The sequence below is a fragment of the Phymastichus coffea genome, unplaced genomic scaffold, assembly GCF_024137745.1.
Source record: "Phymastichus coffea isolate CEN01 unplaced genomic scaffold, Cenicafe_Pcof_1.1 PCOF00189, whole genome shotgun sequence".
Taxonomy (NCBI): Eukaryota; Metazoa; Arthropoda; class Insecta; order Hymenoptera; family Eulophidae; genus Phymastichus; species Phymastichus coffea.
The window spans coordinates 178746-290613 of record NW_026707000.1 but is presented as its reverse complement, the minus strand read 5'-3'; the positions used below and the strand labels follow the sequence as shown (position 1 = coordinate 290613).

The window sequence follows — 111868 nt, the reverse complement described above, 5'->3', positions numbered from 1 at the left end:
GACGGCAAACGAGAGTCTCTGCCGTGCTCTCTGAAAAGCAGTAACTTTGCAGTGGTTCTCTAAAAAACCGGGGTGAGCTGGCTTTCAAAGGTGAAAGGTAAACTTCGCTGGCTCGAGTGAACGTTTGACTCCGAACGATCTTCAAGTATTTCGGAAGGCCTGCGCTGCGTTTCCTCTCCACCACCCAGCGCTTCGTTCAAACTTTGCTTGGCTTTGGTTGCAGCCGAAAAATATGTATACGTATATCCTCGCAGACTTGAGACTATTTTCACCCTCGCCGAGTCCGACTTACTAGGCGCTTTCGTTCAAGCGAGTCAACGCGATACCGAATATATTTTTCCGAGTGGACGATGCAAATCAGGTTCGGGGATTAACGAGCATTTCGGAAAACAACCTCACCGTGATAACCACACGTGCACGTCTCCAAAGCTCCCCGTCGAAAAAAACCAGAATGTATAGAACCAGCAGATTTGCATTTGAAAAAGCCGGCCGGCAAACTTCCTCCATCGGGCACACAAAAGGAAAAAAAAGAAAAATAAAAAAAGAAAAAAATCAAGCCGGCTTTCGCGCGCGTCCGTCAAAGAGAGAGAAGCATATCTCGATGTCCTGGCAGCCGACCAGAACGGGTGTCGTTGCTCTGATTGACTTGAAGCCGCGTTTGAAAAAAAAAAAAAAAAATAGCTCGCGAAACAAAGGGTCGTTCTCTCGCATGCATTTCCAATGAGTTGCATTACGGTGCGACGATGCGTAGCCTCCCGACATGTTGCTGCACGTTCGCTCCCATGTAAATTGACGCGGAGCCCCGACTGGACGATCGATCCGAATCTCGCTCCGCGCAGTTGCCGCGCACGAAACGAGCGCTATCCCGGGGCTTTAAAAACGCATTCCTACGGCGAGCTCGGCGAACGCGAGCGCGGACAAGTTGCACACCGCTGCGACGAGAATGTTTACGCGGAGCTCTTGGATTGTGCGTCCTCTCGAGTCTTTTCCCTTGCCTGGCCCGCGGCTACTGCGATACTCTGCGCTGTAAACACACAAAAGCCAACGGGCAGGCTTTTCCGAGCGCGTGCGTCCAATTTTACGGGCGCTCCCGCATAGCAGCAGCGGCTCGGCCTCTTTAGCAAGCGGCACGCGTGCATTTTATTAACTCTCTGCGCGTAACGGGGTGGTCGTAAAGAGAAAAAAAAGAAAGGCGCCTCGGTTTTCTTTTCCCTCGGCCCGCCACGCAGCCTCTCCGGCGCGCCTCGCGTCCAACGATTGAAAGACGCCTCGGCGTGCTCTCGCGAACAGCGGACGATTGATCGGTGTCGCGCCGCTCATCTCGCGGCCTCGCTCGACGACTCAACCTCTGCGGCCCGTGAAAGGCCGCCGACAACATAGGCCGCTCTCGGCCAGAGAGCAAAGGTAAATGGCGCTGTCAGCGAATTTTCACTGTCAGCAATTTTAAAATGAAATTTCTCGGGCGGCTGCAAGCCTCTCGCCGTAATAGCTTGACCAAAGTCTTTAGAGGGGCATTTTTCTCGCTTCCGGCTAAATTGAATTTCCCGGGGACGTGGCTCTTCCCTCGCTCCTCGATTTTTCCTTTTTCCAGGCCTGGATCGCCAGTGAAAACTCGATCCAGCCTACAAATCTTCCGCGCCTTTCGAGACAAGCGGACGCTGCCGTTTTTCCGCTCTCTCTCTCTCTCTCTCCTCTCTCTCTCTCTCTCTCTCTCTCTCTCTCTCTCTCTCTCTCTCTCTCTCTCTGTTGTTTCGCGACTGCCGAATATCGCGCTCTAATCTCAGCCGAATTGCGACGACCGATCACTCTTTTTCACGATCCTTCTTTTTTCTTTACCCGGCATCGCTAGTTAACTTGCCGCGCTGCAATTCAACCGGCGTCGATCGCAGCATGAATACAGCCGTAATGGTGCGTGCAATTTTCGTAGCCGCGCGCTACTCGGTCAAATTAAGTAATTCCAGCGCAATGCCCTGTGTAGAAAAATGTCATCCTGTCTCGGGGAGCGTCGAATGAAAATTAGCTCCGACAACGTCTTGCGGCAAGTCGAGACGTCGGCTAGAGCGAAAAACGGGAAAGCGTTGAATATGAAAAAAAATAAGGAAAGAGAGAGAGAGAGAGAGAGAAGGCTAAGAAAAGTAGAGCGAGAGAAAAAGTCGTAGATTGTTAAGCTCGGCGGCACAACGAGTCCCTCAGGAGTCAATTACACTTCGGATCTAGAAGACGCGCCTGCAGACATCTTGAAAGAGATGGGATTCTGCGACGACGAGTCTCGCATGAATAAAACAGCTGCGCCAGCCAATATGTGTGTGTGTGTGCGTGCGTGCGTGTGTGTGTGTGTGTGTGCATATAACAACGAAGCATAAATTAAATCTACAATCTTTTCTACGGACAAAACAGTGGCTTGCATTATTTGCCGTCGCGAGAAGGAAATTAGAGAGGAGCGGTTACCCCAGACTCGGAGCTTGCAACTTTGATTGTTGGAGAATTGTTGCTGCTTTGTGGCGAGTGGCGAATCGAGATGAGAATCGAGTGGTCTTCCAAGAGTACTTGTGAGAGGCTATCGGATGTCAATGGAGAGCATACGCTTCACTTGGGCGGGCCTTGCATTGCCGACTAGCGGGACAGCTCGAACAATTTCATTCTCGACCCTTCTATTGTCTTTTCCTCTATCGGGCGAGCTCTGGCGACCATCGTCAGCCGCGAAAGAGTTCGTCGGCAAATGGACGTCGTTCGACGAAAAGCCGGTGTCGCGCGACGCTTCGCGAGGCACCGTATTTTTCACCGGACGTCCGTCGACCGTTAAACAAAGTTGCATAATTGAAAACAAGCAGCCGTGGCTCGTTAAAATTTACAACTCAATTTGTGTCTCTCGGGTAAACATGAGCGCGCGCGTGGCTGTGCGACGACGACGATGACGGCGACAACCCCCATAACGCGGCACGCGCGATTAACAGTTTTATATCCTCGCTTCGCCGCCGCCGTGCCTTAATATACAATCACGCAAACGAAGATTTGTCGTAACGCGCCTTCTTTCGCTCGTAACCTCTGCCGAAACTTTGCTAACGTCCAGATTTCTGTCCCGAGTACGGATTGTTAATACGCAGCGTCTAATCACTCGCAAGTAAATTTGTTTGCACAGTTATGCAGCAACGATGCTTTCGATGCACCGAGGCGCGTTAGCACGCGACGGATCGAGTTCGCATAAAACCAAGCGTAATTTAGTAGTGCGAGCGCGAACAAACAAACGTTATAATTACATCGATTTGTCGGGCTTGTATATGGACACACGTGAGCGCCACGTTATTTTTGGACGTCGATGGACGCGTCAGTCACAAAAAAAATACACATCGTTGCAATTTCCAATTGACGATTGCGATCAGTTAGTTTGGCGCGACCGCGCGTTCGCAGAGCCTACAGAAGCTTTAATTTCCTGCCCCCTCCCCCCAGACACATACACATACGTGCGCGCGCGCACGCGCCAACAGAATTCCACGTTTTTGCGAAACGTCGTGTGTTCGCGCACGCGATGCGTCATTATAAAATATCCCAAAAGGCAAAATAAAACAACTCGTCAAACGCATATATCCGAGACGCGAAGGTTTGTCCTTATTAGCCGACGAGCGTAGGAAATGTCACGTTTGCTAGAATAAGAAATTGAGCTGCTCGCTGGCTACGTACACGTGTGTGCACGCGCAATTAAACGGGACGCGCGGGGGCCAACAACCTTCTCTCTCAGTTCGCGTGTTAAGTAGCTTACTTCTACCTTGCTTATGCAGCTTTCGCGCTTTTTTCTCTGACGCTTGATTTATGTACGATTTCTTCTTCTTTTTTCTTTTTCGATAAATGCTCTTTCGCCTTTGCTCGTGCGAATTCTCCCTTTTTTTTTCTTTTTTTCTATCGTCCAGGTATCAACACGCGAAGGGATATTCAAGATAATGAATTTTTCGCGGTAATTCGATTGTCGCGTTGCTCTGTTTGAGATTACCGAGTTGTTGTGCAGTGGTGGTCGGCGGGCCTCGCTGGAATTTGTGATCGACGTAATATGAATAGTATCGTTGAAACGACGGCAATCAACGCATGATATAACTTGAACGTAAATTATTTTGGTGCGTTTGATTTTTCTGTAACCTACGAAAAAAGTAGACATCTATGAATTTGAACACGTGAATTTACGTAACGCACAAATAGCGAAGCTTTCACCGCGTAAGAAAAAAAAACTTTGAAATTTGGCCCGAAAAGCCAAACGCAGAAAAGATAAAATAAAGTGTTTAGTAACGAATGAGCTCATAGTCACGTCAGGCTTATGTGTCGGTGTCAGTCGGCACTCGCTCTACTACGTGTGTGTGCGCGCAGTATTGTGCAGTTCTCGGGGCCACGAGTGCATCGAACTTTTAGCTTGCTCGCTAGCAGGCAGGTGAAAGTGTATACAACGTCGCTTTTTTTCGTTTGAAGATTGGATGTGTGGCCGCCGTTAATGATCGCCTTTTTTACGACTTCGCCTCCCTTGAAGTCTATCGATTTTCCGACCGCTCGCGTTGTTATTTGTGGCCCACTCTGCAAGAATTTTTCTTGCCTTCGGGACTCCAATTACGTGCTCCTCGTCCTGTGCGTGCGTAACCTTATTCATTTTACTGAAAGTTCGCGCGCCTTTACGTTCACGCGCACTTTTTTTCCCGCCTGACAACGAACAGAACTTGCGCAACTTTACGTGTAACGCTGCTCCGAAATAAACAGCGCCTGTAAATTTTAACAACGTAGGCAACTCCTGTGCACCACTCATAAAATAACCAGATCGATAATCACCGACCTCGACTTCGTTTGCACATCGACAGTTTTTTATCAATCGTAGGGTTAGCAGCATATCCATCATTCCGTTGCCATATGTAAATATTCCCAAAAAGGTCAACAAGCGTACGAACGGATCGATGCACAAAAACCACACACACAAACTGATTAATCACCAATTAATGCGCGACTACTACTCGCCGCGTAAAAGTCGGCTGCTGGCTTTTCCATTATACCGACTCCCCCGTGTACGTAGGACGATGCGGAGCGCGAGCGATTATCGACGACGTAGCTTTTTGTAGTCGCTGGGGCTAATTACGTGGTTTTCCGCCGACTGTGCAATAATTCATCTGCGCGCGCCCGAAACGTTCGGTTTTGAATCGTTGGCAACTCACTTTTACGAGGCGAAAGCAGAGAGCAGCCACTTCGCGCGCTCGGATTAATGGAGAGCGTAATCCGAAAAAAAGTACGCGCGCACGCAGCCGCCTGTATGTCGTCTCTTTACTTCCACTTAACCATAATGAAACGGCGGGCAGGCAATTAATCAAAGAGTCTGCCTTTCTCTGTTTTTTGTCATTCGTCGGGGTGCGTGTCGCGCGACGACGTCAGATTTCATCTGATTGATTAAATGCCTCGCAAACAAGAAAAAGTATAAAAAGCGAAACACCTCGCGCGCTAGGGTATATTTGTTGGCCAAGTGAATTTATTAGCAAGTTTTTTTTTGGGGGGGGGGGGGGGGCACTGTCGTATAGTAAACGCGCAGTTTATGAATACTAAAATTTTCAATGGAAACGCTGAAAGTTCCGATCGTTAAAGTCACCAGTGAAAAGCTGTGCTTTGAGTCTTGCTATTTCAAACTCGTATATTACATTGCGGATATTTCGGGAATTGAATGCAACGCGGATGAAACGAAAAATTTCGAAAAAAAACGCCAGTTTGTTTTGAACGTGGCTGCGGTCGTGTTAGCTAAGTAGCGAAACTACAGCCCTGACGCGTGCGTTGGCTCTTGTACTCCCTCGTGGATTTCGTCTCTCTGTCTCTCTCAGCCTCTGAATTTCTCATCGGAGTTGCAGCAGCTTTGCGGCTTGTAGCTTGCATGATTTACGTGATCTCGAATTAATATTTTTGGAGCACGAAACTCGAGCGGGCGACGGACAGACGACTTTGCAGAGGGACAATTAGAGTCACGGAGATAGAGAAAAAAACATGCAAGATCGACGCAGTGAAGTCGGAAGACGAAGCTGTGGTCTGCCCGCGGCGAAGTTCGCCTGACTTCAGGCGCGAGCGCGCGCGCGCGCGCGCGCGTTGCTTGAAGTTGCACGTCCGGCAAATTTGATTAGCGTAGGCGCTCGTTCGCTCGCGCGCGTTGGCGTGATTGACCGACGGCTCAAAAGCAACTGCGACTTGCGTGTCGCATGCGAGTCCATTGTATATAGCAGGCGGCGACCATGCCTACCACGCGATGAGTTTGTTCAAGATCATGCTGCTGGCTATTGTGTGCCCCTCTCTCGACAAAGAGACGAAAACATACAAACGGATAAACGCTCGCGTAAATAGCCGCTCGGCAATTAGCGCCGTACGAACAATGCCCGTCATAGAAATCCGACGATCGGCTTGTTTTTTTTAATTAATTGCCGACTCATTTTCGCGAGGATAGGTGCGCGTGCGCCGCGCGTTGCTGTTCATTTCTTTCTTTTTCGCTATGTAAAAGAGACGATTGCGCAATGAGCTTATTGTGCGCGGCAGCAGAGATTCCCCCAATGCCAATTACGTAAAGCGCGTGTTTGTTCTTCCTGCGCTGCGCTGTAATCGAGCTCGTTGAAAAACAAACACGCGACAAAACGATTCGTCAACCTTGGGAGCGGGAGCGTCGGTGCGTCCGCGCGCAAAACTTTGTCCCGTCCGAGCTTGGCAAGCAGCTATTTTTGAGAGGCGCGCGCGCCGAGGGGTCGAGAGGGAGAGAGGGGGAGAAAGAGAGCACGTATGCCGGAAACGGGAAAAGTTGCTTGCGAGCGTACGCCCGAAGGCGGCGGAGCGAGAGCGGGCTTTTTCGAATGAAGCTCGGCAGCCTTTTACCCAAGGCGTCGCCTCCATTGCCCTTTATTGCACTTGTTTGGCTTTCTCCCTCCCTGCTTTTATTAATGGGACACGTCGCCGGTGTTTCCTTTGGCTTTCTTCGCCTCTCGCGCGCTTGGCACTTGCAGATTATGCTAATGGACTTTTTGTATTTTCGCTCTCTCTGAGCTCTTGCATTCAAATTGCTCGATTTCCTCCGGCCCAGAGACACCGGCAAAATTCATTGCGAGCTTTGATTAATGTCCTCTTTCGATTCATGATCGTGCTCCAATGTCGAGCTTCAAGACCATTTGGCGATTGTCAACGCCGACGGCAAACGCGCAAGAAATCAACGGAGAGAAGAATAGGAGGGACGAAGATTTTTGAGCTCGCGCCAATCTGGTCGACCCACTCGGCTCAAATCGGCAGCAGTTTTAGCAGGCGACGATCCCCCAAGGAGGACAGCCAGACACGTCACTGGGCGAACTGGTCGCAGGCAGCGGCGGAGGGATGTCGCTTAAAAATAACAAGTGCCAAGCACACTGCAGCAGCAACCTTATCAGCTAAGCACACGAGGAGGAGCCCGGGCGAACGAGATAAAAGAAATAAGGTTGAAAATGAGAACTGTATGGGCACACAGAGGCCCATAAACGAAGTTAGAGCGCTGCTCGTTGCTTCGGATTGCATGGGTACACGTGCGCGGAAGCTGCTCAGCCTTTCGTGTGCTAACCCAGGCCGTAGGTCCTAATGAAGGCACGCGCGCCTTCGTCGTTTCCGACGCTCATTTTCTTCCGGCGTCGACGCAGTTTAATTAAGCAAAAGCTCGCAGTGTGTTTTGCCGGGGTTGGCTGGCCTCCGCCTTTACAATTCAGCCGCCGCTGCCGCCTGTCATTTTTGCTGGGCCGTCGAGCTTCTCGACCTCGTGCCTCGCCGTCGTGTTTGTTTGGTTAATTAAAACGGCCGGCCGGCCGAAAACCCAACGGTTAATCGTCGCTCGGGATGTTCACGGCCGACTGAGCTTCTCTCGCGCGACAGATTTTCTACCGCGCGCCGAAGAATAATGTTCATCGTCCCCCTCCCCCTCCGTTCGCTTCTCTCTCGCTCGTTCGTTCTCTGGGCCTTTTCAACCAATGTCTGCAGGGTTTCCGAAACTCAATTAAAATACGGCTGCGCGAATTGATGCGGCTTTCCGGCTTGCTGGTCGACGCCGCTCCGCAACGGATTTCACAAGGCGGGCGATCGACAGCGCGCGATCCAAATGAGCGTGCAGCGACGAAATTAATGCGCGCGCCCTCGAGCCAGCACGTCTGCGCCTCTTTTGCCTTTTACGGCTAGACTACTTCCGCTCGCTGCCCTCTGCTCTATTTGCAAGCGCGAGAAGGGCCATTACCCGCGCGTGTCTCGCAGTTTTTGTCGCTGCCGCGCTTGCCCGCCGATGACTGAAGACTCGGCAACTTTTGCCCTGGCAATGAAGCTTTGACGTTCGGCAAATGATGGAGTAGCCACTAATGACCATTGTCCGATGAAATTTACCAAACGTTTGTTTACCATAACTTTAAAACTTGGCACATATCCCTTGCGCAGATTGCTAAATCGAAGATCGTTCGTCAACGTCCACCGGGCGACAAACTTTTGCTCTTTCGGACCGACGGCCAAAAGTTCTTTGGTGCAAAGGAATAGCCGACAACAATCGCTCGGACGTCATAATTTTTTTCCTCCCCGTATCTGGCCAAAAATCTAGGTCGCAAGTTTCCCTCGCGCAAATAACGCCTGGCTGTACTCGCGCGAGCACCCTGCTACTGTTGTTGTTCAGCGAGAAAACTTCCGGCCTGTTTTTCTCGCTCGTTGTTGATTTATCGATTACAGTTGCAGAAAAATAGCTTGCCATTTGTTTCCATCTCGTCGATCCGTGGAATATGATGCGCTTCGTTAGCGGTGCCACGGCAAAAGAAGGGAGTTTTTTCGACGCGTACGAACTCTCTCGTTCTCGCCTTCACGTTCAAAAAAAAAACATAGTAATAGTAATAATAATAACAGTAATAAACGGAAGGAGAAAAATTCACCGATAAAACTGTCGCGTCAAGAAAGAACAACAGTGTACTGATTAACCCCAACTGCAAAGCTGATGATTTACGCAGTCGACAAAGAAAAAAAGAGAGAGAGCTTCGTCAGACTGAAACTGACAACAACGAAAAAGAAGAAAAAAGAAAAAAGAGGGCGGGGGGGGCGAAGATAAGACGCCTTCTCGTGCAATTTTATTACTCCCGACGGCGGTGGCGGCGAGGCACGAGGATGAATTTCCACGGGAGGAGTCTGGCATCCATAAAACAAAGGCGGCTGGCGCGGTGGCGGAATGCAAAAAGCAGCCGCGCCGCCGGACGAAATGAGACACGGTAAAGAAAGAGAAGGAACGAAAAAATGAAGAATAGCCCGGCCGGGAGAATATGTTTCGCGATGCAACGCTCCGAGTAATACACCCTCCCCCCTCCCCCCACTACCCTTTTAGCGTGTCCTGCTTTTATATTTGCTTACATACCCTCTGCTGTTTTTTCTCGGTAGCACTGCGATGTGCTTGGCATATCAGAGCAATGATGTTTTATTTACTAATCAAGCCTGCGATTTACTTTGCGTAATTCTTTATTAATGTCAGATAAAGATCTATGTTCGGACGCAAATTTATGATTTTCATGCGCACGTCACTTTGTAAAAGTGATGTCTTTGTGCGAAAAATTGAAATTCGCATTGCGTCTATTTCAATTGATCCCCACTCTTTGAAATTCTAGACGTATTCTAGAAAAAGCTAACTGAAAAATTGTTTTAATAATCAATATCGCTAATTTTACATCCCACTTGTTTTCTTGACTGTTATATACCTGAAATGGATTTTTTGCACATGAATATGACATTAAAGATGTTTTTTAAAATTGAAAGTCAGGTATCCGAAAAAACGGTATTCTAGTATTTAAATATTATTAGAAAATTGAAAAGCTGCAAAATCAATGTGGAATGGAAGAGGATTTTTAGCTGAATAAACGCAGGTTCGAATCTGATTTTTGCTCGCAATAAAAAATCTGAGAAAATTGTTCGTCGAGATGGTAATAATTCTATTTGGATTTGTCATAAGTGGAAGTGATTGGGCTGTCCAATAAAATAATTGATTACCCGACCGAAATCTGGTATAAAAGCAACTTAAGAAACAATAAAAAAGAATCGGATTAAATGGACGATAAAGAGCTATTGAATGTGAAAAATGTTTATAGCACGGGAGGTTTTTCGATAGTAAACGCTGACTGCGTATATCGATATAAAAGAATGAAAAAGAGGCAGGCAGAGGGACACATAACAATGGTTCAATAGCTGTACGCGCGGCGCTGCGGAGGTGGGGCGCCGATAAAATTTTGATGAGCGCGCGTTGTTGCAGGCCTTATCAAGCTTTCGATATCGCCGACGCGCGCGCGCCGGTAATCACCGACGTGAATTATATTTAATAAACTGGCGGGCGCGCGGACCGAGCCCAAGCTTTATCGCTCGACTACGCGCCTATTAATTTTTTTTTTCGGGCAGATCCTCCCCTGGCCCTCATTATTTTTACGCCGATGTGCTCGGTAATTGTGCGCTAAGCGCCAGCGCGTAGGCAAATCCGTTGCGTACTCGCCACGCCAACGAAGAACGAAGCGTCGGCAAGATCGTCTCTCATTTTATTAGTCTTCGTGTGGGCTGCGCAATTATGCGTAAATCCACGAGCGCCAGTCAGTCAGTGTTCCCTCGGCATTCGTAAATGCAGCTTCGCGCGCATATTTACGGGCACACTCGTTCTAATTTTATCGCGGCAACTTTATTAGAACCGCGAGAGTGAGACTGCGCCACGCTCGGTTATATTTATGGCATCGAATTCATAAATGCTTCTACGCTGGCGCTCGCTGAATACAACGGATTTTACGGTCGGCGCAGTAAACTTTTTCCGAACTAAATGGAAAATTTAGTTCGGAGATACTCGTTACCGCGACATTCCTCGATTGAATTTTCAAATATTTATTCGTCGAGTCGCGCGCGCCATAATTATCAAACAATCACGTGTCGGTGCATTCATTAGCGCGCGCGGCGCAGGCGTTCATTACCATGCGAGTCGCGCCTTATTACACTTGATTTCGCAACGGGTAGCAAAGAAAAGGAACAAGAGGAAAAATGCGGCGCCGCTCTCACGCGCGTCCATTGTGCGCATGCCCTTTTTCGTCGCTGATAATTACGCGCGAGCGGAGAAAAGGACGCGCGGCACTCCGCTGCGAGGTGAACGCGCGCGCGCGCGCGCGCGCAAGGCAAGCCGAGACAGCTGGGTGCCGTTGCTCCAAGTGTCTCGTTTCGAGCAACGATTTTTCGATGGTAAGCGGGCCCGAAAACAAAATAAATCCTCGCGCGACTATTGAAACTCGCGCATAGTTGGAGGCGCGCGCAACTTCGTTCATTAATATTTGAAAGAGGCTTCTCGAAGTTGCCCGCGCGCTCGTAACGCGCTCGTAAGTGTTGGAAGCAGCAGGGAAAGGCCTATAAATCTGGAGCACGCGAGCGCGAGGCGGCAGCCATGCAGAATAGCCGGCGCGGCTGGAAAACGCGAACAAAGGAAAGCCGTAAGAGGCGCGCGGCGGGGAGGGAGTCGGGTGGAAACTCGAGCAAAGACACGCACACGCGCGAGCGGCAAAAACGAAGTCAAGGAGCCAAGGAGAGGCGAGCAGAAAAACAAGGGCCAGCGCTGCGCGCGCGCGCGCGCAATTAAACCGCATCAAACCGCTTTCTCTTTGTCCTCCGCGGAGCATCGATGCCGTACGAACGTCGGCTTTGACAACAAGAAAATTAAATAAGTTATAGCCAAGCCCTTTCCCTACCCGTTAATCAATGGCCACGACGGACAGAGAAAAACAGTCGAGTGGAGCGAGCGAGAGAGAGACAGACAGAGAAAAGTTACGAGGCTGTTTACAGGCGCTGTTAAAGCGATCTAACTCATGGCCGGCCAATGCACCCGTCGCCAGTGCAACTAACCCGCCGCGACGCGCGCCAAGCAGATCGGTTTCTTTCTCTCTCTCTCTCTCTCTCTCTCTCTTCGCGAGCCGCGACTCGACGACTTTTTCGCTTCCTCTGCCAAGCTTCCCGCAGCTGCGCGATTTTGCACTGTACTCTCCGTTGCCGCGCGCCGAATTACTATACTTTTCGCATGCAACGGTCTTGCATGTATGAGATCACCTCGTGGTATTATTCTCCAATAGCTAATTTTGTAACGACGACACAGCAGCTCCGGCTTGATCTGGCTGATCTAATAATCGCTGAATAATGCACGCGCGGCTTGAATGTATTCGACCTTCTGTTCTCTCTCTCTTTTTTTGCGCGCGTCACACTAGCCTCGTAATTCTTTAGCTCCTCGCGCAGCGGTCAAATTCACACTTCGACCTAGTTATGCGTGTATATGCGTCGTCGAGTGTCTCTATCGCGCGGTCGGCATACTACGCAGGTGTTATGCCTTCCAAAGAGCATTGAGCTTTCGCAGAACAAACAAATGCGAGTGGGAATCTTTCGGTGAATCAGTGCAATCGGTGGTCCATTCGCTGTGCTTCTTTCAGCATTGGATTTTTAGATTTTTGTCCGTGCAAACATTTTAAATCGATACTTATTTGTAGTAAGCAAATGTCAAGGCCGATTTTTCTTCGTTATCACATTTTTGGTTTGTATTCCAACGATGCGAGCTTGTTTGATTCTTTTAACGGGAAAAGTTGTAAGCGAACCTCTCGTACCGCCAAAAGCACCGCAAGGGGGCTAAATGTACTATAAGATTTTCTTTGAAACTCATTTCTAACTTGTACCGAATTATAATTTTATTATGAAAACTATGACCTTCGCTGCGTTTTGAATATCTTAATGAAACTAGAAAATTGAGACTTTCGGAAGCTTACTCTTTGATTGACAAAGACCCAGATGATGAAAACAATAAGAAGCAGAGAATTTGGACTGGAAAGCCCAGCTCAAGGAAAGATCGTTAAATTAAAAAAGTTGAAATGAACATAGGAACGCAGCTGCAAGAGTAAGAGAAAGAAGAGAAAGGAAAAACTTGTTTCACTCGGCGCAATGTTAAGGAATCAGCGGTTGGTTTTCCCTTTGATCTGAAATCAGCTCTCTCCCACGAAGCATAAGAAGAGGAGCGAGCGTAGCGTGTCTCGAGAGTAAAAGGATGTGAAATCAGAACAGACAAGAAGCAGCTTTCAATAAGCTCGCTTTCTTCTTCTGGTAAAGGCAAAAGTGCTCTTTATTCCTTCCATCAAACCTGCGTTCCGCGGTCCATTCGTCTTATGAAGCATTTTAATAATTAAAAGCTCCTCCGGCCAAGACGAGAAAAAAGGAGCTTGCTCGCTTAAACAGGTATTTCTTCCGTTCGCTCGGTAGCAATGCTTGATTTACGGATTTCCATCCCCGAGAGGAAACGTTTCCTTTTGTTCGAGCTTCCTTGGCCATTGTCTGGTGTCCGTTCGCGACGGCGATCACCGTTGCGCGCGCGACGAGGGGACTGGTCGTTCGCCGGACGAGCGCCGAGCTGCGGAAGGAAATTCGCGAGTCGCGGAGGGCCAGATGATACTAGAGGAAAGGCGCGCCGGAAGAGGCGGCTTTCCGCCTCACTTTCATCAATCGCTTTACACCACAGCTCTCGCTCGGTGTGTAGGCGAGCGAGAATTCGCGCGAAAGCTGTCTCTTTGTTCCCAGCCGCAGGTGCAGCGGGCATTCTCAAGCTCTCCGATGCGAGCTTTCAACTTGCTAAATCAATTACGGCCAACTGCTTCTGCCGAGAGAAATGGCTAAATGTATATTAATGCCCGGATGGAAATTTAGCGACGGTGCGAGGCATCGCAAATCTTGGGGCGAGGGAGAGACGCCTCGAACAAGTAATCAACGTGTCAAAGTGCTTGTCAGGTCGGCCATCGTAATCAACTGGCCATTTTTCGCGCGCCCCTCGTGTCGTCTTCGTACAGCAGGCGGTAGCAGTGATCCCTCGTTACTTGGAAACTGAGCATAGCTGGCGTGTTCTTTGTCGGCGGCGGCGGCGGCAGCGGCGGTGGCGCATCCGGTGTTCCCTGGAGCAAAGGGTAGAGGAGAGATCTCGGGGAGCTTCCGAGTCCCAGGCGTCGATTCGCTTACGTATGTATGGAGAAACGGGGGAGGGGGCCAATATAGTTAACCAAACTTGCTGCGGCATAAACGCGACAAGTTACCGAGTGGCTGCTTTATGCAGAAAGCGAGACTTGTCCCTTTGCCTCGGCTTCGCTAACAGGCTAACTCTCCGCCGTCTTTAGGCTATATCTTGAGAGATTCTCGCTCGCTCCTTGCCAAAGATGCATATCTGGGATGCGCGCCCCGGCAGCAGCCTGGCGCTGGCCAATTTTCGCCGATCTCTGATCAAACTTTCCAACCGAGTTCGGCTGCACGTGTGCTTTGATCGGCGATCGCCCTCCGGGCTATGATACAAAGGCACGAGGAAAATGGCCTAGTTGTCGGAGCAGTTGGCGCAGAGCAGTATGCATTACCGTCATTTGAATTTACTTGGCGGCGGGAGGGGGGAGGGGGAGGGTCTCGGCGCACGTTACACGTAGCCAAGCCGCGGGCCGAAGACGTGACCTTGCAAAGACACGCGCGCACACGTACGAGAGCTCGCAGCCGAGAGCAACTTGTCGCTGAATTAGCGAGTAATTTTACGTGCGGTATCCCTTATCCCGCGCCGGCGCACGGTTCTCGCGGACGTGCAGGGATTGTTTAATCTTGCTTCCTTTTATCTTACGACGAGCGAATCATCGTCGCGCGGGACCTCGTATTGAAAAGGAAAAATTGCCGATGTCGATCACAGGCTCCTTTATTATTTTCCATCGTCGACCAAGAAATTCATGCCGCGGCGCCAGCGAGAGCAGCCTCTCTCTCTCTCTCTCTCTCTCTCTCTCTCTCTCTCACGCGCGCGCGCACATACATTTTCAATTTGGCCCGGTCTCCGCGCGCGCACCGAAACTCATCACAAGTTTTCCGCGAGCCGCAAGAAGGCGCTAGCACGCCGCGTACGTGTTTCCGGTAGGAGATCGAGGGCCGAGCGCACATCGTATATACGACCGAGAGCATTGTAAACGACACGGGAAGAATGAGCGTCGAGGTGGTCGTCGTCTGCTCACGTGCTTTCGGAATCGATTCGCCGAAGGAAAAAGAACGAGCCTTGAGTGGCTCGCTAAACTGGTTTCCGCCCGGATAACTCAATCGTCGCGCGGCGCTGCAGAGGCGCGCGACACGGAAAAAATGCTAAATCTATTAATCAAAGCCCGAGCAGAGTCCGCTCCGGCGCAAAGTCGCGGAGCTCGTCGGACCGCGAGCTTTCACTCGGACCGTCGGCGCGAGCTGCATCTGTTTTGTTGGCGAGCGGCCGAAGATGCGCCCCTGCGTTTGATTACGAGGGCGAGGCAGAGGAGCAGTGAGAGAGAAAGAGAGAGTGAGCCTCGAGGAGTTTTAAGCGCGGACTCTGCCGCCCTCCTGGCACCTTAAGCTGCTTACGCTTCTCTTTCCGTTTTCTTTGTCGGCCCCAGCCAAAGGCTCTCTCGTCCTTCCTTTTTTTCTCCGCGTCCTCACAGTCTCGCCGTCGTCGTCTCTGCCAGCAAAGAGTTTGTTAATGAAGATAGTTTTGCCTTTTAATTGCGCGCAGATGGCGACGGGCGGGTATTAATGAATTTTCTCTCTTTTTCCACCTTGTTCCTCCGCCCCTCGGCTTCATCAATTCCCATCATGCAATTTTCTTTGGCGGCTTTAATGACTTCGGATTAATTACTTTGCGTCTTGCACACTCCTTGATAAATAATCATCGTCGCGCGCGCGCGCGCGGCTGCGCGCGATGATAATCAATCCCGTGTCTGGCCCCACCGAGCTCTGCGTCCTCCTGTGTGTATATCGGTATAATGCCATTTGATGACGTCATTAACCCAGCCAGAGCGAGCTTATTGTTTCTCGTAAACGTCGCGCTGCCAGCACGCGCGAGCTCCGGCTCATATTCGCTTGCCGGCGAATTCATACCCACCACCCCAAGCCTTCCCGTGCTCCTCTCTAAAGCTGCCATTTTAACCTGCAGCCGAGTGGGGGGAGGGCTGACATAACTCTAGCGAGCGCTGTCGCTAACCTCGTCTGGCTTATGTCAACGTTTTCCTCTATATGGCGAGCCCAACCGGCGACCAATAAACCCGACGTAAACATATAATTAAACACGTCTAATGATCCGTACGTTAGTCCGCAGTTCGTTCATCTTGCCCTATGTGTTTCTCGTCTCACTGCGCGCTATGTGTTTAATTTTCGCTTGATATCGTACGATTGGCACGGCCATGCTCGATCACTGGCCCATCGGGCGGAAACAAAATCAGTAGTCAACTCGCGCTATGGTCAGGCATAATTCGACGACTCGGGATGGTGACTCTTTTTAATTTGGCTTTAATAAAAATTCCTCAGAATCGTAAAAAAAAGTCTCGCTTGATCAGGTCGTTAAATGAGTCAATTTCGCGAGTTACGACATATTTCTTTTTTGGAAAAAGTGCTCCCCGAATCGCGGCGACGTAAAAGAGAACTTAAATTTTTTACTGGCACTGATGTCGGCGAATGTAGATTTCCTCTCGCTCGGAAAAAGACAAGACGAGAGACATCTCGGGCCGCGGATATTGGCTAAATAGCAGCAAAAGAAGCAAGATAAAAGTGCAATAAAACGAATTCGTGCTATTTTCCGGCAGAGATCGAATAGCACACTGAAAATGAGCAATAAAGGCGTCCCTCCGAACTTCCGATTTTTAGTGTCGGCTCGTTTAAGTCTCATCCGTCAATGTGCACAGGCAATCACCATAAAAAAAATGACAACGACACGAAATAATCCATTCGTTCATAGCAGAGCAGTAGCAAAAAAAAAAAAAAAGAAAGAAAAAAATAGTACAGAGTACAGAGAAACGACGAGGAAGGTAGAATCCGGCGAGTTATCGAGGCGATCACGGGCCATTAGGCGCCCACGCGAAATGCGCGCGCCCTCGAAAACGATAAATACCCGTGAAATACGACTGCTGCGAGTACACAGCAGCAACGCCAGCAGCGAATCATTCGGAAATTATTCCTGTTGGCGATACTATGCAGCCAGTCAGCCAGCAACGTTTTCTCAGTGCTCGGCCGGAAAATGGATTGCAAGCCGCCGAATAATTCACCCAACGAGAGAGAGAGAGAGAGAGAGAGAGAGAGAGAGAGAGAGAGAGAGAGGAGAGAGAGAGAGAGAGAGAGAGAGAGAGAGATGAGAGAGAGAGAGAGAGAGAGAGAGAGAGAGAGAGAGAGAGAGAGAGAGAGAGAGAGAGAGAGAGAGAGAAGAAGAACGAACGCATTGTTAGGCAAATTTCCATCGACCAAAAACTTGTCGAGCTGTATTATTTATCAAGCAGCCAGGCTACGGGACACAATGCGCCTTTATCGGCTTCTATTCTTACTGATAAGAGCATTGTTTTCTTTTCAAACGCTGTGTGTATAGCTGATTGCAAAGATTCGTTTTGTGAACAAGCTTCGCTGCTATGATGATGGTTGTGCGAAGATCTTTTGCTAAAACAGATGCAAAAGTGATGGATTTTACGTTTTCTTTGCAAACACGCTGCAAGCACTTGTAAAAATAAATTGCGAATTATTTTGGAATCCGAATTTTTTGTCAATCAAGCCAAAAGATATAAAATTGGAGGTTCATTTTGTACATTGCGTTGGCAGCAAATTCGAACCGCAGAATTTAATCGTCGCAAATGTTTGACGAAAGACTTTTGTTGATGTTACAGGAGAGCCCATCTCAGAAACTGCCTGGAAAAGCTGAAAGTGCTGGTGCCTCTAGGTCCAGAAACGTCAAGGCACACCACGCTCGGCCTTCTGACTAAGGCTAAGCGTTTTATCAAGGTAAATCTCGAATATTATACGTCTAGCTCGCAAGCTCCATTGAATCTCGACGAATCTCGTCAATGTCGTGATCTCGATAGCGTCGAGTCCGAATTTAAATTTGATAGGTTCGCACATGTGCGCGCACAAGGTCCCATCTCTCTGCCATTGAAAATAAAGAAATAAAAAGAAAAAAGATTTTTTGCAATAAAGCGTACTGTTATTCGCATTTCTTTGAATGCGTCTGTATCCGTGGTCGCGCTGTGCTGGTGAATCGAGAAGGATTTGTCCATTTAATTCCGCACATCGTCGATGCTACCGGTTCTCTCGCTCGCTCTTTTGTGTGTCTCGAATAAATCATTCCTACTCTTTCCGTTCTTTTCTTTGTACATCATTTATGTGGACGAATTCATTTCTGAATTATTCACGGTTAAAACCTTCATTACAGCTGCTAAAGCTGGTAACACTCTGCGTGGGATGGTTTTTGTCTATCCTCAAACGTCAATTTGAGAAGGATTTGTTATTTTTTGATCGCGTACGGTCGGTTGCCACGGCAACTCTGTATATTAAAGATTAGGAAATCGAGAAAAAGTTGGGGGCAAGGCGGAGTGCAAAAAGGGAGAAAGGATGAAGAGCGCGGAAGTTGGGTGTGTGTGTGAAAAGAGATAAGAAACGAGCGCGCGAGCCGATAAAAAGCTGGAGATAAGTTGTAGAATCATTCAATTACTTAGAGTTTTCGCTGAAACTACCTCGGAAATTACTTTTACATATTCTTAGATGCACTCACTCCAATAGCTACCTCTTCGCTTTTTCTGCTCCTTGCCGAGTTAGAGAATCGTACTGCATCTCTCTTGCTGAAGCGAACAGGAGTATTTTAAAGCTTTTCGCCTTTCAACGAATTGAAATCACTTGACTCATCTTCGAATTTTTTTTACCTCGCGCACGTACGTAGCACGCGCACAAAAGAGAAGAGTGCTAAAGTCCATTAACACCATCCGTTGAAAAGAAAAAAGAAAAGGAAGGGAAAAAAAGAGATCATGGCAGATACAACCTGCATATTTCATGCCGCTTCCGCGAAGAGGAGGAAGGTTCGAGGGACCACTGGAAAGCGACTAATTAGCTGCGAGAGAGAGAGAGAGAGAGAGCTACGCCGGAAGAGATGTGCCCTTGTATTTCTTCCGCGGACGAAAGAATTGTGGGAGATCCTCGTGTCAAATGCGACTATCTTGTAAATCCTCCAAATCTACATTCTTTTTTTCAAGTCGCTCAAGTTGTTCCTTCTCGCGCCCTTTAAATGCGTTCTATATATATCCCACTCTTATTTCTACCTCGGGCGCGCCAAGTGAAAAATGTACGGGGCGTTTTTCTTCGGCTCCCTCAGCTTTTCAATCTTCGTAGCTGCTTTATTTTTTCTTTTCCCCAATTTGCGCGCAAAAGCTACGGTAGCGCGGCGGATTCCGCGATATAGCGCACTTTGGACGTTGTAGGCCGACGCTGTAATTGGATGTAAGCCACTGAAACATTAAGATCTCCATTAGGTGATAAGTTGAATCCTTAAGAGGGTGCAAGGGCGAGGATGGTAATTGGATGAGTTTTGATCGAGCTTTGAAGCCCTGATCTTGAATAATGTCGTCCTTGGTCGCTTGATGATCGATGCAGGTTGATGTGAAATTTCGAAGCAACGAGTTAATTATCGGGTGGCGGTTCTGAAATTGCGGCGTGCGCAATCGAACTGGAAGCGTTGGACCAACGAGGTGTTAAGGATTGTCGAAAAAGGCACTGGTTTGGAAAGGCGAGCGGCGAGACAGTCCGCATACAGAGCAGAGGAGAGTCCCCGCAGTCATATATTTTTAACGAGCGTCGTCGCGTTCGTTGTCCAGCAGCGACGACGGTGCCGGAACTAGAGGTTTTGACCGGCTAGGCAATAAACAACATTAAGTATTGCTTTTATAGTCGCGGGGAGTCCTCTCGGATCGCAAATAAACTCACCGCGACGACGCACAAAGACCCCTGGGGTCCCGTGCCTCTCGCTCTCCCCACTCTCTAGTTCTGCATTTGCTTGACTCGCGCGCGCTCCAAAGACAGAGTTATCGTTGCATCCTCCGTCATCCGTTCAACTTTCATGAGCGCCCACGTCTCGCGCTTAAGCAGGCCACGGCGGCCGCGCAAAGAATGGCCGAAAGACGTCTTGACAATTGACGCGCGACGAACGCGCCGCCCGCCGTGCAACGCTCATCACTTTGGCGCTCGCAATCTTTCAAAAATTTTGCCTCCTCGTCGCGCTCCCGAAAATGAAATTCCGCTGAAGCGCGAGGAAGCTTCGCGCCGAGCTGCCTCTCCGACGCGCCCGCTCGCTTTTGTATCCCGCGCGCCCAGCGTTTCTTCACTTTGCTTCTTCCGTCGAGAGAAAAAAAGTAATCGCAACTACCGCGCAATATTCATTACCTAATGCACCACACGCCGTGCCCCCTCCTCCTCTCGCGGCCTGATGCGCCGAAAGCTTTCTATTGTTGCTTCTCTCGCTCCTTCCATGCTTTTAATCAACGATGCGCGCCGGGCAAGAAGATTTCATTCCAAGATGAATGTAGAGAAATACGAGGCTGACGTGAATCGAAATTGATTGCGTGCGCGTGTTCGTTCAATGGACTATTTTCCATTTACGGCTTATATTATACTGATCGTCTTTTATAGCTTCGTGCCGGAATCAATTCGCTCGACAGGCTCCGCGCAGGATTTAGATCTAACGCTCGCGCTCGCGTCAATGTGTGCCGACTGCATTTCTGGATTCGGGACGCCGGAGACCCAATTCTAGGAAAACAAGGAAAGAGCGCGCGATGGATTATGCGTCTTTGCCGCCTCTCAGCCGTGCGAGCGAGTCGTCGCGCTCTTTGACTGCCTGCCTCGGCTTCGCGACGCCGCGGCACCAGAAGTAAGCCGAGACTTTGAGGGAGTGAGAGGCGTTACGCGAGGCAATGCTAAAAACGAAAGCTAAACCGATTTGCGCCGGCTGCGCGCGCGTGTCGTGGTTTCGTCGCGGCGCCCGCCAGGAGCTTCCGAGAGTTCGGCGATTCCGCGACCACGACTCGACCAATTAGTTTGCCGCGCGCTCTCTCTCTCTCTCGCCAACTCGAAGCAACAAGCAACTTTTAGGTCAATTCAGCATTGAGCAAAGCGCCCGCTTTCCCGCAAGCCGTATACACTCTCTCTCTCTCTCTTGCGTGCTCAGTCTCTTCGTCTTAATTGCCGTGTTTACAATTGCGGATTGCGCGGACGTGGGAACGCGTCTGCGAATGTTTTTTTATCCAGCCGACTAATTGGCAAGAGATCGCGGTGCTCGCGCGCCAGGCCGCGGGGATGGTGTGTAGCCTGCAGCGCGTTATTGATAAAGCGTCCCGCGGGGAGGGGGGAGGCTTGTCAATACTGCGGCCCGCGGCGGCGTGAACGCGTCGACGCGCGCGCGCAACTCTCTTTGTTCGCCTCGCTGTGACCGTCTTTGGGCGTGACGTAATCTGCTCTCGTCGCGCGAGCATGACGTGGTAGCGCGACGCGTGCGCGCTGCTGCCCTCCAGCAGCCGCGCGCATTTGTCACGGCTGTCGGCGCGATTTGACCTGTCCTCATCGCTGATTTCAGGGAAAACGAAGAAAATGCCGCGTGATATTTCGCTTCGGGTGGCCGACGGTCGGAGCGCCGGAATCCTCGCCGCGCTCGGATGACCATTCAAATATGCAAAAGCTCGGCGTACCGGAAGAGGGAGAGTAGGTCAAAGCTCGTCGTTCGATTTAACGAGGGAGACGTTTCACGACGACTCGCTAGCGGTAACGTTAAGCCTCGAGTTGCCGGTTCTTCGTCCGGGAAAAGTACCACGCGGTTCTTTTCGGATTTGCGTTGCCCAGAAAATATGAGCCCTGTTGGTCTCGGAAGATCGAGCTTGAATGTCTGCCATCTTGGCCTCGGCAATGCGAGGCTTTGTGCGCGATGTGCCTTTCCGAAAAAGCTATTGCTTGCCTTGGCGGGGCCAGTCTGCAGTTAAGCGAACCTGTCAAATGATCGGACGATCAGGGAGCGCAGTCGCAGTCGACTTAGCTTTTCAGGTTTTCATTCGCGTAACACTTCCGCAAATTACGTTCAATCGGAGCCAAGCGAAAGCCCAATATTCACGCGGCCGAGTGTCGCGCATATTCTGCCAATTTTTCGCGAAGAACTAAAAATAGTTGAGGCAACGTTGCTTTCGAAAAGGTAGATGCACTGTAAAGCGAAGGGTTAAGGTCGATCGATAAGCCGAGGCGCGCCGAAGTTGATACTTTCGATTAAGCTCTGCTGCCCGGCCGAGAGAGAAAGAGAGCATGACGGGAGATAGGAAATGGAGAAACGGCAGAGAGAAAGTGGCGCGAGGTAGACTGGCATTTACGGATGATATGACGTTAGGTAGCGGCAGCGGGGAGAAATTGTTAGATAAACGCTGCTGCCGGCTTTTCGAGCGAGAGGACAAGTAAATGGACGACGGGCTTTTTAAGAAACGAACGCCGAGCGGCGTAGCAGTTTGCGATTTTTCTCCTCGATACGTATGGCGCAAGAAAAAAAAAAAAAAAAAAAAACAGAAAGAAAAAGGCGAACAAGTTTTTTCTGCTCGAGGCAGAGCCTAGGGCTTAACTTTTAGTATCGACGCAGGCAAACTTTACGACTAAGGACTCTGAGAGTCGCTCGGTTTAATACCCTTATCTACGTTGTAAACTCATATCGCAGCGACTACCGCCGAGTCCCTCAGCCCAGCGCAGCTTCTTAACGAGTCGTCACTTCTCTGGCTTCCTCGTCACACTTCCACTCCTTTCTGTCCTTTTGTTTGGCACGTCGCATCTTTGATCGCCGAGCGCGCACTCGGTGACGGCGAAAACTCCGTGTCAAAAGATATACATTGCCCGCATCGATTCCAAATTAGCAACTTTCTGCGATACAGTAAATTCCATCCGAAGTATTTTAGCGGCGACCGGCCGCGGAGAAGAAATCGACTCGTACGGCTCTTTCTCTCGACTCACCGTGCCAACAATTGGCTCTCGTCGTCCTCGTTGACGGCCTATCTCGATCGTTTCAACTTTGTGTGAGCTCTGTCTCTCTCTCTCTCTCTCTCTCTCTCTCTCTCTCTCTCTCTCTCTCTCTCTCTCTCGAGGAGAAGAAGAAGAAGAAGAAGAAGAAGAAGAAGAAGAAGAAAGTCGTGTTCGATTTATCAAAGATAAGGCGCGCCAAGAGATCATACCCGAGCCATATTTTCGCCAAAGCGATATTTTTATGAGAGAAGGAGGGGGATATTTATGTGGGTTAGCGCTGTGGCATTGTTGCGCGTGTGTGTCCCTTCCTTTTTTATGCGTCGTCAGCGCTTTTTGCCCGCGCGGCTTGACTTTCTTATCTCTGTTTACGGTTAAACACAAGTGCATGTTGTTGTGAACTATGGCCTGGAAAGATAAATGCGGCGGCGAGGCGAGGGAATGGTTTAATTAAGAATTTATGAAATATGTATGTACTTTTGTCTTATACGATGCTTATTGCACTACAGAATTATTATTCTTTGCTATCTGATTGACCACCGCACTCCTCTTGGACACTGAAAAATTATTGAACGTCACTGTTCTCGTCTTCATCAACACACCGGGAATTTTTCGTTGTATCACGTTTCTCATTTGCAGTGAAAATATTTTTTAAGATTAGCGCAACTGTCATAGCTTAAAAAGCGAATGTCTTGTTTCGACGCTAGTTTTTCATTGGACAGCACGCTGTTCTCATTTCTAATGAGCCTTCGTGAACGAAGATCTCTCGTTCTAAGGTTTTTTTCTTCTCTTGGTGCATAGTTCAGTGAAAATATACAAGCTTGAAAGCCCAGCATCGCGGTATCCTAATGCAAGTCCCCTTTGAGAGTTGTCTTTTCTCTCTCGCTTTGACCGAGTGAATTGGCGCTGAAATGACACGTTACCGTTGCGCGTGTAAGCCACACGCATGTCCCTTTGAAAAAGCAGCATATAGAGCTGCGTTGCGCGCGAAAACCCGTTAATGTTACCGGAAGACACACAGACCCAGACTTAAATTTCGAGTCATAGCGACAAATGAAGACTCGACTGGAAACTCAATTAGTACGAGGACGAGGTGACTGCCGCGCAACGCCGCGTCCGCGTAATTAGTGCGTTTGTAGCCCTCTCTAATCTCTATTTTTTCGCTTAAATTCCTAAAAATCCGCCTCGCCACCGATCAGAGGCGCCGCCTCTCTTCTATTTGGTCTGGCGCGCGCGCTCCTCCAACTTTTTAAGCGCGGTTTTGGCTCTTTAATTCTGTACCGCTCGCCTAAGCGACCATACTTTTCTCTCTTTGTCCGGGCCGATCCCGTGTACTTTCTCTCTTCGTTTTTTTACCTTATTTAGAGTAATTTCCTCTGTTAACTTTTGCGCTGGCGTACAAAAGTTTCGAGCGCGTGGAATGCCCGTAAAGTAGAGCTTTTTTGGGACGGCAGGAGGGTTGCGGACTAGTCGCTACTCACGAGACAAATTGCCAATGAGGATGGGATAAAGTGTGTAAGCTCTTCGTTTTTTCTTTCTAAAAATTCAAAATGTTTAGCGAATTTTGTTTTTTTGTTTTTTTGTTTTTTTTTTCTAACGACGGGATACCAAGTTTGAAGTTCTTTAAAAAACGTAATATCGCAGCATCGGAAACGTTATAACTCTCTCATCAAAGGCAGAATCTCGTATAAAAAGTGGGCGTGCCATTGCAAGGACACTTTGTTGCGTCATGCAGCTTGTTCCTCAAGGCATATTGCACCGGAGTTTGAAAAAGGATATGAGAGACGCTTCTGAAAATTGCATTTGGGAAAAGGGAGTAAGCCACTCTACAGAAAATTGTGCACCTCCTTCCGGCAGACAAATACTCGGCGTGTGTTTGAAGACCACGTGTTTTAACAGGGTTGCCATTTCACTGGAGTTGGCGGCCGAAAAAGCTTTGCGATCGAAAAGAGTTCGACAAAGTTCTTTCTGCCGCCGACAAGACGTCGATCGATCAAGTCTTATCGCGCCGCCCAACACTTCGGCGCAATCGCGCTTGATGCATTTGGCGGGGAACAAATAGATTGGCGCGCTGAATATGATCGCTCGGTCGTTTCGCCGAAATGCACGTGGGTCGAGAGTGTGCGGATCGCATTTGCAGAACGCGATGGCTTCCCTCGCGAGCTGCAGGAATAATTGAGTGCAATAATGGTGTGCGAAGGGGAAAAGAGATTCGTTTGGCTTGACACAAAACGTACATTAGCGCTCGAACGTCCACCAGAGTATTAAAAATATCCACCTATATGAAATTCTTCGGGCACACTCCTATGTAACCCTTTTTCACTATAATAGTTTGCGCACACGCGACGCGTAATTTTCCAAGCGGACGTAATTCCGTTTGCTTCGTAAAGTTCAAACGAGCGCTCGCTTGCTCTTTCGTGCTTTTTTCGATGGAGAAGCCAAGCGAAACCAGCGACGAGTGCATCGCGCACCTCCTACGTTAACAATGTTCGAAGGTCGAGTTACCGAGTCGTTTGCTTTTAGGACGAGCTTGCGTGAGCGATGAAAATTCATTACTTAAAACGATGAGTTTTCAAGGTTGCTCCTGGTGCAAATGTAATTCAGAAAAACTTTCGCTTTTACAATCTAACACCAAAAGTGTTTTTAAAATAAAAGAGGTCCTTTGTTTCTCATTTGTAGCTGAGCTTATAATACTTTAGTAATTCACTTCGTCCAGTCGAATGATACTTACTTAAAAAGCTATTGAAAATAGTTTTAATTTTTTTTAATACAGAAAACGCCACAATATGAGAACTTAAAAGTGCTTTAAAAAATGCTGCCAAATATTTCATCTTTCTCAACTCCCTATAGAATCATCCCGATTACGATCGGAGGAGAATTTCAGTTTCATCGCCTCGCCCGTCAAATAAACTCACATCAAGCCGTATATATGCGTATTTGCATGTGGCGTACAAAAAAATATGCTTTCCAATGTGCCGGCCGGAGCGCCTATTTCTGCATTTGCCTGTTTACATCTACTCTGCGCTCAAGCAAGAACGCAGATCGAGAAAACTCTCTTCGAAGGATCTCGGAACATGTAGAAAAAAAAACAAAAGAAAGAAGTTTAATCAGCTCGAAGAAATTTCCTCTCTCTGGCATCGCGGCGCGGCGGTCGAATAATTGAATTGGGAATGGAGTTTCCGCGTCGCGTGTCTGCGTATATTTGTTTTCGGTCGAATATTCCTTTCGGCATGCGTTGCGCGTTTCGAAAAAAAGGAAAATAAAATTTGCTCGTGCACGCGCGAGAGAGGAATTTTTTTTGTTTTAACGAACAAAGTTGAAAAAAAGGAAAACCATCTAGATCGGAGCTTCAAAAGAAAAAAGAAAGTTTGTTGTTAACGTTCGGTTACAGGAATCGATTCGCAGGCTCGCAACTTTTTAGGAATTTCCTCTTCACTTGGCTGCATTCGAGCCACATATATGACGGAAAGAGTTTTACATGCCGAGATTGCAAATACAAAGTTGTGCTGCGCTCGGCAATGAACTAAAGTCTGGACAAGGATAAACGATCGCAGCTCCAATCTGATTTCCTGTTGACGAGAGCGCATAAATTTTGCCTCGTCGTTCGCGCGCAATTACAGAGCCGATTGGCAAATAAAAATGTATATCGGGCTGCATTAAAGCGAGACAATCGTCGTGTTCTCATTGTCTCTTCTGTCAGGTCGGCGTTACGAAATGGTTCGCCAAGCGACACAAAGGAAACCAATTATCGGTCCTCCCTCCCAGCAATTACCGATCAAAGTCCGAGAGAATACGCCCGGCAGGCGTCGGGTTCAGCGCTCTTTCTTGCGCGTCGCGGCGAGCTCTCCGCGCCGTCGGGCCCAGCCGAGCGGAACTGCGAGCGGGACGAGCGCGGCGCGGGCGAAAGCGCAGTCGGCCGACGGCAGAGTGACTAAAGAGAGGCGCGCTGTTCTGTTGCAGAGCCTGGAGGAGCGCGACAGGAAGCACTCGACGCAAAAGGAGCAGCTGTCGCGGGAGCAGAGGTTCCTGAGGCGCAGGCTCGAGCAGCTGACGGGCGGCCACCACGCGCACCACCACGGCGGCCACGGCCTGAGCATGAGCGCGCCCACGGGCAGTTGCCACGCGAGCCAGGTCGTGAGCGCCTCGACGGCGGCGCTGCTCTCCAAGAGGCGCAGCGTGTCCGAGTGCTCGGTCGGCACGGCCTCGTCCACCGGCAGCTCCAGGAACTCCGACAGGGGCACTGCGGGCAGTCCCTCCGTCTCGGAATCCGGTAAGTCTGGCAAGCTCCCGGCGCTGACTAGGCGCGGACCGATAAACGAGCGACCGCGCGGGAGCGCCCGGAGGGCCACTTGGCGAAAGTCAGCTCGCCGGCGCTGCGGGCAAACTGCTCCAGCAAGCCGCGCGCTCTTATCGTCACGCCGCCCGGCCATAACGGCAAACTTTGCGACGGCGCCCTCTCGCTCCTCCTCCGGGCTTATGATCCGGGCTGGCCGCGCACGTTTTCTCCTCGCTGCCTTCTTTGCGCCTCCAAATTGACCGGCTTGCTCGGCGGACAACGGGCTCTGACGAGCCGCGCTCCTCCCAGATAAACATCGGCCGGAGTCGCAGCGCAATATTTGGAAAGCTCGAAAGCTCGGAAGCTCGGTGCGCAGGGGCGGAAGGCGCGATCGATCGCGCGAGCGCCTCTATCTCTGCGCGTTAGTATTACACCCGTTCCGGTGCTAAGGCTAAATCGCTGCGGGAGCGGCGAGGGGGGCGCGTGACGCGGAGGAAGTCGATCGAGACTCAATCGAGTGAGATACCAATCTGGGCAGAAGCCGATGATGTCGCCTGCCTGCGTTCGAGGCGAAAATTCAAATTCCCCACGATTCCGCCTTATCCCCTGCCTATACAACCAGCCGCACCAGCCGACCCCCTTCGATATTCCGCTCTCCCTTTTCTGCGCCTTATCCTCCTCTGTCCTCGTCGCCGATGCTGCCTGCCTGCTTGCGTATTTTGTTTGTCCCGATCGCCCGTCGATTTGCATTTGTCGACGCGGCCGAGAGAGTTGATTGAAAGAAAAAGCGCCGAGAACGCGAGACGCCCGGCACGACCTCTATCACGCCACTCCGGCGTGCTCCTACTCCCGTTCAATTCTCGCGTGCGCGCGGCTCGCAGATCGATAAATAGCCGTCGTGGTCGCTCGGCTTTTATCGCATAATTACCAATCTAGGAAAGGATTGCCGTCGGCCCGCAAGGCTAAAGCTCGCGCCAACTGACTCGACGGTTTTTGCCGTAATTCCGCAGGCGTGACGCGCTAAAAACATCAGCGTTTTTCCTGGCGACCTCGCGCTCGCGCGGCAAAATGAAAAAAACCAACAGCAAAAAAATAAAAGACAAAACAAAAAGACAACTGCTCCCCGATAAAACGGCCAACGGATTACGTGTCCGGCAAAGTCGCAGTCTCTCTTCGTATCGCGCCGCGATCTCATTTCTTTTGACAATGGCCGCTGCGCGCACGCGATAAACTCGCGTGACGCTATAAAAGAAACAACAATGACGGTGCAAGGTAAACAATGGCTGCTTGGCTCTTTTATTTTTTTCATTCAAAGACAATGAGAAGATTCATTGAACGGGAGTAAACAAACGTCGTGGAATTTTCGAGGCTTGTAATTTCTGTTTGTACTACGATTAGGATGTATTCGCTGCGTTATTAGCACGCTCTATGCGCGCTCGTCGTACCTCCTGCTCGTTGCCAGCCTGCGCCTGGCGCAAATTCAAGTTCTCTAAGCAAACGATAGGAACAACGCGACGAATGCAGCCTATAATGCACTGATCACGCGTATTGTTAAATTGCAAGTACTTTGGGCATCAAGAGTTTTGAGTGAATCTCGAAAAATATCCGAAGTAGCTAAAAAGCCTTTTAATGTTTCGCTAAAGCGCATTCGGAAAGAGGAGAGCGGTATTGCATCGAAATCATTAATACTTCAGAGACCTTTGGTTCAATTTTTTTCGATCACACCCTGCCGGTCGCTATAATGAAAGCCCGGAAAAAAAAGAGAGCGATGACTCAAAGTGCACTCTGCGACCGTAACATTAAATAATAACACGCGGGAGGACAGCTGCGTCACGCAAGCCTTCGCAATTGCATTACGTGCAGCGACGCGTTTGCTTTTTCACGCGCGACGACGGCTATTTGAAAAGTTGTCGCCCGCGCTTTAATTTACTTCGCTCTCTTTGTCGATGGAAAGTTCATGATAATTTTGCAATTATACTGCGCTCGAGAGCATACGAAAAAAAGTGCCCGCGTCAGCAGTCTTATTTTTGGCCTCGAAAAGCGAAAAATTGTCGCAAACCGTACGAGCGTGAGTTGGCTTACGGGTCGTGAGCGTAAACGTCGCGTGCGATCCCACGGGAAATCGAATACGAATTAGAGCGCGTAATCGAGAGACAAGCGAGGGTGGCGTTGTTCGCGAAAGCCGAGAGAGACAGACAGCGACAGCAGAGGCGAGTTTATCGTTATGATAGGAGGGGGTAGAGCTCTACGATGTGGCACTTGGTCGTCATCGTTGTGCCTGCAAAACCCGCGAGTTCATTGTTATTATTTTGACAATTGAACACTCCAGACCTTCTTGTTAGCGTGTTAATCATAATGAACGCTCGCGCAAACTTTGCCACGACAAGCTTTATACCGTGGACACGCTCGGCCTCGCCTTGCTGGAGTTGGCTCTCGAACGAGCAAAATTATGATTTAATTGACAATCGCCCGCGGCGAGCTGCTTTATGCATCCTCGAAAATGCTATTCGGAGGGATAGATATCGGCTCGAAATTCCGCAAAGCAACGAATCCTTTCAGGCGATGTATATAGCCCAAAGCTCGCGCATGGCACACGTTGCACGCGCTCGATCGGCCAAACGAATCGCCGTAGGAGAGGCGGGAGAGAGACGGGGGGTACCAGCGAGTGCAAGCTCAATTCGGACCTGTACCTATTTGCTCGTCCACGGTTCATTTCTTTAATTGCATTCTGTCTTTGTTTCAATGAATAGTCGCTCGGCGAGATTTAAATTGGAGCGCGCACATAGAGAGAGAGATAGAGAGAATGAGGGGGGGGGGGGCGATAATGGAACATTAATTGAATTGATGGATGCTCGCGGTTATTGCAAAAAGAGCGGCGGGAAAATTGCAGCTGTTTGAATAAAACAAGAAAGGGGGCGAAATAAGCTAGGGAGCAGTGCCGAGGCAGTGTCCAGCATTTCCGGATGGACGCTCGTTCTAAGGCGGCAGCGGCGGCATTTCTGCCATTCCAGCCACACAGAGGGGTCTTTCTCTCACTGCATGCAATTGCGGCGCCGAACCCGACGAACTTGGAATGCCGGCAATCCTCGCCGAAAAGTGCGCGTTCCTCTCAACTGGAAATTACAATTGAATTGTTCGGCAACTAAACCAATGTGTGTGTGCGCGCGCGTACTCGCAATCGTCGGGTTGGATTATAAAGTCATTAGACGATTGGCTGGGTAGAATCGTCGGACCGCAGACTAGAGAGAGAGAGAGAGAGAGAGAGAGAGAGAGAGAGAGAGAGAGAGAGCTGAGCTTCCGGCACTGATTCCACTTCGTAATGAAGAGCCTTAGCCTTTGTTTCGCCCGGTTGCTGCGAGGATTGTCTCTACTATGCTCAGACAGCTGGCATTGATTTTCTATAGCTGAATTTTGCTGATATCGGACTAGCCAATGTTTTTTTATATTTGCGGCAGTTGATCAAGTTTCAGCAACGAAGACCTATTACATTATAAATGCTTGCGAAGCACAGTGCGGCAATCCGAAAAGGAAATGGTAAAAAATTCATACGATCCTCTGTAAAATAAGACGAGTAGACGTAAAGTACAATTGAACGTTATTAAATTTGCCAACACATCTCACAATGCATCTCACTCGGCAAAGTGCTCGTATGCCATCTCATCGATTCTTCGTCAAAATCAAAATAGCTCCGTTGCCAAAGTTTCCGGTAGTAAGAACCATCTTAGTCGGGCGCACGTCAAAAAACCAACAGTCAATTACTCGCGATCGTTTCGGAGCGAAGCGAAGAAAGAAAAGTAGGTGGTTGCTGCGGGAGAACATAGCCCGCGGGATAAAAGAACGTCTCGCATGTGTAGGCAGCGAACAAGAAGAAGTTTGACGTAGCGCCAAAGTTCGGATGATAAAGCCTGCCGCCCGCGGGAAAGTTTTCGTCGGTATAAAATAATTTGGCGTGCGTGCGCCGAGAGGTAATTCGAGGTTTATGCCCGAGGCTGTATATCTCGACGACGCGAGCCCACGGGAGGAGAGGGGAGGGGCGCGCTGGAGGCCAACTTTCGCTCGCGCTGTCAGTTCGTCTTAGATGCCGCCGCGCATGATTGCGTGCATTATGAAATTATTACCCGCGCAAAACGCAATCGCGCAGTCTCGCCGCTCGAACTTGATTCGGAAATATCTTGACACAACTCGCTGCTCCAACTTGCCGCCGCGTCGCGCGAGTCTGTTTTCCGCGCTTTCTTTTCCGTCGCTATTGTTGTACCAGCCGCGCCCTGATTCTTTTCTACAGCCCCCGCGGCGCCGTTGCCGTGCAATTAGTTTTCCGTGGAATTTCCTTCTCTCCGCCGACGCACTCGATACGTGCAAATGAAAAGTGTTGCACGGCGGGTCAGCGAGCAGGTGTTGCCTGATTCGGCAGCTTTCCAAAGTAGACGTCTTTAGGGTGCCTGAGAAAAAGGCATATGTAACGGCGTGCACGAGCAAGGCATTAGAATCCTTGGAGAATTTCCGATCAAGTCGTATTGGAGAGGAAGAGCGAGGAGGGCAGGGTATAAGCTCAGTCAGCCCTGCCAGCACTTAATTAAGTCGCTAACGAGGGCCCGACACGAGGACTCTATCTCCCTCTCTCTCTCCGGCTGGCTCGCTTGCGAGGAAAGGCGACCTGGCGACCTTATCAACGCGAAGCACTTACACGCCCGACCGAGTATCCGCCTCAGTGACAGACACACTCTCACGCGCGCCGCGGAGCTTTGAGTTGGGAGCTTCCTAATTGAGCTGCGAGCGGCTATCGCGCGTGCTAGAGCAAATCTCTTCTCTATGCAACAGCCTCAAAGTAACGTATCGACAATTCCTGGAAACGAGTCTAGCGATGGGATTAGAAAGCTTCTTTTATCGGCTCAGCAGTGTCGTGTGCCCGTAACAATACAACGGAAGAGAAAAGCGTGCACGAGACAAATTCGCTTAGTCACAGAGATACCAACTGATCATGTTAGAAGGGGCAGCGGCTATTTTAAGCGTGAATTTTCGGCATTTTGTCGTACCGATGGAAACCATTGAAAACACGCGCGCTCGCGATCGAAGCCTTAGCGAGACGAGCGGGTAGTTTGTCGTCTGTTTTTACCACGCCTTATCTTTTCGCTTACAACGTTAGGCTTCTGCGTCCGATTTATCCGTGCGACTTCGATCAAGGCTCGCGTTTAGGGCCCGTGCCAAGGGAGGAAAGAAGAGAAAAAATAAAATGCCAATTTGCTATGCTCGCCGGAAATTTGCATTTCGCAAGGCTGGCCGATTAAATCGTGGCGAAAAGTGGCGCACAACCCTTGCCAGCCGGGGCGAGATTTCTCGGGCACTCTCTTCTTCCTTAGCCGTGCTGATTAAGGAAACCCGGGAAGGGACTGCGAATTCCCGCAATATTGCGTCGACTCAGCGCTAAAACTCACTCTAGCGAAGTCGCAGTGCCAGAATAAAAATTAATTGAATATCGCGACGTGCGCGAAAAAGCTTCTCGTAAAAAAGGCAACGATCGCTTGGGCGCGCGTGCGCGGTTACCAGTCGGCTTTTGGCTCTTGAACGAGGACTGTATTTGTTTTACAAAGTCGCGTCTCGCTGGAGAGAGAGAAAGAGAGAGAGAGAGAGAGAGAATGAGTTGGCCATTACTTATGAATAATATGAGAGGGACTCCTACGCTTTTGTTCGGACTTTCCGCTTTGTCGGCGCTTTTTCGCTCTCTCAGCGCAAGTCGCTGAAAATACTGGCGTTCCGCATTGTTGCTGTCGTCAAGCTCTTTATTATTTCTCGGTTTCGATGAAAATTCGACCTACAAAACGACACATGGAGATTTACCGCGGCCGATTGCAATAACTCGTACGAAATGCATAAATCACTATATATATCCTCAAGAGACTCGTTAGCCCATTGATCACCGTAAAATATGCTCCAATTACTAAAAAGAAGGAAAGGCAAGAAAAGAAAAAGCGTCGATCGATAAGCTACTTCTCTGACTGGCAAACACAAAAAATAATTTCCCCCTGCCTCCTCTCCTTCGACGTTTCTGCTTCATCAATAATTTATGTTTTCCGGGGGTGCTAAGAAGAAAGTGTCTTCTTTCGGTCGGGGAAAATTGACGGGGAAACTCATTACAAATACAGTCCTTGCCTCTGACCAGGCTACGTTTCTTTTTGCTCTGCCAACGAAAGATTGCTGCCCGGCATCTCAAGTGCAGCAGCATAGAAATGTGCGCGAGTATAAGGGATCGTCGACGTCTCGGTATTATTTTCAATTTTCCCTCGGAAAAAGAGCCCTAATCCGGCAATACGTATTCCGTCCGGAAGAAGAAGAAAAAAAATCCCTCGCCGACTCTTGATTAGAACGCGCGTGGCTCCTCTTCGCTGCGAAGAGAGGAGGAAAAATAAGGAGAAGAGTGGCCGCACGTCCTCGTGATTGTATTAGCGCGAGTTTCAAGATCTTTCTTTCTCCTCTATCAATTTATTTTGTAACTACCGCATTTCCACTTTTTCGTCGAACGATGTTCTCTCGTAGCGAATTAATTGCTTGAAGTTTAATTAAAACCCCGTGTTCGGCGAAGAGAGTGGATAAAAAAAAGAAAAAAGAGAGCAAGAAAGAAGGAAGAAGCGGCGTTGTAGCACACGCGAATGAAACGAAAGGTATACACACGGAAAGAGCGCGAAAGGCTATAATTAAATTAACTCTCGAAGCTGCACGTTTCTCTCTCTTTCTCTCTCTCTCTCTCTCTCTCTCTCTCCACACACACGCTAGCAGTGGCAGCAACAATAAGCCGCTCGCTCTCTGCAAATTCCAGCCAACAACTCGGAGGCGCTCACTTCCGCGACGTGACTTCGTGCCTGCGAAGAATACCCAATTAAACTTCGCTGGCTGAAGTAGTGAAGCGGCCGCATACTCTTGTAGTTTTGCAAAAAATAGCGCTTCTGAAACCTACCGTGCCTCTGTGGACGCCGTCCTAGAGTGGATTCCACACATTCCTCTTTCGCACGGCCCGCAAAAAAATACCCCCGAGGCAAAAAAAACACTGTGACGACGAATGACGATGACAATGACGAGACGAGAGAAGATTCTTCAACGCCAAAATTTCACGCAAATTTTTTGCTTTGGTTTTCTTTTTTTTTTTTTTTCAAAGTTCGACTGAATTTGTTTTCAGCTTTCGTCAAAATGAAGTGTCATCGTCGAGCAATAGACTCTGACAGGCGTCGAAATAAATCGTTTGTCGCTGGGAATGTCAATTTGACTGTAGAAATTGAGCGAATCGCCATGAAATGCAATATTACAGTTTGAATTGAATTGAGTGCATTCGAAATAGAAGTTGTCAGGTCCGTTAAGGACATTCAATGGTTAACGTAAGCTGTCTTCAGTTGTCATAAATGAACTAATCAGAAGAAAGCGTTGGAAAATACGTGAACGCAAATGATCGTTAGGAATGAGAGGAGTGGACGAAAGCAAGTATATGCAAAAACTTGAAGAGTGGCGGCAAAGAGCCAGAGCGAAAGCTCGCGACGAGTGTAAAATTATCAAAAGGCAAAAGGGACAGACAAGTAGAGCGCCAAAGAGATGAACAATGCGAGAAGGAGCGATATTATCAAGATATACAAACTTAGCGGAAGCCACGACTGGAAGGAAAAAGCAGAGTAGAGACACGAGGCAAAAAGGCGACGAGGGAGTCTGGCCGAGCTACATCCCCGCAGGAATTAAGTTTTAAGGCGCCGCCAAGATTTATCGCCTCTTCCTTTATACTTCGTTACCTTGGCTCGCCCCCCAAAATATACGTATATTTCACGCTCTCTTTCTCTCTCTTCCAAGGAACCGCCGAATCCTTCCAAGCTAGTTTGATTGTTTTAAATCCGCTTGTTTTTGGTTTGCTGATTCGGTGGCTTTTAGCCCCAAAGTATACCTAAGACTTCTTTCTTCTTTCGTATTTCACCAGATGAAAGATATAGAGAAACTTCTGGCCGTCCAACAATTATTCCCTCTTCTGAAGATGCGTCTTCAGAGTAAGCTTGGAACATCTAGTCGTTAAATACCTCAGCCATGAAAGTTTTTATCCACATAGAAGGGGAAATATTAAGTTGACGAAATAGCTCGGACGCCCATTTATGTTGAACCGACTTCTCCGTCAGCAATAGTAAACATTTCCCTTGTTATATTTTTGCAAGAATTTCATCTTTTAGTAATGGGCAAGTCAGAGTGTGACTTGTATTTTGTTCAGAAAACGAGATATAACGATCGAGCGACAGACGAATATTCAAACTGGAAAACAGGTTTAGGGTAAAAAATGAGTGACTGTGACGTTTGATGCGGGCGCTCACAGATCCGAAATTCCCCGGACATTATATTTGAAGATGAAACCAGCATAGGGAAAGGGATGGGGGGAGAAATAGGCGCTTGAAACGTTATCAATTTTGTATTGCACAGAGAGAGAGACAATCGTCGAGCGAGAGCCATCGATAATTCAGTCGTGTATTGTCGGGGCAAACAGAGCGCTCAGAACTTCGGATCAGTTTAGATGAATAAATCAATGTGCAAATCTCAGGATTATCTCTTTTATTTTTTTTATATGTGTATTTATTTATTTATTATTTTTGGATTGTTTCTCGTGTTTGATGTAACGGAAAACGTGCCAGTGCGAATATGTAATCCTCTTTGGCGCGGTGAATGGATATAAACAAAGAATTAAGCACTTGTTGATTTAACGTTCAATTTATGAGATTAGATTAATATGTATACGCGAAAGAGAAATAGTGGAAATTATTGATATATATTTGTATGGCCGAACCTATTGAGCATATGCGCGCTTGACAATGGGGAAATGAATTATTGAGCCAAAAAGCATGGTCTATTTCGAATTTTATTGGATTTCACCGAATAAAAAGTAATTAAGATAATTAATTTCGATTCTTTTTGTTTTCTGTTTCAGGTGAGTACTTTATTTATAACTCAACACTACTACATTCAACTCTACGTAAGTAAAATTGTAATAATAATTTTTCAAAAGAAAAACGAAAAATTTCGCTTTCTATTCAATTTATGGTGTTAAGAATACACTTTAAAGAGTGTGACTTATAAAAAAAAGAAGATTGCCAACCTACATTGTCATAAGTAGACACGCATTAGTCAAGCCGCTACAGCGGTGGTTGCAAGGAAAGCGGGCGAGAATTTATCGCTTGTCCTCTGCTGCTTCTCTCTGCTAGATTTTTATCTCGTGAAATCTTTCGGGTAGTAGTGCTGCTGCGCGTGTGTATGTGCTTGGGCGTATGCGCAATCGAGTCGAGAGTGAAAGAAAGAAAGAGAGGGAAAGAGAGAGAGAGAAATGCCGCCAGACGATGACGACACAGCTGTCAAGCATCGAACGGCACGACAGGAATGCCGAATACGTGCTGATTTTCCCTCTCGGCTCTTTATTGATCTCCTTTTATGTACGTCAAAAGAATTCTTTTGACGGATTTTATTATATACGTGAAAATTACTAATAGAGCAACGTTATACGAGCGACATCGCTAAATTCACGAAATGAGGAATATATCTAAAATTGTATGGTGTTCCTGTATGGAGAAAAGGTAAACCTACGCCATACTATTCTATTTTTGTCTTTTCTTCAGTATACCTTGTCTAGCGCTATCTCACTTTCTTTTTTCCTCTCAATACCATACTATTTACGTTCTTATGTTTTCTTTTTTATGTATCTAACTGACTGTTCATTCGTACAAATTCATTCTTACTTTTTTCATGTCGCGTACGATAATATTTTTTTAACCTTGTTATATCACTGCCTTCGTGTCATGCATATAGTTTTCACTTATAGAAATTGTAATATTGAAAACGTGTATTTAATGTAAGATTTATCCTTACAACATATAAATAAATCTCACTGCTGTCAACAAAATATACATTCAGGTGTGTCAGAACTAGAGAAAAAAAGTTGGCAAAGGTGAGCCTTCCCGGTTAAAAAAAATGAAAGCTCTGGTGGAAAAGAAAGAACGGGAAAAGACACGAGAGAGTGAACGGAAGGGTAGGAAAAGCCATGGGCGTCGTATCGACGAACCATCGGGCCGAGAATAAGTAGTGGCAAGAGTGGAAAAGCAAGAGAGGACAAATAAACGAACGAACGCGTGGTTTGCGTCCCGCAGGGTTCGGATTTAACTCGTTTTCCCGAGTGTGTGTGCGCGAGCGGAAACTCGCCGCTGTTATAGCGACGTATTCGTTTGCGCCTGGCCTCCCGGGGATACGACGATGTGAGCTCGCCAACCGAGAGCAAGAGAGATGAAGGAAAACAACGAGAAAGATAAGTAACGAGGATGACGACGATGCGTTCAATGGAAATTTTACTTGCGCGCGCGCGCGCGCGCGTGTGTGTGTGTACTACTCTACTGACAATTTTTGCTCTCGACTGTCTGTCTATTTTATCTGTGGATGAGCCCCAGTGCATTCATGTGTGTACTTGACAGAGATTCGGCGTGTATATAATGTTAATTAAAAGTTCCTACTCGTCTCTCTTGCGGTTCGCGAATAAAATCCGACTTATTTCAACTGACAATAATTCAATTTTATTCAAATACCATATAACCATTGTGGAATTTAATTCTGACATGTCGAAATTAATACAGAATAACATTAAATTGACATTTCCCATGATTCACCTCGTCGATGCATTCGTTCGGTCGGTTCGATAATACGTGCACATATCGCTAATTAAGTAATTGCATTGTGCGCACGGGACATTATGAAATCGATACGGCTGAATAAATAAATGCAACGCGAGCGTGTTATCGTATAACGTTTATGAAAACCTGTAATTCGCATAAAATAAGCACGCGCACGTACGTCGAACAATCTAACTGACGAGCAGAGCATGAGCTCTTTGTCAGCGAGGGAGAGACATTCGAGTCACGGATACGATGATGGAAAACTGAAATAGCCAGAGTGAGAGGGGGAGGGGGCTCGAACAACGTAGCTTCGTTGCACGCCCAGCCAGTTGGAATTGCAACTGGCGGACGAGAAAATAGGAAATGGATATAGTATATACACTGTAGTGTATAGATCGTCTCGCTGTTCACGAGTGAGACTAATAAAGATGCTATTTGATGGCATCACGGCAGTAAAAGCCCAAAGCGATCAGTGTAAAATTTATACAGACGAAAGGGAAAAGAGCGTATGGATATGTGGCGTGAATTTGAGTGCGACAGGTGCAGCGCGTTCGTGCGCTAGTCTTCATTGAAAATAACGAGCGCGAGATTATGTTTTTTTTGGTTGCGCGAAGAAGGAAAAAGTAAGGAAGGCTGAGCGCGATTAAACGATATGGGAAGTTATACTGGTGGATTAGGTGGAAACGAGGCTTGCGGATTTAGTGCTAGTGCTAGGCGAGCGGGAGGAATAATGGGTGTTTTATAAGAGCTTCTTTCAATTAAAGGTGATAAAGAGCTTCCATAATCTTAGGTTCTTCAAGTGAGTATGTTTTCGCGATGGAAGTTATAGACGAAAAATATCAATGAAGGTAAGGAAGCGTCGAGGCGAGTTTATTGGAAAAAATTGGAGTAAAGTTGTCGAGAGATAGAACTTGGGAGCAATAACGCTTCCTGCGTGAGAGAAGAGCGGAGTACTCGAAATAACCCAGCGGCGTCTCGTTGAAAGGATGGGATTCGTGGAATAGAGATACGAGAATCGTTCGGACGCGATACCCTCGGTCTTCTCTCTCTGGAGCTGTTTGTCAATAGCAAGCTTCCCCGAATCATTCAGCGCTTCGACGGAGCGAGAGTAATTTGGCGGCGACAAGCGAATGAGCTTTGCAAACGAAATCAAAATTAACTGCTGGTCGCTTGATCAGCTATAGGGCAAAAAGCAAAGAATCGAGGGCTGTCGACGTCAGACGCGAATTGAAGCATTTCAGAGAGAATGCTAACTGAACTAAGTAGAATTCGTTCGCTCGCGGATGTCCGTTTCTTATTCCGAGGCGCTGACACCCTCTCCGAGCTCCGAGACAAATCCTATCTCTCTCGATCGCGACTATACCTTCGCTTCCAGACCAAATGGCCCCTGAGATCTTTCTTTTCTTACGATCACTACCTTTTCTTCTGCAAAGCGTCGCCTCGACGTGCGTTACAAACTGAATTCTCTCTCTCTCTCTCTCTCTCTCTCTCTCTTTCTCGGATATGCAAATCTACCGAGAAAAATGAAAAATATGTCGATGACAACGATTTTAATGCAGCTTCGCGTCGACGCTGCAAGCTTTTTACGCGCAACATACACATACGCAAACAGCTCGCAAGGTTCCGCTTTTGATTAAAATTCAAATGCACTTCGGGACGATAAATATTTATCCGCGTTGTACGCTTTCGCCTCGCCAGACTCTCTCTCTCTCTCTCTCCCTCTCTCTCTCTCCCTCTCTCCCTCTCTCTCTCTCCCTCTCTCTCTCCCTCTCTCTCTCTTACGGGATACGGAAAACCTATTGCATGCGATATACGTGAAGTATTGCAAATTGGAAAAGATATTTCCTGCTTGGTATAAACGACTTGGAGAAAAAAAGAATAATAAGGATGCAATTTGCGTCGCAAGCCAGAACTAATCTAATCCTTAAGCTACTCTCTTCGCGCCGAGCGGCGGCGCTAGGAATCAAAGCGCCGTTCGAACCTCAGCTTTGGCGCAAACTTTCGCGCAAGATCGGCTCTCTCGTAATTACACTGATCTAGCCGGAGCACGCGGATGACCCAGAAAGTTTCGGCCCTCGAGTTGCTTTGCACCCCCTGCGGGCGGGCGAGCTGCCCCAAGAAGCCTCAGCCTGTCCGCATAGATGCCATCTGGGTTAACTCGGTTGGCGCCTCATTTTTATGCCGAGAAAACGCCAAGTTTTTTTTCAATATAATTCGATTTGGCATCGAGCACTAGCGGCATCGCGACAGCGAGATACAGTGTGCGCGAGTGCGCAAGTGCGCAAGTGCGCGAGAGAGCAGGATATAGTCAGCGCTAAAGAATCCACTCACTGGACCATAAAGTGTTCCGGCGCTAAAGTTCCTTCCTGCCGTCGTGGCGGAACTCAATCGTCGAGTCTCAGAAGCCGTCGTCCTTCAATCTCTTTCTCCCTTTGAATTTCTAAGATGACGCCGTCGACCAGCAAGTGAACGCGCCCGCGGAATGGTATAATTGAAAAGTTGCCTTTCCGCCAAGGCTACTCTATAATCCCGCCCTACCCTTTTCTTGTTATCGCTATTGTTATGCTAATGCAGTTTTAACTCACTTTTCCACTTAGACGTACTCTCCTTCCAACGTTATTTTTTCAACCGACAGTTTTTCATCTTCTGCGATACAGCTTTCGATTTTACAAGCAAATTTATTTACTCACTTGGCAGTAGGGGATTTTGCGATAATCGACGTTTGTAGTGCGCTATCTTTTCAATCGGTTATATTTAGATGAAAGCATGGCTAATTACACGGGAAATTAGATGTGCAACTTCATTGAACTTACTGGCAGCATGCTGATCGCAGGCGGATATTACGCGAGCAAGATTGAACGTAGATTGCGAACGAGGCGTGAATTGTGCGGCTTGAAATTAAACTAAAAGCTAATGAGTATTATGTACCGAGATTGAAGAAAATTCGCAATGGGGTGTGTATATTTTGATCGCGCGTTTCAATTGGGATTTAATCAAGAAAATGCTAGTGTATACACAGGCTAGAGAGAGCGAGAGAGACAAAGGACGCTGTGGTTAATCGAGGGTATAAATGAAGCACAAGCCAAGCAAAGGAACCTCAGACGGGAGATTGGCCTTGAGAGGGGTTGAACGCGTGTAATATCGATTAGATCGTATATAGCTCAGGTATGAACCAAAAACAGACCATCAGTCGACGATGAAAATACTCTACGGAAATTCCTATTTTTTTCCCTTCGACAGAGACAAAGGATACTATGTTTTTGTCCAAGCGGACTTCCAATTAAGCGATCTTTCTATGTTTCATATATAGATACTCGACTTCTGCTAATTAGAGCGTGATCGCCTCGAAAAAAAAAGAACAGAAGGAACTTGTTCGCGCTAATGAATTTTCTGGGGTAAAAAGCTGCAACGAGGCGAGCTTAATCAGTGTCACTTCTAATTCTACCGTGTGTCGTCGATTTTTTCACCAGTGATCCGCGCCCGAGTCGTTAGCCTACTTTCATTTCTTTCTTTTGTGTCGATTGCTAAACAGTTGCTATTCCATCGATGTTTTAAAAAACTTTCCCTGTGAATATTTTACAACGAGGAGCAGAGAGACAGACAGACAGACAGACAGACAGAGAAAAGCTCTCATCGTTAAAAATGTAAGTGCGTGTGTGCGTATGTGTGTGTGTGTGTGAAAGAGAACTTAATGGCCGTCGTATTTCTCGAGGAGTGTAGAAGCGAAAGAAAAGTTTCGAGCGATCGCGCGCGCAGCAATTTGGAGCGTTGCGAGTGTGACTCATTAACTTGCTCGCGCTCTATAACTCTTTGTGCGTAGATTGTCTATTACGCGCGATTAACTCGCTGCGCGAGAAATTGGCGCGAGAGACGAGCTTTACGAGTCGCGAATGCTTTTTTGCTCGTTTCGCAGATTTTTATTCCCGAGATATTATCGATGAAGTTGTTTACTCTCCGGTTCAGGAATTTACATTGATTTGTTTGGCTGATTGAAAAAGTTTTTCCATTTCGCACCCGCCAACTTTCGTTTGGCTTTTCGTTACGCCTGTAACGTCGGAGCTTTTTATTTTTTTGATTCCAGGATGTACTATAAAAGAAATCTATAACCATGCTTTTAATTATTCACACTTCATTGAACTAGGTTATGAAAGTCTTACAACTAGTTCAATGCACACAGAGTCATTACAGAGAATCAAAAAACCACTTGATCTGCAAAGTAATGGCCCATAAAAAAAAAATATTATCATATCTCATAACGGTACTTGTCTTTGATGGATTTTTACGCGTGTAAAGTAATTTCATAGTCGTAATAATCTTTATGCAAAGGAAGAGCAGTATATGTAGTCGTCGCAAAATATCAGCGTTAAAAGCGATAGCAACATCACGGTTATTTTCTTTCACTAATTAAAAGCAGCAGGAGAGAGAGAGAGAGAGAGAGAGAGAGAGAGAGAGAGAGAGAGAGAGAGAGAGAGAGAGAGAGAGAGAGAGAGAGAGAGAGAGAAGAATCAAGCTCCGATTAAACCGTAGAGTACATGATTAGAAGGATTGCCTCGATAAAGTCGTGCGGTACGCGCTGTGGCATGAGCAACATTAACGCAGACTACTGAGTTGTTCTTACTACTGCTGCTTTAGATTTTAGAACAGGAGACTTGTAAGGAGAGATTGTAGAATGTCATTGTTGACGCTTAATTAAAATTTCGTGAAAGTCGAAATTAGCCGAAGTGCAAATCAGAGCGAAGAACAAATTTTCGATGCGTTTATACGGGGTAGCCTAGCCCAGCTCACATATGAAAAGACTTTATCCGTTAGCGAGAGCGCAAGCTATTAAAGTATAACGGCTCGTAGTAAGCCATTGAAAGTTATTGCTAATTAGCCATGAAACGCATGACGCTTAAACTTTTGCCTGGTAATCAAAAGCAGCTTCCGAAAGTTTCATGGTTGCTGCAACATGCTCTGTTAGTCTTTGAGAGATATAATGTGATACGACTTTATTTAATCATTGGAGTATGACACTGTGTGGTTGTAAGAGTGATACAACGTAATGCAAAGTGGCGTAACAGAATAAGACAAGACGAATGCGTAGAGAGAGGAACAGGGAGAGAAAGAAGACACGGGGAATTAGGAAACGCGCTTCGGCTACTCTCACTCGAAATATATAGGAACAATTAGTGGCTCTGGCCGTTTACTTAACTGCGGTGCCTTCTCGCCTAGACCTCTACAAAGGAGAAACTAACTCGAAATGCCTACGTTTTCGGACTTTGGAGAGGTTTTCGAGTGTAGAGAGAGAGAGAGAGAGCCTATAGTACTGCAGGTTACTGGTTAAGCGTTTGTATCTCCACTATGCCGCTTTAGTTTCTGAATGGACTGCAATTGTTGCGGTTTAGAGTTAAGTAAGCTTCGTGCTGCTACTGCGTAATTGCTTGTACCTACTCCCTCGCTCTTTGCTATTACCATGTGTGCCGTGCCTATTTTTGTATTATCGAGGCAATTCCAGACCAACGGATTTTTGAAAAGGCCGTCAATGTTTTTTCGGTTTGTCGCGCGAAAAACAGCGCGACGAGAAGAAATAAAGTCGAATTTCGGGACCGGGAGCGAACAAAAACAAGGGCGGAAAAGCACACGGTGCACGCAAAACGACGAAGAAAAGCAAAGCAAAAGAATCCACAGCAGCGTCCTTTCGCAGCGAGCACTTTTAATCACTTTGTTCTCTCCTGTAATGTTTTTTTGGCGCGCATGGGCATAACAATGCGGCGGCGGCGTTCACGAAATTACAAAAAACAACGCCCTTCTATTCGCGAGGAAAAACAATCAAGGCTTCTACATAGCCGCTACAACGTCAGATGTGCACACGATCGATTGTCGGACTGACTCTCTCGTCTGTTGTTATTTTTTGGCAGACATACTATTACTGCGTTGCAGGAAAATTTGCAATTTTGGTTTGGTGAAATTTCGCCCAAGTAGTCAACTGGTTCAGCGGTTTTATTTCTGTAATAAGATAACGTGCTGTAAAAGTCATTTTCTTTAATTCATCCAAAAAGTCTAGCCATTAAACTTAGAGAGGGAATGTACATTTCTTCGAGTACACTTTGCGAAATTCTTGACGTTAATCTCCGCGAGCTTTCGAAGTTCTACGGTAATGGTTTTCACGCTCCGGCGCGCTGACTCGCTTGGTACATCCCACTTCTCTGCCACCAGCATCATCGATAATATTCCTAGTTATTTCGACTCTGCGCTTGCACAGAGCAACACTTAGTTCCATTTGATCTCGTACGCGAGAAAAAGAAGTATGAGGATCTGGTGAAAAGCACAGCTGGTGAAATTATATGCGGAACGCGTCTTCATCTCCCCGATGGCCGGTATTGACTCGCGACTTCTTTGCTGCTACTGGCGTTTCTCGATTTCGAAAGAAGTAGCGAGGTCACGTATAAGGTATATGCGCGCGTATCCGCAAGATTCGCGCGTTCTCCCGCGGGAGCTTTACGGGGAGAGAAAGTATTTGCTCTGGATATCGAATACGCGCGCGAGCAATAGATGGTTGAGAGAGAGAGAGAGAGAGAGAGAGAGAGAGAGAGAGAGAGAGAGAGAAATGGATACGCGCGAGAGAGACTTCTTTATACTAGCTTTTTTCGTTCGCGTAACTCGAATGAGCTTTGGGCGTTCCAAAAGGGGATTTGTAAATAAATTTGTCTCGCTCCGACTGCATACGGTTGAGAGCCTAGCGACCCTTTGTCGCGCGATAGCTTGCAACACTGATAAAGCATTTTTTTATTCCGCCATTTTGTTTGTTATGATCCCGCGCGTCTTTGCCGAGTTGACTCGATTGCTTCCTGCTGGACCATTGTTCATCTTATAAGTGAAAAAGTTTAACACCAGTGTAACTAAATTATACATACAATTAATCGTTCGTATTTTACTTTATTTTCGCACTTGGCTAACTTGCATTCCGGATTTTTTTTACTTTCCCATTTTTCTCGATCAATTCGCTGACTTATTTATTCGCTCTGCCCTCTGCAATGCCTGCTGTCTTTATTCTATATGTACATTTGTGTATATATAATTTGCCGCGCAATTTGTGTAACCACATGTATCGATCGGTAATTTACATGTCTGAAAAGCTCGCGTTTATAAAGACACCAGCGATATATCTTTCTTTGGTTTCTTTTTCACTTCTATTTCAAAGTTGAGAACAATCGCAATCAGGAACAAGTAACGAAAAGCAGCGTTCGTCGTCGTCGTCGTCGTCGTCGTCGTCGTCGTCGTCGTCAGGGACAATTCATCCTTTCAGGATAAAGAGAAAGTAAGCAAGCGGAGGCGAGAGCCATTAAAAATGTGTCGGCAACATCGACGTTCTCGCAGCGCCAACAATTTCTCTTGCTCAGCGCGTCTACTTCCTCTTTATTATCCCGGCAGCGGCTCCCTCATCTTTTTAATCCGAGTGTCTCTCTCGTACTCGGCCCCTTTCATTTGCGCAACACCTCGTGCAAGAAAGCAGAACGTATGTTTCCAGCTGTCCGTTCCACGTGTTGGCCGTCCATTCTCGTTTTTGCTCGCTACACGCACACACTGACCGCGTGGAGGGGGCTGATTCCGAACATTCGACTGCTATTTTACTTTGTCCGTGCGAGGCTTGCCTTGTAGTTCTTTCATTCGTTTTTTATGGTTCGCCGATGCTTCTTCTTCCCTCTTCTGCGCTTTTTCTTGCGCTGAGAGTGTCTTTAAGGGGTTGTTATATTCGATTCACGTGAAGCTGGTATCATCAGCCTTTTCTCCATCTGGACTAACGAGCAGGGCATAAATCAAGCATCAAAGCGCGAGGAGACGCTTTCATATTCAGAAATGGCTTTAAACTTTTACACTGGTTCAACCGATACAAAAAACAATAGTCGACGAGTTACAGCATGATAAATCCGCAGCGGGGCTGCACAGGCAGGAGGCGTTTACTCGTCTCGCCATAAAATTTGCATTGCCATCGATACTCTGCCGAGGCTTCCTCTCTCTCTCTCTCTACGAGACATGTTAATTCGCGCCTTTACAAGCTTACATAAAGACGCACGGACGCCCGGCCGTGTGTCAGCTCAGCCTAGTCGTGTATGAGAACGAAATGCATAAAATATCAGAGCAAAGGTTTTTACGTCGACCTTTCTCCCGATTCTGATCGATAACACGGAGAAATTTGATATTCTAATGGCACTCGTCAGGTGGGAGACAATATCTGGCGAGAAATTGTCCGCCTATCGCGTATAACGCGTATAATTGGCAGGCGGCTTTCCGGAGCTGCACGTGTGCAGCCGTGAAGCACTCCGGCAGGCTTGGCTCAGTGAAAATTGGTTCGGTTTCTGTCAAAGAGAGTGGCAGCGCTCGGTAAACATAATGTGTAGGCGTTTTGCGCGTTGGCAAAGGGCTAATGATTCAACGCGCGAACATTAGCGTCGTTGCACCGAGATTATTACGCGCGGAACGGCGGTGACGAGCGCGCGTGGCTTTTGGCTACGACTGGTTTAGCATCGGGGGGCAGTGGCTAGCGCCGCTGCGGTCTACCCTGTGCATTAGTAGCGCTTGATTAATTTCCTCTCTTTGACGATTAGCCGCTGCACGACTTGCCCTTGCAGTCGAACCTACTGCGCGCGGACTTCAATTCGATTTCAATGTTTCGTCGTTGCGCAATTTGCGCCGTTATATAGCAGATTTGAGAAGCCTTTGATCGCGATCTATACACTGAACGACCTGCATTCAGCTTTCGCTAATTGGACGTCTGTATCCGCGACGACGAATGGCCTTTGATGTACATTACGGACTGTGTCGTCGCATCGCAAAGAAAACCGAACTAATGGCTGGCGATGCTTCGGTTATTTGGCGTTGCCGATATCCTTTTTCTCTCCTTTTTAGCGATCGTCGTTTATTCAAGCGCGGTCTAATGCCTTTTTTTCGTCTAGACGTTCGCGCCTGAAATATATACGATACCGTGAAGTACAATGCAATTCTCGCGAATCGAAAAGAATCGCGCGACAAACAAACAACCCACCCTTATCTTTCTCGTTCGCTAAAATCAGCTCTACACGCATATCCTGTGGTATTGCATTTCATGAGCCTGAAATGCGAAGCGACCTTGTACGCGTGCGCGCTGTTTTTTCTTTTTTGGGGGGTGGGGGGGGGGGGGGATTAGCCTCGTGCGCGAAATTCAAGAAGGCCCTTGTGAGCTGCAACGCAACGCGGCGCCTACTCGAAAAATCTCCCGAGGGTTCCCCAACACCCCAGCCTTCCTGTCTGTCGTTCTCTTTTTTATTTCTTTTTTTTTTTACATTGCGATTGCTACTGGCGCTTTATTTTTAAGGTGATAATTGGAAGCTTTTTCATGTAATCATTATGATTCGTTCATTTTTTTCAAATTTCAAATTTATTTCCTAATTGTACCATTAATCATTACTTTCTTCTCTGTTACAGGTAAGTATCACATTTGTAATACCATTTTGGAATCTTCCGAAACGACAGCACGTAAGTTACCAATTATTGCAAACTTGTCATTCACGCTCGAAATATGCAAGAAACTGCAAAATCTTCACAAGGCAAAGCGCAAGATCCTCGGAATGTATCGTATTTTTTTTCCATTTATTCGCCTAAAAAGAAGAGGTTGTTATATCTTCCACTCTTATTCACGTGTGTCCGCACATAATTTCCCCAACATTACACATGAGCCAAGCTTTCTCAACAACGCCGATCAATTATACCATCTCTCTCTCGTTTTTACGCGTCTGGGTTTCGGGGCTTCCGAAGTGGCGTTCGTCTAGCACACATACACGCACGCACACACAGAGTAAGAGTAGGGGTTACGTGCAATGCAGACGCCTCGACAGCAGCTAGCGCGCCGAAAATCTGTTCGACCCCTCGTTTGCACGGACGCCTGGAGTGCCGCACAGCAAGCAAGCGACGCGATGAACGCCTAGCGGGTTTCTCTCTTTCTCTCTCTTTTAGTACACGCTCGAGCAAGCGAGTAAATTTTACTTCGTCTTCTCGTTTCTTTTTGAGGGAGGCAAGGGGGTCACGACTGTTTGTCGACTGTGGCTAAGCTGCTGCTGGTGGTCGACGATCGATATCCAAAAACGAGCTCGCCTATGCGTCTTTCTACTCGCCCGAAATCAGTTTGATCCGTCATTATATGTTGATCGTTGACGTGACAAAGTCTACGTGAAAAGCATCTAAAATTTACACGAGAGATTTTCTTGATCCATAAAATTCCATATCAGAGAATAATTGACAAAGCTTCGCGAACCCTTATCAAGAGCGTGTAAAACCCTTGGCTTTTCTCGAGGATCAAAGAAGAAGGGAGGCCATCTCTCAAGCTTCTCTCTTCACCACCAACACGCCAAAAACGCTGCTGTTTGAAATCCTCGTATAATCGCACGTCCAGCTCTCGCGCCGGAGAAAGGGCGACGGTCCGTGAACATACGCACAGACTGATTAATCACTTTTTTTGCAGGGCACGCTCATCGATTAATTAATTAAAGCACGCTCTTTCGGACCTTTCGATATAAAATATACGAGAGCCAACTTTATGGAGTACTCGAGTGTGCGATAACGAGAGTTTCATTAGTTTCGTTTTTAGATAGAGGTATGAGATGATGTTGAGTATGGCGTGGCATAAATTCATTGCGATGGTATGTGGTTACGTTGGCCGATGTAAATGTGTTTCAAAGCCCGAATGAAGAACAATTGAATGCATCGGCTATGTTGTACAATAGATCGAATGTATTTGATGGATTTGAATACGTCGAATGCACGCGGATATTTTCTAAACTTGGAGCGTAGCAATTCAGTAGTGGATATTTAGTTGAGTGCGGTAATTGCTTTTAGTAATGACGTCCATATTGCATGATTAAATCCAATTATTCCGACAGAAAATCCGATAACAAATGCGTTGCGACATTAAAAATTCTCGCAGCTTAAAATTACCTCCCCCCACACAAAAAAATTATGTTTTGCATAAAGTAGCACTATACTTTGCAAGAAGGAAAAACGCGAGAAAGAGAGAGCGAAATACTTGGTCGGAGCGGAAAACAGAGAGGGCAAAATAAAAAAGCGAAAGCGTGCGAAGAGCTTTAAAAAAATGAACATAGGAAGCCAAGTTCTCTCCGCGGGGGCAAAAGAGGAAGACGAAGTGCGCAAAAGAAGTCGAGATTTATCGAGAGCGCGGCCGCGAATAAGTTATATCGCGGTGGTAGTGGCGGCAGCGGCCCATAAAAGTCGGGAAAAGAAAATCGGTGTGTGTGCTGCTCACCTATGCGCGCTTTTCCACCGAGGAAAGGAGGAGCAAAACTTGTCGACGGCCTCGTTTTACCATAATGGCTAGCAGCTATCGGCCTGGTAAAAACGTCCTGGCTAGCAGCAGTACGAAAATGCAAAGCAGCAGGTGTGGAAAGAAAAATTATGCCTCGCTCTCCTACAGTTCTACTACTTTTTCTTTTTCAGACTCGTCCTTCTTTTCCTTTTTTTTTACTTGCTGAATGTAAATGTTCTATACGCTATCTTGCAGTCATGCTAATTTTTCTCATTCTGTGTGACTCTAGATTACTTTACGATTCGTTGAAAGGTTAAAGTATAGCAATACTTCCTGTTTCAAACAATAATTCAAATCCTAACGATGTATCATTTAATGTTATCTTTGAAAACGTTGCAGTTGTTCTCCTCCTATTGATTTGTAAATAGTCGTTGTTTAAAAGTCAATTGAACATGCAAAAAAACACCGGCCGATCATGCCGAAGCCGTGTTGCTCTTACAGCATTGTTGTTGAAATATTTAAATTTTATTTTTCTAGTGCATAAAAATATACACCTTGCGAATATAAACATTCATATATGATGGAAAAAGGTAAAAAAGAAAACAATGCAGTATAACGGTCTAGGAATTCTCATAAATAAAGCTTTATTTTTCTACTATCTAGTTTATGTGAATTTTACCGCATTTTTCCGCATCGCTTTACTTGACGTTGCTACCGCCACCCCCGCCCGATAAAAATCTGAGGCGCGCAGGTGCCTCTGTCCCTCCTCAGACTATTACTTTCTCTCTCGTTCTCTAGCAAAGTCACGATTTTTCTCGTTAACGATAAATTTCTTGTCGTCAGCACGCGGCTAGCTTCACCGTAAAAGTTACTTTTTATGCGACCACCGCTCTCACGCGGTGCCCGATTTATTAGTATCGCGAGAGAGCCTCTCGAGTTCCTCTCTTTCTCTTGGATTTACAAGAAAGTTGTTAGTATAAATTATGACTAAGCCTACCTAAAGTTCTCTCGATGGACTCTGCTGTGGAAAATTAATGAAATACTACGCTCAAATTGTATACCAACGAATATCAGTTTTTATTCATTAAGTTAATGTAAATAATTCTTGAAATAATTGTTTCTAATAGTAAAGAAAAGTAGATAGTAAAATACCGAAAATCCAAGAATAACTTTCTTAAAAGGCATATTCCACCGCTGTCACCACTTTTCGCTTTCGCGCGCGCACACAAAAGAACTTATCAGCCATAGTCTATTCTTGCAGCATATAAAATCACTAATATAAAGCTCATTGTTGCCACATAAAGGAAGAAGCCTCGACACGGCAAACCACTTTTATGTCAGTCATCCTTTTGTGCTGTTACTCTTGCTTTGGCTTCTTTTAATTTCCCTCTTCACATACGAAAGCAGCAGCAGCGTCTTGCGTATTATCAGGTGCTGGTGCTATTTTTACGGCACCGTACATTAAACGTCGTTGCCTACGTCAACATACTCATCGTTTGCCTTGCTCAGAGACGAGACGCGCTGTTTCAAGAGGAAAAGCTATTCATTTTCGTTAAACCTATCACTACTCGCAAGTCTTTCGCTGTCTCCAGAGTAAACGAGAAATTGATCGATTTGTTGTTTTTCACCATCAAGTAATTTTGTAGTAATAACTTGCAAAAGCTGTTTACCGTCAAATTTATGATAGTTCTGTTTTATAATAAGTAGACAACGAAATTACAAATTATCTTCTTATTTTAAATTATGATAAACATTCAATTAAACATCTATTTGATCAATGTCAGCTATTCTGACCAGTCAAGACAGTAACTAAATTAGAGGCTCAATTGTCAATTATGGTTAGTGAAAAAATTAAATAGAAAAGCTTTATAAAAGTAGGTGCAATCTGTGTTACATCAAAATGAATTGCTTTATAATTAGGTCACACACTGTCATCGTCACGCAACTTTTATCGAGGCTTAAAAAGTAGTTTCAATCTGTCAACACTTCAAAATTCATTGTTATCAATCACTTTGCTAAAACTCAAAAATAACCATCAGCCGATTGATTTCGTGGATTGTACGAATGTCAAGGCACTCAATCCGGAAAATCATTTTTGACGTGAATATAGAAACGCAACACTCGAGTTATCGTTTGCTGAAGCTGGTGCTACGGAAAAATCGTGCTTTTAATTAAAGTACAGTCTTTAATGAAATGAAAAAAATTGAGGTGTTTCTACTGCAGGCTACTTCTGTCTGAGAATTTTAATAATTTTGAAGTATGGCTTGAACCAGGTATATTGTCTTTTGAAACTAGAAACTGTACAACTGCATGGAAGTGCTTTATTAAAATGGCCAAGCTTTCCGTTTAAGAATAAAGTAATTAAAATAGCTAAATTCCATGTGGACTATAGAACCTCCTTCTCCACGTAATAAGTTATGTGAACTTGGGACGAACGTGATTTGCGTGACTAGATTGTCCTTCCGCTAGCTATTTCAATTAAAATTTTACTTTCATGTAAAGCTCATGCCGCAATTTAATCTAACCTGTACAGCTGAGCTTTTTATCTTCAAAAGTCACAGAAAACATTAAAAGGAAAATAATTAATTCATCGCGGCAGAACTAATATGTTTATACGCGTTAAAGCTTCAAACGGAGCTTTTAATATATCCTCGGTTATCGCGTATACGTATTTGATGAAAAAGTCTTTGAATGGTCGTTGCGAGTACTTTATTTTTTGCGAGCGCGTCTTTCATAGTGAGTCGCCTCGCTTTCACGTGAATAGGCGTACAATCCTTTTGAAATATTTCTTTGCTCGTGCAAGCGCGCCTTTGACATATTTTTTATTAATTAATCCCGCCACCAACGAAAAAAGAAGTTGTTTTGTAGAGCACATATTAAAAAGCATCGAAAAAGAGGAGAGAAGTGGTTTTTCTCGCAAGAGACATTCAGATAATTCAGCACCAGTGGTTCTCTCGGGCAAAATAACCGTAAATCTCGCGGGTAGGAATCGATAACGCAATTAAGGAGTGAGGCGTATTCTCGTCCAATCAATCCGTCTTGGAGCATTCAATTGCCGATCAGGAAAGCAGCGTCGCGATAAATTAATCCGCATCGACGTTTTTCGGGCGGCGCGCCGGTAATGTAAATTGCATTTAAACGGAGGTAAGCTCTTGCTCCGACATAAATCTCATTTTTATCGCCTTTCTCTCCCAAAGTAATTCCCACCGAGTCTAATTCAAGAGTTACATCGATGCGCCGGCAAGTAATAAAAACCTTTTGTACACACTTTCCCCTGCCAGTAAACATTCTTGCGCTTCGGCGGGACGCTGTTGCGCTCGCGCTAAGTATTTAAGTAGTATTTAGAGAAATAAGTCTTTGCCGCTGCTGCATTCCGAGAACTCACGGGAGCACGAGTAGCGATGCCTCCGCAAGTCCACGTGAATTTCATCGAATCGCTTCTTCCAACTCGAGTCGAGAATATCGTTCCGTCACTCTCGGCTCGAATCGAAACTCTGATTGTTTGCGTGCTTGTCACCACTGCGCGACATCTCTGGCTCGTCTGCTTTCGAATAACGAATTCCCGTATTGGCCTTGAGAGCGAGTCTGCAGTTCGAGATCGTGCATCTCTATGGGTGGCTTCGTTACGCCGATTTATCGTTTAATAAAAGGTGATACATTGCACCGATCGACATTTCATATCTCCGGCCCATGCGCGCGCGTTGTTTGCCTTCTTGCGCTATGAACTTTCGCAGTTGAAAAAATAAAGCCTCAAAAATAGATTTTTTTCCCGTGTAAATACACACTTATTACACATACGTGTAGAGAGGAAGAAATCACGTTAATACCTTCATCATTTATCTATTTCCCTGCTACCTCTACGCCACTCGTTATTTACATCTGATAAGTTATGTATTAAGTATGTATTTTTTTCGGCGTCATATCCGATAGCCCTCGTTTTTCTTTGACGTCTATCTCTGCGTGTTGTTTTCTTTTCACTGACGTTCATTGACTGCTTTTGGCTGCCACCGTTGTATTATCTTTGCAGGGTTGCTGTTTGTTTCTTTTTTTGCTCGCAAGAGCGACTACAAAACTGAAATCAATCGATTATCTGTTTCTTTTTCTTTTCTTCTTCGATTTCACGGAAAATAATATACTATTAACCCAGGGAGGGAACGTATCGGCAAGTTCCTAGCACGCGTTTGACATTTCCCCTGCCTTACTCGATGTACTATTTGTTTTTGCCTAGCGTGCGTAAAATGCATGTTGCGAAATCCGACAGCCGAGAGTAGAGCGCGCACCTTACGCGCCCTGGGCGAAAAGTGCACTAATTGAACGAGCTTTGGGTAAATACTTGTCGACTGCGAGAGAAAAATCTATATTTTTCATAGCACGCTTTTTCTTTATTGAATATCGAACTCCGATGTTACAGTATCACTCTCGACTGACGCGCAACTGCATCGTTCCGTTAATTCGCAGTGGGAGAGAAAAAATGGTTCAAAGCGCAAATTTTTTTCGTCAACGAAGAACGCGATATTGCATTATTTCGTATTCGAGTCTGACGGAATAGCGTTCGATTTGCACATCGCATTGTCGGATAATGAAGCTCGCGCCAATTACTGAAAAACCATTTCGAGGTGTACGAGAGCTCGCTGTTAATTATTTCAAGAACATCCACCCTCAGAAAAATTGCTCAACGGTTCGCGAATTCGTGCATACGATATTTCGCAATAAAGTTCATCGCCTCTCCTCGCCTACCACCTTCGGAATGACTTGCTCTCCGTCCTACTTTTCCGGTTCGTTGGCCAGGAATCGCGCGCGTGATGTTTTCCGCGTCGAAGTCTCGCGAAAGAGCGAGAGGGAGACAGAGAGAGGTAGACAAATGATACCGTTAACTTTCGTGTTTTCATCGCAAGCTCGCGGAAATATGAAAAATAGGAGGACTGGTGATTTATCCGGCGTTACCGGCACCAGCAGCAGCAGCAGCAGCTGTTGCGGCGTACTGAAAAGTAATGCCATCTCGTCGTGAGAGAGCTTTGCTGCTAATGTCGAGATAGATGGTGATTCTTCACTGCGATGTCTTTTGATTCTACTTTAAAGTATTCTTTAAAGTGTCCAGGTCTCGTGAATTGTGTCGGAGTACTTGTATTCGCAGCCTCTATGCTAAAATAATTATCCTTTTGTTAAGCTCCATGACTTTTAATTACGGCATTAATTAAAGCAGTATAGGAAGACGTAAAAGAAGTAAGAGAAACGGTTTCGTTATCATCCTCAACAACGTAATGTCGCAGGGAAAAGTTGAAAAAAGACATTCTCTCTATCTCTCTCTCTCCCTCTCTCTCTCTCTCTCTCTCTCTCTCGCTTTTTTTCATCTCCAACAAAGAGCTGGTATACGCTCGAAAACTCGTAAAAGTCGATGGCCGAGGCCAGAGCTCGCGTGAGAAAAAGTCTGAAAAGAGAGAAGCGACTCTTTATGGCAGAGGCAGAGAGTCGCGACGAGAGAGTGTCAGGGGCTCTGCATTATAAAACGCACGTTTGAGTTGTCAAAGACTTACCTACTCCTCTCCTTGTAACGAGTGTAGCCCATTCGCCTCTTTGTTTCGAAATTTCCTTGCGCGCCGGAGAATGTCGCCCACAGCATAGTTAGACGCGTCGGTTGCATGCGCTCTACGCGCGTACCCCGTACAAACAAGCTTCGAGTCGTAGTCGTCGTCGTCGTCGTCGTCGTCGTCTGTTCGTGGCATAAGACTAGAGAGACAGCATTTCGAGTATCCGAGTGTTTCTTTCTCTTTCTCTCTCTCTTTTTTTTATCTTTTCACTAGTCTCCATGGGTGGAAATTGAAATACTGGATCGCGAATTTTGGACTTTTCTATATAATTACAATTTTTCAAAGTGTCGGCTTCATTTTTGCCGCAGCATAATCAAATAGAGGTAACAAATGAAAACGTATCCTCTGTTTTACTCAGTTTTTCAGACAGATATTTTTCTACGGGAGAAAATTGTTGAGTTCCATGATTTTCTTTGTTCTGAAATTTTGAAATGAAATGCGCAAAAAAATGGAAATGAATTTCTGCCTGTATCAAATTTTTCAATCTACGCCGCGTACGCGTCGGACAAAAGGCTGATATTTCTACTGACACGTACATTTCACGTAAAAAACTATCGTTATTCTCAATCAAAGCTTCTTAACATAGAACAATAAAGCAATCAAGTATAATAACCGCTTTCGAGAGAAACTTAACTGCGTCAAGAGAGGAAACTTGACTCGCGCAACCCTTACGCTATGGAGAGAAACTATACATGCGGCGTGCGCTCGCTCGCGCGTACGACCACACGTCTTGGTCTTTGTCTACACTTGAGTTTAATTACTCGACCTTAGCTCTCTATTAAATTCCGTGCTATTTAATATAATTTCGGCTCAACTGCTGCGCCACACTGCACTAAACTAGCACGCAACGGCATGTTTGCCCCTTTGTGCCAAATAGCAAACAATGCCAGCTCGCAGCATTCGTTTTATTTGTTTGCGAAAATCGTAGCTCTGCATTGTGGCACACAGCATCGGATAATGAACAAACAATTCATTGCTGAAATGGTTCTCCCGTCGTTACGTCGCATGCAGAAAAGAATTCGACTTTTCTCGGAGGGAGTAAAAGAAGCGAAAATGTAATAGCGATGGAATAGAACGGCGACATGTGTATGTAATGAAGAGTTACATTTTGAAGAGAGAAAGAGACAGCGACAGGCCAGTAGCAGCATTCGAAAGGATGACACCAGGTTCCTTTGATGTACACGCTTTTTGCCCCCTCCCTGTACACGCCGATCTTTCTCGAAAAAGTCTTCTCTGCATATGACGTCGCGCGCGTTACATAACTTCCGCACATTCCGACTGATGTAAGAAAACGTTTTCTCCTCGTATTCTCTTGAAATTGTTACGCAATGTAGCGTCACGTCGAAGCCTTGCAAAAAATCGACTCAGCACAAAGCACTTATACATCGAAACTGCAGCGATGCGCGGGTTCGTCGCTAAAATTCCACGAGCGCACGAAGAAGAAAAAAAACGAAAGACAACGTCACGAGGTGGAAATCCCGAGCGCGTTTCGGAAAACATTCGATATCACGCCATTGACCTTTCCAAGCATCGGCACATGCAAACTGGTGCGAACTAATAAATAAGGGCATCAATTCCAACTTTGGCCGAGGCGTTCACGTGGCCTGCGAAGCTGCCCTTGCTAAGGGCGCGCAATGGCAGAAGACAATTATGCCAGGAGAGCACGATAATCGGGTGCGTGTCCACGAATGCGCCAAGAGTTTAAACGCCGCGCTTGCGAGGATTAGTCGTTAGGCATGCGATGTTGCGCTTCTGCAGAGGCTCGTGGGTCGTTGTCTCAGATTCAATTCGCCGATCGCGCCGAATTCGAGCTACTCGGAAGCTAATCGGTCTGCCTCGCCATTATAGCGGTCGGGGTCGTGTCTTTTACCAATGCTGGCGCGAAAACAAGCGAGCGAGCGAGCGACCCGCGTCACTTGAGCGAATCCAAAGCGCAAACAAGCGTCGTCTAACTAACGTCACCTTTGACCGGCACGTCACGGCTTTTTTTTCACCAGTTCGTTATTGAGAGCAAGTCCCTCTGCTCGCTGCTCGCTAACGACTCGGAATCTCTTTAGCCGCGACGGCGACGAGAACGTCATTGGCCCGAGCGCTGTGCTGACGCTTTAAGCCGGATTACTCTCTTTGTGGTACACAAAGAGAACCGTCGCGCTTCGAGTGGCCTCCCTGCCCCCTCTCACCCGACGGTTTGTAGCGAGCCGTCAAACTGTCTGGCTGCTTTCTTTCTCTTCTTTTTTTTTTGTTGCTCTGCCCATTCACGCCTCTTTTTCTATACCTTGTGTCTCTCGGATACGTTCTTTCGTGCACGGCCAATTTTCAGCCTCAACGTTGTTATTTCCTTCCTTTTGTTCTTCTTCAAAGTTAACCAATATTCACGAGAAACGCAGTCTGTTGTAATTGATACAGTCTTACACACTTTCAATTCGATCGTCAGGTTACCGAATTGAGCTAATTGAACGATGTCTGACTAAACATTTACTCGTTCTACTGGTACTTTTGCTTGAAATATTGTAATTACGGGACTTAGGAATTTCAGAGGTCATCGATATAATTAACGATTCAGAAAATCCCGCTCTCCATCTCGAAAATTCATTGCAATTTTCTCAAAAGAGAAAGACACGTATAACATAAATCTACTACTTTGGAAGCATCCAATCGACGCACCTAACTTTGGGCTGAATTTCCATTGGGGCGCAGTGGTCAATAGAGTTTTCACACGCGAAAAAGTCGAAACAAGCTCGGTCTCCGTTGTAGAGAGAGAGAGAGAGAGAGAGAGAGAGAGAGAGAGAGAGAGAGAGAGAGAGAGAGAGAGAGACGGGGAAACGCTATTAGTCAACGCGCTCGTGCAGTTCAGAAAGCCTCGAGACAGATACGTGCGCGCTCATAGAGAGAGGGAGAGGCAAACGCCCACGTACACGGTAAATCATGTCACACACCCCGCAACGGCAAACTACTGCCTTTCGCGCTTTGTATAAAATAAACACACACGTGAGAGCAAACTATTGTCCGGTCACGTACTAACTGGCAGCAATGACCGGCTGCGTGTGACGTCATATTTCTGACTCTCCGAGTTATCCCAGTGCCGACTTGAAATTACAATGTAGCGACGCCGGCAAATTAAAAACTCGTCCTCTGCATGCTTACACAGTAGCAGCAGCAGCGCTACGCTGGCATAGGCGGAAACTCGCCGGTTGGATTATTAGTCCCAGCGAGGGAATTGACTGGACGTGTGTGGGCCGCGCTTTGTTTCCGATTCGATGTACCTGTCTTGCAACGCGAATAGATATTTCGCGATTGTTATTCCGGCGATGAGACGTCATCGGCACGAGGACAAGCAAGCAAGAGGAAAAAAAAGTCATTTAAATAGAGAAGGGAAATCACAAGACGGCGGCGTAAACAAGCGAACAAGTCGAGCTCTCGGAGGCAATCGCTCGATTTGTATGCATATTGGCTTTCTGCCGACGGCTGAATCCTGTAATTAATTGCCGGCTTATTCATTGGCCACCGCCGCGCTACTGCTACCTTGAAACATTATTATTTACTCGGTCGCTTCCGCCTGCTATCTTCCAATTTTTATTCTAAGCGGAGAGAGAGCGAGCGAGAGCGAGACAGAGAGTGAAAAAGTAGGGATGAAAGGCATTGCTGTTGCTGTTCTGTCGATACGCGCCTCGCGGTATGCATTTTAATCTCACTACGATTTTTTCTTTTTTATTTTGCACGCCCTTGCGTGTGCTATGCCCTTTGCGCGCCCACGGCTTTAAAGACTACATTTTGCTCATCTTGATACTTTAGAAATACTCGAGCATTGAAAAGTTCTTTTGAAAATCTAATCATATTTAGCGCTGCGCGCGCCTGCATGAAAATCCCTTCCCCACCCCTCCCAAAAAAGCACTTCATTTGCTGAATAATACATTCGCGCCGGTACTCCCATTTCATCTACGTCTATTTCGGAGAGTCGCACGCGAGTGCATTTAAAAATTCACAAACACGCGCCTGCGACTCGCGGACGCAAAAAGAGAAGCCATTTTTTTTGACGACTGCGCCGAAAAAGCAAAGTCATTCGCGCGGCGCGCCGTCTCATTAAAAAGCCGAGGGATAAAGAGGTAACAAGGTCGAGATTGTGATTTGGGAGGCGGCGCTTGCGTCTCGATGCAGCGCTTGAAAAAATAGAAAGAAGAAGCGACGCGGACGACGGAGGGAGGGGTGGTGTGCAGACGGTGCCGCTTTTAATGAACTCTTTCAGCCGGTACTCATGCCACCCTCGAGCAGCCGCTTTAGCCCCTTCTTGCAACGAGCCACGTGGTGTTCAAGCCCTTGGAAGTGTCGATCGATAGGAAGGTGAGTCTTCTCTCTTGGTCGCAGCCGCGTGTGCTCCTCTGGTTTTCTGCGCGCTATTTTCGTTGGGGGCTCGGTTGTTAGGCCTTATCGCAAAAACTGCCAAGAATAATGTTTATGCCACGAGAGAAATCCCGAAGCTGGCTGGCTAGCTGGCTTCGGTTCGCAATCACGCTCATTTCTTCCGCGGAGCGAAGAATCGGGCTTTGAAGCTTTGAAGCTTCGGAAAATTAGCATTTCGCTGCGAGCTAAAGAAAGCAGGAGGAATCCGGGAGCTGGCAGTCGCAGTCTAATGCCGTGGAAGCTCGGGGGCATTTCCATAATGTAGCCAAAGACCATATTTGTACAAATGTATTTAAATGCAAGAGTGTACCCTCATGCCGCGCGCTCCTTTCAGTTTTTTCCTCTCTTGGTCTGTTTGCTTTCTCCTCTTTCAGACAGCGCCGAGAGTGGAGGCTTGCCTTTGCAGCTGGGGGCTGGCTGCTGACCGTCCGCGAAAAGACGCGCTTCCTCTCGTTCTGTTTATTTTATGCTGGCGCAGGCAAATTTCATGGAAGAGGACATATAAGTTTATTCCATAGCTGTCGCGTACAAATATGATATATGCCTCGGGATTCAGCGCCTCTTCCCGGATGAGCGGCGCCAATTTCTCTCGGATTGCGCCTGAATTATTCAAAGTTTAGATAGCGAAAATGAATCGTTATGAGAATGTTTCATCGAGCAAACTTTTCCATTCACTTACTTCAATTCAGAATAAAAATATCCAATTTCTTGGTCTGTTCCTTACGGGTAGGGCACTAGCAGTAATTCTCATGCAAATCGTGCAAGTTTTAATGTATTCTGTCGTAATTTTGAGTAGCGGCCATATTGAATTTGAATGAGAGCGCTTTTCACTAACTTGGCAAAATGCTCAAGTCCATCTCCCTCGCTCTCTCTCTCTCTCTCTCTCTCTCTCTCTCTCTCTCTCTCTCTCTCTCTCTCTCTCTCTCTCTCTCTCTCTCTCTGCCTCTGCGAATGGGCAAACTTTGCAAACAGACTGAAAAAAGAGGACAACTTTGGGAATACAATGTCAAGCTTGTCAGTGGGAAAAATCTTGAATACAATTCTAATGAATTCCAGGACTGTAAAGCAGAGCACGTCAAAACAAGCGGACAAACTTTCCAGAAGAGGCAAGATGAGAATATCCTTGCGCTCCTTTCATTTTAAAAATAATTTACATCCTCAGGCCTGTGACGGGAGACAGACCGTCGTCGTCGTCGTCGTCGTCGGCGTCGTCGTCGTCCGAGCGACTGATTCCACTTTGCATAACGCGAATACGAACGAAGCGATAGAGATTGCCGCTCGAGTGCGGAGAGCACTTTGCTTCTGGGATAGGGCGTCCGCTCTGTCTTCCGTTCTTCTCCACCGCAAAGTAAAGATGAAAATGACGCATAAAGTTTTTGAGCCTGATACAATCGCAGACAGTCTCCGTGAGATAGAGAGAGGCTAAAGTTGATTTATTACGAGGACGATGATCTTGTAATGGAGTGAACGACTTCTTTTTCATGGCTTTGAAATCGCGGCCAATCCGGCGCCACTTCTTCTCTTTTCCTACGCACGCCAGATCAGTCACTCCAAATGCTTGCCAGAAAAATCGATCAACGCCATTTCCTCCGATATTCACGTGAATTTGAAACAATTTCCAAGACGTGCTCGTGCGATCGAAAGCATGCGCGCGGTAACAACCCCATCGATGTTAACATCGCGTCAACTCCAATAACCATCGGCGTCGACGGCGCCGTCATCTCCGCGACGCTTGAATCGCCAATGAACGCCAGCCCTCTTCGCAGAGAGAAAACCTCTCTCTCTCTCTCTCTCTTTGGCGCGCCATTACCTCGGAACAAGTGGAACAGCGCTGCTGCGAAGGGAAATCCCAGAAGGCTGCGCAAACAACCCACTGTTCGCTAGAAGAGTGGCGGCGTTCTGCAAAAGGGTCCAGACGCGATTCTGTCTATGTGTGCTGCTAGTGAAGCATTGATCACGAGAGACCAATTTATTTGTCTTCAGCTCTACTTCTCGGATATTATAGTTGAAATAACACTCTTTTAAAGGCAGTTTTTCTGATTAAGCATCTGATTTTTATTTGCGCCTCTGTTGTTGCTTCATACTCTGGCCATGTCACTTCTATTTGACTTTTAAATTCGAATCTTACCGACATTCGAGGTACAAATCTGGTTGTATAAAGATCTCACGTATTTTACAGATATTTCAATCTTAAGCACACGCCCTAAAGCTGTAGGATAAAACTTCAAATTCCTTCCGACTTTGACTTACTAAAATAATCACGTTTTCTAACTTTTATGTTTTTCTTCGGTAAATTTTTACTTTTTATCAGTTAACAATCGATCATGCGCAAAAGTTTACGATCTACTGTTTTCCATCGAGTCTACGTTATCATTCAACGATTTTCCGCGAGAAGAAATTGGTTGTTTACGATCTTTCGTAGCCTGTATAAACCAAACTTACATTTCTATTAACATTTTCTTTCTTCGTTTTTTTTTTCATTTAGAACAATATTATTAGGATGTAAAATATTTTCCAGGGAAAATGAGATGACTGGCTGAACGAATCAACCAGATATTCGCTTAAAATGACATACTTTATTTGTCAGCTTGATTAAGTATACTTCAAGCTTGTATTGATCTACTACTTCAATTATCTTGTGACGTATAAAAAGAAAAGCAACGAGACTCGCATACAAAAATAGGTTGGTTAGCGAAGTGAAGTTTGTAGTATTATAGCCTGTTTTTTCAAAATTTTTTAAAAATTTGAATTTCCAGAAAGAAAGACAACTTGCAAATACTTCCTATAACAAACGTCGCTTGAAACGATTCCGTAGATCTGCATTTGATTTTTCATTTTTCGCCGACAGCTTGAAATACGATTAATGCTTTGTAGGTCGACGTTGGCTTTTCGCGCAACGACGTGACTGAATTTTAACGAAACAATTTGAACTGCAGGTCAACTGCGTCGTCCCTCCAAATTCCATGCTGAAATGGGTTCTCTCTCCCTATTTTTTACTCGTCGTAGTCGCATTTATCTCTCTTCCTCTCTTGCTTTCCTACCCTTGCAAATCATCCTGGCGCTCGTGCGATGTCGATAGAATTATGGCGCACTTCCGTGAGCGCTGCCTCTCTTTCCAACGCGCGCCCTTCCTCGGATAAGGCAAGCCGATAAGAAAGCACAGAAGAGAGAAAAAAAGCTGAAAAAAGCTGAAACCACGAGGAGGAAGCGGTCGTTTAAGTGAAATTCTGATTTTTTTTCTCTCTTCGAGAAACCTCCAGGCCAGAAATTGAAGACTCGTTACAGGTGCGGCTGTCGTTTCGAGATACACGTATACGTGAAAAGACTCGTTTTTGTTGTCATGCGTAACGCACGGCAACTTCCTTGACTAACTATTCGAGCGTAAATTTCAAATAGCTGAATCTAATGCTAATGAAAATTTCATTCAATAGAAATTCTCACCACTAATTACATTGAAGAATTCCTTTGTAACGTGGCGAAGCTCGTATTTTATACGCGACATCATTCTAAATTGCCGCGTGCGCTAATCAAAATTTCACTGCAATCGAAATTACGTTGCAAAATTAATCAGATACTTATGACACTATGAAATCTCTTGGTAAACTACGTGAATCTTGCGCGTTTGACGTGACTCCATCTAATTGTAGTTGGCTGTTAATTGAAATTTCACTAGTCGTTTATAGCGCGAAATTCCATTATCGCCACCTTGAACATCGTCACAAAGATGCCGAGCACCAGAAATATAGTAAAAAATATTCGCTCGCATTAAAAAAATTAGAGTCATCTTGAAAGGCAGTAACACAGTCATATTGATTAGCTCTCGCAAATCCTCGTAGCGGAGTCTTTCCCTCTCGTAAAATAAAGCGAGTGCTCGCGCTCGCTGATTAAATGGCCATTGAAAACAACGAAATCTTGGACGGCGCCTAGAAATTAGCTCGTTAAGTGGGTTGCTGCTGGCGGTGTGCTCGAGGAAACAAAGTCCCCAGGGGGAGCATTGTCGCCAAGACCACTCAGCGTTCTGTCGTCCGATATGGTGTGCCCCGAGCACTCGGCGTTCACTCGTTCTTTTTTTTATACCTACCGACGTCGACTACGACGACGACGACGACGACCAGATGCCGCGGGACGAATTTTCGAGTCCCTTTGTGCTGCAGTTCTGCTGCGCCCCGGTGCATTTCTCTGCGGTTTTCGTGGGGAACCGGCGAGCCTTTTGTTCGCGGCAAGTGGACTATATTTTTAGACTCTCTCTCTCTCTCTCTCTCTCTCTCTCTCTCCACCACTCTCGCTACGCAAAAAACGAGAGACTCTAGGAAATCGCCTTTATGAAATAACGTTATTTGCTGAAATGCGCTTTCTTTTACTGCGAAATATAAGGATGGAGCCCTGCGTAGGCTTTGTTTGGAGGCGCGAACAATGTGCTTACGACTGAAAAATATCTGATGAGAGTCAACATCGATAAGCTCAGTTCTTATCGTTGAAAGGGATGGTACGCAATGATTCGCAATCAAGATTGCGTACGAAAGTACCAGACCGGTATGCAAATACTCTCAGTCCAATTGACAACCGTGATTGCAGCGATAATCAGTGCGCAGCAACTTGCCTTCTTCGGATTGATGTTGATCGACAGTTGAGGAGCTGTCAGGAGTATCCGTGCGCCACTTCCAAGGGTCTCGAGTCGTAAAAACTTGTCGGTCACGCACACTGCGCACACTGCGAACACTGCAGTCTTTCCAGTTCGCTCCTTTTCCCGTCATTTGTTGTTTACGTTGTCGATTGTTGCTCGGCTGCTATCGCCCGGTCCATGCGTTTTTCAGACGGCTTTTCGTTTCTCGCGTCTGCCCGCAACTGTGAACTTTGTGCAGCGAAAAATGTCACCTCGTATAATCTAACTGTGCAAGCTGGCGTGATTAATGAACGAAATCCTTTTCTCTTCTGTTCCAGGTGAGTACACATCCACGAAAAGTCCAGACCGTAAGTTAACACACGAATATTACATCCTAATTTGGAAAGGAGCACGTCGCGAGGGCTTTAATCTCGACGAGCGCCAATGATTCCTCTCGCCGATTGCTGACTCGTTAGAGCGTAAATTGCCGTCAAACGTGTAACGTGGAACGCGCGCGAGGATTCCTTGGTGTGACTGCGGGTTCTTGTCAGCGGCTAATAAAAGTAACGAGTTACGCGCTTCACGTGTGCAAGGAAGTTCGCGGGACAGGCCTTGGCAGCATTTACGACTTCGGCCCCACACTTTTATTTGCAGCTCTCTTATTGTAGTCCTTTTTTGCTCGTTATCGCGATTGTTAAATCCGCCGCGGCTTCAGTTATCTGGCAGCGCGAGATTGTTACGGCTCGATGCTTGTTTACGCGACGTCGATACTGGCTTCGGTGGCGCGAGCCTAATAAAACCGAGACTATATCGAACGTGAAAAAGCCACGGGGGCCAATTAGAATGCGAGCGCGTCCATCAGGCTGCGCGTCGGCTGACTTGTCAAGAAATTTCCACGGCGCCGCCGTTGATGTATACGCGCGGACTAGTGGCATCACTTTGCCAGGCGTTACGCGCAGCGCCGCGCATCTGTATATCAGCTGCTGGCCTCAGCTTTCATGCGAGTCGCTTATGTAGATTGGCTACGATATCGGTTGTCTTTGCGGCTGAATTATAAGGATTACGTGGCTCGCCGTGGCCCCTTCCGTTGCACGTCGTTATTTCAAAGTTTTTCTAGCTGCATAATTTGATTAATGTGAAATTGTTGAAATACGGCGAGGTGAGTCTAACTTGAAAACTGCCAACTACGACTTTTGAATTCTCAAGATGCTGCCCAGTCGAGGTGAAATTTAAGAATCATGATGGTCGCAATTGAGAGTCCATTAAACGCATCGAAGCGTGAACGGGAAAGCCAAGTGCAGGAGGCGACAGTGACGTAGAGCAGAGGGGATTAAGCTGGCGAACCGGCGAACCTTAGCTTCGGAATTCCCATAAGCGAGGGCTGCAGTTGCGAGCGATAAACAAACAAAAGCCGGGCAGGGAGGACGATGCCACTCGAATGCCAATCGAGTGGATAATTAGTGGGAGTGCAGGGGAAGCAAATGAAGCGCAACGTAATGTCCCCGAGTGGCAGGTTCGCGTGCGTTCGAGGAGTAGCTTCCGCGGTAGGTTGTATCGGGCGGCGAGATTGCAAATAAAAGTGCACCGAGCTGACAAATATGAAAAAACCTGGCAGTGGCATGCGCTCGCGCTGTAAGGCAGCCAATCTGCTGGTCTGTTATGCGCTGTTGCACGCGAGACCGAATAACAGAATAATTAAACGCGCGCGTACGTGATTGGTTTTACCAAGGGATCGCTAATCAAAGCCATGAATACACGTACAGCCTCTAAAACGAAGTTTCAAATTCCTAGTTCCGTCTCTGGCGCATAGATAACGTTCAATCAAGCTCGTCCGATAATTCCATTATTGCCATTCGTGAATTGCATTTCATCGAATTATTCGCTGCATAACGAACCAACTATCGTCGTTTAATTTTATAAAGCAGAACGTCAACAATGACAGCTTGGATCGGTTGATTTCATCCCGTGTATGTACGAGGAGAAGCGCCTGGAACAACAGAGTGAAAGAGCAACAACGCCTCGTGTGTGTGCGCGCGCGCGCGTGCATAGACGGCGGAAAGTCGCGCGACGTGACCGGCAACTTCCCTTCAATTTGAGCGAGAGCTTGCGATGAAAGTTTAATTGCTCGTCGAGTAGCCCATTACGATGAGCAAACATTTGCTGGCTTTGGATACAGTCGACGCGGTTCTCTTTCTCTCTTTCCCTCTTCCTCTCTCACTCTTACGATTCCTCGACGTTCGGCCTGCATTTACGAAACAAAGAAACAACTTTTTGAAAAAGCTCTCTGCGAGATCATTAAAATTGGCCGCGCATTCGTCTGGCGCCATCCAAAAGCGTGAATGAATTGGCAGAGCGAGTCCGCGGTAATTGCCAGGGACAAATTTTTCAAGCGTCGCTCGTGAGCCCTTGAAGCATCTCGACGCAGCCGAAGTTTGCACCGGCAATGAAAGTTTAAATGCTCGACGAGAGCAGCAGTGGCGACCTATTACGATGCGCAAACATTCACGAGCGAGAGGGCAACGAGCTGTCGTGATTTGCCAACGACTTGCTGCTGTCGAGAAGCCCGTTTCCACGCTAAGCTTTTACCCGTTCTTTTTAATTCGGTTTTGCGCTCTGCCGTTCACTCTTTACTTTTCTTCAAAAACTCGAGTCGTTATTTGGCTATTTGTTTTTTGGCATTTCAAGACAACGCTTGCGAGAAGGAAAGTTGCTATAAAATCCTCGGTCGAGAAGCATTCGATAAAACACATTTTACAAGTGTTCTCTCGCAAAATGAGGTATGTCCAGCTCATTAGAGAAAAGCACACTTAAGTGTTAATTAAAGTTCTATTAAACTTTTAAAAGTTTTGCGGCAAGTTTTAAGAGCGAGAAGAAGGCAAGACCGCGAAAATTAATTTTCATCGTTAACTACATTTTTCAAGACTCTCAGTCACAGGCAATCAAATTACATTGACCTTTCCACCGGCAATAAACTCCATTATCTCTAACAACGCGTCTTTTTAACGCGATGCTCGAAATCGCGCCTACAAAACCTGCATCCCCTTATCGTTGAAAAGCCTCGAGTCGTTTGCGCGGACAGATAAAGAAAATTCACATTGCCTCGTCTTCGCCGAGAAGGGACTTTTTCCTTAGCCTAGTCTCTTCCACAATAGCCCAACTCGGAAAATTCCCTCTCCCCTGCTCGTACACGTGTAAAAGCAAAATGCACGGCTGAGTGCCCTGCCGTCTGCCGTCGAGTTGACGTTCCGATCCGGGAACAATGTAACTAAGTTGCTATAGCAGACTTTTCCCTCAGACATTATGCATTTGAACCGGAGCTGCAGCAGACTTTCAACAAAATTATATCTATTCTTGACGTGTGAGAGTTACGTAATGAAATTGTCAAAGATACGGTTTTCATTAAAACTAGGTTTGACGAAAGACTAAGAACCAATCGGCACGATGGCAATCCTTTCGTGTCAATTTCCCCCGCCGGATCTTACTAGAAATCAATTTCCCGTCGAAAGCTTCGTTTCTGCCTTGGCTGTTTCGCAGCTCGTCATCTTGTATATATGTGTATATATATATATATATATATATATATATATATATATATATATATATATGTATTATAGATATGTACACGTTTCAATCCACTTAGGAGGCCGTTGTAATCGGCACGCAATCAACTTGTGCGCGCTCACGCGGACAGACGACTAATGACGGACTATAGTGAGAAAGTGCTTCTTTCGCTATTGCTGGTGCTGTTGTTGTTGTTTTTGCTTCTTCTTCGTTTTTTTTCGTTCACTTTCCAGGGAATAGAATCGAGAGTTCAAACTGGAGAGCGAGAGAGGGAGCGGGAGGGAGGGAGGGAGAGAGAGAGAGAGAGAGAGAGAGAGGATGAAACCTTTTTCTCCCTCCTTTTTTTATTCTCTCTCGTCTGCACTTTGAAAAAGGCTTCAGCTCTTTTAATTCAATATAGCCAAAGTGTATAAATAGATTGACACTCTTGGGAGTTGTCCATTTACGCAGTGGGCTAGAAAACATTTGTTTCTTTTTTCTTCCTCGGCGAATAAAAAGTGCCCTCTATTCCCTGTCGTCGATTTGTTTTTCGAGCTCTGCACAGTCATCCATCCGCGAAGTCATCGTCATTGCTTTTCCCGGCACCATTTCAATTGATCAATTTTCGCACGGCCGGCTGCGCACTGCCTCCGCACTGAATACGCGCCGGGGCAAATCACAAAGCTTCGGGAAGGCTGCAATTATCGGTTATACAGCGCACTTCTCGACTGCGGCTTGCGTCTATAGATATACATCGGGGGTCTAATTTTCTGCTGCTTTCTGGCATTGCCTGCTCCTTCCGAATCTATCAAAGTGCAGGAGCGCGCGGCTTTCTTCTCCCCGCTTGCAGCTAACGGGCGCGACCAACAGGCCATTAACCGCGTCGATGGGAGAAAAGCGCGAGCGAGCGCTGGATTACTCTCCGGAGAAAAGAAAATGATGAGGGAACGGAACGAGCCAATTGACTGAGTGCCGAGGAGCGAAGAAATTTCGCTGTGTTTCTTTCCCCCTTCCGTTTCTCGCGTGTGTGACGCTGACGCTGACGCGCGGGCTCGTTAAAATCGAGTTATTAAGGCTCGTTATATTGCTATTGATTCGCTTTCTACGATAAGGCCGAGCGCCCTCCTCTCGGCTTTATTAGTACTTGGCCTAACGAGTCGATTAGTCGGATTGGAAAATCCGTTCAACAGAAAGTTTTCAATCACAGTTGGAAATGTCCATTGTTTCCTGTTCGAGCGCTGAAAAAACTCGCCTTTCCAGAGAGAAAACGCAAGACCGAATAAATCTTGGCTCGCAAGTGTAATAAAGCGAGTAAATCTTCATTGAAGCCGTTCGCTTCGGTGAAGAGCAAAAAAAAATAATGCTCGACTCGATATAGACAGAGTAAACAAATCTTCATAAAGCGTCGCCATGGCGCGCTGCGCGGCAGAAGACATCGCCGCAGGCTACACGTTGACACTTTGGCTCTTAACGAAAGTCGCTATTACAAGAATTTATTTCTCTCTCGCGTTTTCTTAACTGCGCTTTTCCTTCTTATTTCTCTCTCTCTCTCACTCTATCCCTCTCTCTTTTGTTCTTACCGTGGCGCTTTTCAGCGTGTAATTTGCGAATGGCTTTTCTTTCGTTTGTTCTGTCCCGTCGGCGTGTAATTCATTTTGTTTTTCCACTGTCATTTGGCGCGACGACGACGAATGTTTTTCTCGCAACGCGCGTCGCTCCATTGCTCGTTTTCATTTTCGTCCTCCCGACGGGGGCATTATAGTACTGCGTGTCTCGCGAGTGTTTACTTCATTTGAATAAATTTTTTTTTTTCATTTCTCGTTGACTTTTCAAGCGCGATACTGTTCCGCTTTATTGACTTTTGCCCGATTAAAAAAAAGTTCTTGCCGAATAAAATAAGCTAGGCTTTCAGTCGGTGAATTTTTTCATTGATCAACGGGAAATTCTCTTTTTTCCGTGAAATCCGCAATTTTCCCGTAAATTTTTAATAAAAGCTACTCTACCAGAAAACGTTGAATTAATTTCACGTCCAGAACTCAACCTCGCGATTCGCATGATGACTATAAAAATAAACGTTGTCGTGCGATTCTCGGTAGCCATGGGGCATATAACGGTTACAAATTAGTTTTCGTAGGAACGCTTAGGTGAACCACTCGTGAATGATAACGAAAGGCTTCGGCCATACTTTCCTTGGAAATGCGAGGTTCATCCAACTTACAGTCCATAGGTACGAGAATAAAGGGAGATTTTTATCTGGAAGTTCTACGAAATTAAACTTTAGCAGGAACTGCGCGAAAAAACGTACAACTTTAAGGAGTTGTTTTAGGAGAAAAAAATCTTGCTTTTCTCTCTACGCCTCGTATTCGCATCGATTCTGCGCAGAGAGTAATCAGCTTAACGAGCACCTCGTCGTCCGTATGCTCACGCCTTTCGCCTTATCGCTTCGATAGAGATTATTGCACGAAAGCGTAACAAAGGTCGTCGCGCGCATATTGCTATGGCTTCTCAGCTTTTCTTCCGCTTGAAAATGCCACTGCCTTTCCTTTGCTCTCGCTTCGAGCTAACATCAGGTGTCAAAGCGTACACGCTCGCAAATGAGTGCGATGTTTGTAGAACTGTCTTGGCTTGGAAACGTACGTTTCATCGGGAACGACAGACGTCTGAAAGGGTAGGACGAAAACGATACTCGTTCACATAATTGGAAGAGAAGAAAATTTTCAACGATAATTCAATCTTTTCCTGACAATTGAATCCAGACAATCGAGTCGAAAAGTCGTCCGAAGAGGGGGGCGCCAAATTCATAGCTCGAGAGAGTGGAGCTTTTCCTTTTCTTGCTCCGGAAGTGGAAAAACTGCTCTTCTACGGAGAGAAAACAAAATTAAACAATGCTACTTTCAGTACAGCAATGCGCTCGAAAAAACTTTTCTTATTTCAAGACTTGCGAGAGAGGATTTGATCGGGAAAATGAGGCTATAGGGAAACAAAAACGAGAAACATATGAGCGAGCAGAGAAAAGGAATCGATCCCTCGGGCCACTTTTTTTCCTTTTGGTTAGAGATTCGATTCGAGGATTATTGGTTGGAAACGGGTGACGAATAAAAGAAACGCGAAACTCATTCGTCTCCTGTTGTGACTGATTGCATTGCTAACTAAATGATGAAACCACAGCCATCAGTAGAATTAGTCTGCGCTCGGTCAGACGCGCGACAAAACACCCATAAGTCGGGTAGATAAACGCACGTCGCACTAGCGTGACCATTTGTTAATAATTCGTGGTCACGGTGTACATGTCGCGCGCGTCTTTTGTTTTCTTTTTGTCGTATACTCCGCGAAAAGACTAACGTTTCACTTATTGAATCGTAAATAAGGGAGAAATAGCGGCCGAAAGCGAGAGATGAACGCGCGGTAGGGGGCCATTGCTATAGTTTTTCTGCGATACGGCTGAAACGGAGGGCAGAGGAAGGGGGGCTATGTGGACATACACACGTACACAGGTCTTAGTATTTTGTTTTATGGCCGAGTGCCCGTAGGAGCATTTCTTGGCTGCCGAGCAACCGTGTTGGCTGCTCTTTTTTTTCAGAGTAAATAATCATGGCTTGCGGTCTGATACGTCTGCAATGTCAATGAATTATTACCAAATTATAAGGCACATTCCGCATGTTAGTTATATGCGTAGCCTGATTACATATTTTACGAGTCGTCGTCAGCAAAGTTCAATAAGGGTCGAATATGTATCGGAAAATTGATTGGAAGCTTGCGAGCGGTTTCGATCGCCTAATTATCCTTTTGGACAGTGTTCTCTCGGGTGTAGCCGTAAATTCAATGTAACGTCCGACACTGCCAACGAGAAAATTATCAACGGAGAGAGAGAGAGAAAGAGAGAGAGAGAGAGAGAGAGAGAGTCGTCTGAATTAATTAATTGGCATTGGTACGGAAGAGAGAGAGAGAGAGAGAGAGAAGCTGCCACAATGCGCGCATCAGCAGCAGCGTGTCCGAGTCAATCGGACGCAGTCGCGACGCGACGAGCACAATGACCATTGGCTCGGTCGCTGTTGGGTGCTGCTGTGCCCTGTTTCTCTCTCTCTCTCTCTCTCTCTCTGTCTCTCTCTGTCTCTCTCTATCTCTCTCTCGCGCTCTCTCGGAGGTGTCGTAATCCAGTTGGATGGCGCACCATCTGCTGGTTATGCGATGCAGACTCTACTCCGATCGGATTCCGTAGCCACTCGTAGATTGGGATTACGTGGATCTCTAATTTATGGCTTTCCATTTGCGCTTCGAATAATAAAGAAAGAAAGAAGCGGAGTTGTTGATTTTCAAGACGATTCGGTTTTGCTCGCGCTAATTGGACACCTTGCTTACTTTTTCCATTCAATGCCAATTATATTTGATCGACCCATCGATTGTCACGAAAATGTACAGCAACGGTTAACGAGCTTACTCAATTTCGTAATTGTATATTCTGTAGCTTGGAGCTTTATTACGGATACTTAAGGGCTAAAGCCGCACGAGAGCAAAGTCAATTTTGTAAACTCTCGGTGTGCAGCCACGCGGAGGAGGAGAGCAGGTATATACATTGTAAGTAACTTAAAGGGTCTTAAAGTTTTAAAGCTCTCTCCCCTTCTCCTTCGAGGCTATTGATTCCGGTCTGACGACCTTTGAGACGCTGATACACTTATCAAATTATACGCTCCCTCTTCCTCGTGGAGATAAAACTCTCGTAACCCGAGGAAAAATTTCTTTTTCGAAAAACACAGGGTCTTCCGATCAATCGTCCAATCTCCGTGAAACGGAAAAAATGTCGAGGTCGCCCGCGTCGGTATATATGGCCTCTTTACTAGATTTATACGACAACGGAGGGACGGGGGTTTCCATCCATTTGGAATCGCCACTATCTTGGAGTGAGAGCAGGACCAAACGCTCATGCATATTCCTAGGCTTCATCTCCGTCGCATCGTCCGGTTTTAGGCATGCTGGCGCTGGCGAATGATTTGGCCGCAGCTGCTCTCCCTGGACTTACATTTCCGTTCAGTTGGCACGCGACTTAGCATTTATCACTGCAAGATTAATTAATGGGCCGGCGCAATCGCCTTTCGTTGCCTAAGTTTAACCCGCGCCGTCGCATTTTTTTTCTTCGCAGTCCATTAGTGTACGGAGGGTGAAACTTAAATCGAGAAAAATCCCGCGACGCGACGCAACCGAATGCATTCTCGATTAAGAACTTTTCCACTCTTGCTCGTTCGTTTTTTTTTCAGCCCTCGTGTCTTAACGGACACGAGCAGCCTTCTTCGCCATTCCTTTCCGATCAAAGTGCCTCCTATCTAAAGGCGAGCGAGAGGGAGGGGGGGGGGGGGCGGCAAATGTGGCTTTCTAACTTGGTTAGCTCGAGGTATTATCTATCCGGAAAGTTGGCTCGCTGCTGCTTGAGTTAGCTTTTGCTCTCCAACTAAAAAGACGGAACCAATTGCAAAGTACCAATCACGGAGACTCAAGGCTCGCCCAAGATTTACTCGTGATTGCGAAGTTTGTTACGCGGCTGCTGCTTTTCCGCTCTTTCTTCGCATCAAAATAAGAGTTGAAGTTGGAGCGACAGGCGCAACAAGCGGCCTTTGCAAAGCCAAGTGCACGTAATAAGCTAGAATGGCAAGTTAGTCAGCCGTGTGCAGCGGCGTAGCGGCGAGGAAACTGAAAATGCCGTGATATTATTTAAACTGGCGGGCAAGAGAGGAGCGGTGCGCGAGCGCGAAACTCCGAACTGCACGATAGGAGTCTCTGTGCTGGAGCATCCGAGGGGAATATAGTGGATGCACTTTGGCGAACAAGCGAGAGACGAGAAGGGTAGATGGTCACGCTAATCGCACTTGGCCGGATTGGCTTTTAGCAGTAAGTTTCGGCCGGGACTAAACTTTGCTCGGCCGCGCTACGTACGTACGGCAGGCCCGCACCTTTTCGGCGCGGGCGCCTCTATTTTTCGCGAGTGAAATTGAAATCTCGCCTCGTGGCGATAAGTCACCGCGTAATCTACGAATCGCCCGGCGAGATTGATTTAAGACTGATGCTCGAGATGGATCGCTTGATTTTATTAGGACGCTAATGAAACGATAAATTCCGAGCTTTGCTTTGCATGATTCATCGGCGCAAACAATTTTTCGGTACACGGATAAATCACCGAAGAAAGAAAAAAGAACGGGACGGGAAAGCTTGCAGAAAGCCATAGTTCATAGTTCACGAAGACTGCTTGATCAGCAATATAGATTGGTCGGTCGATTTGTGCATTATCTCGGGGGGGTTCCGGAAGACGAAAAGACCTGGGGGACAGAATGATGGAGCGAGCGGCAGATTAAAGCGAGAGAGAGAGAGAGAGCGGGCAAGCTTAAATGCGCAGAGCGAGAGTAAGGGTCGTTTAATCTTCCTAGCCTAATTTCCTGCAAGCCTTTGCCGCCGCCGCCGCCGCCGCCGCCGCTACTGTCCACCCTCACCACCCTCACGGCTACTACTATCACTACGTTTGAGAATCTTCATCGTGGGCTGCGCGAGTCACGTTCGTCTGTCGCCGCCGTCGCCGCCGTCGCCACTGTCTGGCGCATGCTAATTGCGCTATCGGCGTTTTTCTTCTTTCCTTCTCTTTCGGGATAAAGTCAGATAATGATGCTTTATTTCTGGTGCTGATGTCAATCCTGAAACGGAATGCGTGTAGTTTACTGGGGAAAAGAGGGAAACGTGGGTAACAGCATCGGGGGGAGAATTTTGAAATGGAAACCCACTCAGCTGGACTTTTTCGTGATAATAATAATAATAATAATAATAATAATAATAATAATAATAATACTCGGTTAACTGAATTTGAACCTGGCTCATCTGTTTTTTGCTTTTCAAAGTGATTATTACCAGAGTCTCTTACAGTTCCAGCTTGTTTTGGTAAACAACAAAAATCTTAATCAGTGTTGGTTGGAAAAGTTTTGCAGACTACGAAATTGACCTGATGGCTTTTATTTGAGTTTATTTTTTGACGTGCTTGCACAGTTGGTCGAGCAAATTGGAAATACTCGTATTGTCAAGTCGATCCAAAGCAATGGGGGAAAAGCAAGCCGTAAATGAGAATCCCCAGCGATTAAAATCAGTGGGCAAAGAGGCAAAAGCTCCGACGAACATCATAAAATCGTCCGATGGATGGCAGGCTCTGGCAGCTGCAGTACAATCGTGCGCGCAAGACGATCGTATTTAAGCAGACACAGAGCCGAAGATAAGGGTTTGTCCTAAGCCGGATTTTCCCTCTCTGTCTGTCTGTCTCTCTCTCTCTCTCTCTCTCACTCTCTCTCTTTCTCTCTCTTTCGCTCCGTAACAAAAGTCGTAAATAGGCATTAAAAGGAGAGCGAACTCTACGAGCAGCGCCTTTGGCTTATCCCCTTTTACGTTGTAAACACGTCTGAAATTAAATGCACCGTGCGTGCCGTGGTACGTTTGAGGACAATACGCCACTATGACGCGCTGCGGCTACGAGGATGGAAGCCCTGATCATGACACGCTTTCAAAGTCGAGTCGGCAAAAATGGGGAGAGACGGCAGTCGGCGCTGCCTAGAATATTGACTCGTACTACTTGAATTTCTTTCTAGGCGTTGCGGATCCATCAAAGACGAGAACTCTCTCGTGTAGTTCACATTGAATTGGCTTTGATTATTCGTGATCCCGATTCAATTTTGAATCGATCGTCAGAAGCAGAAGTAAAAGTCAACTGCTGCTCTGATTGTAATCGTTAATGCACATCTTCGAGCAGTTTATCTAACTGACTAGCAAGCGCTAAGGAATATTAAATAAATAATTTGTCAAATTGATCTTTCGGCGTCGCCGTCGTGATCTGGCATCTGGACAATCTTTCAACGCTCGTCAACAAATGGCTTACTTCTCTAAAACAATGATATGAATTTGCGTCGAGCACAATTAATTATATGACAATTCAAATCATAACATAGCATCGGGATACTAAGCTACCTGCCCACATCCATCAAGTGTAGTGCGTCGAGTGTTATACATAGAAGCAGCACTGTGGCTCGCATCGCTGCTGCATTTGAGCCCTCGACGGTTATTACGTCGATAAAGGAGATGCAAGCTCCTGCCTTGACCGCGTTCCCGGGTAACTGGAAGAAGTACAGGGTCTCTCGAGATTTCACGGGACTCGAACTGCAATACGGGTCGCGAAAATATTCAGGCAAGCAGCAAAGCCAATTTGACGAGTAGATGGAACGATAAATATGTAATTCCGCACCTCATTCGCAAAGGCGATCGCGCGCAAGTAGCCGAAAGTCGAGCCGCTGCAAGAAAATTCGAATAGCAGCCTGCTGCCGTCGCTGCCGCCGCCATCGCCGCTGCTGTGTGCACCTTAATCTCTATCATTCTCTTTGTTTCCGCAAGCATTTCCCGGGTCGAGCCTCTCCTCCTGCTCTTTCTGCCTATCCTCTATCTCGGCAACAGGCACTGAATGCAAATTCCGACGGAGGAAAATTTACAGGAGCTTGCTCTCAGTGCTCTCGACTAAAAGGCAGAAGGGAGGCAGGGCAAAGGCTTAATAAAAAGGAAACACGTATTACGACCCCGGGAAATGGAGAAAATGAACCGTGCATATTAAAGCAAAAGGCGATCGCGGCAGAGAGAGCAGAGAGAGCAGAGAGAGAGAGAGAGAGAACGCATTTCACGGATTCCATTCTATTCCTTTTCCTTTTCCCTTTTTTCTACTCGCTGAGCAGCTGAGCAGCTTCGATACAGCTCACGGCATTTATAAGCTCCCTTTCTTGCGATTATTTATTTCGTTGCCATCTACTTCGCACGGCATACGACTGGCTATTATTTCTTTATTGATCCCATTCTTCGTTTTAGCTCCAACGGCCGTCCTCGAGCTTTTTCGATGAATAGTAGAAGATATCACTTTTCGTTATTGATCGAAAAGCTTTTCTTCGACTTTACACAAACATAATTTAATAAGTGAAAAAGCAGAGGAGCTAAGTCTTTGGAAGAGTTCATTCCGACTCGCGGAACGATACGGGGAGAGAAAGCACCGACGGCAGTGTGCAATGGCCACAGTCGGCGATTAAAACTAATGGAAAAGCAGCAGCGCGCTAAAGAAAATCACGACTAGAGAGCGAGGCGGCAGCTACGTGTGTGCGCGCGCGCGCTATCGGCGGGCCCGCAGCCGCCACGTTTCTCGCCCCCACGGCTAAGAAGATTACGTGCAGACGCATCCTGAGGGGCTATGAACGAGAGAGGGGATCTATACGGAAGTTGCTGTATGCGAATTTCCGCTGCTAACAGCGACCACTAACGCCCCGAGGGCAGAGGAAGGGATCGACCTCCTCTCTCTTTTCCACTCGCGCGCGCGCTTCGACATTATACAACAATTGAGCCTCCGCGCCTTTTTGCATTTTGCAAAATTGGGTAAATACTCGCCGGGGCTATTACACGTGCACGGTACAAACTTTTCGATAGAAAGTTACACGAATGTGCGTACGTACGGATGCGCCGTAATTTCACTTCCGAATAGATCATGTAATTTCACTTGGGAATTTGCGCATTTCTCGACACGCGCACTGCAGTAGATAATAATGATAATTTTACCAGTTGAGCTTTTGATGCGCGAGCCGCACTATCGCCATTTGCAAGTATTAAGCGACGCTCTTTTCGCAAATGGAGAGTCCCGTTATCCGCTGGCAGAGATAGTCGGCAACAAAAAAAAAAGAAAAAAGAAAAAAGAAAAAAAAAAAAACAATGGAAATGCGTGCGGGAACGGGAACGGGAGATAAACAAATATGAAGGTGCCCCGATGCAAAACGACAAGCCTATAGCAACAACGAAGTGACGCGTGTGTGCAACGATCGAACGGACTCTTATAGGCGCGCGCGCGCGCGCGCGTGTTCGTGTGTGGCGCTGAGGGGGCAGTCGGCGTTGGTGGTAACATTAGCATACAAACGAGTTCGGGATTTCATTCGTACACATCCACGTGAGCGCCGTTATAAACCTCTTGCGCGCACTTTGGAAACGGCGCGGAAAAAGAAGAGAGATGTATTTGACGTTGAAATATAACGGGCTAACCCCCGCAGGAAAATATATTGCTTTATTAACGCGCGCCTCGGAGAGGGAAAGCTTTTCATTTTCTTTTTTTGTTTCCTCTCTCCTACTTGTACTACTGCTTTGCATTTCCAGGCGGCTTTTTCTTTTTGTTTGCAAGCGGAATGGAAATTAGCGCGAGCCCGCGAGGTGCTGCTACCCTTCCTGTCCGTTCCGCCGCCGTAGCTTTGGCGTTTTCTGCGAGATTTTAAGTGTCTTTTTTGACGGAGGTCATCCCCGTGCGAACGCTGATGAGGGATTTTTTTTTCGGCAGTCCAAAAACGGCGATTCGGCTATTTCCTCCTGCGGATTCATTCAAATTAGCGTGGCGCCCAGAGAATTCGCTTTGCTCTCGTTTGAAATTCGAAAAACGCGTCGAGTGCATACAACAATTAAATTTATCAGATAAGCCGTTCGTTGAACCCGGAAGTCAACACAACCGGTCAATCAAATTATCACCAAAGGGTGTCGTACACACATCCATCAGCAAACACACTGCATTGCCACACGTCGCATGTGTCTCTGCACCCTCTTCGTAGAGAAAAGAAGGGTGCCTTGGTCATTAGTCCAAAAAATTGGTCTATATTTGAATGTAGCACATACGGAAGCGCCGGAAAAACAGTAGAAGCGCGTAAATCGCAGAAATTCACGTTGGGCTGGCGTTATCGCTTTGGCGGATCTCGGCTCGTAAATCGGACGCTCGTTATTTCTCTCTCTCTCTCTCTCTCTCTCGCGCACGCTCGTATCCTTTGTCTCTGTAGCTCTTCGCTCATCGGTACTGCTACCGCGATACATCGCAAAAAAAGAGGCGGGGGGGGGGGGGGCAAAACAAAAGTCCGCAGGAAATATGCGTATCCGTAGCGAGCTGCGCGTCCGCATGTATATCATTTCGGTATCTGCGATGCCTTCGTTCATTATCCGTTTTTTGCGCCCTGGGCCCGACACTACCTTTTTTGTCGCCATAATTAACCGAGCGTTTCGCGTGCATTAGAGATATGCTTTTCGGGCGATGCGCTTTAAATGACAAAATGCCGCTTCGGCGGACTCGTGCGACGAAAAATTGCGATGTCGTTCACAGAACATTATTTTTATTCTTGTTTCAGGTGAGTACAATGAGACGAGACTCGAGCATATGGACGAATCCGACGACTGTGAGTAGATCGTAAAATTACGTTAAATCGTTGCAGTTGTTGAGAATATCGAGCGCGTCGCGAGATACTGGATGTCCAGTTAACGATCGGTAACGAACGTGTTCGTACGCGCTCGAGGCAACAATTACGGCCTGCGCGCTCTTTTCATTAATTTCAGCTGGCGAAATGTTGGTTTTCGTTGCGAGTACGTCGAGCGTTTGCTCGTCGGGTGGGGGAGGGGGCATACGCTAAGAATAATCGTCGGCAAGTGTTTCCGCGACGCGTCCACCAATGGCCCGAGAAACAGGCGCGCGCGCGATTATCCGTCGCGTCTCGCTTTTAATTCGCGGCGTTTCGCAGCGGCGGCAGGCGCACGCGCAGTTTTATAACGGAAGCGACAATGGGCGAGGCCGGTCATAAATCATGCAGACTTGCCTTCTCTCTCTCTCTCTCTCTCTCTCTCTCTCTCTCTCTGTCTCTCTCGTATTATCGCATACGCCATTAACCATCGCGCGAGTTCACACACACACACATGCGCGCGCGCGCACGAAGATAACGTTTACACGAGTTGGTGCGTGCGCACGCGCAGCGCCGGTGGCATCGTCCCTCGCCGAACAAAGGGACTGCCGGCAGAGCAGCTGCCGAGGTGCATGCGGTTTTCACTCGTCTCGTCGGTTGCCGAGTGGCCTCATTAACGTCCGATGAGGCTGCTGCTACCGCTTCGCTCTGCCGATATATTGCCTGATGAATGCACTGCTGCCGCCGTCGCTCCCAAATTGCTGGATAATCGTCTTTGAGATGTTGCCTATTATAGTGCCTCCGCAGTCGAGCTTTGTTTGCGATTTGTTGGAACGGAATTGTTCTACTCGACTTTTCGCTCTGGAGGGTGCGCCGAACGCCGACTATCTCCTTCTCGAGCATCGACTGGTCGTTCGAGCGCGCAATTGTCCCGAAAACGGGCGGCGATTCGCTGCTTCGTACGTTCTGCCTTTGCCAGCAATCGAGCGTCCGCGCATTATCGAATGAAAATTCGCAGCGTTCACGGCAGCGATGTCGCTTTTAATCAGTCGGTAGCGGGTAGCCGCTGAACAAAGCCGCGCGTCGAACGAATCAATCCACTCCCTCTGCCGCTCTCGCTGCGGATGAATATCAATTTTCCGCAGGCGCGGGCGCCGTGTTTTTCTCCATTGCGCTTGTCATTCGAGATGACGATGACGATGAGTTTTCGGGCGTAACTCGACAATCCTCCCGGCCTGCAGTTCGCATGCGAAAACGTGCGAAAATCAAATTACGAAAATCCGCGACGTTTCGAGGCACGGCGGCCTCCCCTCGCTGTCATTCGCCGCGGCGCGAGAAATGCGAGTTAAAAATCGGCCGGCCGCTTCAGTCATTGATTTGGCGCTCAAAGCGGTTCGCCGAAATTGCCGATGGCGCGAGTTTTTCGAGTGACGCCGCATGCCGTGCCCAATAAATTGCTATCGGAAAGTTGCTTAAACGCTGCGATGTTTTTTGACGAGCGCGTTACAAAACACATTCCAGCCGGGACGGCAAGCCTCGAGCTTCCCAAAGAGCTGCGCGTGGCACAAAGAGCCGCGCGATAATCGGCGCGGCGGTGGCGGAAAAAAGATTGGAGCAGGAGAGAGAGAGAAGGGAGGTAGGTAGGTCGTGGCGAACAATGCCGAGCGAATATCCCCGAGAGTTGAGTAATGCGCGTGTCGCTGACACGCTGTTAGGAGAGACAAACGCTTCGCGAGCGAGTGACGAGCCCGCGGAGGAAATGATACTCGCACCCCGAGAATAATAGAAATGGCAGGCGCGAGCGAGCCTCGAGAAAAAGCGAGATAAGGCGTGGCTCTGCTCTCTCAGGTTTGATTCATCGACGTTCATTGTCCCGAGTCCGCAACGTCGCGATCTCGCTTCGACGTTACGCTCGGCGACGTCTCGTTGGACTGGGCTATTTCAACGCTGCACTCGGGCGCAGGCAAGCGTACAATTTGCTGAGCAAGGCCAAGCCGAATTTCTAAGAACGCGACACCAAACGCACAGCGTGGCTCAAAGGCTCTCTCGCCCGAACTGCGCGCCTGAGTATACACCTACAGAGAGACGGAGAGAGAGGTTTGCCTGGCGACGCCAGCTGCGTCAATTTGCGAATACGTACGCGAGAGAGAGAGAGAGAGAGAGAGAGAGAGAGAGAGAGATGCTGCGCCGGCGTCATTATGCGAGAGACCCGAGAACTGTACGCGAGGTTCCCGTCTGTCTAGCGCGCGCGCGCGCGTTCCGTCATCAGGCGCTGCTGCGTCCGCCCAACCAAACGCTATCGATCTTGCGAGGCGGCCGCGCGCCAGCTAGCTTTGTGCACCACTCGCACAAAGCTCGAAAGGTGCACGCTTTAAAGTCCACGCAAATGTAGCTCGGGCGTCGTTTGTCAATTTACAGATCGACAGCTACGCTTTGTCGATTAAGCCGTTGTTCAAGTATATTCCTAGCTGAAATATCACCCGAGGATAGCGCGCGACAGCGAGTAGAAGCAGTCGAGTTGCTGCCAGACGCTCGAGAGGCTGCGCTGCCAAAATGCATCCGCGGCCGCCTTGTCGACGCTGCAATGTTGGCAAGAAATTTTTCGTCCTCACACGGCTCTCGTTAATGCTAGTCTGATGTACAAACTGACAGCCACCTTGGAGATTTTCTTGTTTTCGTTCAATTCCAATCTTGCAAATAATGGCTGTCGTCAGCCCTTTGAAGTCAATTAAGCAAGAACGGATCTACTAGAGGCGCCTTGTCGTCCTTACAAAAATAACCTACAAAAAGACCTTTCTCGTGTGCTATTCTTTAATCGGTAAAATCCTGCGGCTTTATCTTGACGTCCAAGAAAATTGCGCGAGAGAGAGAGTAGAGTGTCGCGTACAACTTTCATTTGCATAATCTATTTGCTTATTCATTCGTTCGGTTCTCTCTATCTTCTCTTCTCCGTTTTGTCATTGCGTCGTCGTCTCGTTCGTGCTGGGCCGATACACACGCAACCACAAAAACACTCGGAGTCGTGGAGTCGTAAACACTTGGCAACAAACGCGACTTGGCATTCATGGACTCGACGCTCTCGTTGCTGCAAAAACCAGCAGCTAAGGGTAAACAAACGTCTCCTCGACCTTTTTAAACTGCCGTTCACATTGTGAGCTTGTTTTTGGTTCGATTACTCGCCGATGTGTTGGATGCTTTCGTTTGTTCGTTCGAAGGGAAAGGATTCGAATTAGAGTGTCAGAGCGAAAGCCAAAATCATCTCTCTGGCGGTAGTACAGCAAGACGGAGAGGCAAAGTACACGTCTAATTCCACGCAGAGCTGCTTTGGGGGCTTTATCTCGCTCCACTTGCCAGAACAGAGCAGCAGTGGCTTCTTCTCCGCAATCTTCGCGTCGGCTTTCATCGCCTAGCTCGCCTAGCTAGGTACCACTACTACTACGGCCGGGCTAATCCGTCTGTTTCCACTTGCGCCTGTCGCCGCGCCTTTTCCCAGACGCTAATCCTACCCGAATATCTCGGCCTTATCTTGCCCTCCCGCCGTGCGATCCGGAACAGAGACGACGAGGCACCTTGTCAACGCTGCTGCTCATCTTGCTACCTATAAGTAACACATGCCAATGGCCACATGTAAAATAGCTTTTTCCAAGCTTCTTTATTCTGCAATTTGCGTACTGCACTTGTGTCACTTTATATCTGCTTTGGCCCGAACGATCTCCCGATCGCAAGTCAAATGTTTCCAAGGGATTTCGCTGATCATTCAATCAAAATTGTTCGTTCGCGAGGATGTACCGAAAGAAAGTTGGGAAACTTGCTGGGAATTCCACAGTCAAAAAATAATATAGCATTTATAGCCTTTTTTCTTTCCAAGCATATCCGTTTTTACTAAGAATCTCATTAAATATTCTTGTTATTTCGTGCTCTACATCATAATTTGGCATATCATTCCGTGGAAGCTCCGTGCATGACAGAGAGAGAGAGGGAGAGAGAGAAAGAGAGAGAGAGAGAGAAACTGCCTTATTAGGTGATACTTCATGCATCAGTTCATTTCGTGGGCGCCATTTAAATTCTCCGATTTTTTTCATTCTGGCCGCTTTCGTTCTCTCGTCGTCGGAGATGGAGCCTTTGTTCATTTCTCTCATTGCTGCTGCCAGACGACCTCTCTCTCTCTCTCTCTCTCTCTCTCTCTCTCTCTCTCTCTCTCTCTCTCTCTCTCTCTTCGTGTCTTGATTTTTCAGCTTTTCCTCGACGAATTTATTTTCGTCACTCTTGTGTCCAGAAAAAATATAAACAAGGCAGAAGAAAGAGTTTCTTATAACCGTTGGTCAGCATTGTGTTACGAAAGCTTCTCGTTGACTTACAATCATGATTCCTGTTAATTAAGATTCGCGAAGCACGACAGATCCAATCTAAGGAATTGAATTTGCGTTGTGTAGAAGAAAACTGTTTTAAATAACTTTTTCAATAAACTCCGAGTAATCAAAGATTTGCGCGCAAACATGCCGTTTCTATCTGAATAAACCTGCTAATTAACTGTTTAAACGTAACAACGATAATTAAAACCACGCTTACACGCACATTGGCTGTTATAAATATTAATAAATGTCAATGACATCGACGTCTGAATTGAAAAAGGAAAAGATAACGCGAAATTAATTGAGGCGTATGTTGAGCGAAAAAACATTTCAATCGGCAGCGAAGCAAACGCATTAAAAACGTAGAAATCGGTAGTATTTATTAATCGCGCAGCGCCAATGAGACTGGGAAATGGAAAGCCAAAAGCATAATTAATTAAAACAGGACGCGCGACGGAACGATACAGCCAGCTGCTGTGCTTCGCCGGCTGCGAGAGCTAATCAATCAACTGGGTAACTTCGCATTTCTTTGTGGACACCGAGCAAAAGTAATCGTCGATGACAGCGACTAATGCTTGCAACCAGTCGATTGTTGTTCGTTAGATATATATCTGCTTTTTTTTAATTCAACCTGACAGATTTGTCAGGTGGAACGATGCTAATGATCATTATTGCGAAAACAACCGCGAAAAAACGAAACAAAAAAGAGAGAAAAAAAGAAGCGAAGAAGAAAAAGCACAATTCATCTTTCTCTCGTACGACAAGTCAATCCGGCGTTCGCTCGTGCTCTTCATTCGTTATCGCAGTAAAGCGCTTTTGTTCGACTATATCTTGTTCTGTTGGCGGCTTCTCGGGATGTGTGTTCCTTTGCCAAATCTCGGCAAAACCCGTTGCTGCTGGATGTTGTGCGTGTGTGTGTGTGTGTGAGTGTGTGTTTATGTGTGTGTGTGTGTGTGTGTGTGTGTGTGTCTTGACGCGTATTTATTGTCCTTTTATCAACGATGAATAATGACGCGCGTGTCGTCGTTGGGGGATAAAATACGACGAGAGCATTATTTACATTGTCATGAAATAGAAATAGAGCACGACCGCGACGGATTGGGCAATTCGAGCTTTCAAATAATTTACATTGTTTTAACGAGGTTAATCAGATAACACGTGATTTATGCGTGATTAACATTTGGCGCCGTACGTACTGCATCATTCATTAAAGTAACATTGCACTTTAATCATAAAGAAATCCGTGAGGTCGGTAAGGAGGGATCCTCTACGCGGAAGCGTAAAATCAATCGGTCCGCTCTTATCGTGGAAAACAAATCCTTTCGCATGAAAGTCGAGCAATTGCTTCGGGAGCGGGAGGAGGGGGTAGGCGCGCTCGTAAGATCCATCCCGGAAGACGTGGCGGCACTCTTCTACTCGTCGCTCACGCAATTAGCGAAATTAACGAAAGGGACCACGCTGACGAATAACTGCGACCCCCTTAAGCTCGTTGATGCAAATTCTCTCTGTCCACCGCCACTGAACTAATGATTGTTTCACTTGGCAAGTATTCGTGCGGAGAGAGCGAGTGAGCGAGAGCCCAATTAATGGCCGTGCGGCTTTCTTCGTGACCGTTTTCGAGTTTGTCGATTAATTTGAAGCTTTCGTGCAGTTTCGGTACGACGATGTGTGGTTGTTCCAGCGAGTTTTGCTCGTCGATGAGGAATCTCCTTGGGTTTTTTCATCGTTAATATAAATGGCCACTTCCTTCGAGAAAATGTACGAGGCAAAAGAACATTATTTCAAATGATACTTAGCGAAATGCACAGTAAAATTATTGAAGGGACCCTTCATCATCCTACTGAAAAATGAAGCAGCATAATTTGCATAAGCCCTGGAATATTAACCCATGAAATACACACATATATATATATATATATGTTTTCGGCGGTTCGCTCGCCCCTTGCGTTTTACCGCAGGCAACCTGTTCTTTGCCCGCTTGTATTTCTCTTTTTTTCTTCTCCTTCCCGTGCTCTTTGGGGTGCCATTTGCGTGCGCGTTTATCTTTTTTTCAGCCTCTATTTATTTCGTGCAATCTTTGCGTTAATGAATCGTGCGCGTGTGAGAGATAGAGGAAAATTTGGCTGAGAAAAATGTTGCAAAGCAAATCATTCTCGCGTATTGCAAGAGTGAAAAGATGGACGGGGCACGATTGAGGATACTTGGTGCGCGCGAAGCGAAGAAAACAAGCCGAGAACAAGAGAAGTATGACTAATTTGAGAGCGCGGCAGAATGCAAGGAGAGGATTTCTCGAAAGTCGCTCGTTTCGCGCGCGCGACCGCCGACAGATGCTAATTTTTCGCATTTTTATGCGCGCGGAAAGATAAGACGCGCGTATACACATACAATGGGGCAGTTGAGTTACGAGCGAGCAATTATGGCGAGAGATTTTCCTATACGCTACCGGTGAGACTGTTAGTTCCTTATTATTTATTGCCGAGTGGTCGACGGTCTGTCAGAGCTGCAACAATGAGTCGGACAAAAATGAAAACGAACATCAGCGCTTCACACGTTCTCCTTTGTGCCGTTGCATTACATTTTTCAACGCGCCGATTATCATCGTAGACGAGCATTTTCACAGTCTACAGGGTTTCATTATGATAACTTCCTTGCTAATTACATTATGCAATCTGCGTTCTCTTATCTCGCCTATGATAAGCTCGAGCATGCTTTAGTATTTTTTTATCTGCTCAAATTATACTTTCCAAGCTCAATTACGAGTTGCAAATACTTCTATTATTAATGGTAGCGCGATAATCAGTTCCGCCATTCGATAGAAATCGATGGATCGCTTATCGAGTCATCCATCCGCAGATAAATCGTGCGGATACAGGGCCCTACGCGCATCAATCGACTAATCATTCCAACGGATGACTATGCCATTGTCGTCGAAATTGCTTCGTTCAACCCAAGCCAAGCCTTCTCCTTCGTTTTTTCGGAACTTTTTATCGGACCATTAAACACGCGCTGGCGTCGTCGCGTAAACGACGTCGTTAACACGGATCATAATGGGCGTGTATCGAGCTGCGCACCTAATGATCCGGCCGCCCGCGCGGCCGCGCTGTCTGCTAAGTCTATGCATCGAGAGCAGCACCCCAATCTCGCCGACAACTTTATTCGAAGAGCCGGACGCTGCCGCACTGCCAGTAACTTTTTCAGCGAGGCGAGCCTTGCAGCACCGCGAAAACCGGCATTCGTGCGCGTCGGAAGAACAAAAGGGAACGCGGGCGCGTAAAAATGTCGCGCGGCCTCTCGGAAACTCAAAATAACTGTTTTCTCCGAAGGAAAAACGGAGCACACGAGTAATCCAGCAATAGCCAGTTCAGTTTGGACATGCTCGTAAACACTCGCCAGAACAAATAAAGGTCCGTGTGTGCGTGCATTCGTTGCACGTTCCGCTTCTCTCCTTTTTTCCGTCGTATCGATGTGAAAGCTCTAAAACCCTTTTCGTTTACTTTTATCTTTTTTAATTTATCGCGGGCTCGAGCTGCTGCTACTGCAACTCTTTGTCACTTTAACCTCCGAGGCAAATCTCCTTTCGTTTTACGCTCGCTGTTGTTGCTGCTTCTAATCCAGCGCCTCTCGCGTAAAGGATGTTAAAGCTACGCGGGGATTTCATTTCTATGGTGGGATGCGCCGCTGCGCCTCGTAAACAGGATTTCTATATTATTCGAATTCAAATTTGCAGCTGCTGCAATGGCCAGTTAAGTTAGAGAGGATAGGTAGTTTACTGCTGGCTACATTTGCAGTTGTAACGCTCGGATATTGCGCAAGCTTCGAACGATAAAAGCTGTGATTGAAGACGTTAAACCTTTCAGGATACGTTTGCCACTTCCATTCAATTAGTTTATTGAGATAAATGTCGTTGACTCGCGTGGATAGCGAGGCTGAAGTTACGTGTGCGGTAAAAGCGCTTCCCCGCCCACGCCGGAATCATACTCGAGCACAACAATTTTAACGTCGCATAGCCAGAAATGCAAATAACCGGGTGCGCGCGCGCGGTCAAAAGAATTCCCAAGCGCATATCTCCGCGGCCTAAGAGTGCTTCGGAAAAAAGAAGAAAAAAATGCTTTGACGTGTGCCGCGTCGCACGTCGAATGTTTGCTTTTGAGCGATTCCACCAGCTGAAGCGTTGGGATCCTTTTCTCTCTCTCTCTCTCTCTCTCTCTCTCTCTCTCTCTCTCTCTTTCTCTCTCTCTCTTTTTTGCTAACGCGAAACCAATACTTCGACAAGGCTTCGGCGGTATGTGGCGTTTGAAATTGCGCATTTTTCGGATAGGCGTCAGCGCTTTTTTTCTCCCCCCAGGCTCTAGAGGAAGAGCGCACTTTTGAAGATGGCGCGGCGGTAATACCTTCGTTACACGCTGCGCGCTCGTATTTGCTCTGCGTCGAGCTTTTTCGAAAACGCGCAGCTCGCTCGCGCGGCGTTTGTAATTGACGCGCCATGGTAAATGTTCGGTCGGTCGGAGCTCATCACGGCGAGGGAGCTCTAACTAACCAGCCCGTGCAAAATTACATTTGGGCGCAATTTATTACAGAGCTGACCGAACGCGACGATTATTTTATAAGCGTAAACATCGCGAGTTCGGCAGCGGCGCGGAGGCCGAAGCAAATTTTGAAAGGTATAGCTGGCCTACGCCCGGGAATGCCGATGCGCGCGGCGAACATAAAAAAAGCGAGGCGTGTTCAAACGTCAATTCGCATCGCGCGGAATTGTATTGCACTCGTGCAAATATTGCAATTTACAGAGAGAGCAAGAGAGAGTGGGGGGGGGGGGGGCGTTTTCGAAAATACGTACGTGTTGAGAGCGAGGGCGTACAAGCGAGAAATAAGCCCCTTTAAAATCGCTGCCTGATGAGGCGCGAAAAATTGCGCGTCAAGCTCGAAGAGTATCGCTCGCCGGTGTGTGCACAATATGTCGAAAATAAAAATCGCTTCTTCCCTCGCACGCCCAGGCTTATGGAGATTGATGCCGAGCCGAGGTCGCGGCAGCTTTGCCCCGACGAAAAGGGACGTGTCTCGTCGCAAAAACTTGCGATACGGTCCGAGAACGGACCTGTCGAATGCCGACTGACTTGCGCGAGAAACTCGCGCGACAGCTCGGCATACACGACTCTACACAGCCACTCGAAGTAGTACAACAATACGTACACTCGGACGCGGAGTCCTTGTCTCGGCCTCTCCCACAATGCTAGACCCGTTCCAATTACCATGAATTGCTCGAGGCCGCGAGCCACGGCAATGTCTCAGCGAGACATCTCTAGAAAGCTAAATGCTACTTTGTCCTTTGCTGTTTATCGCCGGCGGCGTCCGAGGCGCACGTGCCTTCGTCGCCGTACCTGCACCAGTCCGGGGAGTGGCCAGAGCTCGCGCGTATCGATTTCGCATAAAATTCGACGTGCACGCGCGCCCCGAGCACCAGTAGCGTCAATTGTTTCGGACTGCCGCTGCGCCCCGCGCCTCTCGGCCCAACTGATTCTTAACGCGTCAATGTCTCGCCGGCTACGTCCAATGATTATCATAAACGAGACATAGCGGCAAACGCGCATAGACGGCCAGTGCGCAGGCGTAGGCGGCCCTATGATCAGAATATAACAGAATTGGAGGGTAATTTGACATTCAATAATGGGTGTGGGATTTCAATTACTGTTACAGATGAGGTCGACGTGATTGGATACACGAGCAACCAGTCGGACACCGATGACCATAGCAGCGTGCAGAGTAGCAGTGACAGTGGCGTTGCGATGTCCACCTCCAGGCTCACCCTTTCCGAGATGATGGACAATCTATAGGTACAGTCGCACGCATTTCCACTCTCTTTTCTCATCTTTGCCTCGAGGCTACGCGTGTAAACGAAAATTCATAACGCTCGCACGTCTAATCGCGTCGCCGGTGCTGCTGCTGCTGCTGCTGCTGTCGCCGCCGCCGCCGCTGCTGATAGACAGCCTGGCAAGCATTACTGGCTGCGTTAATGCTGCGTAAATTAATTTTGCGCGCGGTCCGGAATTATCGCCCCGAGCACCCGACGATACTTTCAATGACCTGCCAACGGACTCGGACTTTCGCAGCGTGCTCTCGGCTTTTATTTTAGACGAGGCGCGCGACAGCACAATTTCTCATTGTTTCTCTGCGATAAACGCGCTTTTCGCCTTTAGCGCATGCACATAAAGCCACGATGATGGAAAGAAAACGAAGGAAAATAGCTTTCTTTTCAAAAATGCATCGCGAGCTCGCGCAGGTATCCATCCATCGTGGTAGAAGCTGCGCGCTGGGTTTTCGGTAGATGGTGTTTTATGCAGCTGCTGCAGGATCGCTCGTAAATTTGCCTCTCCGTACGGCACCGACGCGCACGATTGGCTGATTGAAAATCGTCTCGGGGCCTCTTTTCTTGTGCAATTTTCAGCGGAAATTTCACGCTTTTCTCTCTTCTTCTTCTTCTTCTTCTCCAGCTTTACTCTCGATAATTAATCACTCGCGAGTTTTTCTTCGCGAGACGCACAAGCGGATGGAGAAACGTACTCCTGTTTCGATCCGATAATTGGATAAGAGTTGCGTCAAGTAACCAAGACCATGAAGCGATATCGTGTGCCGTCGCAGAGAGAAAGTTGAGTATGGCATCAATACGTCAAAAAATAACGAAGTAAAAAGAAGAAAAAACACAGGCAAAAAGTATTACGCGGTCTGCCTTGACACATGGCTCTATGTTAAGCGTATAATATCTAAACGGAAAATGGATAACCTACGTTGCACACGTCGTCTCGTTTTGCTCTCTTGGTAAAAGCGGAAAAGACGGAGGAAATTCCGACGATCTGCTCAATAAATAATGCGCGCGCTCCGATATAGCCGTAGAGGAAGTAAACGGTAAAGGGGAGTAGGGCTTTGGACGCACACATACAACGCCCAATGGAAAAATGTACGAGAAGAACGTGCTGCGAACGATTCGGAGTCACCTTTCGACGAGCAGCAGCAGCAGCAGCAGCAGCAGCAAAACGAGCCCGATCTTACAATTTTAAATCTTTCAAAGCGATACCGACAAAATTTTTGTGATATTACTTTCTGAGCGAATTGATAAAACCTTTTCGTGCTCGGATCTGTTGTGTTTTATCTCCGGTCGTATTTTCTTATAAGATTTTACTTTTTTTCGACGCTACTTCTTCTATAACAGCAAATGGTAATGGAAGATGGATCGTTAGTGTGGATCGGAATAGCTATATCTACATCTGATCAATTTTGCAAGTTGATTTCACTTTAGCAATAAGTTTGACTGATACTGCCACTAGTTCATCAAATATTATTCGCTGATAAGAAAGTTCATATGACTTATTAAATGCTACAGATTGATTATTGAAATGTACGTTAACGAATGACATATTCTGCGAAATTATTTCCATTTTAGTTCTATATAAATATCAATTCATTAAGGTTTCACAGTCAACCATATAAATTGAGAACTGAGAACAAGTAATGAGATGTTTCTTGAATTTTTCCAGACGAGAAGACGGCGCGAGGGTGGCGGCAAGTGGGGTCAGGAAGATAGTAACAGCAGCAGCAGTAGCAGCAGCAGCAGCAGCAGTAGCAGTACGTCGAAGCAACGCGGAAGGCCACGAAAGAGGACGCGCATTGGCAACATTATCAGCAGCAAGTAGAAGACCTCCGAAACGACATTGAAAGAGAGCGCATCAGCGTCGTCCTGGACATTAAGAAGAGCAAGAAAGCCACCCTCGCGATCGAGATAGAGTCCTTTTTTTTAAGAGGCTGAGAGGTAAAGAGAGAACAGGAAGATCTCGCCTATTCTTCTTCTTCTTCTTCACACGTACACAAAAAAAGAAAAAAAAAGTTTCATGGACGAGAGTGAAAGAGTGCGAGAGTGAGAGCGTGAGCAAAGTAAGAAAGACTGATTGGGATTATAGCAAACAAAAAGCAAGCCACGCGGAGCATTATATATGTGAATTTGTACATATTTGAAAGAAATGTCGAGGGAGGGGCGAAATTTCGAAAAATGGTATATTAACGGTTTTTTGAGCTTGTGGCGATCCATCATCGAATCAAAGTCGTGCAATCTCCAATGGGAATAAATACAGTCGTGTTTAAAGAAAGGATGGCAGTTTGCATGCGCGAATGAAGTAGAATGTGAGAGCGAGAGTTTGTTTTTTGTGCACGAAGTGACTAAAAAAAAAAAGGAAAAAAGACAGAAAATAAGAAAAAGAAAAGACAGTTGATTTGTTATTGTACAAGCGAGGAATCGATACATGCCAGTTGTTTTCACGCACGCTCGAAGAAATAGAGAACTAACTTTTAAGAGTTGTACGTAAGGACATAGAAATTTAACCTCTCGAAAACACGATTGCCTGTGGACAAAAATATTCGTCGTTTCTTCTGTTTTTATTATTCCTTTCTTGTTTTTTCTGTCGAGGCATTCATTTAATCCCCGTTTTTTAAGTCCATTCTGTGAGAAATACTAATGAAACCTCATAGTTTAAGCGTTAGAAAGTATTGCAACGGTTATCTCCCTTTTTTCCAAAGTGAATTTTTAATGATTTTTGTTCTGTCAATCGTACTTTCGATTATTGTAACAATACACGTTTGTCAAGCCAAGGCTTCTTTTTCTTTTTCTAAGAAGAAAAGACGTTTTGGCTTTTCGATTTTACAGTGCATCTCAGCACGACAAATACACTAACAAACAAAAATCGCGCATTATTAATATTATTATTAATTAATTAAGGTAATAACGAAGAAGAAACACATCTCGTTGCATTCGAGATAAAAAGTACAAATTCTGTAAGACCCTTGTGTAAAACATATGCTTCATCACCTGTTTTAGCGACCGACCTGTAGTTCGGCCTTTAAAAAAAATGATGCTCCGGTGTATCAGATAAAAAACGTGAGTGTGAGTAACGGACGAATGCGGCTGAGTGGTCCAACAAAAAAAGTTGAGTGCTGACTGATAAAATTTTTTTTCTTTTTTTTTCTTTCGAAAAAGCCACTTTGAGCTGGATAAAAAGTCTTTCATTTTTTTTTTAATTTTAATTTTTAACTAACTTTATGCGTTTGAAATTCGAAATCGCGAAATATGTTATTGCTTTGGTAATTTATTTGTAAAAAAAATAATAACAAATTAATGCATTGTCGTTTTCTCTCGACAAAAAAGTGAGATAAATATTAGGCGTTTATTCTTTTTAACTGAGGTCTTGAAGTCACGAAGAAGTGTAATACAAAGTGAGAACGCGAGAGGAAGGAGGATAGAGAGAGAGAGAGAGAGAGAGAGAGAGTAAGAGAGAGACATTTTTTTTATGGAAAAGGTCACGGAGTCGAAGCTTGCGATGTAGATTTTTAAGATTAGATAGACTGACATAAAAAAATTTACAAAAAAAAAGTAACGAGTGATCTCTAAATAAAAAAAAATGTGTTGGTTGAAAGAAAGAGGATCGTAGTGCAAAGTCGCATATGTGACGCGAAATTCCAGAAATATCCGAAGAAAAAATAAACAATGTAAATTTTTTGTGGCCAACGTCGAGGCAGTTTCGATTCTGGAATTTTTTTCTTTTTTTTTATTTATTTTAACGTATTCACCCTCGACCGCTGAGTTTCATTACGTCGAACTGATTGAGTTGGTTGAGTTGGCAAAAAACAACAATAATAGAAAGGGGCGTGTTGTTGTATCAAGAATGCGCTTACACATTGTCTGAATGGAAGAACTTTATTCAAACAATCATATTGATTGTTTTTTTATTAACTAGCGGCGGTCGATGTACACGTGGTTGGAAAATACTCATGGCAAATATTTTATTTATTCTTCGTGTTTTTTTAACAACTTAAGAGTTTTATCACATCACAGATACTTATAAGTATTTTAAGGAGAGATATCGAGTTATTGAATTCGCACAAAACATTCCTCGTTTGAATATAGGGTTGAAGGTTAACGGCAAAACTCTGGCGCGAGAAAAGCGATTATGAGTAAACAGAATCGAGAATGCCTCGGATAAATCTTCCGTTTAATAAACTAACAGAGTTAATTATTCAATTGATATGCTAAGCCAAGAAAGCAGATTAAAATCAGTGAAACATTGATCACAAAGTTCAATGAAATTTACAGAGTGCAAACTTCAAAGCACTCGGGGGATTCAAAGTTTTTAATTAAATACCTTTTAGCTTTTATTTACTGTATATCATTTCTTTCGTTTTTAACTTTCTTAATCACGCTAGAGGCCAGCTGTGTAAATTTGACGTATACTTTTTGTACGTCATTCCAACAGTGCCACGTTTCTCTTTTTCATATTTTCTTTCCAGCCCGGCCAACATCCCTTACTTTTCTGCTGTTGTAAAATACAATTTTTAAATTGAAAATAAAATTTTCATAATTTGTTTTACATTAAACGCTTGTAAAAAATTTATTTAGAAATCTTAACGAATTATAGCAATGATGACAATGTTTTTCTGATATACAAAAAAGTTCGTATGTAAAAAAAAATGAAATCATGTAAGATGTTCCTTGTGTGCAACATTTTTATCTTCGTTCGGGTATGAAGTATTTCGGACTGATGTATATATAAAGTATATAGTATTTAGTAATTTATTGGCTGAAAGTGAAATTAGTTGCGGCGTGAAATTGTATTTATGTACATAAAATTATCTAAATTTACTTATATCTATATTTATTTAATGCTATGCGTTATAGATTTTGGACAACTGCAAGTATTATACAAACTTTTTTTGTTGCTCCTGGAAAACATGCTACAAATTTTATATGTCAATGAACTTATCTGCTTTGTTGGCTTTGGTAAACAAAAATTAAAGGGAGTCGTCTGTTAAATTTTAATACAAATATTTAAATTCAGAGAAAGTAGCGCCAATTTAGTTGACTGTCATTCGCTGTCAAAAAATTACATGTACTAATCAAAATGAATATATCGGTCTCCGTAAAATCGATATATTCCGAAATATTTACTCTTCTTTATGTTGATAAATGAAATTCATAAAATTATTTCTTAAATGCACGAAAAACAGTTGCAAACGGATAAAAAATTGGTTCACTGCTAAGAATAACGGGCGCAACAGCAATACCTTTAGATCGACGCAGTATTTTAAAGCAGATGTAACAAATCGTTCTCGCGAAAAAAAAAAAACGATTCTCAGAAGAAAAGACTTTTGTAACGATTTTCGCGACCGAGAGAAGAAAAAAAGCAAAGTTTAAAAACCACTAAGTAAATAAGCAATGATTTTCAAAGCCGCGCCACCGCTGAGGCACCGAGGACTCGGCCAAATAGACTAAGATGAAGCGCTTCGAGAAACAAAGTTCGATACTTGGGGGGAGACGATTTGGAGTGAAACTGAAACACTTCGAGGGGAGTCGTGCACATCCGACGACTTGTTTTTTATTTTTCTAACGCCACTATCGGTCCACTTTTTTACGAAGGCTCAAAATCCAGAAACATATAAAGTAGGTTTACATCGAATAGGGGGTAGGAATAGAGGTGATTACACATTAATGATGGAACAAAGAAAAGATGGTTTTTTCAAAATACGGGAATTTCAAAGTCCTCGAGTGCTCGGCGGTGTGCTACGTTTCCACGATCTTTGGATAGAAAATACAAATAACAATGCTTGGTCGATCGTTTTAGAGAAAAAAAGTGTTGCAGTCATGGAGAAACTAAAAAAACTAACCAAGTAACTAATGACAAAATGGGTGTTATTTTTCGATGTCTATTAGACTTATCAGAATCAGAAACTCAACCAAGCTTATACGTAACGACTTGAAAAGTGAAAAAATAACTGTAAGTTAAAACGATGATCACAAAAAAGAACGTTAAGGACGAGATTTTCGAAAGCTGATGCGTTATATAAAAGCGATTTTTAAGAAACAAAAAAATTTAGTCGTTCGGTGCAATGAAGAACCACAAACCGGAAGTTTAACACATAAATATTCACACGACACTGCAGTCTTTTTCTACTTGGCTTTTATCGACGCACGCAAACATTTAAAAAAAAACAAAGTTTCCGGTGCACCAAGACATAAAATGATCCTTAAATGTGTAAACGACAGGATGGGAAAGAGAGTATTCAAGTGAAGCAGACGAAAAAAAAAATAATAATATTACCAAAAAAAGTAAAAAAAATATATGATGATGTCCAAACAAACTGCGTGCGAAGCGATTAGCGCTCGTAATAAACAAAAAATAATAAGTATAAATAATAAAAAAACGTCTCGGGCCCCGAGTCGCCCCCTATCCGCCGTCTACGAACAATTTTTCCTCAAAACATTTTGCTGCTTTAATTGTTTAGATGAGTACTATAAAGAATACTAAAAAATACACAAAAAAATAATAATGAACTACAAATCGAGCGTAAAACGGGTATGCACGGTCGTGAATGTGTGTCTGCGTTTTGATCGTCGCCTCGACCGACATGTCTCTCCCTATAAATTATCTCTTGAGAACTGGAAAATAAACTAAAAGCGCAGGAGTTTCTCAAAATTGACTGATACGAATTATTATTATAGTTGTGTGTATAATTATAGTTTTTAAGACGTTGATGAAAGAATGAATTTAATAAAGTTAACGTGACATTTTATCTGTATTCTGTAAAGTAAATGTTTTAAACCTGTGTATTGTAAAGGACGTGGGATTTCGCTTTGCCGGATAATAATTGGTAGTCAGTACTTTCTGGAAAATTCGTTCGCAATCTAGTGTGTAATAACACATAACTTGGCAGATCCTACCGAATATGTTTATCATTATCAGTAAATGTTAAAAAATATTTGTTAGAATCTCGCCGATGAGGGCCAAAATTGTATACATTGTATGATTTGTATGACAACGTATTATCGAAAAAAATGATAAAAAGAAAGAAAAACGGTGTCGAGCGCATGTATCTCAAAAATTGGCTTTGTAAATATCCGTATAATGTATAAATACCCCATCGAGAGCCTTAATCAGGTGCTGAAATCCTAAAACCGAAACTCCTGCAGCTGAGTGAAAGAGAGAGAGAGAGAGAGAGAGAGAGAGAGAGAGAGAGAGAGAGAGAGAGAACGAGAGGGAGAGAGAGAAAGATAAAGATAAAAAAAGGATATAAGGCACGGCGACAGACTACTTCGGAGAAAAAGTGCGGTCCTTTTCTCGGTCGTAGTTGAGCCACCGGCAGTAGTGGGGCCGTGGCTTTGGTCAGCCGAGACGGAAACGGAGAGAGAGAAACAGAGAGAAAGAGAGCGAGAGAGAGAGAGAGAGAGACGCGGTCGAGAGGCGAAAGAGTGAGAGTTGTGAGTATGAGCAACCGCGAGAGGCTCCGGCACTAAGAGCATTTAATCAATGGTAGAGAATGCTTAGTGGATATTTAAAAAAAAATTAACAAACATTGCATAAAAAATGAATTAAAAAAAAACTATACTAGTTTCACGTTTGTAAACGGATAACGTTGTAACTACGATTTAATGAGAAAAAGAAAAATGAATATAATGTTATTATGTAATATTATTACGAACGAGTGGCTGGTCATGAGTGAGTGAAATTGTGTGTTACGGGCAGTATAGCAAACACAAATATTATACAACAAATGATACATACATTTGTAGAACAATAAACGAGTAAAGGGTAAAGGACGAACGAAGAGACAGACAAGAAAACACAAATACGTACACAGGTAACACTAATACGTCAGACATTTATAACGCCCTGCGCGCGTTGCATGAGGAATCAATTAGTGCGTCGATGTGTGAAGGATTCTTGTAATAAGCATATAAGTGTGCGGAAGATATTTCTTTAGGTTTTGATTTATCAGCGAATGATGATTTTTGAACGTCCAACTCGTAAAGAGCACATAACGATAAAGTAATCAATTACAAAAAACACTCATTAATATGATTTTATTAATATATATTACGGTTATTATTAATCGATTTTATCATTATTAATTATTATTAACGAAACAAAGATTAAGAAGTAACGGAAAAAACAAACAAAAAAGAAGACACAAGAGCGGTGCAATGAAGAATGTTATATGCGAGGGAGTGAAAAACACAAACATTGACACAAAAAAAATAAAAAAAGACACAACACTAGATGTGAGCGAAAATGTTGAAAAAAAGTGAAAGGGATGACAGCCGAGAGAAAACTTATTATTGTACATACGTTATATAATTACATGTGTACTCGTATGACTGTCGCGAATATGACGAAGAGCAACTCTGTTCATCGAACATAATTAATGACAATGGCAATGATTATGATGATGATGATTTTCTCTGCTTATGCGGATTCAAATAAAATTTGTGTATTATTAAGCAAGAATTACTGAGGTCAATTTTTTCATTATCCAATCCAACTTTTTTGTATATCATAACTTTAATTTTTAATTTAATTTACTTTATGGAAAATTTCGAAAAGTTTGCTGAGGTTATCATATGACACTGAAAAACAAAGTTATTATTAATTTAAAACTTGTTAAAATGTATTTCACTGTATTATCTGATTTATCATAGAACTTTTTATACGTTAAAAATATTTTTAATTTTAATTTCTTCAATTAAATTGAATTGCAAAATAACTCAGTTCTTTGGTGCGCGAAAATTATTCTCGAATAAGCAAATTTTAATGACTGAATAAATAGAAACTATAATATTAAATGTGGAATCGACTTAAACTGCTTTAAAAATGGAATATATGGAGCACAAGCTTTGTAATAACAAATCTATTAGTGCTTTTAGTGTGAAAGGAAATAAGCAACAAAACTCGTTTGAATTTCGAACTTTAGTTACGAAACATAATGAACGTCGTTTATTTTGGCACGGTCCTTAGCAAATTAGAGACAATCGCTAAAGCTACATTTAAAATTTGTGAAAAAGGAAAGAAAATACTATGATTTTGACTTGAAAATAATGACCAAAAATATTGCACTGAAAAATATGCTATCAAAATGAATGCTTTCACTTGTAATGGCATATCCAGAACGCATATAGTAGAAGTTCTAAGAGGCGGAGAGCATAATAACGGCCGGTTGTTTTCACTGGTCAATGCGCTGCTGATTGCACGCCGTCTCTCTTTGACGTCGCCTACGTCTTCCGTGCGTATACAAAGGGGACGAGCTAGAATGCAGGCAAACTGTATATTATGGTTAATCACTCTCCAGTGCCGCGATATCATCCTCCCACTAATGAGATTGCCCGAGTGAGACAGGCTCGATGTGATGTTCCTGAAGCAATTTTGCCTTGCCGATAAGACCTTCTATTTTCTTTACGTAGATTAAGCCCACGTACTTTCTCTAGTTATTCCAAATATTTGTTTGTTTTGTCTTTAAATAATTATTCAGAAACCATTTGCGATGATATTTTTCGAACAGAAAATGCTACTATTTAAAAGTGCTAGTAGATTAATAAACACGCATAAGATATTGCTATTATTTGCAAGCGCTTTAGCATATCTGAACTCTATCCATTCGTTATATTTGATGAAATAATCAGTTATTTCTTGACTACTAAAATTTTCGTTTGTTACACTAGTTTCATTCTTATCAAGAATATCGTACATGAAGCGCCATCTGTTCGCAATGCGACAAACTCTCTACGAATGAGCAACTCGATAGACCACTTCGTAATCGCAAAATTATATAAAGTACTCCAAACTTACATTTAAAAAGTATTTCGACTTCTGAAATTCGTTGAGCTACTTCAAAATACACTGCAAATATGAAAAAGTATATCTTAAGAATACATAGGTAATTTAAACTTCGAGTAACAATGTTTTGTACACTGTCTAAAGTTTTGGTTATTTGTTGAAGCAAAAACTATCTAATTGAATTTAGAGAAGATTAGAAAGAAAACATACGGGTACTCTGAATTGTTCTCATTGTTTTCTTAAAATATATTAGTTTAATGCATTCTGAATTGGGCAAAATAATAGTATTATAAATATAGTAAAATTGCGACAAAATTACGTCGTATACATTTTCAAATTTTGGCGCTTATATCTCTCACACATATCAAAATGAACTTTGCACTGTGCTCAGCTGATCATCCAAAACAGTCCAACTCAACCTCAAACTGCATAGTATTACGGCGTAGTATGCATTCACTTTTACAGTATGCACTTTTCGTTTTATCTTATTATTTTATATCGCTTATAAATCTCACTATATAATTTTAAACTTTTTAATTTATTCTTTTATACAATTACTTAATTATAATAAAAAAAAAAGAGATACGATGGAATGGAGGAACGAGAAGACTGATAAGATGCCAATAAACCGCATAATTTTAATGAGCTGTGGCAAATATAATCCACCAACATTTATGCATCTACGAATGTTTGGTATGTATTATTATGTAAAAAATCTGTGTAATTTCTTAACGTGATAAATAAACTATTATTTTAAATTAAAGCAAGTTGAAATGACTTTGGTTATGTTTCTATCTATATAATCTTGTTCAATGCTAACAAGTAAGAAACCTCAATTAATGATGAGGTCATAACGCAGTCAACATCTTTCTACATTTTTTCATCAGTCAGAATTAAAAACTTGTAAATTTCTAAAACTGTTCTTTATTTACAACTGATACAAGGCAATAAATCATGGTTATATTTAACTTTGAAATCACCAAGAGTCAACAAGAAATTGAAAAATATGTTAAGTTATTTTAAGCCAATTTAACTTGCATTTAATCTACTAACTAGTTTTTCAATGTAGGGTATAAGAAGTGATTGATATTATTATTTATCATTTTTTCCAAATACTTTCAATAAAAAATAACAGCTAAATGCAATCATTAAAAAAGTTATTGCCAGCAAGTCACTACTTATTTGTAGATATTATTTTACTAAGTATAAAAGGTAATCATATTTATTCATGATCAAATTCCTTTTTTAGAAAGAGCACGTGATCATCTTCACACTCTGCGAACACACACTGTAATAGGAGGTGTAATATCACCAGTAAGTGAATCTAGTTCAAATAAGGATCTCGCAGACAGTACAATAAGATGTGATTTATTAAACTTGGCTACTAAGGCAAGCGACTGGATTCGCATGAGCACTTGGGAAATAAGGCAGATGAGCTCAAAGAGTACCAAGGAAATCTTAGAGCACCACCAAAATATATTAGATTCGTATATTAGTAATGCCATTGACAATAACATAAGTAATGAAGATGTAGAGTGGATACCTGATAATGTTAAGAATAATACAAGTCAATCCCAAATACAAATTAAATTACTCTGTGGCTCTGACCTAGTTGAAAGTTTGGTTACTTCCAAACTTTGGTCAGAAGAAGAGGTAAATTGTTTTTGTATTAGTATTAAGGTCAGTCCATTCAATTATACTAACTGCTTTTTTGCAGATAACAGAAATATTAGAAAAGTTTGGTCTAATTGTTATAGGCAAAGAAGGAGTAAATGTATATAAATTTATATATGACTCAGATATTCTTTCAAAACACTTAGTAAGTGTCCTCTTTTGTACTTATGAAAGATATTGCAACTGCAATACTTTATTGCAACTGTTATTTTTAGAATAATATTCACATTGTTACTGAATGGATACCAAATGAAGTGAATTCTACTCGGATAAGGCGAGCTTTGCGACGAGGAGAAAGCGTTAAATATCTCCTTCACAATGATGTCATTGAAGCAATTTATAGAAAACGTATTTACAATGCCGCTAATTGGCTGTCGACGTAAGTAAACTCAAGGCACATTTTCACAGCTTTAAAGGAGCTTTTCAATATCTATTAAAGTCGATAAATAACAGAGCCGTATTATAAACGCGTCGTTCAAACGTATTAAGAAGTGGGCTGTCTTGTCTTAGGCTGCTAAAAATAACTATTGATTAAAGTGGCTTTCAACGAATTTTAGGAATTTCTTTCTCGATCGTGGCATGAATTCTACCGAGATTTTCAATTGAATTTCAAAATAAATCTATCATAAAGTTTGTAATAGCGTGGAATTTTTAGTTATCTGATTGAGAACTATATTATCAAGTTATCTTATCTCAATCAGTATTCAGTTCTATTTATTTGTGTTGTACAACTTACGAAATTCAGTTACGCTATTTGCTTCGTAAGAATGAAAGAAGAATTTCCTTTTGAAAGTTCAACTAGATCTGTAACTTAGGCTTTATTCAATTTTCGTCGAATTTGAAGATAATTAGTGCAAATTTATAGTTCGTAACGTAGTTGGTATGCAAAACTTGCTGTTGACCTTCAAGTCTGCAAATTTGAAAGCTTTTACTCGGCATGAATCAACAAAATAATTAAATAGCAAGTACGAAACTCTACCAGATATTCACAGGAAATGGAAAAATTCAAATTCAAATAAAAAAAGAAACAAATATCACAAGTGAGTCCGACAAACATCGCGCGAGCTTAAACGCGAAATTCAATCAGCCAGCAAGGTTCAGAGCACAATGTGAGGTAGCGCGACAATCTGTAAAACTAACGAGTCTCGGCAGCATACTTTGATCTGTTGTTGGTTTGGTAAGGGAGGAGAGGGGGGGGTGGATAAAAAGGGAAGAAAAGAGCATCGCGGCGTAGAGCGCGAAGGGGAGAGAGCGACTCGCGCGCGCAACTTCCTTCTCGTACAGTCCATCGACTCAACGTCGGTGGTGCGTTGTGCTCCCCTCTCCCGTGAGCAACCCCTCGCTTCGCGCTCACTGTTCTGCCGCGCTGCGAGTTCAGTGCGCGCTCGGCGTTCGTTCGCTTTACGGGCTCGCGCCTCGCGCCTCGCGCCACGCTCTTTGCCAGCTTTTCGCGCACTGAATTGGCTCTCTATTTTCCTTTTCATACGGCCACACCAGCAGCGCACGATGCAGCAGCCGCAGCAGCACTGAGTCTTCGGCAAGCAGCAGTAGGATGGAGGAGAAGGGACGGGTCATATTGATGTCATGTGGCAGTTACAATCCACCGACGCACATGCACCTGCGGATGTTCGGTGAGTTGAGTGTGCGAGTTGTGTGTGTAATCGATAATCCCCTCCGGAGGTTCGCTTGTCGCGGCTGAGCACAGCGGCGGCTACTGCTGCACCTTTTTGGGCTCGGGCTTATTAGAGCGTCCGACAGCGTGACGTCAGCGACGAGCAACTGCCTTCATCCCTCTCTGTCTTGCTGCTGCTACTGCTGGTGCTGCTGCTGCTGCTGCTACTGCTGCGTCGCTCGTATTTTCGGCCGATGACGCGCTTTGGGGCTTGACGCCGCGAGGCTTTTAGCTGCGCGTGCCTTTTTCTTGCTATCGATAAATATTGACGTGGACCTGGATGCGGATACCTCGTTGCGCTACAATATAGAGTGGCGCGATAATGTTGTCGACGATGAGAAGCGAGCTATCGGCTAATCGCATCATTCAATTTGCAGCATGCACAGTTTGTACAGCTTCTCTATAGCTCTCAACTAAATTGCATTTAATTCCGTAATGGATCCGATAAGTGCTCTAATAAAAAAAGCTCTCTGAGTTTTCGCTTTCTTTCGCTGCTGGCTGCCGCAATCTATCTATATATCGCTAATGGAGCTTCATTTGAGCTTTCGGGAAAAAATCGCAATATTGAAATGACGCTTGGTTGCCAACTCCTTTTGCACGCGACAGTGGATTCTCGCGTCGGCGTTTGCTTCGAATGATAAAATGATCGCGCGCGCGAGTAACAAACGATAGCGATCCATCGCATAAAGTATATTATCGGTGAGCCGACTGCTGCAAACGCGAGCCTCGCTGAATTTCGCTACCCTCCCGACCGTTCGAAATGCCCAAGCATTATCAACGCTCTTGCTATTTCCACCCTTTGGCGTATATACGTTTTAAAGATGATAAATGCGCAGCTGGAAACGGGATTTCTCTTCGGATACATTTTTCTCTCGGGTGCGATATCCTCGCGATAGCAGACCCGAGAAGAGACCGCGACAAAGGCGGGCAGAAATGGGAGATTCGATTTGACGCGCATAAGTAGCGGAAGAAAATTGGAAAACCTCCTCGGTTATATCGTCGGTTATTGTGAGCTTATTTCAAAGGAAAATAATTTCTCGCCGGCGTCGAGGAGAGAGAACGACACGCCTTCGGGCATAATTTGAAAGAACGCTCCTCTCGCTCGAAATTGCTATTGGATAATTGGCTTTCCCAACTAATTAGCGCGACGAGGACTTGTTCATTTGTCTCTCTCGATCGTTCGCCGGGGATGGCCTTTGAGAAAAATCCTCAACTTTTCTCGTTAAAGAAAACTCCACGCGCTCCTTTTGAAAGTCATCCGAGAATGATGCCATTTGGACCTTTGTCACGCCGAGCGAAAGCCAAGTTCCTTTGATATTCCCGTAGCCCAAGTCCTTATTTGATTTCAACGTCGCTCGCGGAAATATTTCCTCGCGGTATGCTCCAACGTTTTCCACTGTGAAAGTACTCGCGCGCAGTGTTTTATTACGAGGATGCAGCCCCCTCTCCCAACTAGAACTTGAAATACGTTGCGCGCCCATGAAACTGTAACAAAGCTCGACTTGTCGCGAATTAAAAAGGGAAATGCAGGCCGCGGTGGCGCAAGCGCGTATGAAATTTTAACGAGCATTTGTCGCTCAAAGTAACTCCGCTCGAGTATTTTAATCTCTCTCTAAGTGAGCTTATTAACGTTTAATTGCAATCCGCGTAATAGGTCAAAAAGCGCGTGCGCGTGTGCGCAAATTACTCGAGCTTGTATTTAAAGTGGCAGCGTACCAGCGGGCGCATAATTATCTCGTTCGCGGAATTAGTCGGATGATACGTCCAGCCTGCCTAAAATATCGGACGCGTGCACCATGCTTCCGGTGCGCCGCATCGGAATTCAACTGGCTCTCGAGCAATTACAACTTGCAGCTGCGCAATAATGCAATAAGGACTCGGCGCGCTCGCGCCGGCCGGGCTGTTTAGCCCCGTCTTTGGGGAGAGCGCGCCCACCATGCTTCAATCTTGCATAGGCGCTTGCCGTGACTTGCAAACCGCCTTGGGGAAATGGCTCCAATCAAACATGCATCGCGCAGTCGAGCTGCTTGCTTCGTCAGCGAATCATTGATTTGGCCTGGCCGTCATTTCAAAACTTTCGCTTGCCGCGTCGATTTTACCAGGCAGAAACAATGCATATCGGAGACCGACTGTTTCGGTATATTTCGGAGGTGGAGGCAATGCGACTGCAATTTTCCTCAAACTTTCTGCATTAACGTTTTCTCCAGCGCCTGTATATACGCATTCTGATGTACGGCCTGCCGTTGCTCGTACTTTCGGTTGCTGGTGCCGCGATTGGATGCTGCAGTCGAAAGTTTCATTCGCAAATGCAAACAACGCACAAAAAAAAATACGAAGAGAGTGTTTGCAAACAAACTTGTATACGACGATACAGTTCGCGAGATATTGCGTTTTACACACGATTAGCTTCTTTTCGCTACCTCGCAATATAAAACGTCGTGATTTACCGTTAAAGATAGGAGCGAACAAAGTTCGAGGAGTTTTGTTTTTTATTGACAAAACAATGACAGCGCGACGAGGATGATATCCCTCGTTCGGAGAGCAGTAAGTAACCGCGAATATTTCCGCGTACGCGAGAGTTGAAAATGTACGCAATTTCCGGATTTCTAGCTGAAATGCATAAATGGACGAAGTGCGCGTGGTACGATGTATTTTTTCGGTTACGCGCACGACTTAAACATCGTTTAGTCTTGCTTTCATTAGCTAAGATTACGATGCAGGAGAACTGACAATTCAGGTTTTCGGCTTTGAATCTCAGCAGCGTTCATATTTTTTGAATGCCGCGAGCTTTGGCGGCATCAACGCTGACTTTAGCAGCAACTGTTTTTTTTTTCGCTTTCCATTTTCGACGCATTATTTCGCTTTTCAAAGTTGCTAGGTCGAGACAACCGTGCAAATGCAATTACGTTATGACGCGAACGTACATTCGAAAACTGCCTGACATTTCTAAGCTATTAGCATATTTCAGGCAAGTTTTGCCATACACTAGTAACGCCATTGCGTTCTCTTGCGTCTATGCTTGGCCGGGCAAATAACAGCTTGGTTGCGCGTATTTAGATGGCGGTGCTAGAGCCCCGAGCGAATTCCTTTGTAATAGTACATTTGTAAAGGGCTAAATTTGTTTCAGAGCGAGCACGAGACCACCTGCACAACCTCGGCGCGTACATAGTCGTCGGTGGAGTGGTGTCCCCGGTAAACGACGCGTACGGCAAGAAAGAATTGGCGAGCGGCACGCACAGATGCGAGATGTTGAGACTGGCGCTGCAGGACAGCGACTGGATACGCCTGAGCACGTGGGAGATGCGCCAGCAAGGCTGGACGAGAACACGGGCGTGCCTCCAGCATCACCAGTCGATTTTGAATGCCGTAGTGCCGAATCAAAGCGACGCCAACAGCAACTCGATCGACAACGAAGATCTCGACTGGCTGTCCGAGAACGTGAGGAACAACGATAGCGAAGGTCAGACGCCCATTCAGATAAAGTTGCTGTGCGGTGGTGATCTGCTGGAGAGTTTCGCCACGCCTGGACTCTGGGCTGAAGAGGATGTGAGTGTTTGAGAAGGCATATTGCTCTTGGCACGCGCCGCGACAACGATAAATTCCTAAGTGGTGGGTGGGCACAACTTAGGAGAGCGAGATGCTCGCTGCTTTTCATTGATCTACGCTCATGCGCTTTTAAATTGTTTGCCGCGCCGAAAACTTTGCTCTCCAGTTTTATCGACGCGAGATAATGGTGGCAATTAAGAAAAAAGCACCACTTGCAGTGAAGCGCTGAGCAAGCATATGCAAATTTATTAAGGGCGTGTTCGGCAGTTTCACCTAAAATATTCTCCTCTGCTTCTCCTCTCTTTTTTCGGCAGCAACATTTTCCAATGTTTTTGCGCTTCGTGTCAGTTCCCAGTCGTATCTAGGTCACGCGTTTTTATTTGCTCTGCCAGCAGAGAGAAAGCAAGTTGATTGAAAGAATACCGTTGTATAAGTTTCATTGTACTCTTTTTTGTTACATTTATCAAAGAATGCCGCAGCTGTATTTTTATTTTATTTATCGGCGTATCTATATATGTAAGACAGGCTGCAGTGTATTCTTGTGTCGCCTTATCTACGTGTTGTCCATAAAAATGACTACTTTGTTAAAAACTACACTTTTTATTATTTTTTTCTTTGAGAATAATAACGCGTAAGAAAAGCTCAATTTCTAGACTCTTCAAAAGAACCTTTATCGCGCTTCAAAAAGAAACTTTTTTCCGCAAAAGGTCAAAAGAATACCGCGTTCGCGTATTTCTACTGTACGTTCACTCAAGTTGTCACCGAAGAAGAGTCATGTATGAAAATCTTTCGTTTAATACAGATCGCAGAAATCGTGGGCACCTATGGTCTCATAGTAATCACAAGGGAAGGCTCGAACCCGTACAAGTTCATTTACGACTCGGACGTTCTCTCGAAGTACCTGGTAAAAACACTCTGGACTTTCCGCTAAATTGCAAGAGTTGTTTGCCTCTTCGATATTAACGGCTTTGATTTTTTTTCCTCGCAGCATAATATACAGATAGTCACGGAGTGGATTCCGAACGAGGTGAGCTCGACACGAATACGGCGAGCGCTCAAACGTGGTGAAAGCGTTAAGTATTTGCTGCAAGATCCTGTGATCGATTACGTTTACAAATACGGCATCTATGGCGCTACAAGGCCCTCGACCATGTGAGTTCCAAGCACAGCTCACGATCTTCCTTGTTGGCCCTCGACTATTTTTATTTTTATATGTTGCTTAGTATGTTATTACTGTTTAGTTCATTGTTACTCTTGTTTTGCTGATGCGAATGGGATCTTTTTATCTTGATAATGGACTTGTGCCAAAATTATACTAACTTGAGTGATGATATGGGTGTCTGAAATTCGGAATTATTTTTCTTCGCAATAATGATCAACAGATCATTACCGTTTACTATTTTTGATCAACTCTTTTTAAAGATCTAACAATTATCATTTTTCTGGTGAACAATATTAAAAGCGATAACTTCTTTCATTGTGAATTAGATACAAGTTTCTATTCAACATATTTCGTTTCAAATAACTACTTTTTTACTATTGTTCTTTGCTTTCAAATTTAACTTAGATTGTCTTCAATAAATCTTTCAACGTATAACAAAAAAAATCTCGAAATCAAATATATTTGAAGTTGGAAGCGACAATAATAGTAGACTGCGTAGTTTAGCAAGTTATTATATTCGCGAATATCCATCTCAGAACTGTTTTTCTGTAGTTTCTGCTAAAGATGTACAATAAGAGTCGTGTAAAATAATAAATTCTTGAACAAAGGCAGTCTATTAAAAAGATTCCATTAGTCTAGTCTTCCTCGTGTCTTCCAATGTTTTCGTAGAAAAATGTTTAAAGTAACCGGAGATAAAGTAAGTTTTAAAAAATTATTATAATATTACACAGTTTGAAGCAAACGTTAGTGTTTTTGTAGATAATGTTAAAAAGTGATACAGTTGAATTTCGATAATATGAAGTTATATAAAATACTATGTAGTTCTTTTGCCGCATTTAGTTCAAGAGAAATATGTTACAAAAAATTAATTATCGATATTCCGCTGTCAAATGAAATTTTTTATGGCACTAAAGTGTACATGTACGAAATGAAGTGCGCGATAGATGTAAATTTTCTGGTTGTGATCAAAACATTTTTCAAATAAAATCAAACCTTATTTATTGAATTATTTTGGGTCGTTTGTTACATTTTTATATACGAGAAGCAGACTAAAGCTTGTCCAAACTTCTCTGTTGTTTCACGCTGCCGCTCGTGCCATCGTCCTGCTATTGGACCACTCAAAACTAAACAGTAAGTTACAATTTGCATCAAATAATTCCTCGACCGACTACCTTGACACCGACGAAGCGAATGCCTCTCTAACGCCGTCGCCAAGCGACGTGATAATGCAGGAGTCGACGACGACGACGACGACGACGCCGCAAGTTGTGAAAAATAATAGTTACTCGGACGAAAGTCCGGAGGAGAACACTGAATTAGCGCGTGAAAAGTTTTTCCGCAGTCTCGAGTCGTCGTCGTCGATGCTCCTGCAGCATCAACATCAGCAGCAACATCAGTTCAGTAGCGCTAGGGCCAGGAACGAATTATTGGCGTTTGACGACATGACCGAGAGCGAATTGGCGACAATGTGCGATAACACTTACAGCGAGGAGAGAGAGGACGACGGTTTATCAATCACGTACGAGGAGAGCAGCGAGGATTTGAACGAGTCTTCCGTGAGAAACAACAAAGACTGCAAAGTTAAGCAAACGTCCGAAGATACAGTTAGTTCGTCGAGAAACGGCTCGATTGGTTTCGAACCACTGGAGGACTCCGACTCGCAGGCAACCAAGTTCGAGAGCAATCTGGAAATCGATGGCAAGTATATCAAGTCACTGGTGAACTCGAAAAAGACGCCAAAGAAATCATCCGACGACAGAGACGAGGAGGAGCCTGAAATCGAAAGTACGCTGGACACCGACGAGGCGAAAACCGTGGCGGAAAAAGTCGAGCCAGATGCCAACGAAATCAGTATATTCGACGATGACATTAGCTACATCAAGCGCTTCCGGCTGATCATTAATAAGCCTGCCGACCAAACAACAGCACAAAGCCAACATCTCAAAGGCAGTCTCGACTCGATCAATTTGCAGGAGTCCAAAGGATCGAGTAGAAGTACGATCAAGAGTATGTCGAAGAAATCCAAGAGTTTTGAGTCGATCAAGCGCAACGCGTCGACTTCCGTCTACTGCGACGCCAGGCAGAAATCCGACAATACTTCGCAGTTCGTCACTGCGTTGGAAACCGAAGAACGTTGTTCCGCGTGCTCGCCGGACGAAGACTCGACCGAGTGTGACATTTGCAGCTCGTGCAATTTGCGCGATTCCGAGGACGCGAAGGAGCCAAGTTTGAGCGAAACGACGGAAATCTGCGAGATTTGCGGGGAGCCAGCTACGACTACGGAAGAATTGTTGACCGACAGTCCGCAAACGATTAACAGCAGGTCTGTCCCACTGAATCTTCCCAAAGCTAAATCAACGATCGAAATCAACCAAGGATCTTACAGAAGACCGACGGTGGACGAAAGGTATGAGATCGACAATTGTGGCTTGCAAGACTGCCGACTGAGAGCTTCCTTGGATACTTGTAACAAACCCGAACCACTCTATGTAAACGTCATACCTCGACAGCAAGCACCAATTAGATATATTGCCAGTCGTGACGACGTGGCGATGTCGCGAAGTTTGAGTATCGGTGGGGGAATAAAACGTTCAAGTCGAAAGACATTCCCAAAGAAAACGACGACTCAAGAGAAACGAAGGTACTCATCGGTGGACAATTTACAGAATCGAACGCTGTCGTTTCGCTCGAGCGAGAAACTCTCCAAGACTCGCGAGAGCAAGTTTACAACCTCGGCAGACAATATCAGACCAGCGAGGGTCTCGAGAAGCAGGTCATTGAGAAGATCCGCCGATAACTTCTCGTCGGGAGATAATTTGGACGAGGATGACGAATACACGAGGGTTAAGATACGCGACACCGACACCATCAAGATGATACTCACCAAGCACGGTATTAAAATAATCAGTCAGAAAGAGACGGTTTTATAGGACGACGATATGGGCGAGATTCTTTGTTAAATGTTTTTTTAGGTTCGTAGGTTGATTTTGCGGAGCTTTTTTTACAGGAGCGTATCCATATTATACAGGGTAGAAGAAATTGTCTTTTTTTAATTTTAATGGGAACATATCGATTGGGCAAGTTCTCACCAAGTTTGTTTGTCAAGTGATAAAGTCGTAAGTATACGTGTTTAGCGAAATATGTCTTCCTTATGATAGTGCGAAAATCGAATTGCCGTGTTGTTTCATATCAGAATTATATGTGCAAGTAGAATAGTTTTATATACGTGTGTGACGTTTTTAGATGGACTTTTATAGCGTTATGAAGATATACTACATCCATCAAAGAAACTATTTACTTTGCAGTATCGGTGCTAACAACGAAATTTTTAATGATTCCGCAAAGTCAACCATTATTCTCGCTAGGATTCAAGTACACTTAGTTCACGACAAACAATCAATAGAAAATTGCCCATATCTATAACTACAATCGAATGAGAAATAAATTAATTTAGTTCCAGCATAAAGACTTGATATAGAAATACAGAGCTATAAGTTTTCACGTTTTCAATTTCGAAAGTCTATTTTTTAACGTCAGATTACAAAAGAGAATTATAAAAAAGCGTTGTAAAGAATATATATAAAATAGATCCTGTTCGTCGATATATTTCGGTCAAGCTTACGTTGATGTTTTTGGAACCTCATTGATTTCTTTAGTAGCGCTTCACCAATGCTTTACTAGAGCAAATTGATGACGATCATTATATTTACAATCAAAAATTTTTTAGAGTCGCTTATTATATACGTTTAATGTGATTGATTCACTCCTATATAGAGAACAATGTGTGTTGGTGTAACAGATATATAGAAGGAAAGTAGGCAAGCAAAAATAATTAGGAATTGGAACAGAGCAAACGACAGAATGTAGAGGTAAAGACAACTAAATTTTACGTTGCCAATAATGTGCCAAGCATCCAGATGCGAAAAAAAAAGAAAAAAAAAATCTTTCCAAAAAGTCACGTAGATTAAGTTTAATCGTAATAAGAACCACGAGAGTCGTCGAGTTTATATGACAATCCTGGACATATGTCAATATACAAGTCTTAGATTTCTTGATATTATATACGTTATACAAACCTATATTAAAAAAAAAAAAAAACAATAATTAAATATCAACTGATTGGAATTATAATGAATATATACACATTAAAACTGGTTGTAAAAGCTATTATTGAATATATATTTCAGAATTTAGAAAGAAACAATTATTGCACGTTATAGCGGAATAATATGTATAACGAACGATTTCAAGCTATTGCGATTGAACATAAAAACGAATCATCGAACTATAAACTTTTTAAGCGTTCGTTCGGAGACGAGAAGCATAAAGAAGCGTAAAGCCAAAAGATAAAAAGTTATACATTGAATTTTCTTTTGTGAAAGAAATGTGCGTAAGTGAGTGCCAATATGGAAATTAAAGTCTTCTTACTCTGAAAGTGTTTTACCATTGTTTTCGTCAATTTACATTGCAGTTGCTTACACGAGAGTGCGAGCAAAAACTTGTGCGTACATCAGCTTTTCCTATGTTAAATAAACGACTGCATGATAAATTATTGATGTTGAATTTCCAACAGATATTATACAATCAGGTGTTTCGTGAATGTATTTACCTACTCGTAGTTAATTTTTAGTTGTTCGAAATAGTTACAACAAGAGCGATAAATTATAATTAGCAGAGATTTTTCATATATTTCATATATTTATATTTAGACAGAAACATTTTAGTAAAACCGACGACAATTTTTATAGCACTATAGAGTATGAACTGTTGCGTTTGATGGCAGACAACTGATGCTTCTAGGACGGAATGACATTTTTTATGTGTCTATATTACTATTATGCTTCGACATTTATTTCTGCAAACTTTTTACCTGTTACTTACATTTTTCGATCATATACTAGTTACTATGCATCTTCCAAATAATTTTATATTTTACTTGTTACAATGTTGAAAATAAAAAGTATTTAAAAATAATACTCTACACGCGATGCTTTGTGGACATATCTTTTGAGAAAGCTCTTTTTAAATCACTATTCGATGTACTATATCTTACTAAAGCCTTTGAATTTCATTTAAAAAATGAAAGCTCCATACGCTCGAAAACTCAATTGAGATAGAACAAAGAGAGCAATACTTTTTATTTTGTAATCGACAGTAAGCTATAGCTGAGTGTCATTTTTTTTCTAAATTTTCATTGGCTGCGCAGAAATAGGGTGTGCGACATAAAAATACCCGCAAGCTCGTTGTAAGCCGATTGCGAAACTCCATAACTCCCAAGCTCTGTAGCCGTTGCAGAACAAAACCATGTCAGAAGTAGAGTCGGTACACCCTAGAGTCGCGTAGAGCCACATCGTACGTGTGTGTATGAGTGTGAATGTGTAGGATGAATAGGTCAACGAGGGCAGCCGCTTTGACAAGGCCATTG

At 45.2% G+C, this 111868-nt stretch overlaps 2 protein-coding genes across 4 annotated transcripts; both read left to right on the top strand.

Annotated features, from left to right (window-relative positions):
• Positions 1-11137: 11137 nt before the first annotated feature.
• Positions 11138-97059, top strand: LOC131673654 (max-interacting protein 1-like; the record flags this gene model as incomplete). The annotated part of the gene is made up of 6 exons (XM_058951818.1): positions 11138-11220; positions 17682-17796; positions 26776-27085; positions 78352-78399; positions 88443-88579; positions 90278-97059. Coding segments are annotated over 5 exons (693 nt in total), but the record flags the coding sequence as incomplete, so codon positions are not given.
• A 1755-nt stretch (positions 97060-98814) lies between these two features.
• Positions 98815-110552, top strand: LOC131673650 (uncharacterized). 3 transcript variants are annotated; one of them, XM_058951813.1, is made up of 11 exons: positions 98815-98853; positions 98970-99082; positions 99639-99703; positions 99779-100042; positions 100107-100208; positions 100279-100442; positions 101561-101694; positions 104863-105281; positions 106084-106185; positions 106270-106433; positions 107576-110552. In XM_058951813.1, exons 1-11 carry the CDS (start codon positions 98837-98839, stop codon positions 109371-109373), a joined length of 3342 nt encoding a protein of 1113 aa, XP_058807796.1. In that variant the 5' UTR covers positions 98815-98836; the 3' UTR covers positions 109374-110552. The 3 variants fall into 3 exon arrangements, with proteins under 3 accessions (XP_058807796.1, XP_058807795.1, XP_058807794.1); XM_058951812.1 differs by having other exon boundaries at positions 99639-100042; positions 101564-101694; XM_058951811.1 differs by having other exon boundaries at positions 99639-100042.
• Positions 110553-111868: the final 1316 nt, after the last annotated feature.

Bases quoted from the DNA above. Each gene is read 5' to 3' on its own strand.
- LOC131673650 (XM_058951811.1), top strand. The intron at 106,186-106,269 runs GTAAAAACACTC...TTTTCCTCGCAG, and splicing joins ACGTTCTCTCGAAGTACCTG to CATAATATACAGATAGTCAC. The intron at 106,434-107,575 runs GTGAGTTCCAAG...AAAACTAAACAG, and splicing joins GCTACAAGGCCCTCGACCAT to TAAGTTACAATTTGCATCAA.